Raw genomic sequence first — 127,602 nt, forward strand, 5'->3', positions numbered from 1 at the left:
GTCTACCAGTCCCCTTAGATGAAGATGAAAACTGAACCGTTCAGCCAAACATCTGAAAGTTTCAGAACAGCTAGGTCTTTGATGTTGGGTAGACTAAACAACCAGATGTTTGACTGAAGTTTTCCGTTTTCATCAAAAAGGCTGACATCATGCAACTATAGTCTGAGTGCATTACTGATGTCAGTCACCATAAAGTTCAATGTTGTAAACAAGGCCCCACACAGCACTCCTGGCTTTCCTCATTTGGTACTCACAAATACCATCTTTAGCTTGCTCTTTGCTTTAGGTGTTACATAACTCTTTGATTATTCTTCATTATCTGAAGAATAAATGCTAAACTCCTTAACCCTTCATAATGTGGTTCCAACTGACATCACCAGCCCCATCTCTCATCATTTCCCTCTCTTACAGAGTCTATACTCTCTAGATGCTAGAAACACAGTCCCTGACCCTCAAGATACTCATAGTTGTATTAGTATTATTGTTGTTGTTGTTGGCTAGAGAATATTAGTGTTATCATTCACTGAGTTAGTATGTGCCAGAGTATGAGGGTTTAGTATACACTATTGAATTTAATCTTACTATAACTTTCTGTGGCTTTAGTATTTCCATTTTGCTAATAGAGAAAGAAAAGCTAGAGAGGTTAAGTATCTTACCCAAAGTTATATAACCAGTAAGTTACAGAGCTAAGACTCAGTCTATTGGATTCTGAAGCCTATGCTTTTAATCATAACACCATAGAGACATGTCTACTGATAAATTTACTAAGGTATTATGGTTGCTATGTGGAAGTATGGAAAGAATGAGGACTATAAAATGACAGAAAATAAAGTATAAATATTGGTCCAAGTACATTCTGGGCTCTAACCCACTACTAGGGATACAGAGAAATCAAATATCATTTCTGCACTGAAGGAGAAATCAGTCTGATAAGAGTGTCAGGCACCCAGAATTAGGTGGGAAGCACAGCTGTTCCAGAAATGGAGCCCAAAGGAGCAATGGTGTGATACGTGCCCAGCGCTTGGCTGGGGTACAGGATCTCAGGGTAAAAGCTCCAGTTAACAAGGAGAAAGGGAAGAGAGAGATCCCAGATACTGAGTGACTGAGGAAGAGTGCCCAGGGAGATCTCTGTTTCCCCACAGGAATATTTGCGGGACGGGGAAAGAGGAGAAACTGTTACTCAGCAGATTCAAGAAAGCACTGAAACACATGACAGGCACAACTATTGAAAACAACAATAAAGATTTATTTATTTTACTACTTCCTATTCTGTGCCTCTGTTGGGCACCAGGGATCCAGATAAGAGTCAGACACAGTTCCTCCCTGTAGCAGTCATTGTGCTTGGCTCATTCTTTCCACAAATAAGTGTGGAGAACCTGCTATGTGTGAGGCATTGCTCTAGGCATTGGGGCTACAACAGCAAACAAAACAGACATGCCTTCATGGAACTTTCATTCTATTAGGGGCAGACAGAGAAATGCATATGTAGAATATATAGTATTTTAGATGGTTCTAACAGCCAGGATGAAAAATAAAGCAGGGAAGAGGGACAGGAAGTATCAGTGAAATACAAAGGTCAGGAAGGCCCCTCTAGGAAGGGGATATTTGAGCAAAGACCTTGCATTTTCACAAAAACAGGAGCATTCCAGGTAGACGGAAGAACAAGTGCAAAAGCCCCGAGGCTGGAGTGTGCTTGGTGTGATCCAGGAACAGCACAGAAGCCAGTGTAACTGGCTAGAGCCAGTGTAACTGGTCAATGTAACTGGTAGAGTGAGCATTATAAGAATTTTGACTTTTATTCTAAGAAAGATGGATAGCCATTAGAGGGTTTTGAACCAATTAGTGGTATGATCTACTTTATGAAGTCACATTTTCATTCTGGTAGCTGTATTGATAATAGAGTGAAGGGGAATAAGGGAGGAAGCAAGGAGACCAGTGAGGAGGCTATTGCAATAATCCAAGGGAGAGAATATGATGGCTCAGATCAGGATGATAGAAGTAGAGGTAGTAAGTGGTCTTATTCTGGAAACAAGGTATTTTAAAGGTAGAACTTGGTAAGTTTGCTGATGGATCGAATACGGGTATGAAAGAGTAGAGTCAAGGGTGACACCAAAGTTTTACCTTAAGGAATGGAAGAATGGAATTGTAATTTACTTTGATGAATAAAACTGAGGAAGAAGCAAGTTTTAAAGGAAAGATCTGGAGCTCAGTTTGAATATATTAAGCTTTATACTATGCATATTAAATATTTAGGTAGAGATGATGAATAGGCAATTGGATATATGGGTCTGGAGTTCAGGGAAGAGGTCCACGCTGAAGATAAGTAACTGGGATTCATCAGTATATAGATAATATTTGAAGCCATATGAGGCCACCAAGAAAGTGAGTATATAGAAGAAAAAAATCCAATGACTGAGCTCTGGACACTCCAATATTTGGAGGCCAGGACATGGAAACCAGAAAAGGAGACTGAGGACTTACTAAAATTATTTAAAAAACCAGTAGAGGGTAGAGTCTAGAAATAAAATAAAGAAAATGTTTCTAGGAAAAGGTAGTAACTTGGTCATGTGCTCCTGAGAATTGACTGTCAGACTTAACAATATGGAAATTATTGGTGACCTTGACAAAAGAAATTCTGACAGAATGTTGGGAGCATAGCCAGACTGGAAAAGTTTGAGATTTAGAGGAAAGGAAGTGGACACAGTGAGATAAGACTTTTGAGGACTTTTGTAGTAAAGAGGAATAGGATTGAAGTTGGAAGGGTATGTGGAGTCAGGGGAGGATGATTTTCAAGATGGAAGAAATGCTGGCATTTGTGTGTAGGTGTGTGTATGTGTGTATGTGTGTGTGTGTGTAATAATCTAGTTTAGAGTTTATAGGAATGATCTAGTTTAGAGTTTTTCAACTATTAACATTTTGGGCACAAGAATTTTTTGTTGTGGACGGCTGTCCTTTGCACTGTGCCAGTAAGATGTTTAGAAACACCCCTGGCATTCTGTCCACTAGATGGCAGTAGAATTCCCCCATCCCCCCAGTTGTGCACCGGGTCTAGCACAGAATTTCTAGATGTTGCCAATTGTCCCCTGCCATGTGTGTGGCGGGGCAGGAGTGGGCAAAATCACTACAAGTTGAAAACCACTGATTTAGTAGGAAAATACTATTGGTGAGGCAGGATAAGGAATGGGAGAAGAGCAGGGCAATATCCTTGAGTTGGTAAGAAGGGATGGGATCTAGTGCACAAAAAGAGGGATGGGTCTGCTAGTTTCACAGACTGTGAATCTACATTAACAGAGAAAGCAGAGGGTATGGCACAGATGCAGCTAGATGGCTAGATGTGGTAGGATCCTAAGGAAGATCTCTTCTAGTTGCCTTTGTTTTCTCAGTAAAATAAGCAGCAGAGTAAGCAGCTAAAAGCAAGCACACAAAAGGAGGTGTTGGAGGTTTTAGGAGATTGGAAATCTGATGGGAGGTCCTCTAGGATAACGAAAGACACAATGGAGTGGTGTGTTGTCATTGCTGAACAACTGTACCTTTCAGCAGTAAAGACCCATTAGAGTAGAGTCAAACTCACAGTGGCTGAGGCGGCGGGGTGGAGGTGGGCTCAGCTCAGCAGTTTGAGGAGCTTCCACGCCTTAGAGCCAAGAGGATTCTGAGTTAGCCTTTTGCATTTCCTGTGTGGAGCAGAGTGCTTGCATGGAGTTCACAGGCAAGAAATGCTTACTGACCTAAATGGAGTGGCATTTTGCTGACGCATTTGAATCAGAGACAGGTACTCTTCTGATTGGGTGAGCAGCTGAGGTACAGTGCAGGTCCCTCCTTGTCCATTTTTGGGCACCTTGCGCCCAAAAATGCTTGTGCTCAGATGAACGAGGTGATGGCAGAGTTAGCCAAAGAACACGCCCACGTTTCATCTGTGAAGTTGGAAGCTGAAGCAATACCTGAAATATCTGAAAAACATGGAGTTAGTTCTGTTCTAGTCACTTTTCTGTTTTTCAAGACTTCTCAGAAAATTGACAGATTAGATGGTACATATGCCCCAGAATTGACCAAAACAGTTCAGCAACATGGGTCTGTGGGCTCCTTCCCTCCCAGTGGGAGTGAGCATCCTGAAGGAGACCTCAATGTTCCAGGGAAGAAGTTAACTCATGCTGCCCCCTGCATGCTGTTTGTGAAAGGGACTCGGCAGGAGCCACCTGTGGTTTCAGTAAGCAGGTATTAGGAAATTCTTAACAAACACAACATTCAGCTTAGCAGTTTTGGTATCTTCTCAGATGTGGTTCATCACAACCTTAAAACCTATTGCAATTGGCCCACCTATCCCAGGCTCTATGTTTCTGGAGAGCTCACAGGAGGACTTGATATAATTCAGGAGCTAGAAGCAGCTGAAGAACTGGATACAGTTTGCTCCAGAGCTCCTGAATTAGAGGAAAGGCACAAAGTACTGACAAATAAAGCTTCTGTGATGCTCTCTATGAAAGGAAACAAACGGGACGCTAAATGTGGATTCAGCACACAAATTTTGAAAACACTAAATAATTCTGGTGTTGAGTATGACACATTTGATATTATTGGAGGATGAAGAAATTCAGCAAGAATTAAAAACTTACTCCAATGGCCAACATACGAGTATATCCTCAGCTGTAGGTGAAAGGGGAACTTGTTGGAGGACTGGATATTGTTTAGGAACTGATAGAAAATGGCGAATTGCTGCATATACTGAAAGGAGAAAATTAATAAATGTTAAACTTGGTGCCTAACTATTGTAAGAAATATTCCTTTTTTTTTTGTAAGAAATATTTAATGACAGTGGAGCAGATCATGAGTCAGTTGTCAGAAATGGACTAGGAGAAGAAAAATGCTTCTTCCCCAGTTTTGCTTTGTGTATTCCACAAGGTTGTGCTAAATACTATACGTATTTACGTTTTCCCCCCCACCAAAAATAGAATGCAATAAACATCTTTAAATTCAATTAAAAATAATTGTGTAAAAAAAAAAGAGTAGAGTAAGACTAATTAACATTGTTGTTGTGTTTCTCTCCAGTCACACTCAGGGGTCTTGGTGCATAGGATAACCTGAGAGTTAGATATGAGCAGGTTTGTAGTCTTACTGAAAGAGTATCATGAAATGAAGGGGGCAAGGAAGTTGATAGTATACAAGTGTGTGATTATAATGATTGACCATGAAATTTAAACTGTGTAGGGAGGGAAGTGAGGACACGAAGGGAGTGAGGAACAGTGAAAAGGTGGTAGGATCATCAGTGAAATAGAAGTCCCTGTGGGATTGAAAGATGGAGTGTTACAGAAAGTGAGCTGGAAATATAGGAGGTCAGAAAGTGAGGTGCTTGAAATTGAAATTATGAAGGGGTACATTCATTGGTAAGGATGTGGTGTAGGGTATGACCATGGTAGTGGGTTTCAGGATGAGGTGAGAAATAGAGTCACAAAGGCATATGCACAGCAGACTATCAGAGTCCAGGGGGTGAGGAGTGACAGGAAGACCTTATTGTAGTAACTAACACACACAGTTACAGTTTCCACCCTACCTTGGGTGATTAGCCTGAACTCTTTGTGGTAATATTATTCTCTTTACCGGTGATCAATGTAGGAGTTGCCAGGAAGATGAGGGAAAATCTGCAGGGAGCATCTATCTGGGAAATGTTTCCGTGTTCTAAAAAAGAGAAAATTTCTCTTCTTATTCTGGATTATGTGAGGCTTGAAATAAGTCATCCTATTAACAGCCTGAGGATGAAGTTAACACTGAAGATGGTACAGAGAAGGAAAGAACATGAGTTCTTTTTTAAAATTTTTATTTATTTCATTTTTTTGCTGAAATATTCTTTTTAATTAGTTTCAGGTGTACAAAACAACATAGTGATTAGACATTTGTATACCTCACAAAGTAATAGCCCCAATAAGTCTATTACCCATCTGACACTGTACATAATTGTTAGAATATTATTGATTATATTCCTTATGCTGCACTTTGTGTCCCATGACTATTTTTTTTAAATTTGTTGACATTCGATATTATTCTATATCAGTTTCAACATGCCTATCAATAGACGATTAGATAAAGAAATTGTGGTACATATATACAATGGAATATTACTATGCCACAAAAAGAAAGAAACCTTACCATTTGCAACAACATGAATGGACCTAGATAGAGGGTATAATGCTAAGTGAAATAAGTCAGACTGAGAAAGAGAAATACTGTATGATCTCTCTTATATGTGGAATCTAAAGAACAAAATTAAAAACCAAAGAACATGGGTTTTTGATGACACCATTGAACCACTGATCATCCCAGTCCTGGAGCCGGCCTTACCCATAGCTTTCTTATTTTAAGAAAGAATAAATTCTCTTATTGTTTTAGTCAGTTTGTCTTAGGTTTCTGTTATTCACAGCCAAAAGCTAACACTGTTTTTGAGGAACTCTCTGACTGTGGGAAAGCCAGACATGGAAACAGGCAACTGCATCTCAGTATGTCAAGTGCTGCCCTGGAGGAAAACCAGGGGAACCTTGAGTGCCTTGTGTAGATGCCTAACTACAATGAAAGTCAGGGAAGTCTTCCCAGGGAAGAGTAAAAGGGGGTTCTTGGAGAAAGAGAGCTGAATATGTGATGGAGCAATGGTGAAAGTAGCTCAGAACTGTCAGTAGATTTTGCGACCAGCAGAAATTTTAGCTAGATGACCTCAACAAGAACACCAGTAATAGTTGATATATATTTGCCAGTCAAAAAAGTTATATATGTTAGAGGTTCATTAGTTGCCTACACAGCATTTACCTTCCTTTTTCCCCTTCCTAACCATACTCATATATTCCTCTGGGAGCTAGTCCTCCGTCCCTGTGTATTGACGCCAACCCCAGCTCCAGAGGTAGACTCTGACTGACAGAAGCAAGTAGAGTAATCTTATCCCCCTTGATAACAATGATTTGCTCTGGTAAATGAGATATACATTAGTCATATCTGGCAGTCGTCGGACTACAGAAGACATTTCTGGGGTAGTTTAGTCAAGTTTGGGACTTTCATTCACTGGTTTTGAGAAACAATGTTCTCTTATGGTGCATGTAAACAAGAAAGCATATAATCTTCCTTCTGCTAGCTGCTAATCTCTGTCTACAGGGGAAACCATTTCAAGGATTCAGTGTAGGAATAACATACAGAGGAGGTCAGAGATGAGACAACTGAAGAGCAGTTGAGGAGAAACCCTGACTGAATTGCCCTGAAGTCTGCCCTGTTGCTTGACTTTCAGTTACATTTGCCAATAAATCTTTTCATTAGTTAAGCCAATCTGAATTGAATTTTCTATTAGTTGAAACTGGATTCCAATTTTAAACATATACACACAGGATCAATATATTCATTAATAACCTACATTATATTTTATATATTTTATCTGGCACATGAGTAATTCATACAGAATGTCCAGTTCCACACCAGATATCTGTCAACCCTAATGGCTTGGGATGGGCTACATGGATATGACTGGAGAAGTGGACAGAGGACAGTATTTTATCCTAAAGATAATGGAAAGCCAAAGAAAGGGTTCAGGCAGGTTAAACAAGCAAAAGAATAATTTCCATGGTTTTGAGAATAAGCCTTTTCAAAAGGGAAATTATTTTTCCTTGCCTTTTTCTGTCAGTAAAATTTGTATTGATTTCAAAATTGACTCACTCATTCAGTAGCTATTTATTAAGAATTTACTATGTACAATGGAATACTATTCTGCCATAAGAAAAGATGAAATGGTGCCATTTGTGACAACATGGGTGGATCTTGAGAGTGTTATGCTAAGCAAAATAAGTCAGAAAAAGTTGAGAGCCATATGATTTCACTGATATGTGGGATATAAAACTGAAAGCAACAAAGGAACAAGACAAACAAATAAAGCAACAAAAACTCATAGACACAGACAATAGTTTAGTGGTTACCAGAGGGTAAGCAGGGGGAGGAGGGTGGTAGATGAGGGTAAATAGAATCAACTATATGATGATGGAAGGAGAATTGACTCTGGGTGATGAACACACAATGTGATATATAGATGATATATTACAGAATTGTACAGTTGAAACCTATGTAACTTTACTAACCATTGTCAGCCCAATAAACTTTAATTAAAAAAAAAAAGAATTTACTGTGTGCCAGTCACAGTTGTAGGAGCTTAGGATATAGCAGAGAACAAAAATTCCTGCCATCATGGAAGTTATGTCCTAGTCAGGCCAAATGGTATCCTCTCCAAGATGTCTGCCTGAATTCTCTTGATCATGTTTAATATTTCCCTCTGCTTTTATGGCCTTGCACCACTGTAATTCCACTGATGGTCTGCTTCAAGTTAGAGTTATTGCTTCAGATGTCAAATATCTTCCTTACTAGACCAAAGACTTCTTGGGATCAGTGTCTCCATTATTAATCTGTCTCCCAAGCACAGAGATGGTTCAGAGGAAGTGCCACTGAGTATTTGTGGAATGAGCAAATAACTCTGTCTGCAGTCCTAAAGGGGCGATGACATGGTGGAGCTCTCACTGCAGCCTCTGCTAGGAATTCACTTGGAGCAATTGGGAACCAACTTGTCATGGACTTAGGCCATCTGGAAGTTGTATAGAAATGTCACTCATTAGGAGTATTACTGATAAGTGATAATAATAAAGTTCATTTATATGACTATGGGCATAATAGGAAATAAAAGTCTGGATAATACATATTATTATGAAATTCAAATAGCTGTCCAGTTTAATGAATGTAAATATTTTCATACTACTTGCAGTCACCGTGAAAATGGTTTTCACGGTGACTGCAAGTATGAAAATATTTCTTTGGTTCTAAACTTAAATGACCCAATAACTGGGTCAGATATGCATTTTAATATTTTATAAATCATTATAATTTAGGGGCAAAGACCTCTGGTTTTCCTGAAAACAAAAGACAAAAAAGAATGACTGTAAAGATCCACAGCAATTGTTTCTGCTGGATATAAATAGTTGCTGTTTTAGTGCCACACAGTCAACAGAGGGAGCCCCTGTTACAAAACTTCATAACATAATTTCCTTACAGAATTTTTTTACCTTGGTAGAAAGCCGGTAGAAGATATAGAAAGAAATAGAAGAGTTAAGATATTAGACAAATTTGGTTTTAAACTGTATTGGGAATCTAGAATCCCTCTTATGAAACTGGGCTTAGGGATGATGGTAAGTTAAAGGGATGTTAAGCATATGTGTAGTGGATTTTTTAACAAAGCATTTTACATACTGCCAGAGAGATCCTTTATCTTTAAAGGACACAATTATATTACTGTTGTGCGTAAAACCCCCCAATAGCATTTTCATCACTCTTATGACAGTTGTGAACATTAAAGGAGATAGTAAGTCGCATAGTGCCTGGCACAATAAATTCTCATTATTATTTTTCACTACTGTGTCTTTTACTATAGTGACCTTTCAGACTAGAATGCTTTCTAAAGTGCCCCATTCTTAGTGTGGCTTTCATCTGATTAACTTCCTTCTTGTCCTGTAGGTTTCAGGATCTCAGAAATCTTGCCTCATTCACAGTCTGGGGGCTCTTCTGGTACTTACCACATCATATTGTAATAATCCATTCACAAATATGTGTCTCCCACATGAGGGCAGAACCAGATCTTATAAATTTTTCTGCTTCTAATGCCCAGAAATAGGATGGCCAACTGTCCAGGTTTGCCTGGAACTGTTCTAGTTTTAACACTGAAAGTCCCAGGTCTTTGGAACCCCACAGTTCCAGGCAAACTAGACAATTGATCATCCTGTCACAGGTCCTCATACATCATAATAGTTCAATCAGTAAATTTGTTTATCTAAACAAATTAGCTTTGGTGAGCCTCTTTCTCTTCCTGTGCTTAATTTTTCCCAACTATAACTAAAAAGTTTAAACAAAATAATATCTAAGGCCCCTTTTAACTCTGCCATTTTAGAATTGGAAGTCACATTTATGGCTTGCCTCCATTGATCATTTTACCTATCTATACTAAGGAAATCTTAACTAGGTACCACTCTAATCCTTTTAAAAAGCACTGCTGAAAACACTCATGATAAGTTAGATGAAAAGAATAAGATACAAATCTTGTATATGTGGGATAATTCCAATTTTGTAAAATGTGCATTTTTTATGTTTTCTGGAAGGAAAGGGAATAGAATTATGAATACATTTTATATGAAGGATAAATTTTCCCACTTTTTGAATTTTCAAAAATCTCTACAATGATCCTATGATTTTACAGTCAGCAAATAATACTTACAAAATACCAAAAGTTAGGTAACTGTTTACAAGTTTCCTTTAATACAGTGCTTCTCAAACATTATTGTAGGTCTAGGACGGGCCTGTGATTCTGCCTTTCTAAGAAACTTTCAGATGATGCCAGTGTTCTGGTCCATGGACCATACTTTGAATAGTAGGCATTACTAATCCACATTTGACTATTAATTACAAAGCTTTTAACCATCTTGTGCCTTTGCTAGTGCTTTCCAAAATGACACATTGGCGTAAATGTAGGAGGCTTTTTACAGTTCAACTTTCTGAGACCTGAGCAGATCAATATCTTAGGAAGCTTTGTAAATGCTTTGAGGTATAGTGGTTGGGAATTCCTGCCTTAGAGTTAGTTGTCTTTTGCAAATAAGAACTCAAATGCAACAAAAGGTATCGGACCAACCAAAATACCAGAGCATTGTAGTCGCTACATTACTCAAAATAGACTAACTGCCCCCTCCTCTATACCCCTCACAGAGCTCCTAGAGGAGTTGTGCTCCATAAACATTGTTTGAACGAAGGGATGAGTTTAATTATATAATAATAGTGAACATTTGGATAACTTCTGTAGGCTTAAGGCACTGGTTCTCAAGTTTCAGTGTGTGTGTTACTTATCTGGGGAAGTAGCTGAAATGTAGATCCCTAGACTTTACCTTCTGAAATTCTGATTCTGGACAATGGAGTTCAAGAATCTGTATTTTTACAAGCTAATTGCCGGCTAGTCCAAAAGCATTTATTGCACGGCCACATGGTGCAGAATAATAGTTTAAGCAGCCATGTGACAGGATTTTCATTTTGTAGAATATTTTGAATTGATGGCTTTCCCAGCTCACAGCTACCCATGAACCAAAAGAAAGGCTCTGTACGGAGCAGCTGAGTTTCAAGTGGGCCTTTCTCTTCCATCACACAGGTAGCCTGTGGGCCTGCATCCGTATATTCCCGAACAAACATTTTAAAATCCTCTAACGAAGACAAATTGATTTTCCTCCTTCCACTGTCAGACACTTAAAAGAGATTTTGACAAGGAAAAAAAATACATGTGATCAGGAAACTTCTTAAAATTGACTGTATAGTTATAATGATGGGTAAAATAAAAATAAATATATCTAATCACACACAATAAAAGAATCTGTATTTTTAACAGGCATTCAGATAATTCTAATGTTTCTCTAGACCGTATGTTGAACAACACTGGTTTTAAACACACACACACACACACACACACAAATGCCACAACCTACAGTAAGAAATATATTTTACAGCATGATCCAGTTCACACACATTTATATACACATAGTGTATTAGAACTAGAACTTGCACAAAACAATAGTAATCCTTACTATGTGTCATACAGTCTGATAGTTTCTATTTTATTCATTTCATTACAAAAACATTGCCCACGACTAACCACATTGATTTCACATGATTTATCTCATTTAGTTCTCACATCAATGCTGCAAGGTAACTACTCTTAACTGAATCTTTCTTATTTGGACACTTAACTTTGGGGAGGATTAATGTGCCCAACGATTCATGTCAAGTAAGTGGCAGAGGTGGAATTCAAATTCAGAATGGCCCTGACCTGCCCTCCCCCTGACACAAACATCTGAAAATGCCCAGTAACGTCCAATTCTGGAATACACTCAGACAAACTCTGGTTTCCTTAGTCGAATCCTGTCATCTTTCAACACCAATTTGAAATTTCTAAGAGAAAAATAATTTGACTCAAGTTGGACCAGGTGGAGCACTGATCCATTCTACTATCAGTGCTCTAAAGGATGCTGAGGACAAGTCGCCCAGCACAGTCATGACCATGTAACCCCTACAGCAAGGGCTGAACCTGGGGGTAATTTTAAAGATGGGGCAAAGGGCTCTGCAGTCACATAGAAACACATTTACTATATCTGCATTTCCCCTCATCTGAGAAGAGGAATTTTCTGTCTCCCTCTCCAGCTTAAGTCCTCACTGCAGCATCATACCAGGAGAAACTAGAACAGTATAATCCAAATCTCCTCCATCTCCCAACCTCTTGCCAAACCCCTGTGCTCACCTCCCCAAATACAGACCAGGGATAGTTCGGAAAGTTCTCACTTGAGGTAGAGGAGAATGCCAAAATGAAAAGGGCATCTCCTTCAGTCTTTGTTACTGGGGACAGCGATCACCTTTCTGGGTCAATAAGGATCTTAGGAGATTCAACAGTAGCTCATTTGTCTACGTGTTTGAGGTCATCACTGTTGTCCCCTTCTTCCCTGGGTCACAGCAGGAGTTTTTTGCCTAAGTTTCTGAAAACTTGACATTGTTTATTACATAATTCAAACCTTCCATCCAAGACACCATTTTAACCTTTTGAAAAATGAAAAACTACAAAATTCCTCTCAGAAGTTGTTGAATAAAGAAGAAAAAGCAGTATTAGCCTTCTTAAAAAGTGTTCAAAGTGGAAAATTAATGTGGCAGTTCTTGTTCCTTTCTTCTATTAATGTAGACACACACCTCTTATGAAAACTAGCTATAGAAGTTTCAACTATGCCAAGAAACATAAGACTAAATAATTCAAAGGTTTATAAATGTATATGGAATTTTTAAATGCCTAAATCCTTTTTAGACAAATCAAAGAGTGCTGTCATCTACGTCCTTTGTTTTTTTTCCCCACCCGTGAGGAAGATTGACAGTTTATTTGATTAAAAGAACAGTACAAAGTACTTTTTAAGATCAAAATTTGGGGAGCCCAGAGAAAAGAGCAGTCAGTTCTAACTATGGGTTGGGATGGGGTTGAAGCTTAATAAGAAAGGCATCCTAGAGATGTTTAGAAATTGGCTGTATCTTGAAAGATGAATCAGACTTGGATAGGCAGGCACGTGACAAGATCAGGAGCAGCACACTGGGAACCACGGAAGTGACGCGGGACCAGGAGTCAGAGTCCTCAGTTCTGTCCTTAACTGGCTGTGGAATACTGGGAAAGTTACTGCCCTGCTTTGGGCCTCAGTTTCTCAGAAATTAAAGGGAGGTATTTGACTGGATGTTATCTGATGGTCTTGCTTTTGATGCCAAGCTCCTATAGCCTTGTATTCCCCTATGTTGTTTAATTGATTTAGCAAATATTTGTTGGCAGTGGGGATGCAAGGAGGTACAAAAGATAAATTTTTTTGGTTGTTTGTTCTTAACAGCTAGGGTGAGGGTTATCAAGGTCAAGTACAGGCTACTCTGAACAACAAGGAGACCTGCCTGACTGAGAATGACATATACTCCTTCTGGCATGTGAACTGAGATCTGAAGGATGAGGAGGGTATATCCCATCCCAGGCAGAAGGAATAGCAAGAGAACTGAGGCTCAGCTGAGGGGCTGGAAGGAGCCCAGAGCTCGGCAGTGGAAGTGGGAATGGGGCTGTGATGGGAATGGTAGCAGGGACTAGGTCACCAAGAGCTTTGCAAGTCATAGAAAGGACTTTGATCTCTATTTTAAGAGTAATGGGATGAGTGAACAAGATGTATATTCATTAAATGAAATATTATTCAGTCATAAAAAGGAATAAATTACTGACACACGCTACAGTATGGATGAATCTTGAAACATTATGAACCTTGAAAACAGTATTATAAGTGAAAGACCACAAATTGTATAATTTCATTTACACTAAATGTCCGCATAGGCAAATCCATAGAGACAGAACGTAGATTAATGGTTGTCAGGGAAAGGGAGAGGGAATAATTGGGAGTGGCTGCTAACAGTTGTCAAATAAAATTGGAGCTAGATAGCAGTGAAAGTGGTAAAAACAGATTTTTTTAGGAACTCTAGGAGAAAAGAGACCTCAGTATAGGGATAGGCCCAATTCCAAATATAGCTTACTCGTAAACAAGTACAGATGTAGTCACAGAGGAGTATGGGGGGGTCAGTAGATAGTAAATTACTAAGAGGAAACATCAAGGAGAAGGGGATTCTGGCTAAACTGACCTGACAAGATTCTTGCGGAAGGGCCAGGGTGATCAGATATCACCTGGGGGATAGTGAAGATGAGGAATTTGATCAGATGCCAAGAGTGGTCAGATTATCAAGGGAGGAGTTCTCTCTAAACTGATTGAACAGTATTCTTTCTAAAACTGGTCCCCACAAGGACACAGACACTGCAACCCATGGTTGAAGCCTAGTTGAGAAGAAGGTTTAGAGGACCCTGACTAAAATTTGGTCAAGGGGAGAGTCTTTGTCACAGGTACAAGGTTTCTGTCAGGGGATGAAACCCCTGGAGTTAGATTGTGATGATAGTTGCACAACCTTGTGAATATACTAAAACCCACTAAATTGTACACTTTATAGGGGTTAATTTTATGGTATGTGAATTATCTCAGTCTTTAAAAGGAAGAAAAGATTGTGGTGATGACTGTACCCTCTGTGAATATGCTAAAAACAATTGAATTATACACTTTAAATGGGTGAATTGTGTGATATGTAAATTATATCTCAATAAAGCAGTTTTAAAGTTAGCATCATACAGTTTAGAAATACAGTGGAAATTGAGGGCCAGTTTTTTCCTAATCCTATAAAACTTATATGTAAAGGGCAATCTGGAATTTGATGAAATCCTCTTACATTTGAAGTAGGGTGAAAAACAAGGCCCAAAACAGGAGAAACAAACAAACAAGCAAACAAACTCTAGCCTTTTGCATTGGTGTCAATCAAGGAGAACTGCTTGGCACAGTGTTTGCAGTTAAAGGTCATATAGGGAGGTGTTAATGAGTACTCTTTCACTCTAGGAAGCGTCTGGCTCCCAGCACAATCCAGCCTGAGCCTCAGCCCTCTATGGTGACAGGAGGCTTTTCTTAATAGACTCCTGGATAGTCATATACTACCAAGGACCAACCTTTCAACATCTAAGAAAGAATACAACTTATTTTTAATTCTACTGCAAGTGCCACTATTTGATTCAAATCATATGAAAATTCTTGTTATGTTTCAAAGTCTCCTGTTTGCTTAATTTAGTAAGATAAAATGTTCCTCTCATTTTATTTTTGCTTGTCTAGCTTTTGTAGATAAGCCTGTAAGAATAACACCAGCAAAGAGAGAAGCATGTTGGTAAAATCCTAATAAAGAAAATAGTGCTGCCAAGATAGGAACAAAGACTCTTTTGTGTTTTGAAATAGAAGAGCAAAAAAATAAAAATCTAAAACTTAATAATTATTATCCCTCTGAACTTAGGAACACTGAAAATGAAATATAGTTCTAAAAATTCAGGAGTTACAAAAATAATCAGCCTTAACACTCAAAACACATCTTCAGCAGATTCAAAGAAAGGCATAAAATATTTTAATTTTTGATATACCTATCTGAGGAGACGTAAACTAGCTGGCAAATTTAGATCACCTCAAGAATATTAGTTTCCTGGAATTTACTTTGTAACTTTGTTTTGTTAAAGCACACAATATCATTTACAGCTTAAATAAGCTTACCTTAGGGAAAGTGACAGGGAAATGGCCTTTTACCTTTAAAATTAAAACTGTCTATATCTTGAATTTAAAAAAAAAATAATTTTGACCTTGGGTACAGAAAAAAACATTTCAATACTGTTCTATTATTTTTTTTCCAAAACATCTTTCTCTGTTTAAAAATAGCAGATGGCACCTATTGCCTATAGAATCAAGTCCAACTCTTAGCTTGGTGTTCAATGCCCTCCACAATCCAGCTGCAAACTACTTTTCTAGTCTTGACTCCCATCATTCTGTCCCTTACCAAATTCCTGCCCCTGAGACATAAGACTAAGCCTCAAGCTCGTCTTCCTGGTAATGCTGATCCCTCTGCCTGTGTTGCTCTTATTCTGGTCATAGATCAAGATTCAGTTCAGATTGCTTCTATTATACTATAGCTAGTTTTCATATGATTTTCCTGCAGTTCATCTTTCACATCATTTCTAAGCCAATCTTATTAAAACAATAATTTTATCCTTTTATTGATAAAACTAATGACTGGGGTTTCCAGTTCAAGATGGTAAACTAAACAATTATAGATGTGGGAAACACAGCATTCCTAAATATTTCAACATGAGTCTCTTAAGAATAAAGACAGTCTCTTACATTATCACAATAAAGTTATCACATGTATGAAATTTAGCATTGATGCACAACTATTATCTAATGCAGTATTATTATCTACTGTTCATATTCAAATTGCCGTCATAAGATTCTTTGTTTTATTATTGGGGAAGGGGAACAGGACTTTTATTGGGGAACAGTGTGTACTTCCAGGCCTTTTTTCCAAGTCAAGTTGTTGTCCTTTCAGTCTTAGTTGTGGAGGTGCCGTTCAGCTTCAAGTTCTTGTCCTTTCAGTCTTAGTTGTGGAGGGCGCAGCTCAACTCCAGGTCCAGTTGCCGTTGCTAGTTGCAGGGGGCGCAGCCCACCATCCCTTGCAGGAGTCGAACCAGCAACCTTGTGTTTGAGAGGACGCGTTCCAACCAACTGAGCCATCTGGGAGCTCAGCGGCAGCTCAGCTCAAGGTGCTGTATTCAATCTTAGTTGCAGGGGGTGCTGCCCACCATCCCTTGCGGGAGTCGAGGAATTGAATTGGCAACCTTGTGGTTGAGAGCCCACTGGCCCATGTGGGAATCAAACTGGCAGCCTTCGGAGTTAGGAGCATGGAGCTCTAACCGCCTGAGCCACTGGGCTGGCCCTAATATTCTTTATAGCTGTTCATGTATGTGTGACAGAGAGAATATCCAAGATCTAGTCAAGTAACACATATTTCATTTAGTTGACATGTTCCTTTAATCTTATTTAATAATGAACAATTCCTTAGCCTTTCACAACACTGGCATTTTTTGAGAATCCAGGCCAGCTGTATTGCAGAATATCCCTTAATTTGGATTTATTTGATTGTTTTCTCATTAAACCTGATTAAATTTAGGTTAATTTGGGGGAGTGGCAGGAATACTGCATAGGAGTTGAGTCTTTCTCATTGCACATATCAGGAGGCAAATAATGTCAATTGGTTCCATTTTTGGTGATATAAATTTGTTCACCTGGTTCACTTATATTTTTTTCATTATAAAGTATTTTCTTTACTTTTATACATAATCTGTGGGTGATTCTTTGAGATGGCAAACATCATGTTCTCAGCAATCCTTACACTTAACATTTTAATATACATCCACTTCTTTATAAATCAGTTATTGCTAAGAAAGCTGCAAAATTGTGATTTCCTAATCCCATCATTCTTTCTGCACTTATTAGTCAGCTTTCTATCCTTATTTCCTTTAAATTTTAAAATGAGTTATCCATCAATATGTTATAACCTATTACTAATTTTGATCTCAAGTTTTTCCTAATTTGACCACTAGAAGCCCCTTCAAGCTAGCTCAGGTGTCCTTTTGGCATGGTCCCATTAATTTATGAGCATTTGCGTATTTTAGGCACAAGAAAATATTCTAGGTTCACTTTGTACTTTCTTGCCTCAGTGCTAGAATTAGATATTTCTTCAAGGAATGTTGTTTCCTTTGAGTGGGGAATAGCTTTTAGAAATCGAGATCTGGGCATTAACTGTATGAATAGTATGAATATATCTAATATTATAGGTATCAGCGTAAATAAGTGAATATATACACATACATATATATACTGAGACCTCTAATTCCAACCCAATACCACACGACAGGCTTGTTTTCTTTTTTCCGGGTGTCCTTCTCTGCATGAAGGTCAGCTAAGGCCCCTCTAAGGAAGTGATATTTGGAATGAAATCAGAATAGTATTTAGGAGCCAGCCATGCAAAATTCTAGAAGCAGATCATTACAAGCAGAGGGAACAACAAGTACAAAGGCCTAAGGCAGAGAAGAGCATGGTATGTTTGAGAAACAGAACAGCCAGGGTGGCTGGAATGTATTGAGCTACAGGGAAGTGGTTTGAAATTAAGTCAATCAGACAGGACGGAGTTGCCTCATGTAAAGCTGTAAGGAGTTTGGAATTTATTTTAGCACGGTGGAGGTTTTTGAGAAGGGGATTGTGGCAATCCGACTAATGTTTCAAAATATTTCTCTGGGCGTCATATAGCGAATGAATTGTTCAAGGCAAGAATAAAAAGCAGGGAGAGAGTTATAAGAATTGCAGTAATGTAGGCAAGATACAATGATGACAGCGTAGCAACAAATGCATAGAAGAGAATAAATTTGAGATATATTTTGGGTGTAGAGTTAATTGGACTAATTCTGAATTCTCAAATGGTTATTATGTATCTACCATGTACTATGCATTGTGCTAAATCCTGCAATGGAAACATTAAAGAGACAAGCCCTACTTTTAAGGACTTCATAATCTAGCAAGAGATAGACGTGCAAATAATTTTAATACAGCGTAGTGAACACATAATAATGTAGTTAACAATAACAACAAGTGAATACAGTACTAGGTTAAATGCAGGTACAAAGGAAGAAACTGACAGTGCCTAAATGCTGGGAGAGGTTATAGAAGTCTTCATAAAGAATAGAGAGCTGTCTCCTCCCTCCCCAGTTTAATTGAGATGTAATTGACATACAATATTGTGTAAGTATTGTATTAACATGTTGGTTTGATACACTTATATATTGCAATATAATTCCCACCATAGCATTAGCTAACACCTCCATCACATCATATAGTGGCCATTTCTTTTTCAAGGTGGGAACATTTAAGACCTACGCTTTTAGCAACTTTCAAGTATATAATAAAGCTTTTTGACTATAATCATCGTGCTGTACATTAGATCTCCTGAACTGATTCTTCTTGTAACTGGAAGTTTGTAACCTTTGACTGTAGAGAGCTGTCTTTTAGAGAATAAAGGAGCATAGAATAAAATAGTCATAGGTACATGAAACAGCCTGGTGAATTCCAAGAACGCTTAGGATGACTGGAACCTAGAGTTTAAGAAAGGGTTTAGTGTCAGATGGAAGCAATTTACGGGTTTTAAGTGAAGAATAATAATACTAGATCGACATTTACGAAATATCACTCTGGACGTTATAAGGAAGGAAGATGATAGATTTGAAGAATGCAAAACCAGAGGTGGTAGGAACTTCTACTTCCAGCCATGAGGTACTAACAAAAACTAGATTTACCTTTCCACTTCACTAGAAAATCAGACAAAAAACATGAAACAATGTTTTCAGACATGGGGTAACAGGCAGTACAGGACTGTGAACCCTGAGAAATGGGAAACAAATGAACCAAACCCTTTGATTTCCCCAGCTTACTCCCTGGAAGAGGAGGGAAGGGAAATTCAGAGTCTGGAGATCTTGTTGAGTTGAGGAGACAGATGTTGGAGTTTAGGGAGGTAAAGGCAGCTATGGTTAGTGAAGCCAAGTGCCAGAGAGGAGGGAACTGCACAAAGAAAGAGTTTTGGCAATCTGCAGAGGGTTCCCTGAATGTTTGGCTGAGTACTGATCTGTGCATGTAAATGAGGAAGCTACCTGAGGCTGGGAAAAGAATATTAGACAGCAGGAGGCCAAACAATTCCCATAGCACACCCAGGGCTGGGAATATTTTGTGTGCAAAGCCTGAGTGGGAAGATATCACAACATACAAGGCATCAGATAGAGTTCTCAGAAGAGGAATGCCTTAGTAGTGGAGCAAAATTAGTTCTAGACTAAACGCTGATCTGGACACAACAACTTTTTTTTGAGGCAATATCAGTATTTGTTTATTCTAAGAATTCACGTACAACTTTTTATATTTTTCATTGTATTTATCTGTATTAAAAATTTTTTTTAAAGCAAACTAGGTATTATCCTGAGAGGACACAAGTCTTCTTGCTCTCCAGTTTTTTATTATTATATTTTTTAATATCTGGGTTGTCAGTGAAGATATTGTCATGATCTGCGAGAGCACTTGACAATTTTCTGAAGCCACAGAATTTATTTAAAAAATAAAATTTATTGGGATGACATTGGTTAATAGAATTATATAGGTTTTAAGTGTGCAATTCTATAATACATCATCTATATATTGCACTGTGAGTTCACCAATCAAAGTCACATCTCCTTCTAGCACCATATGCTTGACCTTCTTTATCCTCTTTTACCTTCCTCTCTCCTCCCTTACCATCTGGTAAGCACTAAACTGTTGTCTGTGTCTATGAGTTTTTGTTTTTTTTGTTTGTCTTCTTCGTTTGTTGCTTGCACTTTTATATGAGTGAAATCATGTATGATTTATATGAGTTCACATATGAGTGAAATCATATGGTTCTCAGCTTTTCCTATTTCACATTTCACTTAGCATGGTAATCTCAAGATCCATCCATGTTGTCTCAAATGGCAGTATTTCATCTTTTCTTACATCTGAATAATATTCCATTGTATATATGTACCACATCTTCTTTATCCATTCATCTATTGAAGGGCACTTTGGTTGTTTCCATGTTTAGCCACCAAAAAAAAAAAATGCTGCAATCAGCATAGGAATACATATATCTTTATGAATAAATGTTTTCAATTTTTTTGGGTAGATACCCAGAAGAGGGATTACTGGGTCACATGGTAATTCTATTCTTAATATTTTAAGGAACCTCCATACTGTTTTCCATGGTGGCTGTACCACTTTACATTCCCATCAGCAGTGTATGAGGGTTCCTTTTCTCCAAGCCTGAAGCCATAGAATTTAATGCAACAGCTTTGGGAGAATTTTGTTTTGTTTCTTTCCAGCTTTATTGAGGTATAATTGACAAAACTGTATACAAGGCCTGACAATTAAGTTCACGAACTCATCCTAGCAAAAAGTGCTACATACCTCATTGTTGAATATCACTACGGTCACCTTCAAAGTACTCCCCTTGGGAAGCTATGTACCGATGTCAGCACCTCGTCACCCTTCAAAGCAATTTTGGAATTCTTTTTCTGGAATGGCTATCAGAGCTGTCATTGTATTATCCTTGATGTCCTGAATATCATCGAAACGTTTTCTTTTCAATATTTCCTTTATCTTTGGGTAGAGAAAGAAGTCATTGGAGGCCAGATCAGGTGAGTGGGGAAGGTGTTCCAATACAGTCATTCGTTTACTGGCTAAAAACTCCCTCACAGACAGTGCCATGTGAGCTGGTGCATTGTCATGATGCAAGAGCCATGAATTGTTGGCCAAAAGTTCAGGTCGTTTTCATCTAAGTTTTTTATGCAGTCTTTTCAGCACTTCCAAATAGTAAACTTGGTTCACTGTTTGTCCAGTTGGTACAAATTCATAATGAATAAGCCCTCTGATATCACAAAAGGTTAGCAACATCATTTTGATTTTTGATTTGGACTGACGGAACTTTTTTAGTAGGGAATTGGCTGACTTCCATTGTGCACTTTCACGCTTTGTTTCAAGGTCCTATTGGTAGACCCATGTTTCATCACCAGTGATAACACGGCCCAAAACATCATCTTGCCTCTCCAAAGGGTCTTGGCCAACTTTTACTCCCCTTTGCTTTTGTTCATCGATGAGCTCCTTTGGGACCATTTTTGCACACACCTTTCTCATGCCAAGATTTTCAGTTAAGATTTTCCTGTTTCTCTATCGATGTTGACTTGGTCTGCTATGCTTCTCACAGTCAGCTGATGATTTTGACACATTTTTGCAATGTTTTCATCAGTTCTGTTATTTACTGACTGCCCTGACCTCTCTTCATCAGTTTTCTCCCCTCAGAAAAATGTTTAATCCCTTTGTGCACTGCCGTTTTCTTCATGGAATTATCCCCATAAACTTGGATTAACATGTCCCTGGTTTCACTCCACGATAGCCAAGTTTAACAAGAAATTTAATGTTTGTTCATTGCTCTAATTCAAACTCAGACATTCTCGCGATGGAACACAAAAACAGACAACAATAATAATGAATGCCACTCAGCAAAACACCATCACACGTTGACATGAACACAGCTGTGAGACAATGATACAGCAAGGTTATGAAACCTTACCGAGCTGTTTGTACAGTGCTGCCAATGTATGCACATGGTGGCAAGTTTGTGAACTTAATTGTCAGACATTGTAAGTCACTTAATGTGTGACAGAGCAAGGTCCAACATTGTTTAAATAATTAAAAAAAATACTCTAACAATGCAAAAATCACAATTGTTTATTAACAAATAAGAATTATCAGGCAATCAAAAAACCAGGAAATTGGGACCTATAATCAGTTAAAAAAATTAATAGAAACAGCACAGAAATTATAGAGATGATGGTATTAGAAGAGGATATTAAAACAGCTATTAAAAATACACTTTATATGTTTGAAGAGGTAGAGGAAAACGTGAATATAATGAGGAGACAAATGGAATATCTAAAAAAGACCCAAATAGGACTTTTATTTATTTATGTATATATGTATGTATGTATGTAGGTGTGTATGTATGTAATTCTTTTTTTTAATTTTCATTGGGGAATATTAGGGAGCAGTGTTTCTCCAGGGCCTATCAACTCAAAGTTGTTGTCCTTCAATCTAGTTGTGGAGGGCACAGCTCAGCTCAAAGTCCAGTTGCCATTTTCAGCCTTTAGTTGCAGGGGGCACAGCCCACCATCCCATGCGGTATTTGAACCAGCAACCTTGTTGTTGAGAGCTCGTGCTCTAACCAACTGAGCCATCTGGATGTCCCTCAAATGGAACTTTTAGATATAAACACACAAATAAACACCCTGCAGAATAAAAAGATAAGTGAACTTTAAGAAAGAGCAATAAAAACTATCCAAGAGGAAGTGCACAGAGGAAAAAACTGGGAGGAAAAAAGAAGAGGCCATCAGCAACATGTGGAACAAAATTAAATGGCCTAACATATATTTAATTGGAATCCAAAGAGGGGAAAAGAGCAGAGGGGCAAAAAAAAATTATAGAAATAATAGAAATTATTAGAAATAGAAATTAATAGAAAATTAAAGAAATAATAGTCAAAATATTCTGAATTTGGTGAAAGCTATTTATCCATAGATCCAAGCAGAATAAACCGTAAGAAAACTACTAGAATGAATATCATAAACAAAGTGCTGGAAAGTAGTAAAAGAGAATATTTTAAGAGCTGCAAGAGAACAAAAGACATTACATACAGAGGAACAAGGATAAGAATGAGTCCATACTTCACAGCAGAAACCATGCAATGAAGCAACATCTTTAAGTGCTAATAGGAAAAAACTATCAACCTAAAATTTTCTACCCAGTATCTTTCAAAAGATATTTGAAAATATCATTCAAAATCGAAGGCAAAACTAAAGATTATTTTCAGGCAAGCAAAAGCTGAGAGACTTCATTGCCAGCTGACTTGCACTACACAAAGGAAATTCTTCAAGCAGAAGGAAAACGATACAAGATGGAAATTAGGATCTACATGAATAAGTTTAGTTCACTGAAAATTATAAATATATGGGTGAAAAGACTTTTTCTCACTTTTATTTTCTTTAAAATATAATTTACTATTTAAAGCAAAAATAAATATAATGCATTGTGGCATTAAAAACAAAAGCAAAAGTAGAATGTATGAAAAAAAGTACAAAGAATTGTAGGGGAAAATGATGTAGGAGGAGGTGAAAAATGAAATCTGTTTAAGATTCTTATACTATGTACTATATGCACTATATAGAATGTATACAAATACATTATTACAGCATTTGAAGGTAAAGTATGATAAATTAAAGACATATTAAAATAATAGTGATGGATCATTCAACTCTGTTTCTTAGTTTCTATAGCTGCTGTGAGGCCAGTCAATGTCAGAATAAGAACAGGCATCAAAGACTTCCTCTTTTGCCTGAAATCCAGTCATTAGACAAATTTAGCACTCCTTGCTTGCTAGGATTTAAAAGGGTAAAGTTTTCTGATATTGATTTGAACAATGGTTGTGGGTCCTTTAGAAAATACCAAACGGAAATTCGTAAGAGTTTATGTCTGTGAAATAAAAGAGTCAATTGACTCAGACAAAAAAATATAGAATTGTAATGTTAGTTTCAAGATAGCAGACATCTGACTGTCACTCTCAACAATGTATCTTAGAAATGACTGAAAATTTATTTATTTTTTTAAAAAGTGGAATGTTCCAGTAATGGTACAGTTGTTTATATTGAATGAACTCTACCGCAGATAACAATTATATACTGGAAGGCAGCCAAAAGGCAGTAGAAACTGGAGATTTAGAATTTGAGAGAAGGAAACTACATTAGGTAAGATACATAACTCGTAGGCTTTTCCCCTGAGGGTATTACTATATCTTTGCAGTACCTGGAGACCAGAACTGAAAGTAGAAAGCTATGTCTTACTCACCCGAATAGCCAAAAAAGGAATTTGGGACTACCAGTGGTTGGAAATTGAGGAGGGAAAGAAATTCTATAAAAAAGTGAGCTGTGGAAACCCCGAATCTACATTAAAAAAATGCCTCTTAAATCCATTGCTCACTCTTTTAAAATTTATTTTTATTTATTTAATATTTTTCCAGTTTTATTGAGATGTGTGAAATATAATATTGTATTAGTTTAAGGTGTACAACATAATGATTTGAAGTATGCATTGCAAAATGATTGCCACAATAAGTTTAGTTAATGTCCATCACCTCACAGTTACAATGTTTTTCGTGATGAAAACTTTTAAGATATACTCTTAACAACATTCAAATATACAATAAATACACTATTGTTAACTAAAGTCACCATGCTGTACATTACACCCCCAGAACATCTTATAATTGGAAATTTTTACCTTTGATCACCCTCACCCTCTTCCCTCACCTCCCACCCCTTGCGTCTGGCAACCACCAACCAACCAATCTATTCTGTTTCTGAGTTCTTTTTTTTTTCTTAAAATTCTGCATATAAGTCAGATCATGCAGTATTTGTCTTTCTCTGTCTTATTTCACTTAGTATAACACCTTCAAGTTCCATTCATGTTGTCACAAATGACAAGATTTCCTTCTTTATTAATGGCTGAATAATATTCCATTTATATATGCTACATTGTATTTACCCATTAGTCTGTCAATGAACACTTAGATTGTGTCCATGCATTGGCTATCGTAACTACTGCTACAGTGACAATGGGGGTGCAGATATCTCTTTGAGATAGTGATTTCATTTCCTTCAGATATATACCCAGAATGGAGTTGCTGGGTCATATGGTAAATCTATTTTTACATTTTTGAGGAAATGTCATACTGTTTTCTATAGTGGCTGAGCCAATTTACATTCCCACCAACAGTGCACAACTTGTCAACTTGCATAGATGGTGAAATCTCAGATCCTTCTCAGACCCTGAAAGTAAAATTATTTTAGACTGGTATAATTTTGTATGTACTGGTCATTGGGCTTTTCAAAGAGCACAATGTATACACCTATGATATAGAGTAACATTGTAATAAACAAGTAAATGTATTAAGTTTTGAATAGATTCAATTTATAATATCATTATAGTATAGCAATTACTTAGTATATACTATAACAATTATATAGTATAACATATAGTATAGTATAATTATATAGTATAACAATTATATAGTATAACAATTACTTTATAGGCATAGATGTCTTTATTTCTCATTTGTAATGATAAGAATTTGGTTAGGTTGCTTTGGTTATAGCAATAGAAACAAAACTCCTACTAGTTTATGCAGATAGGAGAATTCATTGTAAAATTACAAGAGTACCTTACCAAAGCCAAGAACAGTTAAAAAGAGGCCTCAGGGATGGTGTGGCCAGTAGTGGAAATCAAATCTTACTATCCTAAGCAAAAAGGAGAGTTTATGATTAGCATTCAAGTGTGTCTTACCAAGCCAAAGGCAGGCTTCATGAAGCGCTTGGAACAAGGGAATAGAGCACTGTTAGAAAGCCAAGAATCACGTTCTCCTGATCTCTCATCTCTGCTTTTCATTTTACAAATGTTTCATTGCTCTCACTGCAGATTTTCTGTTTTTTTCTTCCCAAATCACAGGGTGTACCTGATAGTCCATGACTCCCCAGTTTATGGTTCCTCTATTCCAGCAACTGGTCAGACCACAATTACTCTCATCTCTTAACCCCAAATTCCAAGGGAAATTTTAATATCCTATTAAAATTAGAGATGATTTCATTCAGTGAGATCGGCAGTAAAACAAGTTATAGAACACTAAGAGACAGAGACCAGTTAATTTTTTTTTTTTTTACTGCTCCTTATTTGAGGTGAAATAGCTTTCTTAGATTTAACAGTGGATATAAAGAGATGTCCTCACAACCCATAATCACACTGTGTAGGACTGACCAAGTGCTTCAAGAGAGAGAGATGTTCTAATTCTTGTTAATATTTCTCTTGGGACAGAAATGATAGGCCTGGATAATGCTACTATCTTATTTGAGACAATTTTTTTTATTTATTGTTATAAGTATGATTTAATTCTTGGAAAAACATGCACATGTCTTGTTTTGAGTAATTTAAGCACAGAAGATAATACTATACTTGTTAATAATTGTTTTTCCTAAGAAAGAAAAAAAGGGATTAATTACATGGAGAGTATTTAGGAGAAAGGTGAAAAAAAAGATTAGGTGGTAGGTGTCAGAAATCCCTGAAGAACCATAAGTAGAAATTTGGCCAAGGGTTTCTCAGATTGGAGAGGAACTCTGATTCATCTAGCTTGAGGCAGCTGCCTGTGAATGTAGCTGCTCCCATTTTCATCATAGTGGAGTGAGGTGTGAGGAGCTATTCTGAGAAACAGACACAGGACAGGAGAAAGAATATTATTTTCTGGATTCTTCAGAGTGTTCCAGGCTCCCCTAGAGAAACAAAATTATATCATTTACTAAAATCATGACATAATAAGATTTAAATGGCAGGTGATTTATGTATTTAAAATTCAGAAAAGCTGAGAGAGGTATTCTACCCAGCCCTATCCACATTGAAATAAAACTGAAAATATCAAAAGCATAAGGAAATGCTGTGAATGTTTTATTTAAAAATATATTTGTGCTGAAGATTTCTTAAAGTATTTCTCCTGTATGTTGAAAAACATTTGTGTTATTTATTATGTCCTTTGATGAGATACAAGGAGTTAAGCTTAATTAACATTCATGATATCATTTTAGTTCTTTCTGTAATTTTGTTTCTACAAAAAAGAATGAACAAGGGAAGTAGGACCACTCTATGGTAAAGAACAAAAAAAAGCAATATTAGCATGGACATGTTAAGAAACTCAGAAGCTGATGATTCAGTTTTAACTTTACATGATTTCAGTGTATACAAAGCTTTTTTTGTTTTTTTGTTTTTGCTTGTCTGTTTGTTTGTATATACAAAGTTTTAAAAGAAAAAAGTCATTCCATATCATGTTGAAGGTTTTGTATTTCAACCTCTGTATTTCTTCCTGAAAATATTTCCTTAATGCTATCATCTGTTTGATCATCATTAAGTGTCATATTCAGTACAGTTTCAGTACATTCTTCTAATGGAATGGTTGACAGGTATGAAAATACTTTTTCAATTAGAGGTTCCCTGAGAAAAGGCATTGGAGAGCTCCTTTTCACTAGAGAATCATCAGAAAACCAGCCATCAGCTGCTTCTATACTTTGGCTGTAGCAAGAATCAGATGGTAATGTTGATAAGCTTAAGGTAACACTGCTGGGATTGATTGCTGAGCTAGTTTCTGAAGGGTCACAAATGACCTTTTTTGTTGCAAGGCTGAATTCATCTTTAGAGTGATCTTTAATTGCTGTAAAAGAAAATTAGATTTACTATGAATATTACATATTCACGAGCCAAATCTTAATTATAGGGACAATGTTTCATTTTAAAATTTAGATTCCTTTTTAGGGTTATAGTGCACAGGATGACGATAGAGTGAAAATTCTGAGTTGCTATCATCATCTGTACAATGTTAAATATGTTAAATTAGCAATATTTTCATGATAATCAAGAGTAGAAAAGTCTATTCTAAATAAAATTCTATCATTTTAAAAGCAGAAGAGTCTAAACAGCTAGAAATCTCATCTCCTGAATGTCCTTTCAAATCAGAAAAGGCAGATAGTTTAACTATTTGTAACTAAATATTGCCTTGTTTTAAAAATAAATTTTTAAAAATACGTGCCTCCTTGAGTAGGCAGATTGCAAAATGTTTGGTCCATAGGGGAAAGAGCCTATGGGTTGGCTTTATACAAATAAAAGTATCATCTAACATTCCTATAGTGCCTGAACATTTACAAAGTAGTTTGATAGATTTCAATATCTCATTTATCCTCTCAGTAATTTGTCAAGGTACTTATTTGCACTACTTTACAAAAGACAAGACTGAGAATTAGAGAAATGACTCACCACAGATTAAATACAAAATGGACTTCAATCTAGATTTTTGTTACTCTAAGTCTCATGCTTCTCATTATATTACTTATGCTGACTGTTGACATTAAAAAATGTTAAGTTTTAGAAAACATCACATATACACATATAATATCCTAAAATATATTTTATTTTATTTTACATATTATCTTTCGATATTAAAGTGTAACATTAATTTTTAAAACCATTTTAAATACCTTATTACATTTTATATTCAGTATTTCTAAAATTATGTAGAAGGATAATGTTTTGGATTACTAAGACATATGCACTATCTAAAGGGTTACAAATCACTCGGATTTTTTGACTCTCTGGCATTACTATATGGCATTGACTATGACACCTTTGGATATAAATAAGGGACAAAAATTAAAATTTCGCATTTTAATTTATGATATTGCAAATTTGGTTTTTAAAAAATATATGCCCATTCACATACTAGTAAATTAATGTTTCCCTTGAATTTTCATGGCTTTAAAAATACTTAGATAATATTTAGGAAAACCTCTTGATTTTTTAAGATACAAACTGCTATAAGTTGATTACAATTTCTTCTAATAAGTGGTTGAGAAAAAGTACCTTTTATACATGCTGTTTTCTTTTTTCTCTGCTCCTCCTATATAAAAAGAGTTATTTGTATTTAAAAACTGAATAGTTTTTATATAATTTCTTTAATATGTTTGACATATATTTGTATAAGAATAATACATTTCAACATAATAAATTTTGATGAAATAATGTTTTTTTCCACAATATGAATTTATTTCCTGAAAATATATTGACAAAGGAAAAAAGTGTTGAGACATCATCTGGAAAGAAAGTGGACTGATTCAAGAAGGCAGTCTCCAGGATAGGGAGTGAAAGGGTAAAACAGAGTTCAACAGGATTACTCCTCTCCATCTTCACTTAGAGTCACTTGGTTAGAACAAAGTAAGGTAAAAGCCTTACTCATTTCATTAACCAACAACAACAACAAAATGAACTCTGGCCTAAGTCTTTTATAAAAATATGACTATTCTTTTGAAGCAAACAAAACATTTGCTGAAACAATTCCAGATGTGTTGTGGGAAGTGTGGTGTAGTAGTTTTTAAACTTCAGGGTATCGCAATCACCTGGTGTGCTTGTTTAAATGATGCTTCTTGGGCATAATATAGACCCTACGGAAACATTATCTGGGAGTGGAAAGTATGCATTATAACACACTGCAAGTGGTTCTGCTTCAGGTTTTCCTTTGACCACTACAGAAACACTGAGTCAGTGAACAGAGTGTTTGGGATGGAGCGGGTGAAGATGAGGCTGGAGAGATAGTACCATTTTCTCTTGTGTTCTCTGGGCTGATCTGCATTGTCCTGTTTCCCATAAAAGACTTGCTTAGGGTTGCATATACATAGGATAACACATAAGCACTTTCTTCACAACCAACTTTACTTCGTCACTTTCACCTTTTGTTAATATAAATGCCAGCTATAGGCTGCTTAACTCACCTTACCTGGATTTAGACCCAATTCGATTTGTGACTCCTATATAAATTACATTAGAATATTCTCAGACATCAGTGTGCCTGTGTATTATCTGGGGGAGCTTGTTAAAAATGCATATTCTGATTCATTAGGTCTGGGATGGGGTCTGAGATTCTGCATTTCTATCTTACAGGCTCCCAAGTAATGTCGCTATTGCTAGTCTGGGAACCACAGAGTAAAGCCCTAGACTGATTAAAATTCTACCAAACTAAGAGAATGACAAAATGGGCCTTCTTATATATTGCTACATATAAGTAGGTAGAATTTTTCTGGAGGGCAATTCAACAAATCTACTTCTAGAATTTATTATGCCAAGTAAATAATTTTTGATTTGTGAAAATATTCAGTTAGTAGTATGCTCATCACAACATTGTTTAACATTTTTAAAAGTTGTAAACTTAAAATTCTAAAAGTAAGGAAACAGTTAAATGTATTTTAATACATAGATATTAGTACAATGGCTATTCTTTGAACTATTAAAAATGATATGATAGTATCAGAAGTAAGGACTCCAAAAATATGGGACACATTAAAAAGACAGAGGAAAGGGGAGTGAGAGATGAGGGTAAGGGGGATTAAATATATGGTGATGGAAGGAGAACTGACTCTGGGTGATGAACACACAATGGGATTTATAGATGATGTAATACAGAATTGTACACCTGAAATTATGTAATTTCATTAACAATTGTCACCCCAATTAAAAAAAAAAGACAGAGTAATAATCTTGAAGGGGTGCACCCTGGTTAAATTTGGAGAAATTTAAACATCAAAATAATTACAGTAATGGATTATAATCTGTTGAGTAGAATAGAAATTCATGAGTCTACACTGATAATAAATAAATTTAAAAAGGAAGAAGGGAGAGTGTCTTCTTTACAGTAATAGCCAAATGACAAATGTGGATGGGAGTGGTAGAATTGAAAAAAAAAAAATCACCATTTTTGCTATAGTTTTGTAAAGATTGGCTCAGGCAAGGATAATTTCTATAGTTAGTAAGTAGAGTTTGATGAAAAGAAGGATATTAACATGGTTTGAAAGGTTCACCACAGATTGTTTACTAATTGCTAGAGTGGAAATAGGAATAATACAGTGGGGGAAGAACAGACATCATCTTGTGTGATTAAATAAACTCAGTGGTGAAGAGTAGAGGAAAACTGTATGCCTTTATTTTATTTTATTTTATTCTGTCTATAAGTTTTTAAAATTAAATTTATTGGGCTTACCTTGGGCATTTTTTTAATAAAGTTATGCATATGTCTACCCAAGCCCCACCAATTTCATACTAAGGTATTTTGCCGAGAAAAATAAAAATATATGTTCATTAAGAGTACCTGACTATTTAGAGCAGTCTTATTCATACTAGTCAAAAGTGGAAAACAACTCAAATGTCCATCAACAAGAGAATACATAAACTAAACTAATTGTTGTATATTTATACAATGAAATACTATTTATCGAGAAAGAGGGAGAAAGAATGAGTCCCCAAAACTTGTGTTAAGTGAAAGAAGTGAGTTATAAAAGATATATATTATATGCTTCCATTTGTATAAAATCTAGGAATAGATAAAAACTAAACTTTATTGACGGAAATCAGGAAGTGCTTAACTGGGAAGGGTAGAGGAATTGACTGGAAGGGGACATGAGGGAACTTTTTCAGATGATAAAAATGTTCTGTATCTTGTTTTGGATATTGGTGGAATGTATATACAATTATCAATGTTCATTGGGTGGAACATCTAAGGTCTTTCTAATATGGATAATTATACATCAATAAAATATTTAAAAACACATGTACATTTTACTTCAGCAGTATTAATTCACCAAATCCCAAATCCATAATCCCAATATAATAATGTAAAAAACATCAGGAAACACAAATTGAGGAAAATTTTACAAAATACATGATCAGCACTCCTCAAGACTGTCAAGGTCAGGTAAAACAAAGAAAGATAATCACAGAGCAAAGAAAGTTAAAAAGACAAATGCAATGTGGTATCTTGGATTAGGTCTTCTTCCTAAGATTTTTATTAAAAATATGGCTAACACTAATTAATATATTAGCTTCAAGGGTACACCATAGTTATTCAACATTTATATACCTAAACAAGTGATCACCACAGTAAATGCAGCAACCATCTGACACCATACTATGCTATCACAATGTTATTGACTATATTCCCTATGCTGTATATTATATTCCCATGACTTATTTGTTTTATACCTGGAAATTTGGACTTCTTATTCCCCTTCACCTTTTCCCCCTTTTATAAGTTTTCAATTACATTGACATTCAATATTATTTTGTATTAATTTCAGATGTATAGTGTAGTGGTTAGACATTTATATAATTTATGAAGTAATCCCCTGACTAGTACCCACCTGGCACTACACATACTTATTACCATATTATCGACTATATTCCCTATGCTTTATTTTACATTCCCATGAATATTTTGTAACTATCAATTTGTGCTTGTTAATCCCTTCACCTTTTTCACTGTCCCCCAAACCTCGCCCATCTATCACCCCAACAATTTAGTACCCATCTGATACCGTACGTAGTTATTACAGTACTATTGACTGTTGGATCAGGTCTTGAAGGAGCAAAGTATATTCCTGTAAAAACTGGTGAAATCTGAATAAAGTCTGGAATTTAGTTATTAGTAATGTACCAATGTTGGTTTCTTAGTTTTTGACAAATGTACCATGGTAATTTAAGATTCTAACACTGTGGGAAACTAGGTGTAAGAGAACTCTAGTATCTTTGTAACTTTCCTAAACATCTAGAATTATTCCAAAATAAAAAGTTTACTTAAAAATCATATTTTTTAAGTTTACTTAAAAAATTATAAACATATAAATTTTCCTGTAATAAAAGTTAATATAAGATGTGCAAGGCTTTTTATGAAGGTAATTATAAAGCTTTATTGAAGGGTGTTAAAGATAACATATGTAAACACAGAGAAATATCATGTTCATGGATTAGAAACTTAATATAGTAAAGAATCACTTTTTCCCAAATTGATCTAAAACTGCACTGCTGTTCCCCCTCAAAATCCCAAAAGAATGTTAGGAAATGCTTCTAGACAGTGGTTGCACAAACATATGGAAAAAAGTGAAACTGGATTCTTATTTATACCAAACACAGAAATCAATTCCAGATTGATTAAACACCTATGTAATCAAAACTATAAAACTCTTAGAAAACAGTATAGAAGGGTATCTTTATGACTTTGGAGTAGGGAAGGAAACAAAGAATCATAAAAAAAAGGACTGAGATATTAGGTTCCATTAAAAATAAGAGCATTTTTTTGTTCATCAAAACACCATAAAAATAGTGAAAAGGGAAGCCACAAAATAGATGATGATATCAAAATTAATATAACTCTTATTTAAAGTTTTATAATAAAAAACTAATAGAAAAAGAGGTAATATTTGAAGACACATTTTACGTAAGAGAAAATCATAATGGCCAATAAACTTTAGAAAAGACAGTCACCTCATTTTTTAGCCAAAAGATACAAATTAAAACTATAGTGAGATATCAAGAGAATGAGAAGACTAGTCACAGATTGGATAACAATGTTTGCAAAAGACATATCTGATAAAAGACTTTATTAAAATATGCAAAGAATTCTTAAAACTCAAGAGCAAGAAAATGAACAACCCCAATTGAAAATGAGCCAAAAAAAAAGATTTGAACACCTCACCAAAGAAGATATACAAATGGCAAATAAACATATTAAGAAAAGTCCAACATCATATATCATTAAAGAAAAGCAAATAAAAAAACCAAAATACCACTGTATTATTATAATGGTAAAAATCCAAAACATTGACCTCAAATGCTGGTGAGGAAGTGAAGCTACAGGAACTCTCATTCATTGCTGGTGTGGATGAAAAATGATACAGCCACTTGGCATAGTTTGGAAGTTTCTTACAAAACTAAACACCTCTTATTGTTTGATCCAGAAATTATGATCATTTACCCAAAGGAGTTGAAAACACATGTCCACAGAAACCAGAATTTTATAGCAGCTTTATTCATAATTGCTAAAACTTGAAAGTAACCAAAGTGTCCTTCAGTAAGTGAATGGATAAATAAACTGTTATATCCATACAATGGAATATTATTCAGCGCTAAAAAAAATGTGCTATTGAGTCTTGAAGTCAGGGAGAAACTTAAATGCATAACACTAAGTGAAAGAAGCCAATCTGAAAAGACTACATACTATATGATTCCAACTATATGGTATTCTGAAAAAGGCAAAACTATAGACAGTAAAATTTTCAGTGCTTGCCAGGGGTTACAGGGGAGAGAGGGATGAGCAGGCAGAGAAGAAGATTTTCAAGGTAGAGAAACTATCCTGTATGATACCATAATAGTGGATCTCTCTCTCTCTCTCTCTCTCTCTCTCTCTCTCTCTCTCTCTCTCTCCCCTTCACTCCCCCACCCTTCTGTATCTCCCCTTCACTTCCCCTTCCCCCTCCCCACACCACCCCACCTCACCCTACCCCCTTCTCCCTCCATTCTTCCTCCACCAATTTCTCTCTCTCTCTCTCTCTCTCTCTCTCTCTCTCTCTCTCTCTCTCTCTCTCTCTCTCTCTCTCTCTCCCCCCTCTCTGTCAGTTCTATGGGTTTTGACAAATATATATATTAATATTTTGACTATGTACAGAGGGTGCCAAAAATGTATACAAATTTTAAGAAAGGAAAAAAATCTGTATTAAAATTGTAATAATATATACTGATAACAAAAGACGAATACAAATCACGTTTTACTTCTGTAATTACAAGAAGTGCTCAAAGTAGTTACCATCAGCATAATTTTAATACAGCTTTTTCCTTTCTTAAAATGTGTGTACATTTTTTTTGGCACCCTCTGTATGTGATATATATACATCTCCCCCCCCCAAAACCCTTAGAAAATGTATAACACCAAGAGTGAATCCTAATGTAAACTATGAACTTTGAGTGATAATGATGTATCAATACAGGTTCATCAATTGTAGCAAATGTAGAACTCTGGATGTTGACAGTGGGGGAAGGTGTGGGGGCACGCGTATATGGGAACTCTATACTTTCTGTTTAATTTTGCTGTGAACCTAAAACTATTAAAAGAATAAAATAAAATCTATTCAGAAAAAACTATAGTGAGATACTATTACACATGTATCAGATTGTCAAAAACTTAGAAACCTAAAAATATCAATATTTTTTTGAAGATGTGGAACAATCCTAGCACTTATGTGTGTCTTAGGTAAATGTATGTTGATACAGTCATTTTATAAGACAATTCGAAATTATCTAATAATATTGAACATGCACATACCCCGTAAGTCAGCAATTCCACTGTTAGGTATATTCCCTATAAAAATAACTGAAAACAATCCAAATGTCCATAATATAAAATTTGAAATATTCATACAATGAAATGCCATTTGAATATATGCCAACTTGGATTGAAATGTAATATTCTGATATTACAGTAATAATCTCTGAAATGTAATATTGTAAAAAAGGGAAAAGTATATTAGACATGGAGCCTCAAAACGTATAAAATTTAATAATATATTGTTCAAGGATCTATAACATTTGTGGTAAAATGTAACATTTGTGGTAAAACCATAAAGAAAAACAAGGAAATGGTTAATTGCAATGACAGGATAGTGAGTCCTTCAGTGAAGGGTGAGAGGGTGGGATATAAGAGATGAAGACTCAGGATACCTCAGAGGTACTGGTAATATTCTATTTCTTATTTTGGGGTGGGTATAAAATTTTCATTTATTCTTTAAACTGTGGTGTGTGTGTTCTTTTGTGTATGTATTGTATTTCACAATAAAACTTTTTTAGAAACCAAACTCTAGATCTATATTATATTAAACCATATTTTTGTTATAATTTTCATCCTCCTGTTCTACTTATTTAAAAATCACACTCCTTGACTTTAACTTGTGCTATAAAATGAAAATAATCAAAACAGTATGGTATTGGCAAAAAGACACACAGACCAATGGAATAGAATTGAAAACCCAGAAATAAACCCACATATATATGGACAGATAATTTTTGACAAAGAAGCCAAAAACATACAATGGAGAAAACAAAGGCCTCTTCAGTAAATGTTGGGAAAATTGGAAAGCCATGTGCAAAAGAATGAAACTAGACTGCTATCTATCACCATATTCTGAAATTAACTCAAAATGGATGGAGACCTAAGCATAAGACCTGACACAATAAACTGCATAGAAGAAAACATACGTACTAAACTTATGGACCTTGGGTTCAAAGAGCATTTTATGAATCTGACTGTAAAGGCAAGGGAAATAAAAGCTAAAATAAATGAATGGGACTATATATATTAAACTTAAAAGATTCTGCACAGCAAAGGAAATCATCAACAAAACAAAAAGGCAACCAACCAAATGGGAGAAGATATTTGCAAACAACACCTCCAATAAGGGGCCAATATCCAAAATATATAAAGAACTCATACAACTCAATAGCAAAAAACCAAACTATCCAATTAAAAAATGGATAGAAGACCTGAAGACACTTCTCCCAAAAAGACATACAAATGGCCAACAGCTATATGAAAAAATGCTCAACTTCACTAGCTATTAGGGAAATGCAAATCAAAACCACAATGAGATACCACCTCACACCTGTTACAATGGCTATCATCAAGACAAATAATAAGTGTTGGAGAGATTGTGGAGAAAAAGGAAACCTAATACACTGCTGGTGGGAAAGCAAATTGGTACGGCCACTTTGGAAAACAGTGTGGAGGTTCCTCAAAAAATTAAGAATAAAATTACCATATGACCCAAAAATCCCTCTCCTGGTTATCTACCCAAAAAATCTGAAAACATTTATCTATAAAGATATATGTATCCCAATGTTCATTGCAACATTATTTACGGTGACCATGACCATAAATAAACAACCAACGTGTCTTTTGGTAGATGATTGGATAAAGAAGATGTATATATACACAATAAAATACTACTCGGCTATAAGAAAAGATGAAATACTGCCATTTGTGACAACATGGATGGATCTTGACATTATTATGCTAAGCAAATTAAGTCAGACAGAAAAGGTCAAGAACTATATAATTTCACTGATTTGTGGGATATAAAACTGAAAGTAACAAAGGAACAAGACAAACAAAGAAAAATTCATAGACGCAAACAACAGTTTAGTGGTTACCAGAGGGTAGGGAAGGTGGGGGGTGCTGGAAGAGGAAAAGGGGGATCAAATATATGGTGATGGAAGGAGAACTGACTCTGGGTGGTGAGCACACAATGTGATATGTAGATGATGTAATACAGAATTGTACACTTGAAACCTATATAATTTTATTAACCATTTTCACCTCAATTAATGTAATTTAAAAAAAGAAAAAAAGAAAAATTTTCATCCTCCTGCTTGTCTGTTGGCATAGGAGAGAAAGAGGCCAATATCCAGTCAGAAATTGAGATAAGAAAAAGAGGGACAATGTAAAAGAGTCCTTTATGTACTGAAACTGATTGTGGCTGAGGTCAACACTATCTTATTCTTTTATACTATGTTTTCATACTATGTTTTATACTGTCTTTTCTTCTGAGTTAAGTTCCTTTCACTGACTATCAAGAGTCCTGAATAATGATTTGTGTTTACTTGTACATTATTTCTCTCTCCAACTAGACTATAATTCTTGTGAGCACAGAGGCTCTTGTCTATCTCATTAACGACCACATTTCCAATTGCCTCAAACAGTGCCTGGGACATAAGCACTTATTGCATATTTGTTGAGTGAATAATAAACAACCTAATTAAAATTTAGTACTCCTATATTTGTACTTCTTCCATGATAGCACTCATGACATTTTTGTAATTATCTCTTTGTATGTATTCACCATCAGATATGAAGACACCATTATACTGATAGTACCTAGCAAAAATCCATGTGCTAGGTCCTCAGCAAATTCAATTAATATTAAATGCATACATAGAAACAATTTTTTTCTGCAATGCAACCTCTATTTCTAACTACCCTTCATTTTTGCAAGTCAACTATTAGTAATAATCTTTAGAATTAATTTGATCATTAAAGCTGCCTGCTTAAAACCCTCCAGTAATAACAGTATACTTCTTTGGTGCTCATTATGTGGCTAGGCACTATTCTGAGTGCTTTTTATATATTAATTAATTTAATTCCCATAACAATTCTATGGAGTTGAAATCATCTTCATTTTGCAGATGAGGAAATTGGGACACAGAGAAGTTAAGTAACTTGCCTAAAATTACTCAGTTAATACCATGTTTCCCCAAAAATAAGACCGGGTCTTACATTAATTTTTGCTCCAAAAGACGCATTAGAGCTTATGTTCAGGGGATGTCATCCTGAAAAATCATGCTAGGGCTTATTTTCTGGTTAGGTCTTATTTTCAGGGAAACACGGTAACAGTAGAGCCAGGAGTCTAACCTCTGCATCTTGACCATAATCCCATAATGACGCCAGTGGGTCTGAAGAGCCTATTGAGTAAAATACAAAATCCTTAAACTGCAAATGAGTGTGCTCACAATGTCACCTCCGGGATCTTTTCCCACACCACTCTCTTCTGTAAGCCCTAGGCTCCAAACAGTATAACATTTTTCTGAACACGTTACTTCCCTTCATAGCTGCAAGGCTTTGAACATAGACTGTCTTTTGTTCTCTCTCCTCCTGGCAAACTTCTATTCATTTCTCAAAACCCCGTTAAAAATGTCTTCTCTGCAAAGCCTTTTTAATGTATGCTCCCTTGTCTGCATTTCTTCAGTTTTGTGTATCTTATCATACTATGTTATAATGTTTAGTATTTATGTTTTTCTTCTCTACTAATTTTGGGATCCTATAGTTCCAGACTCATATTTTATTTGTTTATGTAGCCTCAGTGCCAAAACTAGTGCTGCTATACTTATGGCACTCAAAAAATGTGTGTTAAACAGATGAATAAACACGAAGTTTAACATTCAAGATACAAAATGAAACTTTGACATCCTATCACTTTGTCACTATTTATTAATGTTATAAGACCACGAAAGTATTTGTTTTGTTTAGCCATCATAGTTTTAAGTTTTTACTGGTCTCTCCCTTGTTTTGCTTTGTCCATGTAGCACTGCTTTGATACTTACGTAACCAAAAGTTAATTATGTGCTGCCTTGCCCACTTGTACTACAGTTAGCACCTTGAACATAGGGTTCATATCTTACTATTCTCAATGGAGGGGCCCAGAGCTTGGAATATAATAAAGGTTGAATAAACCCTTGTTAAATTGTATTTAATTTCAATTTGTTGGCTTGGTTAGGTTATCTGGTTATCTGAGTATCCTCTTATCTCTAAATCTCTTTCCTCTGATAGGTCTGGCAATTTTACTTTGTTTCTCTTCTGTCTTTCATCTTCGCCCCTGTGACAATCCCAGTATGAGGAATGTAGGTTCTAAGGCTAGAGATACTGCAAAGTAAATGTTGAAGGAGACATTTTCATTTAATTTTTTAGTTTCTTACAGCATAAACTCTAACAAGTTTGGGTAATTTAAATTTAGCTCATGTTGTTGTCCCTCAGATTTAAAAATAACAATGGATACTCTTTCAAATTGAAAGACAACAATGCTAATGATGTGGTGTCATAAGAAATTATTTCAAAAGATTGCTATAAAATATTATACTCTAATACCTGTAATTGGAATCTTCCAGTATGAAAATTTCGAGAAATAAAAACACACTGAGAATGAGATTTAATCTTCTCCTTTGATGGTCTTCGCCTGCATCTCTCATCAGTTGATTTAAATTTGGAATTTTGAAATATTTTGCTGAAAAATATTTTATGAATATTATTAAACATGAATTATATTATAAACAAATACAATTACTTTGTTTCCAATAGTTACACATAAGGGTTTAAAAATCAGAATAAATATATTATGTACTTATTTTTAAAAGCACAAATCAACATATATTACCTTCTCATGTTACTGATTTCATTATACCTATTTTATTCATAGAATGTAAATAAAGCTATTTCTTATGCAAGGTTAATATTTCCAATTTGAAGATTAACCACGAGTTTTTTGATGCCCTTCTTTCTGGTTGTGAGATAATCAACTTTAATGTTAATTAGGTTTTTCATAAATTTGCCTTTAATGGCAAAGGAAATTAAATGAAATGAAACTCAATGGTCATGTTTATGTTTAATAATATCTCTGGCAAAAGTAAATGGAAAGAAACTGAATTGAAACTAATGACTTGTAAAGGAAGAGTACCTGTGATCTTTATCCATGCAACCACAAACAATTTTGAAAGAGAGTTTAAAATAATAGAGTAGCAAGTAAAACCCCAGATGACCAAAGACAGTTAAAGAAAATGTAGTTTCTAGGTCATTCTAAATTTAATGATTTAAATATTAATGCTAATTGCCATTTCTTCTTTCAGAGGTACTAAAAAATTTCCAAATTAACTCAAGAGTCCATGTTATGTTACCTAATGAGGTACTAAAAATTAGGATTCATTTATTCACTAATTTTAATTCACTTAATGAATATTTATTGAGTACATACTATGTGTCAGGCATCGCACTGTATGTGGTGTATATAGTGGCAAAGGAAAAAAAAGCACAGCCACTACCCTCATAAAACTGTCATTGCTCTCATGGAGCTTAAACACTTAGTAAGGTAGACAGTAATAAAATAATCACGAGAAAATGAAAAATTACAAGTGTGGAAAGTGTTATTAAGGAACACTACCTGGTACTATGTGAGTACTATATAGCAAAGGGAATTAATCTGGTTAGAGTAGTCAGGGAAGGCTTTTCTGAGGCAGGGATGATTGAATTGGGTATCTGCAGACACAGTACCATATTTCCCCGAAAATAAGACTGGGTCTTACATTAATTTTTGCTCCAAAAGACACATTAGGGCTTACGTTCAGGTGATCTCATTTTTTTCATGTACAACAATCTACGTTTATTCATGTACAACAATCTACGTTTATTCATGTACAACAATCTACATTTATTCATGTACAAAAATCTACATTTATTCATTTATTCATGTACAAAAATCTACATTTATTCAAATACAGTCATGTCATCATCGTCTGGAACATTGTCCTAACTCTCCAAATGCCGAATTCCGTCTTGAATTTCTTGCGACTCCATTTCCTGCAGAAGCATTGGCCCCAATCTCTCACGTCCAGCAGTAGAGCTCTCCTTCAGTGAGCACGTCTTGTCCATGTAGCCTGCCCATAGTGCATCGGCAACACAGCTGTCAGTGATTTCATCCCATGAATTCTTCACCCAAGTCATGACCTCTTGCAGGCGAGTCTTCACAAAGTTTCCACGCTGAGTTCTCTCCATTCTATTTTCAATGTAGTCATTGATTTCCATGCGCAAATGGTCCTTGAATGGTTTATTGCAATATCAAGAGTCTGGAGATAGTCAGTCATTCCTATCAGAATCATTATTTGATCTGTTCTTCTCTCTGCAAGGAAGTTGCTCATGTCTAGTGCAGTGAGTGCTGGCTGAATCCTAGACTAGCAGACCTCTTTGGCCACCTCGCAAAACAAGTGGCAGCATTAAATTGACCCACTTCCTTATCACTGCTTGTGTGCACCAGACTCTTTTGGTTTCAAGAACATAAATGCCTGAAACACGTTCAACCTTATACTTTCTTGCCCTTACTGATGATTAGAGGTGGGGCTTTCTTTCCATCCAGGTGAATTGCCAAAATACAGGTAACACGTGCACTTTTGTACCCAGTAGAGGGAATGTAGATTGACGAGGCACTCCTCTGATCAATTGTCGTTTGAGATCCTTGGCCCACAAACACTGCAGTTTCATCCATAGCAATCATGTTGGAGAATTGGTATTTAGAAAAGTCGATACCATCAACAAAGGACTTGAATGCAAGTGCATGTTTAATAACTTCAGTATCTTCCAGCTTGAACAGTATTGTCAATCTTAGAGACAGCTCATATCGCTGAAGGAAGCCATCCAGCCAGTGGTGTGATGCTTTGAATTCTTCTGGGGATGTTTCTAACTGTGGTGCCATTGCAAGGGCAAATGCTTGAATATCAACCCTGCACACAACCAAAGCCTTTGTTCTGCTGTCAGCAGTCCATTCACAGATGATGTTTTCCAGCTCAGGAAATAATGGTTGCTGACCTGATCCACACTTGCGCTTCTTAGCAGTCCCTCGTCCACCTGTTGGCTGAAGTTATACTCTGCTCGCCATTTTTGGACCACTCAGAGATCCAACTTCTCTGCAGAAAGCCATAAGATTCTTGGCCTGGGAGTCGGTCACGATTCCTTTCTTGTACTCGACAGAATAGCTCTTTCTTTTTGCACTCATCTTGTCTGGGGGTCAAAATATTATTCCCTTTAAATCTACCATTAAATCAAGTGTTAAGTGAAGACTTATGAGACAGGAGTGGCAACAAAAATGATGACAGTTAAGAATGAAGGTCCACACAAAAGCGACGAAAAATTGCAGCACCAAAATTCAGAAAACGTTTCTTTATTTCACATGAGTGCATTAAGTACGTCTGTTACAACACATAACATATTGAATTATGAAGATTCATATTAGACACAACCATGTCCGTTTGTTATCAAGTGTGCACATTATTTGTGCATTGTGTCTATACTCTGATTGGTCATTTGGCAATGTCTTGAGTTCATCTGTTTACATAGGCGTCCAAAGGTGCCCACTTGGGTATTCATAAAAGCTTAATTATAATTTATATTATCATTTATTTTAAGTATTAATGTCAATATTATTTATTTATATTTAATTATATATTAATATTATTACTTTATAATTCAATACATCCGTCATGTGTTGCAATGGACATACGTAATGTGTCCATCTGGCTGCCAGTCTTAACTGGGGCTTATTTTTGGGGTAGGACTTATATTACAAGCATCCTGAAAAATCATGCGAGGGCCTATTTTCCGGTTAGGTCTTATTTTCAGGGAAATCCGGTAGTAGTTTTAGGTAGAGTGTGGTGGAGGAGGAGAGATGTGGGTGTAAGAATATTCTAGTCAGAAAGAATATCAAGTCCAAAGACCTAGTGGCCAGATTAGAACAATGCAGCAGAAGTACAGAAAGCAAGAGGGAAAGTGGGAGATGAAATTGGGGAGTATGCATGGTCAGACCATGTGGGGACTTAAAAGTCATGTCGTTTTGTCTTTATTCTAAAGCAATGGGGAGTCCTTTATAATACACTGGGGATGGGGTGCAAGGGTGGGTGACTTAATTAGATTTGCATTTGGAAAATGTCTGGCTGAAGTGTGAAGACGAGATTAAGGAGGGCAATAGTGAAGGTGGGGCGTCAGTTATAACTCCTGCTGCAGCAGTCTGTGTGGGATAATGATAACTTAGATAAGGTCTTGGCAGTGGTGATGGAGAGAAATGAATAGAGTTGAGCAATTTATGAGATAAAATAAATAAAACTTGATGATGTTTCAAAATTAGTGGGGATGGGAAAGAGAAAAGGAGGTATCAAGTATGTCTTCCATCTTTAGATGAAAAAAAAAAAATCCTTCCTTGACCCCACATTCTCCTCTGGCTACTGCCCCATTTATCAGCTCCCTTTCACACACACACAAACAGCTTCTTGAAAGAGATGTCTATACTTGTCTCAATTTTCTCCCGTCTTGTGTTTCATTCAAAGGTAACCTATCCCTCCACTAAAACTCTTTAAGGCCATCAATAACTTCCATATTGCCAAATCCAAAAATGATTTCTCTATCTTCACCTTTCTCAACTTCTTAAGCACCTTCAACATAACTGGTCATTGCCTCCTTCTTGAAACATTTTCATAATGTCGTAATTTTGACTTCTTTGACACATTTCCCAGATGTTGTTGATTCTTCCTACTCTTTCACTAGATTTTTAAATGTTGGTCGGCTGAAAGGCACAGTCCTCGGTTCTCCTCTTTCAATCTTACGTCTCATCCAGTTCTGTGACTTTACGTAACCTAAATCGTCAGCCCTGACTTCTCTCCTGAAGTTCATACATGTATATCCAACTGCATATTTGAAATTTCCTTTTGTATATCTGTCTAACAGGCTTTCAAAATTACATCCATAATACAGCTTCTAGTTTATCACCATTCCTTCAGTTTGTTCCCTCCTCTAATCATCTCATCTCAGTAAACAGCATGATTAACTACTTCATTGCTCATGGTTAAAATGGAGGTGTTAGCATTAATTCTGTCATTTCGCTTATCTTTTCTTACCTCATCCAATTCATCAAGAAGCCCTGATAACTTTACTTACTAAGCGTATCCCCAATCCAATCCCTTCTTTTCATCCCTTCTACTTCCATAGAAGTCCAAGACACTATCACCTCTCACCGGGATTATGCAAAACCTCGTAACTTGTCTCTGCTTTCACCCTGGCTCCATTAAAATTCAGGCTTCACAGAGAAGAAAATCTTTTAAAAATATATAAATCAAAACTCTCATACATTGCTGGTTAGGGGGGAGTACACCCACTTTGGAAAACTGGCAGTTTCAGTTTTTCATTCTGGAATATAAAGTTCTTTTTAATTAAAGTAAAACTAACATGCAATATTACATTAGTTTCAGCTGTACAACATAGAGATTTGACATTCATAAACCTTACGAAGTGATCACCACAGAAATCTAGAAACCACCTGTCACCACACGAAGTTATTGTGATGTTGACTATATCCCCTGTGCTGTACATTGTGTCCCCGTTGACTTAATTTATAACTATAACTTTACGTCTCTTAACCCCCTTCACCTTTTTTGCCCAATCCTCTGGCAGCTATCAGTTTGTTCTCTGTATCTATGAGCCTGTTTGTTTTGTTTTGTTTGTTTGTTTGTTTAGTTTTTTAGATTCCACATATAAGTGAAATGATACAGTATTTGTCTCTCTCTGACTTATTTCGCTTAGCATAATACTCTCTAGGTCCATCCATGTTGTCGCAAATGACAAGGTTTCATTCTTTCTTGGCTGAGTAATATTCGTGTGTGTGTGTGTGTGTGTGTGTGTGTGTGTGATCTTCTTTATCCAAAGTTAATCATATGTTCCAGCAATTTCACTTTTAGGTATTTACCCAAGAGAAGTGAAAGCATAGATACAAAAATATTTATACAAGAATGTTCACAGCAGCTTTATTCCTAATAGTTAAAAACTGGAAATGACCCAAATGTCCATTAACAGAAGAATAAACAACAAACAAATTCGGATATATTCATACAATGGAATATTACTCATCAATAAAAAGAATGAACTACAGATAAATGCAACAACATAAATAAACCTCAAAAATACTATGGGGAAAAACCAGACATAAAGTCCATATAGTTACATTTATATGAAGTTCAAGAATAGGAAATTAATCTATGATGATAAAAATCAGAATAATTGCCTCTGGGTGGGAGGTGGGGAGTAATGCCTGGAAAGGAGCATGAGGGAACTTTACATGAGCATGAGGGAAATTTCTGTATCTTGACTGAGATTGTGGTTACATGGGCACGTATTTGTTGAAATTCATCATCATACATTTAAAATCTACACATTTTTTTGTATGGAAATTATACCTCAAATTTTAAGAAGTGTTATAAAAATGTAATTTATCTATAGGTGACATTATTGAGTTTTTAAAATGGGGATAATATTACTGCTACCTTATGGGGCTATTATGAAGTCGAGATAATATATAAAGCACTTAGAATAGTGCCTAGTATGTAGTAAGCACTCAATGTTAGCTAGTATGATGATGATAGTGTGTCATTCCTCTGCTTACATTCTTCTAATAGCACAAATAATAAAATCCAAACTCCATATTCTAGCCTTCAAACTCCTATGTGATCTGGCCTGTACTTACCTCTTCAATCTCATCATTATTTTCCTCTCAGTACAGTCTATTCACACTGGCCTTTCTATTTACTGAACAATACTAACATCATTTCCACTTGGGGTCTTTGAACTTACTATCTCTTTGAAAGCTCTTCCACAAGGTCTTCACATATCTGTCTCCTCCTTTTCACTCAGGTGTCAGAATAAATACTGCCCACTTGAAGAGGCATTCCCTGACCACTTTATCTATTTGTTCATTATCTGTCTCCTCCCAGTGTCACTGCAAGTGAATGAGACAGAAACCTTGTCTGACTCGTTCACAGAACAATGGCAGGTACCCAACAAATATTTGCTGAAAAAATGAACAGGTGAATAATTTCTAGTTTCTGACGTGTGCAAGTGGATAGAGTATGTATTCATTTGCTGAGAAAGGGATTACTGGAAGAGTGTGTGGGAAGATCATGTTACAATTTATATATTTTTAACACCAAATAAAGCAAATGATTAAATAATTAAAAACACCAAATTTTAGGATTGAAAGGAACTGAAATGCCAAGTATCTTTTCTTCTGTGTCTGGCAAAAGGCTACATTTGCATCATACCAAAACATTCTGTCAGCTCTTTCCTTAAGCATCTTCTCAAGAAAGGGAATCTTCCTGTCAGTAATGTTTTTAACCTCTAAATGAGTTTTAAATTTCTAGCTTTATGTTGTCATTCAAACGTATGTCTTCTAGAGAACACAACAGATCTCATTATTTCTTAAAATACATGAAGATTGCTACTATACTACTTGGACAATTATACTACCAGGACTTCTATTTTCAGGCTATTTTAATCATGTAAAGCTTTCCCTCCCCAATCAAAGGGTCTATAACCACATCTCAAATTACAGAATCAATACTATTTTAGTTATTTAAGTTTAGTATCATTTGAAAAGGTCTTTCATTGGATTTTTAGAAGAAAAAAAGTAAAATATTCTAATATACCTTACCTTCGTTTGCAAATCAGGAACCACAAAGCTGATGCCAAAGCAAAGAAGCCAATTCCCAAAGTAACAGCACCAGCAGCCAGAAAATAAGTTAAGTGATTAAAAAAACCTATACAAATAAATTAAACAAGAATATTTCATGCATGTATCTTAATTCTCTAGGTAAAATTAAATCATATAATATTTCAAATGACACTACATAGAGTAGTATTAAAACATTAAGTAGGAAGTTGGGAGACCTGAATTCTGCACCTGTGCATTTCTAATAAAGTTCATGATCCTGAGTTTGAGAATTACACAGGGTCTCATGCTGATTGGGGCCCAGGGTACATTTCTCTGACCCTACCAGGATTTGAGACCTAGATTTTGTTTGTTTTTATACAGCTGTCAACTCCTTTTTCTTATCTGGTTTTCTCCTTTCCCAGTCTAGCTGTGATTTTTTTTTTTACTTTTCCAGTATCATTCCAGTATCATTTTTTGCAGTCCTCCAACATAAGACACTGTCCATTTTAAGGTTTTGATTATCAGTCACTACAAGGAGGTAGATGAGGGCAATAAAGAATAAGTATGAGGAATTAAAAAAAAATCTTAGGAATCTTGAAATGTTTTATCTATACTCAAGAACAGTGAAAGATCATAGCCAAAGCTAAATAAAAGCAATATCAAATAATAGCATATCACAGCTTTATAATTGGAAAAGCCTACAGGAATTATATGGTATAACTCCTTCATTTTACAGATGTTAAAATTGAGATCCAGGTAAGAGAATAACTGAACTAAGTAAGGGTAGCTAACAAATTAAGGCCAGTCTCCTGTTTTTTTTCTATTATCTTAATACCAATAATTTCTTTTTTTTAGTTTCAGGTATACAAAGCAATGTAATAGACATTTACACCCCTCACAAAGTGATAACACCTCCAATTTACTACCCCTCTGACATCGTATATAGCTGTCAATATACTATTGACTATATTCCCTATGCTGTACTCCACATCCCGTGAACATTATCTATCTATCTATCTATCTATCTATCTATCTATCTATCTATAGTGCCAAAAAATGTATACAATGGACACTTCGGTCAACGTTGCTCAAGCACTAGTTTGCTATATTCAGAAGTGTCTGGACGCTGATGGTAACCACTTTGACCACCTCTTGTAACTGCAGAAGTCAAACATGACTTGTATTCATCTTTTGTTATCAATATATATTGAGAATTACAATTTTAATACAGTTTTCCTTTCTTAAAATGTGTATACATTTTTTGGCATCATATATATATATATGTGTATATATATATATATATATATATATATATATATATATATATAATTTTAAAATTATAGTTGACATTCAGTATGTTCAACTTTAGCTTCCAGAACATAGTCAGTGGTCAGGCATCTACTCAGTACATGAAGTGATCTCCCATGTGCCCATGTGGCACCCCACATAATCTTTACAACATCACTGATTATATTCCCCATACTGTTAAATACCAATAATCTTAATATAGGTATATATTTTAAAAAATTAGGAATAAAGAAAAGAAATTACAATCAGATTGGTCAAGTACTCATTAAGATTCTGAAATCTGCTACTTATGCATAAAGCGAGCTGTAGAAAGCCTTTGCAGAAGGGTATACAGAAATGGAAGGGCATTAAGAAAACTTTGGAGTATATTATTTGGGAAAAAAGCGTTTAAAAGTATAAAACTAATAGAAGGTCTTTATGTGTAAATATATCATAAGTTCCACTAAGGATATGACATGATAAAGAGTTCTCACACTTTTGTTGTTTCCTAAGTAATTTTCAGCTTCCAAGACAGTGCTTCTCAAATCTTTGTTTTCTTTGGGTTCAGAAATGTTTACATTTGGGAATTAATTAATGGTACCAGTTATATAAGGCTATTTATCAAAGTGATACTCATAATACAAAAAAAACCCACAACAAACAAAAAAACCCCACAAAACCTCTAAATGCCCCACATTAGGAAGTCAATTAAATAGGCTATGGGGATATTATAATTGAAAAATATAGTATTCTTTAACTATTTAGTGCAGGGTTTCTTAACATCAATACTATTGATCTTTAGAACCAGGTAATTTGTTGCTGGGATGCTCCTGTGCATTGTACTAAAGATGTCTCCAGGTATTAAGAAATGTATTCTGGGAGCTGGGTAAAATTGCCCCCAGTTGACAATCACTGGCATAGTGGTATAAGGAAATGTCAGATAGTATCAAAATGATAAAAGCAAGACAGATAAAACCTATATTTCAAAAAATGTAAAAGACATAGTTGTACTCAAATGTAAGGATTTCTATAGATAGACAAAAGAAGAAAAGCAACACAGAGAAGCAAGTAGGGGCTACTAAGATCTGGAAGCAGGAATTATTAATAACTAGAAGAAGCAGAGAAAATCCTTGAGACAAGGCCTCAATCCATCCTCTGGCGCAGTGAATGACTCTGCGTTACCAAAATCTCTGAGACAAAAAACTACTGAGTCACCAATAAAAGACCAATTCAAATGGACTGAGGAGGAATCTTGGAACTAAAAAATAAAAAAAAATTTAAGATGGAGTAAACTCTTTCTTGAACATAATTAATGAAATGAAAGATAATACTGAGAAATTCACCCAATTACATAAGGAAATAAATTTATGATAAATAGTAATACTTGAAAAAGATTAAGAGTATATAACATAAAACTAATAGAGGTTCCAAAAGTAAGGATAGAGAGATAACAAAGAAACAATAGTCAGAGATGCAACCTAAGATTTTTACTTTAAAACAATTTTAAATTTATACATAGTAAAATTTATTTTGTGCACGTGTTTGCAGGGCTATCAGTTTGACAAATACAGAGTTCTTAATCACCACCACAATCAACTTACAGAACACTTCCCTCCCCACCAAAAAATTTCCTTGCCCTGCCTTTAGGAGGCCAAGTACCAACTGCGGGTAACCACTGATTATTATTATTATTATTATTATTATTATTTTTTTTTTTTTTACAAATTGTGATTTATTTATGGATGACATTTTTTCCACTATAATCTTATTTTAGTTTTTTGTTGTTGTTGTTGTGGTTGAGAGCCCACTGGCCCATGTGGGAATCGAACCGGCAGCCTTCGGAGTTAGGAGCACGGAGCTCTAACCGCCTGCGCCACCGGGCCGGCCCACCACTGATTATTTTTGATCCTTCTTCTTCAACCTTATACTTTAGTCTTTCTAGAATTTCATATAAGTGGTATCATATAATATGTGGCCTTCTGAGTTCGGCTTTTTTCACTTAGCATGATGCAGTTGAGATTCATCATGTAGTTTTTATCTTTTTGTTGTTGAGTAACAGTCCATTTTATAAATGTACCAGTTTGTTTATTCCCCAGCTGAGAGACATTTGGGGTTATTAGGAATAAAGCTACTATACACTTGCATACAGGTATTTGTTTGCACATAAGTTCTATTCAGTAGAGTCAGGTAGCAAGTGTATATTTAAATTGGTAAGAAACTGCCAAACTGCTTTCCACAGTTGCTGTGTGTCTTACTCTCCCACCAGCAGTGTATGATCTCTCCAGCTGCTTGGTGTCATCACCACCACTTGGTATTGTCAGTTTTATTTCAGCCATCCTAACAGACGTGCAGCGGTATTTCATTGTGGTTTAAATTTTCATTCCCTTAATAATGATGTTGAGCATCTTGGCATGTGCTTATTTGGCATCTGTATACCTTCTTTAGTGAAGTATTTGTCTAAATCTTTGCTAATTTTTTAGGATTCTTTATATATTCTGGATACAAGACATTGGTCGGATATGCGATTTGGAAATATTTTCTCCCAGTCCATGCCTTGTCTTTTCAATTCTCTTAATAGTGTTTTTCACAGGGTAAAACTTTTTAATTTCAGTGAGGTCCAATTTATCAATTTTTTCTTTTATGGATTGTGCTGTGGCTCCTATGTGAGAACTCCTGGCCTAGCCCAGGTACAAAGATTTTCTCCTATAAAAAATTTATAGTTTAACACACAATGTGATATATATAGATGATGTATTACATAATTGTACATAATTGTATGTGCAATGGTTCCAACACCATCTGTTGGAAAGACTATCCTTTCTTAATTGAGTTGCCTTACCATCTGCAGTGGTATGGATAGACCTAGAGGGTATTGTGCTGAGTGGAGTATGTTAGACAGAGAAAGACAGATGCAATGTGATTTCACTTATATGTGGAATCTAAAGTATAAAATAAACAAAACAGGAATAAACTCATAGATACAGAAAACATTTTGATGATTGCCAGATGGGAGGGAGGTTAAAGGGTAGGTGAAAAAGGGGAAGGAATTAAAAAGTACAAATTGGTTGTTATAAAGTCGTCATGGGATTGTAGGGTATAGCATAAGGAATACAGTCAGAATATTGTAATAACTATGTAAGGTGTCAGATGGATACTACACTAATCAGGGGGATCACTTCTTAAAGTATGTACCTGCCCTACCACTATGCTGTATTCCTGAAATTAATATAAAACAATATTGAATATCAACTGTAATTGAAAAATTCTAAAAGGGGTTAAAAGCTGAAGGGGAATAAAAAGTCCAAATTTCCAGGTATAAAACAAATAAGTCATGGGGGTGGAATGTGCAACATAAGGAATATAGTCAGTAATATTGTGATAGCATGGTAGTGTCAGATGGTTACTGGACTTATCATGGTGATCACTTTTTTAGGTATATAAATGTTGAATAACTATGGTCTACATCTGAAACTCAGATAATATTGTATGTTAGCTATATTCCAATAAAAATCTTTAAAAAAATAAAATTTAAAAAATCAGTTAACTATATTTGTGTCAGTATATTTCTGAACATTTCTATTTACAGATGAGGAAACAGATGAGGCAAAATGAGGTTAAGTAACCTGCTTAAAGGCACACAACTGTTAAGTGACAGGACAGTAGTAATTTTAAAGTTGCTAAGGTTCTTCCTTATCTGTATTGGGTGAAGAATAGAGACACTGAATATCTTTAGATTTGTTAGAAAAAAACTGTTAAGTATGAATGCTAAATATGTAAGGGTATCATAAAAGAAAATATCTAAGTGGCCAATAAACAAAAAAAAAACTTCACTGATAATCAGGAAAGTGCAAATTAAACCACAATGAAATAATATGACAACTCTATATGATGCCTAAAATGAAAAAGAAAATATCAAGTGTTGCCAAGGAGGCAGAGTAACCTGAATTCTCATTCACTGGTGTGAAGGTAATTTTGTACAGTGCTTTGGAAAACTGTTTGGCACTATTAATAAAGCTGAACATATGTATGTCCTATGACCCAGCAATTCTTAGACATATACATAACTGAAGTGCATCCATACAAGTATGTTCACAAAAATATGTACTAGAATGTTTATGCATCACTATTTGAGAGAGCCACATATTAGAAACTGACCAGTTGCCCATCAATAGTTGAATGGATAAATTAAAAAAGTTAAATTTCTGAAAACAAAATATTCTATAACAATGGGGAAGAATAACTACAACTATGCACAACAATAAGGAAAAATTTCCTAAATGGTGTTCTGCAAAAGAAGGCAGACATAAAGTTCAAACACAGACATCAAGGGGAGTTCAAAGAAGCTGATAATGTTCTGTTTCTTAAACTGGGTGCTGGTTACACAGGTGTGTTCTGTGCAAATTCATCAAGCTTAGCACTTAGGACTTATGAATAAACTAGATCTACATGTCCCAGCATGAATAGAACTGCAAAAACAATTTTCAGTGAAAAGCAATTTCCATAAATTTACATTCAATTATTCCAATTACGTACTGATTCTATTTATGCACATTAAAAGAAAACACAAAATAATATCCTTTAAAAAACATTAATGTAACAGAAGTATTAAAATACACCAAATACATATTAGTTGTATCTGGGGAGGAAATGAGGGGTGTGGGATTATGGATAAAACACAACCTTAGACTTTATCTGTAATGTTTTATTGCTTTAAGAAATTAAAGATCTGAAATTTATATGACCAAAAAATATTTATTTAGTAGGTGATACGTTGGGTTTTTTTATTCTTTGTCCTTTTTTATTTTCATTTTTCTGATTTTCTTAAATATTTAAAAAATATAAAAACAATATGATCTCAATTTTATAAAAAGAGAAAAAGGGACACAACATATTTGTATAAGGAAAATAATCAATATTAGTTATACCTGGGGTAAGGGTTTAGAGTTATAATTTTCTACTGCAGAGTTTTCTGTATGTCCTAATTTTCTACCATGAGAATCATAGAAAAATTAGAAAGAAAATTTTGAAGCTTCATATGCAATTTTTGACTCCTTACTTAGATGCTACAGATCTCCTTGCAGCACCTTCTTTGTTGTTATCACTGTGTTTACAGCCCATTTAGTTTTCTCCTCCTGAAGTTCTCTGTCTCTGTCCGCCTCTTTATCCTTTTTTTTTTAAAATTCTCCATTAGAGAAGAAAATAGGTGTGATTAGAAAATCATTTCAGTCCCTGGTTTAAATGGGTCATTTACATCTCAGAGGAATTTCAGTGAGGTATAAAGAATCTGAAAGTTTCCAAAGCACTTTACCAAGAGAAAGACAAATTACATATTTGCTAAATACCTTCAACAAGTTGCACTTTCTCTCTAAATCAAAATGAAAAGGCTTACCTCTGAGATCATTAAGAGCTCTCATTTTGATGTTTTAGTCAATATATATTATAAAGAAACACTATATACAAACGGTAGCATTTTTACTTCCTTGACTATGCCCTTAAGTATCCTATCCAAAGTAATGATTACTCTTCACTTTCAAAAGGCTCTATCATATCCCCCTGTTTCTTTGTTTTTAATTACTATCATAAAAAATCTTTACTTATTGGTTTATTGTATATTATCTCTTCCCTTTACTAGAAGATAAGTCATTTTCACCATGGTATTCTCAGAGTTTAGAATAATGACTGGTTACTCAAGAAATGATTGAATAATCAATGAATGAATGATAGGCAGTGTGCTAGATGCTAGCATCACAAAAATGAATAATGTAAGTAGTTTGTTTAGTAGGAAGGTCATAAACGTGAAAAAGAATAAATGCAATTAAAAAGTGTTATAGGTGTTATAAGGGAAGAAATAAGTACAAAATGCAGACATGGGAAGATCTATAAAAAGACAGAGAAAAGTTAAAAAAAAAAAAGGCTTCATAGTTTAGTTGAACATTGTTTGAGAACTTTGTATTGCCAAACCCCTGCCAAGAATTAGTGATTCAAAGATAAGTAACACATGATCATAGAGTTTACATTCTGGAGGGGATAAGACATTTAAATGGATATATTCATTAAAATATTCTAAGTTCTATGATAATGACCTGTTGACAATGCTAAGACAACAGAGGCAGTTTGACCAAGTGCAGGAAGTTTCCTTAAGATAACACCTAAGCTGAATCTTACAGAATGAGTAGGAGATAGCTAGCCAAAGACATTACGTCTTAAACCAGGTTATGACTCTTCCATCTTAAAATAAACAAAATTCTCTTTTACTCACAACACTCTCCAACTTACAATTGATCCTTTTCTTACCATTTGCAGCCAAACTCTTAAAATGAGAGTTTCTACTTCTTCACAACTTCTATTTCCAAGGTCATTAATAACTTAATTAACACAAAATCAAATGGTCACTATTGATCACTCTCCCACCTTGTCAGTAACCTAAATTCACCTGGTTTTCTTCCTTTTTCTCTAGCTATATCTTTATTTCCTTTGTAGGTCCCTTTTCCTTTGCCCCTCTATCCTTTAACATCTAGATTAGATACAGATATATCCTTTAATCTAGATCTAGGTAGGTGTGTTAAAGAATATATGGATAGATATATAGATACACAAAGAATATAAATAGACATATACATATAAATAGAGATGATTATATATAACTTTAACCAGAATTACTAAGTATTTGTACCAGCAATGTTTTCACGCTATTTTTTGCAATTATCACAGAACTACAAGTCCTGTTTTTTTGTTTGTTTTTTGAGTATTCACAAATTACCTGTTTATTATACTTTTAGGGTTTTGTCAGATTTCAGTCTCAGGTTTACTCCAATTCAATAAACATCTATCGAACACCAAATATGTGTGAGATACTGTTTTAGGCACCAGGGGAGGAATTAAAAATCTATTTAAATAAGAATGAATCCTTGCCCTGGAGGTGTAAATATTTATAATGAAATGTAAGCAGGGCTCATATGTAACCAGTATAAAAAGTTGACCATACTGATTTTTTTAGTTTGTGTCTGAGCTGATTGGATATAAGACTAAATCTGTAAACTTGAAATAGTTACTTATTATGTTGATTGGATTTTAATGTTCTTATTTGAAAAACAGGAGTCATATTATCTATCTTGTAGAATTAGAATAAGAAATAAATAAGATAATGTTGAAGGGAATTAATAACATAAATAGGAAGACACCTCAAACTTATGAGGTTATAGTGCAAGATTCAACAGCTTTATAGAAGCATTATTAAACATACCACATTCTCTGACAATAATGCAATTAATTTTGGAATTAATAATCTAATACATACTCTAAAGCTCCCATACTTGTGGAAATTGAAAATCACACTATAAATAACTCATGCATTAAAGAGGAAATCAATGGAAATTTAAAAATACACAGAAGTAACCAGTAATGAGAGCATTCTGTATAAATACTTGCAGCAACAAAGGTGGAGCCAAATGCAAGGGAAAGATATGGTCCTAAATACAGATATTAGAAAAGAAATCTGAAAAATAATGAATGTGGCATTCAAATTACAAATTGAAAAGGATGAGCAAAATAAGCCCAAATAATCTTGAGGAAAGAAAGAAGTAAGGAAATTAATAGAATAAAAATTAAGATTTTTGGTATTGACTAATAAGATTGGCTAGTAAGATTAGCCAAATAAAAAAAAGAAGGTACAAGTAAACAATATTAAAATGAAGAATGAACATAATTACAGTTATAGCAGAGATTAAAATAAAACTTTCAACAACTTCATGCCACTGTTTTAAAACTTATACTAAATTATATACACCTAAAAAATGACTTACAAAAAGTGACTCAAGAAGTAATAGAAAACCTAAATGAATATGTATTCATTAAATTTAATCTGCAGTTACAAAATTTCCACAAAAGAAAACAGCAGGCCCCCATAACTTTACAATTTCTACTATATACCCATGATTCAAGTATTTCTTATCTTATACAAGCTCTTGCTGTTTGTTCAAATACATTTTCCTCTTCTTCCCAGGCAAAAAGCTATAGTACATGTCCGAGCTTCCCATACCATTAGGTGAAGCCATATGACTGAGTTCTAACCAGTGGAATTTGAGTGGAAATGATGTCACAAAAAAAGCTTCCAAGCACCTTTCTCCATGTTCTTTCTCCCTTTAGGCTTGACTGGGATGGAGATGATCCCTAGAGAACTTTGGAAACCATGTATCATCATAAATATAATTGACATTTATAGAAAACTCAACCCAAATAAAATGAAAACACAACACATAAGGATTTGTGGGTTGCCACTGAAGCAGGGGGAAAAATCTATACCAAAAAAACTGCCACATTAGAAAAAAAATATGTGAATGATCATAAAAACTAGAATAAATAGAACAAATTAAGCCCAAAGTAAATAAAAGAAAAAAGTATTAAAAACCAAAGTTAAAACCAGTGAAATAGAAAAAAGAAAAACAATAGACAATTATCAATAAAAGCAAAAGCTGGTTCTTTGAGATTTATAAAATTGATAATCTTCTGGCTCAATTGATCAATAAAAAGAAAAAAGGCACAAATTACCAAAATCAGAAGTTATAGAGGTGACATTACTACAGATTCTACAGATATTAAAATAATAGTAAGGCAATATTATGAACAATTTTATGCTAGTAAATTTAACAATTTACATGAAATGGAAAAATTCCTTAAAAGACATAAATTTCCAAAGCTTATTCAAGAAGAGGGTAACATAGACACATATCTACTAAAGAAATTGAAATTGTAGTTAAAATTCTTCCTACAATGAAAATTCCACGTCCAGGTGGCTTCACTGGTAAATTCTACCAAATATTTAAGGAGAAAAATAATATTAATTCTTCATAAATGCTTCCAAAAATCTGAAGAAAAATACTTTTCAATTCATCCTTTGAAGTCAGCATTACCCTGATACCAAAACCAAACAAGAGTAAGAGTGAGAGGAGAGAAAAAATTATAAATTAAATCATGAACATAGATGCAAAAATTTTAAACAATATTTTAGCAAATTGAATACATTATATTAAAAGGATAATATTTCATGACCAACTAGGGTTTGTCCCAAGAATACAGGGTTGGTTTACCATTTTAAAATCAATCAATGCAATTCACCATATTAACAAGTTTGAAATGAAAACCCACACGATTGATATGGATCTATACCAGTAGACATGAAAAAATTTGATAAAATCCAACATCCATTCCTGATTTAAAAAACAAAAACAAAAAACTGTCAGCAAACTAGGGTTGAAGGGAACTCTATCCTACTTATCAGGTTCTTCAACCTGATATGGGCCATTTACAAAAAAAAAAAAATCAGACTTAATGGTGAAAAACCGAATGCTTTCCTCCTACAATCAGGAACAATACAGGGACGTGCACTCTCATAACTTCTATTCAATTCAACACTGCACTAAAGTTCTAGCCAGTGCAACCAGCCATGGGAAAAAAAAAACACATAGAAAATGGCATCTAGATTAAAAAAGAATAAATGTTTGTATTCTAAGCATTACTGTCTGAATGCTTTTGTGCCTCTCCAATTTATGTGTTGAAATCCTAATGTCCAATGCAGTATTCGTGTCCAATGAGTTTTAGAAGGCGAGGCCTTCGAGAGGTGTTTAAGGTCATGAGAGAGGAGCCCTCATAAATGGTATTAGTGTTCTCATGAAAAAGACCCAGCAGAGCTCCCAAGCCCCTTCCACCATCTGAGGACACAGCAAGAAACAAGAAGCGATCTCTTCTGACATAACATTTGACCATGATGGCACCCTGATCTCAGACTTCCAGCCACCAGAACTGTGAGAAATACATTTCTGTTGTTTATAAGCCACCAAGTTGGTGGTATTTGATTATAGCAGCTTGAATGTACAAAGCCCACAGAGTACAGGATCATCTATGTAGAAAAACCTGTGAAACTTTAAATAAATTAGTAGAACAATTGAGTTTAACAAGATTGCAGGATACAAGATCAATGTACAAAAAGACAATTTTCTTCTGAAACTATGAAACTCCTAAAAGAAAACAGCTTTATGATATTAGTCTTGGATATTATTTCATGAATGTGACACTGAAAGCAAAAATATCTAACTAAAAAGCTTCTGTACAGCAAAACAAACAAACAAACAAAAAACATCAACAGAGTAAAAAAGAAACATACAAAATGGAAAAAACATATGCAAACCATAAAAGGTTAATTTCCAAAATATAAACGCTAAACCCAATAGTAAAAAAACTAATAACCCAATTTAAAAATTGGTTAAAGATGTGAATAGACATTTTTCCAAAGAAGCCATTACATACAAATGGCCAATAGGCATATGAAATAATGTTCAACATCACTATCCATTAGGGAAATGTAAATGAAAACCACAACTCAGACCTGTTAGGATGGCCACTAAAAAAAAGACTACAAGTATTGGTGAGAATGTGGAGAAACTGGAATTCTTGTACACTGTAGGTGGGAATGCAAAATGGTGCAGCTACTATGGAAAACAATACGGAGATCCTCAAAAAATAAAAATTAGAACTACCCTATGATCCACCAATCCCACTACATCTACCTCTTGGGGGTTTGGAATGATTAAACTAATTAATGAATGAAAACATATTAAAAGCTGGAAAAAGTTATCAAATATGTTATTAATCTTGTGAGAGTAAAAGTCAACCTTCTTAATTTTCAAAACAGATTCTATACTTTATTATTTGTATACCGATCATCTGAATTATACTGTTTTTCCTTTAATAAATAATAAATGACTTTGTATCCTTGTCAGATAGTTATCTTGAACTGATTGCTATCAGGCTCTTCACAAAGTCAGTGCAAACAAATGGCACTTGTAAGAAAAACTTGGAATAATAAGACTATATAATCAAATATCACTTGTAATAAGTGATTCTATTAAAAAATATATCTAAGCTACAATAGATTAGTATTTCTACAAAAAATGCTTTTAATTTAATGTTATATTTTAATATTATGTCTTTATCTTTTAGCAAGAATATATAAAGAAATGATTATATAGGGAAATAATCACATAAACATTAACTATATTATCCATCATATAATTTAGTGTCCTTTATATAAGAATTCTGTGATGAGTTCTTTTAGAATTCAATATCAAGAAACATTCTTTTTATACCAACTGACAATGTGTTCATTTGTCAGTTAAGAATTATATATCCAGTGTTTCTTTGCCTTAAATATTAGAAAGTTCAAACTAAAGTTCATGCTTGATTATGGGAATTATGTTAACTCCAATTTTAAATTTATGACGTTTCCATTTTTCCTTCTAGTTTTTAGCTTTTACATTTTTATCAGTTTTATTATATGTGACTTTTACTGAAAGCTATTGTAAATCCTTTCTGAAAGTAAAAGGTATACATTTTAAAAATTAGCTGGAACTTTGTTAGTACTTCAAAGAAAAGGGCCACATATTATTCACTCTTGTGTCCCTTGACACTTTTAGATTTATCCTTAAATTTTGCTTGTAGCATAGTACACAATAGGGATTTAACTATAAATGGCTCATACTACCATCTGAAGAACTGCTATTCAATGAGAGTCAGATTAATTAATTCCAGGGTTATTTACTGAGCACTTATCATGTGCTAGACACTGTTCTGAAGCCAGTGATACTTCCTCTCTTAAGAAGAGAGTCCTGGGACTCATATTTTAGTGGGAGGGGACAAATAATAAACACATAAGCAAATAAGATACACATAAGCAAATAATAATAAGACAAGCAAATAAGATAGGGTGATAAAGGTCTTGAAGAAATCACCTAATAACCAGGTGGAAGCTGAAAAGGATACCTCAAGATAATGTGTATTTTCATACTATCAACCATAAAAAGATCTGAATTGTCCATTTGAAAGGGATACTGCTTATATTTGTCACCAATTCAATCACTGGGAGCATTTTTTTTTTTTTTACAGTGCAAGGAGGTCTTGTTTAAGAATGTAGAAGCACCGCCATACTGTGGCATATAAAACTGAAAGCAACAAACAAACAAGACAAACAAAAAATCATGGACACAGACAACCGTTTAATGGTTACCAGAGGGTTTGAGGGGAAGTGGGTGGTAGAAGAGGGAAAAGGGGTGGTGTATGGTGATGGAAGGAGAGCTGACTCTGGGTCGTGAACACACAATACAATATATAGATGATGTATTATAGCAATGTACACTTGAGACCTATATCATTTTGCTAGTCTATGTCACCCCAATAAATTTAATAAAAATTAAAAAAGGTAGAATCAGATGATGTTGAATATTATACTAGTAGAGCATAATAACAAAAAATTATGTTATTAAACTCATTGTATCAACAACAAAATAGTCTTTTGACTTTCACTAAAGTAGTCTTCTAGTTTAATCCCTCAAATTTCCTCTGCATTTTCCTAGATTCTCTTCATTGTAACCTTCCTTCCAAAAGGTAAGAGGGTTGTAGGCAAAAAGATAAACGTGCATCACCAGCTAGAATAAGTACTTAAGTATTAGTTTCCCTGGCTAGAATGTTTATCTTCAGATTGAAACAAACGTGAAAGATATGCAATTACAAAAATACAAATAATACTGACTCTACTACTAATAGATGGTAATACATTATTCTGGAAAGTCTTCAATTTGAATTTTAAGAGGAAAACAGAAATTTCTCATGCAACTTAAATTCTCTAATTATGCCTATCCTTTTGTATGTTTTGACTTCCATGTACATTTATTATCCATTCAAAAAAATTAAAAAGCCAACTGGAAAGAGTAAAATGAGTTATTTAAATATTTTTTATCCAAAGGGACAAAAAACTCATTTTTCTAATGAGTGATATAAAATTGATGAAATACTGTAATTTGTGAAACAAATAGCAAAGATCCTTAGTTTTTATAGGATGCTTTACAACCCAATCACATAAGTAGATATCGATAATGTATAGAACATATAAGAAAAAGCTGGAGATGAGTGTTATTTCTGAAATCTATTCCCTTCTAATTATACATGTTGCTGCTTCCCAAGGAGACCTGTAATGAGTGAAAGGGTCTCAAGAGAACAAAGACAAAGTCACGATAATGGGATTAAGTGGAAACCCCAAAGCCCTGAGATTCCAAATCAAATAGGGAATGTTTGTCAGGGAGTAAATTATACATGGCTATCACATCAAGAATGCTTATTATACCAAAGAACTGAAGAGGGGGTGGGACTTAAGTCAGAACTTAATGGATTCATAAGCTAAGGGTAAATATAAAGGAGGGAATCAAATGCTTATGAACCAAGAAGGGGACTCTAGTTACTAAGTTCCTACCAGAGAAGTAATTACAGTTGCTGTCAAGCATAAGGTAAATGCTTAGCCAGCCAAGGAGAGAGTCAGTCACCAAAGCATTTTTACACTACTTTTAAGATCTCTTGAATGGCTGCTACTGTTTGGCAGTTCCAAGTTTGTAAATCTCTTCTATCCTAATCTAACATTTTATCTAAGACTGGTGCTCCGATTACCATCCAAAATGTGTACTTTCCTGAAGTTTCCATGGTAAACTGTTTACTGAGTTGACCGAACTCCACTTTACATCACCATGAAATATCATCACTGTAAGTACTGCTACTTTTGTATTCCATTCCTTTCTAATCCTGATAAGAAACTCTAAAATGGAATATGTAATTATGTTATTTAAGCTCATTATACATTCTGAAATGATCAAATGTGACAATAAATTAATTTAACCTCTTAAAAACGGGCAGAAGAACAAAAGGAAAAAATAGACTAATCTGTTCAACAACAATTTGAAACTTCAAGCCTTAGAGAATCATATCAATACAATTAGCACAGCTTATTATAAGCAACCTTATAGGTATGTCTGTATACATGAAATATGTTTTATATAATTCCATTCACAAAACTACATATGTGAAAGATTTTCTTATATTCAGTGTTGTGATACAGTTTTTATAAATGCTGTCTGATCCAGTGTTGAGGCGCTGGCTAGAGCCTGATCAGTTCCCTTTCTTGAGCAGCCAATTAAATCCATATTTCCGGCCACTTCCTTTATAGGGCTCTTATACTGCAGGCCACTCTGCACTCACCCTAATAGCCCAGGGTCAGGTATGAGACAAACATGAACAATCTCTACATTCCACACCCTGCTGAAATTATTCCAACTAGCCAATCTTAAACCTGCTTACCATGCCCCACCCCCATTCCTTTCCAAAGAAACCAAAATAGAGGCCCACGATTCCCCTCTCTCCCTCTGCCTCTTGACCAAACCTGGTGCTTGCTCTGAGTGGGTCTGTGTGGCATGCTGTTTCTCTCCAAGGAACTCTAAATATAACAAACCGTAAAACTCTTTCTGGTTTCTCTCTTTTGATCTGCATCTGGCCTCACCATATTTTGTTCAAAGTAATATGGTTAAAACAAGCATCAATAATAGTTGTCAATGGGCTCTATATTGTATCATAGACAACTATTTTCTTTTGTTTAATTAAAGTTTATTGAGGTGACAATTGTTAGTAAAGTTACTTAAGTTTCAGGTGTACAATTCTGTAATGCATCATCTATATATCACATTGTGTGTTCACCACTCAGAGTCAGTTCTCCTTCCATCATCATATATTTGATCCCTTTTATCTCCATCAACCACCCGCCGCAACCCTCTGGTAACCACTAAACTAAATTGTCTGTGTCTATGAGTTTTTGTTTCTTCATTTGTTTGGATAGACAACTATTTTCTGTTACTTTGGAGCTGCCACAGTCAGCAAAAGCTATGGGTATGTAACCCCAACTACAGTTTTATTACAGCACAGTTCCAATGAGGCATTTATTCAGCCAATATGTGGAATATGTGGACCGGAAAGTTACCATCTGATATTTTATTATCAACAAAATTCTATTCTTAAGGTTGATTTTTTAAAATGAAACTATTAATAAAGAAAAACCTTTCAAATAATTTAAACTACCTTTTGAAGAGATTATTTCAAAGGAGTAACCATGCTGGATAAGCAAGGCAATAAGGTAGAAGTACTAACTGAAATATAACATAAAAGTATATACACAAATGAAGAAAAACACTTTCCTCGCTTGCTACCATCTCTTGCACTCTGCTAAAAACTTTTGGCATTAAGAGATGACTATATGGAGATTACACAAAAATTGACCTATATGCAAGAAAACTTGACACATTGCGTATGTCAAGCCAGGAAATGTTAAATTAAACAATTTAATAAATGAAACTGCCAGCATAGTTATAATACTTGATTTTTATTTTTTTGGTTATACTGTGATCCCCATCAGGAAGTATAATAGTTTATTAGCTGAGATAGTGTTGGGGTTACTTTTTAAATATGCTATTTTCACAAGCATCCTATTATTTGTACTAGAAGTAAATCTAGGGGTAGCATAGCAAAAGCAGTCTAAGAAACACTAAATAGGGTTGATGACATACTCATTTAATGGATTCCACTTTGCCTTTGTTGATGTTTCCTATCTTACCCCCAAGGAAGAGCTCCAAAATCATTACCACTTGAAAGGGGAGAGGTTTTACCCATTATCTTTTTAACGTTAATATTCCAATGACATCACACCTTATCTTAGATGTAAAATAAATCCAAGATTGATAGTAAATTAGGGTGTACTTCTTACTAAGAGCATTAAGTATCTATAACTAGACTAAGTTTTCATCATAAAATATGATGAGTGTAAGGAATCAGGCTAGGAATTTCTTCTAGGTAATGGGACAGTTGACAGGTAGGCATCCAATTAAGCATGAATAGAAGTAGAATAGAGGAAACAGGCGTGTGTTCCACAGTTAGAGTGGCACCACAATCAAATATTAATGCACGCTAAAAAATGTAAAAAGGGGTGTCTAATTATTATTGCACATTATCACATTAACATATTAAAATAATATTTTTTATTGGGTTAGGACTTAACATCACTCTAGCTATAATCTCTAATTATTATTTCTAGTTTACAAAGAAACTAAGACGTAATGAATGTGTTAGACATCATCAGTGCCTTGCCCATATCCCCCTGACCCACCAGGCTACCTGCAGCTTCAATGGCAATTCCCATTAATGCAAAGCCAATGGGTTCCTATTTCAACCATTTGTCTTTCTGCCTGAGGGTTTTCTCTTGCAGCAGGAACATACTACTCTAGGGAAGGCCTGTCAAGGGAAGTAGCAGAGAGTTAACACTCCCGAGTATCCCTCAACCACCGACGGAAGGGAATTAGTAGATAAATATCCCAGTTTTTAAATAACTCACTGGAATAAGTCTGAGTCCCAGTCTATGTAGTCTCTCCAAGGTTTACCAGTAGAATTGAGTTCCCATGGCCCTCAGTGGTAACCTGCTCAACTAACACACTTTTTATTGGCTTTCTTCCCTTCCTTGTCTCACTTCATCACCATGCTTCACAGAGAATCTCACAAAGAACGAAATAAAGTTCTTTCTAACCCAATCTTTGTCTCCAAGTCTTAGTTGTGGGGGAACCCAGTTTAAGATAAAGAAGTTGCTTTAAGTCATATATAGCTAATAAATAGTGAGCTTAGGTCCATTTGACTATACATAACTCACATTCTATTACGAGTGTATTTACAAGTATACCACATCCTCACTTGTTTTGAACTTTCTTTTTCTTATTCCTTAGGCACATTAGATCATTAGATAGACTCACAATAAAATTTATGGGCTGCATAAACTCAGAGAAGAGTGGGGATATAGAGGTTCAAGAGTAGAATATTAATTTTGAATACACATTCTTGACAGTGAAAAAAATGAATTGCATTTGGAAAAACATTTGATTGTAATATGTAGAATTGGTTGCTCTTGTACATGGTCTATGCTTTATTCTTTTGTAGGGTTCAAGAATAGATATTACTTTGTATCCTGAAAGTGTTTACAGTCATTACCATTATAGCTCCTGCAAAGGTAAGGTCCTACAGGAAGGAGAGGCTCTTGACCTTTACCTTAATTAGCACGTGGTAGGAAATTTTCTTTCCAGAAACTGTTCAGATATAAGGAAGGGGGGAAAGGATTGCCTCTTTTTTCAAAAGGCCATTTTGGAAGGCCCAGAATAGAGCAACTTTTTCAATTTAGAGTCACCACTTTCTTCATCCTTTTAAGAAAATTCAGGCCCTTTCTTACAAATAGGGCGAGGGGCTCCTCACTGCAAGCCAGAGGAGTCAACTAAAGCACAGGCTCTTCCAGGAATTCTAGGTCAGAGAGGAAAGTCATTGATTCGCAATCTCCAAAGCCCAGCGAGTGCCAAAGAAGCGAGAGAAAATGGGTGACACGTCGATAACTCAGACCTCTAGCAGGAGACTACCAAAGCCGCCAATCTCCATAGAAGCGAGAGAAGCAGGACATTTTTTCCCAGAGGATTAGAAGCTTGCTGGAGCTGCAGGAAGGATGGAAGACAGACAATCTGGCAAAGGCAAGTGAGGAGTAGGAGACCAACAAGGCCACCTGCCACAGAGGTGCCGCTCTTTGGACAGCCTGGTGGTCAGGCACGCGCTCAGTGCTTCTGCGACTGGAAACGAGCCAGGCAGCTGGAAAGGGGAGACTCGCAGGCGGAAGTTGGGCCTAGCAGGCAGGTGGAAGCCAGCGCCTGGGCGGTAAGCATTGCAAGATGCATCCTCATTCGGAATGGTGGCTCAAGTTGGCCCCAGCCCCGAGCTGATGTAATCTGAGGCAAGGGGACCAAGCTTTCTGCTGTGCTTCCGGCGGGCCCCTTCAAGTCAATTGCTGCAGTTCTGCAGTTCCTGTTCTGGCTTCTTTCTTTTCAGGTAACCCTCTTCCATAGCACACCACACCCCACGGTGTGTCAACCTCTTCCAAGTCCCTGTTTTGGGGAGCTTGGCCTTTGTCCTCCACTCCGACCTACCACCACCACCACCACCACCACCCTGGTGAGAATGAATAGCCCTAACCTGGATTTCCCCAGGGCACACAGTATATTTTAGTCACTTACTATTAGCGTTTAATTCAGCAATGTGTAGTAGGTTTATTTGTGCATCCAAGCCCGGAAAGAAATTAAAGATCAAAAGTTTGATTTGGGTTTTTGCCAACTTTGGCATATTAATTTTAAGTAATTTTTTTCAAGCAACACGTAGCAATGAGCAGCTGTATGTCAAATCCTGAGGAAATGAAATACATTTTTTGCTCTCAAGGAGCTCCCAAGATACGGAAAAATACTCGATTCAAGTATTTCAATACTTCATATATATTAAATTCAATGAGTACTTATTAAACATCTATTATGTATTAAGCGCTGTTCTAGGTTTTGGTCATAGGAAGTTGAATCAATCTTCCTCCTAGAGATTTGAGCTCACAGTCTTGGTGGGGGATAGGGACAGAGCACAAAACATCTTTAAAGGTATCAGATAAAACACTGGTAAATAAATGCTACTACACAGATTCAGAACAAGTGGGAGTATAGGAAACAATTTTATGTATGGAGGGAATTGGAAAGGCTTTGTAGAAGAGGCAATATGTGAAGTACACCCTGAAAGAGGAGGGGTTATGTTTATAGGTGGAGTTCTGGCTTAAGGTTTGTACATTCCAACAGATCTCACTTGAGGACTTTGCCCCATTTTTCTCTTACTTTCTCTTGCTTTCCAATCCACTTTGCCTTCGACCCACCTAGTCCTTGTTCTGTTTTCTTGGAAATAGCCTCGGTCAGGGTTCTATCACTTGCAAATGATAATTACCTCTTACTAAACAACTTATTTCAAGACAATACTTGTAAAGAAAGAATTTTCATTTTTTAAGAATTTGTTTTAGTCAAGTCAACAAAGCACGGTCCCTGTGGCCCATCTGCTAGAACACAAAAATAGCCTCACTATGTAGAAACAGATGTTTAAAATTGTATTCATTAAAAAGAAGATTCCACCTGTAATAGAAAACAGAAAGTGGATGCAAAAGGAATGTTGTAAGCTGATGGTACTTGCTGTTGCTTTCCATTCCCTTGGGAATGTATATTTGTGGGTAAATTCTCTCTAATGGGAATATGCTTCTGGTTTTAGTCTCTACTGATATGGGTTACTAGTTATATTGAAACACAATCACTCTAGCTTCAGTAGGAGGGTAGCAGCCATGAAAAAAAAAAAAAGAAAACCTCTAGGATGAGTACCTTCTTACGAGTATCAATAAACAAAGTTATCTTGGGCAGAAAATTAATGACTATCCTATATTAGTAACAGAAATGAACATTTACTGGTTACCTTCTATGTCAGGTGCTTTACTGTGCATCATTATAAGAACCCTATGAAGAAGATATTGTCCTCATTTTATAGATGAGGAAATTGAGACTGAATGATATATTAAATAACATGCCCAAAGTCACAACTACATTGAAACCCAAGACTCTTAGGTTCCTAAGCCAGCATACATTTTTCACGACTGTCTTTAGAACAACGGAGGCACATAGAGGTTAAAAATCCTGCTATCAAGTAGAATATCTGGGATGTAAATCCAGTTTTGTCTGATTTCAGAGTCTATGCATGTCTATATACTTTGGGCCTTTGCTTCCAACTTCATTTAGCCCCATTTATGGCATGGAGGAAAAGAAGAGAACATCTAGTGAAATATGCAGAGTTCTAAGTTATAATTAGCAATCCCAGGCTAGCATTTAGTAACTATAAACAGTTCAGAAAAATATTATACAGACTGGCTAAAATAGATGAATCAGTTTAGCATATATGTGAAATGTAGATTAACTTCTTTATCACTTCTTAAACCATATTTTCGTTAATCCAATAAGTATTTGACCACTTTGTGTGAGACATAGGCTCAATCAGAAAAATGTTCCTGTCTTCATGGCGTTTACATAGTGGTTGGAGGTAGAGGCAATAGACAAGATAAATATAAATCAAAATACGTTGCACATTAGGTTATAAGTGTTAAATAAAAAAGTAAAATAGAGAATGAGGATAAGAAGTGTGTGGTAGGAATTGTTGCAATTTTAGGTAGGGTGGCCAATGAGGACCTTACCTGAAGGTAGATAAAAGATAGGAGGCAACCCAATATCTGTGAGGAGTGCATTCCAATAGATGGAATATCAAGTACAGAGGCCCTGAAGCCAGCGAGGCAAGAACAGAAAATGGGAGAGGTAGATAGCATTGAGGTTGGAATGATAAAGAGAGGGGGTTCGAATAATGAAGGGCCTTGTTGATGTAAGAAACATCCAAACCTGTAAAGAATTTTTATGAGAGTTTATTTGAGCCCAAACTGACAATTGCTGGAAAGCAAGATCTAAAATACTCCAGAGAATAATAGATTTTGTTTCTTTTATGTATTTGAAATTAAGGAAGATTACATGAAGGTGGGAGAAAGCAAGGCTGAGATTGGATTACAAGATTATGTGCTTTTTTAAGGGTGGTTACCTCTTCAAGGAATATTAGTTTTGGCATTTCAAAGGTGTGTTAATATAGATGCACAAGAACAAGGCCAGGACTTGCTAAAACCTTTCACTAAACAAGTTATAGGCCTGGGATGTGACTACCCACCTTGATCCGCCCAGTTAGGAATTTATAATTTATTACAACACCCCTTTTTCATCCATAGCCTTATGGGTCACAATAAGGACTTTGACTTTTCTGAATAAGATGGGAATTGTTGAAGGATATTGAACTGATGATGAGTAATTGATTACCTTTTTGTGTGTGTGTGTGTGGTAAAATACACATAACATAAAATTTACCATCTTTACTATTTTTAAGTGCACAGTTCAGTAATATTAAATAAATTCACATTGTGCAGCTATTGCCACCATCATTCCCATAACTCTTTTGATCTTGTAAAACTGAAACTCTATACCTATTATACAATAACTACCCATTTTCTCCACCCCCTAACTCCTGGCAATCACCATTATACTTTCCCTTTTTATGATTTTGACTAAGTATCTCACATAAGTGGAAACATATAGTATTTCTTTTTTGTGACTGGCTTATTTCACTTAGCATAATATCTCCAAGGTTCATCCATGTTGCAATATATTGCAAAATTTTCTTCGTTCTTAAGGCTGAATAATATTCCATTATGTGCATATACCACAGTATCTTTACTCATTCATCTATTGATAGAAACTTAGGTTGTTTCTGTATCTTGGCTATTGTCAACAATGCTGCCATAACAATGGGTTTACAGACATCTCTTTGAGATCCCACTGTCAAATCTTTGGGATATATACCCAGAAGTGGAATTGCTGACTCATGTGATAATTCTATTTTTAATTTTTTGAGGAAATTTCATACTGTTTTTCACAACGTCCTACCAACAGTGCTCAAGGGTTCCAGTTTTTCTACATCCTTGTAAACACATGTTGTTTTCTGTATTTTTTATATTATCCATCACTGGGTGTAAGGTAGTATCTCATTGTACCATGATTTGCATTTCCCTAATGGTCAGTGATGTTGAGTTCTTTGCATGTGTTTATTGGCCATTTGTATATCTTCTTTGGAGAAATGTCTGTTCAACTGCTTTGGTCATTTTTGTACTGAGTTGTTTGTTTTTTGTTGTGGTTGAGTTTTAGGAATTCTCTATGTATCCTGGATATTAATCCTTTATTAGATATATTATTTGTAAATATTTACTCCTATTCTGTGGGTTGCTCTTTTACTCTGTGAATATTATCTTTTGATGTACAAAAGGATTGGTTTTAATTCTTCCTTAAATGTTTGGTAGAATTTATCAGTGAAGCCATAAGTTTCAGGGCTTTTCTATATTGGGAGATTTTGATTACAAATTCAATCTCCTTACTATTTATAGGTCTGTTCAAATTATCTGTTTCTTCATGATTTAATCTGGGTAGGTTGTGCGTTTTTAGGAATTGTCCATTTCATCTAGGTTACCCAAAATTTTTAGGTACAATTGTTCATAGTACTACCTTACAATCCTTTTTATTTCTGTAGAATCAGTAATAATATTCCCACTTTCATTTTTTTATTTTAGTAATTTGAATCTTCTTTATTTTTTCTTAGTACATCCACCAAAAACTTTGTCAATTTTATTGATGCTTTTCAAAGAACCAACTTTTGGCTTCGTTGATTTTTTTAAAAATTAAATTTATTGGGTGACAATGGTTAGTTAAATTACATAGGTTTCAAGTATACAATTCTATAATATATCATCTATATATCACATTGTGCATTCACCACCCAGAGTCAGTTCTCCTTCCTTCACCACATATTTGACCGCTCTTACCCTCTTTACTATCCTCCCTCCCCCCTTACCCTCTGGTAACCACTGAAGTATTGTCTGTGTCTGAGTTTTTGTTCCTTTGTTTGTCTTGTTCCTTTGTTGCTTTCAGTTTTATATCCCACATATCAGTGAAGTCATATGATTCTCAACTTTTTCTGTCTTATTTCACTTAGCATAATAATATCAAGATCTATTCATGTGTTGCAAATGGCACTATTTAATCGTTTATTTTGGCAGAGTAGAGAAGTTACCACGGATGACACAGAAACACAAAGGATCATCCAAGAATACTATGAGGACTATATGCCACCAAATTCAATAACCTAGAAGAAATGAAGTTCTTAGAAACATATAGTCTTCCTAAACAGAATCATGAAGAACTAGAAAAATCTAAACAGACCAGTCAACAGTAACGAAATTGAATCAGTTACCAAAACCTTCCCAAAAGCAAAAGTCCAGGACCAGATGGCTTCTCTAGTGAATTCTACCAAACATCAAAGAGGATTTAACACCTGTCCTCCTTAAACTCTTTCAAAAAATTGAAGAAGAGACAGTACTCTCTAACTCATTTTATGAGGCCAACATTACCCTGATACCAAAACCTGGTAAGGATAACATGAAAAAAGAAAATTATAGACCAATATCTCTGATGAATACAGATGCGAAAATCCTAAACAAAATTTTAGCAAATAGAATACAACAATGCATTACAAAGATTATACATCATGATCAAGTGTGGCACATCCCAGGGGCACAAGGATGGTTCAATATATACAAATTGATCAATGTGATACACCTCATAAACAAAAGACAAAAACCACATGATTATATCAATAGATGTAGAAAAAGCATTTGACAAGATGTGACATTCATTTATGATTAAAGCACTTAATGAACAGGGTATAGAAGGAAAATGCCTTAACATAATAAAGGCCATATATGACAAATCTTAAGCTAATATCATAACTAACGGTGAAAAACTGAAGCCCTTTGCTCTAGGTTCAGGAACACGACAGGGCTGTCCCCTGTCACCACTGCTATTCAACATAGTATTGGAAGTCCTAGCCAGAGCAATCAGACAAGAGAAAGAAATAAAAGGCATCTGAATTTGGAATGAAGAAGTTCAATTGTCACGTTTTGCAGATGACATGGTGCTTTATATACTTTTTGATTTGATATTGTCAGAGCTTGATGTGTTTTAGTATGTCTCCTCTAATATTTGAAAATTACCTTTATGTTTCATTCTACCTCAGAAAAATTAGATTCAAAATAAGTGGTTCATAATCATTGAGTGATTAAACTTAAATTTATCAAACATTTTTGCTTTTAAAAAAATCTACTCTGTATCAATCCCCATCTTTTAACAGATCTTGACATTAAATCAGTTTAAAATTACAGTAGCATACACACACATTTATATATATGTAAGTATACATATACATACACTATAAATAATAAAACACATCAGACTAAAATATTTGGTGTATTCACAATCTCCTGGTCAGTTTAAACTTTTACGTAAACAGTTAATGCAGAAATATTTTAAAAGAAAAAATAATCATGCTGGAGCTGGTTCAAGACTTTACTTATATAGTTGAAGCCTTTTGAAGAAGAATGAGGAAGATTACTTGCCAACATTTTATTTTATTTACTTAAACTTCATGTTAAAACTTTCACTTGCTTTTTGTTTTCCCACAAATACATTCACTTTCCCCATTTCCATATAAATGTTTGCACAGATCAGCTATTTGCTGAAATATCCACAAGATGGTGCCATGGTTAACATGTTAAGATGGAAATTTGAGAATTAGAAGGGGAAGTTTTTGACACACCATTATATATGAGAAAATTACCATCAAATTTTCATTTATTTGCTATAATAACTCATTTATGCATTTCAGATGTTCAAATTATTACATTTTAATATCAAAATGTCTTATTCTTTGTAAACATATTTTTTCAAAGGGAATATTAAATGAAATGATATTCAAAGTTGCAAATAAGGACATTACAAATTAATGGATATGTTTTTAATGATCTCTTGCTCACTCTTTACTGCCAAGATGAAGGATATCCAAATGGCATCCCATTAACGAGCATAAGTTAAATTTATATGCAGGTCAGGTCTTTGCTATGGACTGAATTGTGTCATCCCCTCTCCAAATTCATATATTGATGACTTAACCTTCAATGTGTTGGTATTTAGAGATGGGACTATGGGGTGTAATTAGGTTTAGATGAGATTATGAGGGTGGGGCCCTCATGATGGGATTAATACCCTCATGGGAGAGACACCAGAGATCTCTCCCTCCCTCACTCCCCCACCCTTCTCTCTTCACCATGTGAGGACACAGCCAGAAGGTGGCTGTCTGCAAGTCAGTAAGAGTTCTCACCAGAAACTGTACTAACATCCTGATTTTGGACTTCCAGCCTCTCGAACTGTGAGAAAATAAATGTCTGTTGTTTAAGCCACCAGTCTATGGTACTTTGTTATGGTAGGCTGAGCAGATTAAAATAGTCCTTAACAAAGATAATTACCAAAATTACAGAAAACAATTATTAAAAAATAAAACCTATGTACACAGTAGATGGAAATTGATATTGCTAGTAATAGTTAACTATTGTTTATAGTTAACTATATGTAATTGTTAATATTTAAGGCAATTGCAACTTACCATAGCTGTAGTAATAATGGTTATGTTGATGAAATATCTAATATAATCAGTTTAAGGGAGTGGTCTGAAGGAAGAATTTAGAGGAAAGCTTGATGAATGGTGGAGAGGATTTCCAAAATAGCCACAGGTTTACAGCAAGAATACATTGAAATTTAAGAAAGCAGATAAAGAGGGAAGCTAGGAAATGGATAAAAATGAAGTGAAAAACCTGACTGTGGAAAGAGGTAGCGTGAAAATGTCTCTAATTGGCTTCCCTACAAACATCTAAAAGTTATTATTTTAAAAAAATTTTCACTAATCTCATCTCTTTGCATTTTTGTATTATGGTGTGCAATTATTATTAATTAGCTCTGCTTGAAACCTGAAGTCTTCTTTGATCCCTAGTTTTATATTTGACATGACTTATCCATCACAAGATTTTGCCAGCTTTTCCTCTATGTAATAGATCTAATATGTTTTCTACCTCATTTCTGAATTACTTAAAAAAAAAAAAACTCACAAAAACCCTGAATTACTTGTTTAAAAACTTATATACTCTCCCAGATTTTAACCAAGTAGCTTATTTCCAACATACTCTATTGCTTAAGAATTACCTTCCATAAATTCTCTTTTGGTGACCTAACTATTTGTAAATCTTGTTTCCTTTTGGACTTATTCTGAACTTTTCAGCACTTCAGTTACTGCTTCATTTCTTTCTATAGTCATTTCTCTTTACTCATCATCAAATTTTATGTTCATTTAATGCAGAAACACTGGTAAAAAAAAAAAACCCTGTGATGACTATGGGTAATTGATATCTTTTTAAAAAACTTGTTTTGAAATAATTTAAAACTTAAAAAAGAGTAGCAATTCTATAATAATACATCTATATATTTTAAATTTATTGGGGTGACATTGGTTAGTAAAATTATGTTTCACACTTGAACCTATAATTTTACTAACCAATGTCACCCCAATAAATTTAATAAAAAATTTAAAAAAGAGTAGCAATTAGTTCTAAGTTTTGTATACCCTTCATTCAAATACACTATTTTTTAATGTTTTGCTATCCTTTCATTATTATTTTGTTTCTTTTGTTGTCTACACACATACATATATGCATTTTTTTCAATTTTTTTATTGTGGTAAAATACACTTGAAATAAAATTTACCCATATTAACCATTTTTAAGTGTATAGTTCAGTAGTATTATAAGTACATTTATAATGTTGTACAACATTCTATAGAAAGCTATCCATCTTCATAGCTCCTTTTATATTGTAAGACTGAAACTTTTCATCGTTAAATGTGTTAAATGTGTTAAACAATGACTCCACATTTCCTCTCCTCCCAGCACCTAGAAACCACCATTCTACTTTCTGTCTCTATAATTTTGAGTACTCTAAGTATCTCATATAAGTATAATTGTACAGTATTTATTTTTTGTGACTGACTTATTTCAATGAGCATCATGTCTTCAAGCTTCATTCATGTAGCATATTTCAAAATTTCTTTCCTAGTAAGGCTGAACAATATTCCATTGTATGTAAGTATCACATTTTGTTTACCCATTTATCTTTTGATGGACACTTGGGTTGCTTTCACATTTTAGCTGTTGTGAATAATACTGCTATTAACATTGGTTTACAAATATCTCTTCAAGACCCTGTTTTCAATTCTTTTGATTATATACCCAAAGTGGAATTGTTAGATCATATATACATATATAAGATATATATCATATGTATAATTATACATGATATATATGATAGATATATATAATTTTCTGAGTCGTTTGAGAGTGAGAGTTGTAGACATAATGCCTCTAAAGACTTCTGTGTGTATTTCTTAAGAATAAGAAAACATCTGCTTAAATACCCACAATACAATTACCAGATTTAGGAAATTCTACATTGATGCATTTGTATTATTTAATGTACAGTCCATATTCAAATTTTGGTGGTTGTCTCAGTAATGTCCTTATGGCATTTTTTCCTTCATCCAGGATCCAATCTAGGGGTACACATTGCATTTGTTGCCTTGTGTCCTAAGTTGTCTTTAATTCAGAATGGTTTTTCAGATTTTCTTTGACTTTCATGATATTGATATTTTTGAAGAGTATAGACCACTGGTTTTACATAATATCCTTTGATTTGTGTTTGTTGTTTCCTCATAATTAAGGTTATAATTTTGGCCAAATACTACATAATGATGATGTCAGTTTGTCCCATTACATTTGTTATATTGTCAATTACATTGTTGGTTTATTTTTTCTTTAATACTTTTTAAAAAAATCAGTAGATGTATGTGTAGTCTCTTATTTCCTCTTATTTCTTGAATAAATGGTAGCATATTATATTTTCTCTTATTACAGTTTGCTTTTTCATTTTACAGTATGCCCAGGAAATCTCTCCATTTCAGCTCATACAGATCTTCCTCATTCTCTTTTACAGATGCATACGCTTTCATGTGGATGCATTATAATTTATTCAACCAATCTCCCATGTGTGAGTGTTTAGGTTTTTCTCACTATTCTGTAATTACACATAATGGTACAGTAAATAAACTTGTACATATGTATTTTCATATTGTTAGAGATGTATTTTTGAGGGTACATTCTTAAATATGGGACTGCTGGTCAAGGAATAAATACCGGGGTGCCAAAAAACTGTATACACATTTTAAGAGATGCTATCTATGTATTACTTTTCAAAGTTGAATTGAATTACAGTAGCAATGTGTAGTATGACGTTCACTCAAAATATGGCATTAATCAAATGAATGCTAGCGTCACCATGAGACTGGCAAGACAGTCAAAGAAAATGGCAGAAGCACAGTTGTTTGAGGAGCACAAGATCACTTTGAAGTGGTATTTTAATTCGAGAACATTGTGGAAGTACAACAACAATGGAGGCATGAGTATGCAACAGAACCTCCAACATGCCTAAATATTGCATGCATTTGTGATAAGTTTGAGATGCATGGTGCTGTGTAAAGAAATTGAAATGGCATGCACAGTGATACAAGTGAACACTTTGGTCAATGTTACTCAAGCAGTGGTTCGCCATAATCATAAGTGTCTGGACACTGATGGCCGCTACTTGGAGCACATCTTAGAATTGCAGACTTGTATTCATCTTTTGTTATCAGTATATATTGAGTATTACAATTTTAATACAGTTTTTTTCCTTTCTTAAAATGTGTATACATTTTTGGCACCCTCTGTATATACGTAACTTGTTAGGTATTGCTATATTCACCTCTATAGGGGATGTGTGTTTTTTTTTAATTCCCATCAGCAATATATGTGAGCACTTGTTTCCGGAAAGCCTCACCAACACAATGTGTTGAAAAGCTTGTGAAGTTTGGCCAATCTGACCAGTGAGAAATGGTACCACTGTGTAGTTTTCAGCTTGAAGGACTTCCTTTAGTATTTCTTGTATTGCGGGTCTACTAGTGATGAGGTCTGTCAGTTTTTGTTTATCTGGGAATGTCATGTTCTTCAATTTTGAAGGACAGTTTTGCTTGATGTAGAATTCTTGTTTGACAGTCTTTGTTTTTTCAGCACCTTAAATATGTCACCCTCATGACTTCTGGCCTCCATGATTCTCATTAGAAATGAGCTCTTAATCTTATTTAGGATGTGTTTAACCTGATGAGTTACATCTCACTTACTGTTTTCAAGATTCTCTCTTTGTCTTTCAATAGTTTGATTATGAAGTGTCTAGGTATGGAATTCTTTGAGTTTATTCTACTTGGAATCCATTCTGCTACTTGGATAGGTAGGTTAACGTTTTTAATCAAATTTACGAAGATTTTGGCCATTATGTCTTCAAATATTCCTTCTGCCTTTTTTCTCCTTTTCTTCTGCCCCACTTTATGCATATGTTCTCTGAGACTCTTCATTTTGTTAATTCTTCTTTCTTTCTGTTCCTCAGACTGGATAATGTCAATTATGCAGTCGCATATGCATAATGGTATATGTGTATAATGCGTAATGGTAGTCCCAGGAGAAAAGGAGAAAGAGAAAGGAGCAGAAAAAGTAATTGAAAAAATTATGGCCAAAGACTTCCTAAATTTGATGAAAATATTAATCTATGTATGCATCAAAAAGCTGAATAGACTCCAAACACAGGCTTTGACAAGCCAGGCTATGGTTTCTTTGGCAACACAATTTCCTAAAATAGGTTTCTGATTTACTTCCAGACAGTTCTATCTGCTAATAATCCCGTGTTTCCCCGAAAATAAGACCTAGCCAGACAATCAGCTCTAATGCGTCTTTTGGAGCAAAAATTAATATAAGCCCCGGTCTTATTTTACTCTAATATAAGACCGGGTAATATAATATAATATAATATAATATAATATAATATAATATAATATAATATAATATAATATAATATAATATACCAGGTCTTATATTAATTTTTGCTCTCAAAGACGCTTCAAAGCTGATTGTCTGGCTAGGTCTTATTTTCCGGGAAACACGGTCTCAGTCCAAGTTGTTTTCTCCAGAATAATTTACTTATATTCCTTTGCCTGTACAAGACCCATCCCTTTCTCATTTAATGTCAACTATCTTAAGTCCATTTACATTAATAACAGGCTTGGGTGAGAGGACATCACCCTTAATGTAGTCTTTGAAGCTGGTCTAGATGTCATTTTCAGGAAGAGATGTGTTTTAATTAATTATTTTTGTGTGGGGTCTTTTGGTTTCTACTGGATTCAGAAAGAGCTGTAAGCACTTATTAATTTATTTTTTTATTAAGGCAACATTGATTTATAACATTATGTAAGTTTCAGGTATACAATTTTATAAATCGACATCTGTATGTAGCACATCTTGCTCACCACTGAAAGTCTAGTATCCATCACCATACAGTCGAAGAAGCCCTTTACTTGTTTTGCCCTCCCTCTACCCCACTTTCCCTCTGCTAGTGAACAATATGCTTGCTTCTATAAGTTTGTTTTTGTTTTGTTTTGTTTGTTCATTTATTTTGCTTTTATATTCCACATGAGTGAACTCATATTGTATTCTGTCTTTTTCCATCTGACTTATTTCACTTAGCATAATACCCTCAAGGTCATCTATGTGGTCACAAATGGAAGGATTTCACCTTTTAGTATGGCTGAGTAGTATTCCATTTTGTATGTATAACACATCTTTATCCATTCATCTATTGATAGGTATTTTGTTTGCTTTTCTTAGCTATTGTAAATAATGCTGCAATGAACATAGGGGTGCATATATATTTTTGAATTAGTGTTTTCATATTCTTCAGATAAATACCCAGAAGTGGAATTGTTGGTTCATATGGTAGTTCTACTCTTAATTTTTTGAGGAATTTCCATACTATTTTTCATAATGGCTATTTACTAATTTAAATTCCCACCAGTGTACAAGGGTTCCCTTTTCTCCACCTCCTCTCTGACACTTGTTGTTTCTTTTCTTTTTGATGATAGCCATTCTAACAGATGTGAGGAGATATCTTATGGTTTTGATTTCCATTCTCTAATAATTAGTGATGTTGAACCATCTTTTAATATGCTTATTGGCCATCTGTGTATCTTCTTTGAAAAAATGTCTATTTAGATTCTCTGCTTAATATTTAACCAGGTTGTTTGGTTTTTGTTATTGAGACGAATGAATTCTTTATATATTTTGGATATTATCACGTTATTGGATGTATGATTTGCAAATATCTTTTCCCATTTGGTATGTTGTCTTTTAGTTTTTATTGACAGTTTCCTTTTCTGTGCAGAAGCTTTTTAGTTTGATATAGCCCCATTTATTTCTTTTTGCTTTTGTTTCTTTTGCCCTTGGAGTCAACTCCACAAAAACATCGCTATGATCGATGTCAAGAAGCTTATCAACTACGTTTTTTTTTCTATGTATTTTGTGGTTTCAGGCCTTACATTAAAGTATTTAATCCATTTTGAATTATTTTTTTTGTGTATGGTGTGAGATAGTGGTCTAGTTTTCTTCCTTTGCACGTGGCTGTCCAGTTTTCCCGACACTATCTATTGAAGAGACTTTCCTTTTTCCATTGTATGTTCTTGGCTCTTTTGTCATAAATTAGTTCTCCATTCATGTGTGGGTTTATTTCGGGGCTCTCAATTGTATTTCATTGATCTGTCTGCTTGTTTTTCTCCCAGCACAGTAGTGTTTTGGTTACTATAGCTTTGTAGTATAGTTTGAAGTCAGGGAGTGTGATCCCTCTGGCTTTGTTCTTTTTTCTAAGGATTGCTTTGGCTATTTGGGCCTTTTGTGCTTCCATACAAATTAGGGATTGTTTTGCTCCACTTCTGTGAAAATGTTGTTGGGATTTTTTAAATTAAAATTTACTGGGGTGACAATGGGATTTTGTTTGATAAGGATTGCATTGAATCTATACATTGTTTTACATAATATGAACATTTTAACAATGTTAATTCTTCCAGTTCATGAGCATGGAATATCTTTGCATTACTTTGTGTTTTCTTCAATTTCTTTCAATAGTGTTTTATAGTTTTCAGTGTACAGGTCTTTCATTTCCTTGGTTAAATTTATTCCTATGTATTTTGTTGTTGCAATTGTAAATGGGTTTGTTTTCCTAATTTCTCTTTTGGATTTTTTTGTTATTAGTATATAGAAACATAACAGATTTTTGTGCATTGATTTTTTTTACCCTGCAATTTTACTGTTTTATTTGTTTGTTTGTTTATTTATTTATTTAAGTATTAGTTTCAGGTGTACAAAGCAACATAATAGTTAGATATTTAAACCCCTCATAAAGTGATAATCCACCCCCCTAAGCTACTACGCCTCTGACATCTTATATAGCAACTATCTTCCCTATGTTGTACGACATATCCAGTGACTATATATACCTATATATTTAGTTACAGTTGGCATTCAGTACTATTCTACTTCAGCTCTTTATTTATTTATTTTTTTAAAGATTTTATTGGGGAAGGGGAACAGGACTTTATTGGGGAACAGTGTGTACTTCCATGACTTTTTTCCAAGTCAAGTTGTTGTCCTTTCTATCTTAGTTGTGGAGGGTGCTGTTCAGCTTCAAGTTGTCCTTTCAGTCTTAGTTGTGGAGCGTGAAGCTCAGCTCCAGGTCCAGTTGCTGTTGCGGGGGGCGCTGCCCATCATCCCTTGTGGGACTCGAGAAATTGAACTGGCAACCTTGTGGTTGAGAGCCCACTGGCCCATGTGGGAATCGAACCGGCAGCCTTTGGAGTTAGGAGCACGGAGCTCTAACCACCTGAGCCACCGGGCCAGCCGTACTTCAGCTCTTTAGATGTGCAGTGCATTGGTCAGGCATCTACACAGTCTATGACATGATCCCTCTGATAAGTTCAGTGCCCATCTGGCACCTTACATGATCTTTACAACATTGTTGCTTATATTCCCCATACTGTATTAATGATCAATTTATGTTTCTTAATGCCTTCACCTTTTCCACCTTGACCCCAACCCCATTCCCATCTATCATCCTGATTAATCTAGTACTTATCTGTCACCATACCTAGTTATTACAACATTGTTGACTATATTCCTTATGCTATAACCTACATCCCCATGACTACTGTATAATGCCCAATTTGTTCTTTATCCCTTCCCCTTTTACCCGTCCTTAACCCCCCTCCCATCTTAAAGAAGTCCCTCTAAGATTCCTTGTAATACTGGTTTGGTGGTGATGAACTCCTTCAGCTTTTTCTTGTCTGGGAAGCTTCTTATCTGTCCTTCAACTTTGAATGACAGCCTTTCTGGGTAGAGCAATCTTGGTTGTATGTCATTGCTTTTCATCACTTGGAATATTTTCTGCCACTCCCTTCTTGCCTGCAAAGTTTCTGTTGAGAAATCAGCTGACAGTCTTATGGGGGCTCCCTTAGATAACTAACTGCTTTTTTTCTTGCTGCTTTTAATATTCTCTCTTTGTATTTAACCTTTGGTGTTTTAATTATGATGTGTCTTGGTGTCGTCATCTTTGTGTTTATCTTGTTTGGGACTCTGTGCTTTCTGGGCTTGTATGTCTATTTCCTTCACCAGATTAGGGAAGTTTTATGTCATTATTTCTTCAAATAAGTTTTCAATTACTTGCTCTCTCTCTTCTCTGTCTGTTACACCTATAATGAAAATGTTGGTATGTTTGATATTGTCCTGAAGGTCCCTTAAACTCTCCTCAGTTTTTTGGATTCTTTTTTCTTTTTGCTGTTCTGGTTGGGTATTTTCTGTTACCTTTGTCTTTTACATCGCTGTTTGGATCTTCTGCTTCATCTAATCTACTGTTGATTCCCTGTAATATATTCTTTGTTTTCTTTATTGTATCCTTCATTTCTGAATGGTTCGTGTTTTTTGTTTGTTTGTTTCCATCTCCATTTTGATGAGATAATTGAGCATTCTTATAACCGGTTTTTGGAACTCTGTGTCTGATAGATTGCTTATCTCTGTTTCACTTAGTTCTTTTTCTGGAGCTTTGTTCTGTTCTTTCATTTGGGACATGTTTCTTTGTCTCCTCATTTTGGCTGCCTCCCTGTGTTTGTTTCTATGTATTAGGTAGGGCTGCTATGTCTTCCTGTCTTATTAGAGTGGCCTTATGTAGTAGTTGTGCTGTGGATTTCAGTGGCTCAGTCTTTTTGGTCATCTGAGCCATGCACTCTAGGTGTGTCCCTTGTGTGGGTTGTGTGTGCCCTCCTCTTATAGTTGAGCCATGGTTGATAATTGCATGTCAGTGTGAGGGACTGACCCTTGGGCTCTCTGGTTGTGAGGACTGGCCTTGACTACAGTGCAAAAGTTGTTGTGCAGATCCTACAGAGCAGGATTTGTCTCAGCAGGACTCTGGTGCTTGCCCAATCTGCCCCCTGGGTGTATCATACTTGGAGACAGCTAGGTGATTCTCCAGCTTGTTTTGAAACTGGCTACTGGGGGCACCAGCCCCAGGACCACCTTGGAAGGGATCAGCTGTAGGTCTAGCTCAGCCACAGCTGATTCTCCAGCCGGGGACACCTCGCGGAAGCCAAAAAGAAATCTGTAGAAGTCTGCCTCCCATGCTGTGCTTGGAAGCACCTTGAGAGGTCAAGTCATGAACCAAGGCTGGCTGCTGCTAGTGCCAGCTTAGTGCTGCTCAGCCAGAGGTACAGGACATGCTCAAGCCAGATGCTGCTTGTCTGGGTCTGTGACCCTTTGAGAAACCCTAGGAAAATGCAGTTTAAGCCAAGGCAAGCAGTTTGCATGAAAAAACCACTGAAAGCAACCTGGGTGTGCCTGAAAGTTGGGCTGGGCCAGGTCTCAAATCACCAGGGTGGGGCGAACAAACTGCAGAGATTCAGAAATGGTGGCTGCCTATGTTCGCTTGCCAGGAAGGGGGAGGGCTCAACAAAGAAACAGTGGCCTTCACCAGCTGCCCCGTCCGGGAGAAAGCTGCCTCTCCAGCGCTGTCCCGAGCCAGACAACTCATTTCCCACCACTCCCCACCCTGCACCCCGTATGTTCCTCCGCCTTTCCAGCTGCTGCCCCAGTGCTGGTGCTCAGAGCGAGTGATTCCACTGGTGGGTAAGTCCACAAACAGTCCCTTTTAGAGGAGCACCTGTGAGTGCAGCCGCACTGTCTCACTCAGTCATAACCTCCGCTGTTTTTCATAACCAGAAATTATGGGGACTTCTTTCCCTAGCACTGGAATCCTGGGCTAGGGTGGGACTGATATCTCTAACTCCTTTAGGGGGTGGAGGGTCTCCCACAGCTGAAATAGCCCTCCTGATCTTTAATGTCACACACGGGTGTGGGACCCGCCTGTGTTACATCCCTGACCTTCCTACCAGTCTGGCGGTGGCTTCTTCTGCAAGTCTGTAGTTGAAAGGCTTCAGTTCAGCTTGATTTTAGGCAATTGTCAATAACGCTTGTTTTGTAGATTAGTCATAATTTTTATGTGGTTGTGAGAGAATGTAAATACAGCATTTACCTACTCCGCCATCTTGGTTGTCCTCAGGATATTTCATTTTTAATGTCATAAAGAGCATTCAGAAAAACCTCTTTGTACAAGTATCTTAGCATAATTGACCTATTTTCATTTTAAATATTTGCTCGAAGTAAACTATACATGCAGCAAAGTGCTCAGATCCTTGAGAACACAGGCTGACAAACCTTCACAAATCTGTTTTGTTGATTATTTCTAATACTTTTTGGTGGAATCTTCAGGGTTTTCTATATATAAAATCATGTCATCCACAAATAGTGACACCTTTACTTCTGGAAGAGAAGTCTTAATTGAAGAAGGTTGAGAAAAATCTGGAGCAATATACTCTTTTGTTTGGAGGAATATAAGCAGTTGGAGTTTTCCAACACAGCTGGGTATGAGTCCACTTAGATTGTTGTCCCCTGGCAGAGAGAATCTCTCTTAACAGAACTGAATTCTCTTTCATCTCTGCTTGAAAATTGGCCAATACTTGACTGAACAGATTTCATTCTTGTCATATCTTGCTGCAAGCAGCAAGGAACAGCCAATGCACACTACATCTTGGTATTTTCTAACAGCTTCATCTAGAGCTCCAGGTTCTGTCAGTACATAATTTTACTTTCAAGGTGTCAAGAGATAACATTTTTACTGAGTGTTTCACCACAGCATATGAAGATAATTAACTTTCCAGCATGCAATTGTTTCCTTTTTATCTACTGCCAGACTACTAAGCAAATACACATATTTAAGCCATTTTGTTATAGTAGTGTCACCCATTTCTGATGTTAAATACTCCATCAGTCAGAGTTTGGACCAGATAACAGAAACAACAGTAGATATTTTAAGCAGTAAGGAATTTAATACAGGGAATTAGGTCCTCACAAAATTTGGGAGGTCCTGAAGGAGCAGCTTCTTGAATGATCATCCTGAAATTACTATCAGAATAAGTCTGAAATGATACACTTGGGGACAATTACTGAGGCCAGTGCATCTGTGCTTTAAGAAGCTGTTGCCAATAAAGAAGCTGTTGCCAACATCTCTTATACCCATGAAGGCAAAGAATGATTGTCTAACACAGCAAACTAGAGATTACAAACTAGAGATTCAGATAGAGAAACATTGTCATTTCTTCATTACTCACAGGGTAATAGACACTGCAATGTTTTTTCAGAAAGCTGAAGATTTACAGAACTTGCTTTCAGCCACACAACTAATTGATGTCTATCTTACTTTCGCCTTTCAAATCTCACTTGGGGATATCCTATTTGTAGGAATCTGATTTATATTCAGAACCCTAACTGCAAAGGAGTCTAGGTGATTTTTTTAAAGCTTTCCAACCTCCCCAAATATATGAAGAGAAAAATGGAGGTTGAGAAAATTATCCAAAATATCTACCATAGTCCATTAACATGGCTAATTTCAATAATGTTTCTTTACGCTACTAAACTAACTTCCATTTGATCATGTTGCATTTTTAATACACTGTAGGATTCAGTTAGCTAATATTTTGGATTTTTACACGTATTTTCATAAACAAAATTGTCTGGTAAATTTCTTGTGCTATCCTTATTTGGATACTCTGTCAAGGTTATTCTTGCCTCAAAAAGTATTAGTGCTCCCTGTTTTCTATTTTCTTTCTTTTTTTTTTTAACCTGGTATTAAATAGCACTGAATTAACAAGAAAGCTCTTCTTTCTTCAATTTCTATTTTTAACTCTTCTCATTGTATCTAGATTGAAGTCGCTACTTGATTCTACTTTGTCTTTAAACCTTCCTAATCCAGTCTCCTTTTTAAAAAATTTTATTAAATTTATTGGGGTGAAGTTGGTTGGTAAAATTATATAGGTTTCAAGTGTACAATTCTATAATACATCACCTATATATTGCATTGTGTGTTCACCATTCAAAGTCAAGTTTCCTTCCACTACCATATATTTGACCCCTTTTACCATCTTCTGTTACCCCCCCCTTACCCTTTCCCTCTGGTAACCACTAAACTGTTGTCTGTGCTATAACGTTTAGTTTGTTTGTTGCTTTCAGTTTTACATCCCACATATGAGTGAAATCATGAGACTCTGGAATTTTTCTGTTTGACTTATGTCGCTTAGCATGGTACTCTCAAAATCCATCCGTGTTGTCACAAATGGCACTATTTCATCTTTTCTTTTCTCTTCTTTTTTAATTTATTGGGGTGACAACTGTTAGTAAACTATTTCATCTTTTCTTATGACCAAGTAATAGTCCATTGTATATACGAGGTATGATCAAACAATACAGTGACTATTTAAATAAAACAAGATTTATTACAGTAAAAGATACATTGCCATTAATTCCCCTCAAAATACTTCCACTCATTGACACACTTATCCCATCATTCTTGCCACTCCCTGAAGCAGTTCTGGAAGTCCTCTTCGTTGAGTGTTTTTAGTTGCACTGTTATGGCTGCTTCGATGTGCTGAATCATTTTGACTTTGGGCAACAGCCAGAAGTCACATGGTGCCAGATCCAGTGAATAAGGTGGATGAGGACACACCATAATGTTTTATTTGACAGAAATTGCTGAACCAGAAGTGATATGTGACATGGAGCATTGTCATGATAGAGGATGATGTATGGCACACTTTAAAACATACTTTCTCTCAACTGTAGCTCACACCCCACTGACTGCACTGAACAAGTTGAAACTTGTCACACACTGTTACTAAGGTTCAATGCACTGCTTCCCATATTGAAGTTTCCTGCCTTTCCATTGGGTGGCACTCAGTAGTAGCATTCACCATATTTTGTGATTACAACGGAAAAGCTCCATGTCACACATCATTTCTGGTCAAATAAAAATATTATGGTGTATCCTCATCCACCTTATTTACTTGGTCTGGTACCATGAGACTTCTGGCTCTTCCCCAGTGTTAAAATGACCATGAATCAATTCAGGACATCGAGGCAGCCAAGACAGCACAACGAAAGAGGACTTCCAGAACTGCTTCAGAAACTGGCAAGAACGATGGGATAAATGTGTCGAAAGCAAGAGGGAGTATTTTGAGGGGGATTAATGGTAATATGTCTTTTACTGTAATAATTTTTTTAATTTAAACATTCACTATATTGCTTGATCATACCTCGTACTTACAAAGTACACCACGATAAGTCTGGTAAACATTTGTCACCATACATATTTATTGTGATATTACTGACTATATTCTCTATGTTATACATTACATTCCCATGACTAATTTTATAACTGGCAACTTGTTCTTCTTAATGCCCTTCAGTTTTTATACCTATCTCCCTCACCTTCCTCCCATCTAGCAACCATCAGTTTGTTCTTTGTATGTATGAGTTTGTTTCTGTTTTATTTTGTTTGTTTGGTTTTTAGATTCCACATATAAATGGACTGAATTTTTATTATTTGGTGACAATTTTTCCTTGCAGTACTTTGAATGTGTCATTCCATTGCCTATTGTCCTCTGTCATTGCAGATGTGAAATCAGCTGTTAGTCACATTGTTGTTTCCTTATACTTGATAAATCTCTTTTTCTCTTGCTACTTTCAAGATTTTCTCTTAGTACCTGTGGTTTTTCTGAGTTTCTTATAAGCTCAAAGTTAATGTTTTTTTCTTTTAATCAAATTTGGGAAGGTTTCAGCTATTATTCTTTGAATAATTTTTCTGTGCCTTTCTTCCTCTCTCTTCTACAACTTCCTCTACATGCTGGTACACTTGCTGTTCCACAGGTCTCTGAGGCCCTGTTAACCTTTATTCAATAATTTTGCTCTGTGTTTTTAAGTTTGGATTATTTCTATTGATCTAGCTTCAGGTTCACGGATTCTTTTTTGGCATTTAAATATGCAGTTGAGCCCATCTAATAAATTTTTCATTTTGATTATTTACTTTTCAACTCTAAGATTATCATTTGCTTCTTTTTAATAATTTCTATTTATATTGATATTTCCTATTTAATCATTCATTGTCATCACATTTTTCTTTAATCTTTAAACATGGTCCCTTTAATTTTTTAAACTTATTTATGATATCTGCTTTGAAGTCATTTTATGCTAAATCCAATATTATGATCACTTAGATTCAGTTTCCGTTGACTACATCTTTCCAGAGTATGTGTCCTACTTTTCTGTTTGTGTGTGGATGTAAGCAGCCTAGGCTAGAACTCCACATAGTCTTACTATTCAGCAGTTTTTCAAGAACACTTCTCAATTTGTTATTTCCCTTTCGTCTGTTTCCAGAGCTGTGAAATTGCTTTTAACAATTTTGTCCAGTTTTATAGTTGTTTTGTGATGAAATGAAGTATCAAAATTTTCATTCTGCCACATCTAGAAGTCCTTCCCTCTTACTTCTGTATTTTTAAAAATTTAAAAAATAAATAAATAAAATTTAAAAAAAAATTTTTATTGGGGAACAGTGTGTTCTTCCAGGACCCATCAGCTCTAAGTCAAGTTGTTGTTTTCAATCAAGTTGTGGAGGATGCAGCTCACTGGATCATGTGGGAATCAAACCGGCGACATTGGTGTTATGAGCACTGCGCTCTAACCAACTGAGCCAATCAGCCACCCACAAATTCTGTATTTTTAAATATTAAATATCAAAGTAAATATTATTGTTGTTGCTATTGTAGCTAACAGGTGATTTTTGTTTAGATTTATTTCTGTCTGTTTATATATATTCATTTCTTATGTGTTGTAGACTACCCTGCTGAGATCATTCTTCCTATTCCTAAAATTAATTCTTTAGGAGATTTTTAGTTTAGGTTTCTGGTAGTAAATCTCATAAATTTTGTTCATCTGAAAGTATATTTTTTAAAATACCATTTTTTTTTGAAATACAATTTTGCTATACAACTTTAGGTGGTTATTTTTTCTGAGCACTTCTAAAATATTATGTCATTTCTCCTGCTTCCATGATTGCTTTTGAGAGGTCTTCTCTCTGGCCCTACATATTATTCTTTTATAAGTGACCTGTCCTTTTTTGGCTACTTTAAAAATGTATCGTTTGGCCCCATGATGGAGCTGGAGGCTAGGGGCATGGGCAACTTTCCCACTCAAATTCCGACATGATGGTGGCACCTAATGACAGGCCACTGCAGGTGCTAAAAGCACTAGGGGGACAGTGCAGTGAGGCCCTTCCAGGATGCTATAGCAGCGTGTTCACCAGTATCACATTATCATAGAGTTGAAAGCGTGGATTCAAGTGAAGAGAGTTTCTCTGATTTAGATGGTGATAGCTCTCGATGGAAACATGAGTGACAGAAATGTTTTAACTACTCTCCTCCCCCAAACCAGAGCCTTGCAGTTTGACCAGAATAGCCAGAAATCACCCTTTGCTGGAGGGAAGAAGGTTAACAACATTTGAGGTGCTGTGCTGCAGGAGTAGAACCAAGATGCAGTGGCCTCTGAACTTGGTATCTTGGAAATGAAAAGCACTATTGACAAAAGCAGACAATTTGAGACTTACAATTATTTGCTCGCTAAGAATCTTAAGAGGAAATCTCAAGAACATACAAAAGAATTAGACAAAGAGCTACATGAATATATGCTTGGTGGCAAGAAAACCAGCTCAAAGGAAGAGGAAAATGGGCAAGGTCGTCTCAAGTGGAAACAATCTGTCAAAGAGACTAGGGGACAGACTAGAAATGAACTATAAAGCCAATATGAGATCACAGAGGATGATTCTCAGGAGAAAGTGGCTGATGAAATTTCTTTCAGGTTTCAGGAACCAAAGAAAGATCTGATAGCCTGAGTAGTGAGTATAATTGGAAACAAAAGGCAATTGAACTTGATGGAAACTGCAGAAATTGAACAAAATGGTTGCCTTTTTATAAAGAATGGTGGTGGAAGAAGAACACCAAATGGAGATTTCCTGACTCTCCTGGAAAACACTCCTAGTATCAGTGAGGAGCAAATTAAAGACATTTTCTACATTGAAAATCAAAAGGAATATGAAAGTAAAACATAGCTGCTAGGAAGAGAACACAAGTATTAGGAAAAAAAGATGAAACAAGCTATTAAAAGTCAAAATTTTCAAGATGATGACACATCAAGAGAAAGTTTTTCAAGTGACAGAAATGAGGCCCTGACCTCTCTTGAATGACGAGAAGGACATGGAGAAACAAAGTTGGTAGCAGAGAAAGCCATTGAGGTTGATCATTCTCATAATTTGGACATTTTTTAGTACATTTTAGTACATTTTTTAGTACATTTTTGAGGAATAAACCTTTCTAAAATAACATTGTAATAAACCATTTCTATGGAGATTGCTTCATTTTACTGTGCACTGATAAACATGAAAATCTGGAGAGAGAACTATTTTCTTGTTTTAAATAAAACTTGAGTATGTGGGGAAATGAATTCGATTGATATAAATATTTAAAAATGTCTCATGCCTGACAGAATACATAAAAAGTATGTAGCAGAGGATTTAATTTCTCAATCTGTTGCATGTGCTAATGATTACTAGGTGATAATCAGTTTTGTCCAGGTCAGTATAACATGTCATTCAAAAGTTTGTTTTCTTTTTCATTTTTTTTTTAAAGATTTTATTGGGGAAGGGGAACAGGACTTTATTGGGGAACAGTGTGTACTTGGATTTTTTTCCAAGTCAAGTTGTTATTCTTTCAATCTTAGTTGTGGAGGGTGCAGCTCAGCTCCAGGTCCAGTTACCGTTGCTAGTTGCGGGAGGTGCAGCCCACCATCCCTTGTGGGAGTCCAACTGGCAACCTTGTGGTTGAGAGGACACTCTCCAACCAACTGAGCCATCTGGGAGCTCAGCAGCAGCTCAGCTCAAGGTGCCATTTTCAATCTTAGTTGCAGGGGTCACTGCTCACCATCCCTTGTGGGACTCGAGGAATCAAACTGGCAACCTTGTGGTTGAGAGCCTGCGCTCCAACCAACTGAGCCATCTGGGAGGCAGTTCAGGTCAAGGAACCGTGTTCAATCTTAGTTGCAGGGGGCAGAGCCCACCATCCTGTGCGGGACTCGAGGAGTTGAACCGGCAACCTTGTGGTTGAGAGCCCACTGGCCCATGTGGGAATCGAACCGGCAGCCTTCAGAGTTAGGAGTACGGAGCTCCAACCACCTGAGCCACCTGGCCTGCCCTGTTTTCTTTTTCTGATTTATCTTTGCAGTGAATTATGACTGGTTTCAAAACATTCCATTAAAATATCCTAATAAGACACGTAAATTGTTAAGCTTTTACAAATACATTCAAATTTAGTTTGTCTGCATTCTAAGAACTCTTAGCAATTTTACGGATAGTGATTAAAATTCAAACAGGTTTGTACTGATGGCTCTTTTCACTTCTTTGCTAGTCTAGAAGTAAATAAAAAAGATAAATAAAAAGATAGATAAAATAAAAAAGCTTTTCAAAGAGGTATTCATTTGTAACTTTAACTGTTTATGACTTTTTATTAATTTTTGAATTTTTTATTAATATTTGAAGACTCAAAGAAATGGAAAGACAGTCCGTGTTCATGGATTGGAAGAATCAACATAGTTAAATCAACATAGTTAAAATGGCCATATTACACAAAGCAATATACAGATTTAATGCAATTCCCATCAAAATCCCAATAGCATTTTTTAAAGAAATAGAACCCCAAATCATCAGATTTGTTTGGAACCACAAAAGACTCCAAATAGCCAAAGCAATCTCAAGAAAAAAGAACAATACTGGAGGTATCACACTCCCTGACTTTAGCTTGTACTACAGGGCTACAATAATCAAAACAACATGGTATTGGCAAAAAAACAGACACATAGACCAATGGAATAGAATTGAGAACCCAGAAATAAAACCAAATAAATATGGACAGATAATTTTTGACAAAGAAGCTGAAAACATACAATGGAGGAAAGACAGCCTCTTCAATAAATGGTGCTGGGAGAATTGGATACCACGTGCAAAAGAATGAAACTGGACTGCTATCTGTCACCATGTACCAAAATTAATTCAAAATGGATCAAAGACTTAAGCATAAGATCAGACCAATAAACTGCAGAGAAGAATACATAGGTACTAAACTTATGGACCTTGGGTTCAAAGAGCATTTTATGAATTTGACTCCAAAGGCAATGGAAGTAAAAGCTAAAATAAACAAGTGGGACTACATGAAACTTTAAAGTTTCTGCACAGCAAAAGAAACCATCGACAAAATAAAGAGACAACCAACTGAAAGGGAGAAGATTTTTGCAAACACTTCCTCCGATAAGGGTCTAATATCCAAAATATACAAGGAACTCATGAAACTCAACAACAAAAAAACAAACAACCCAATTGAAAAATGGGCAGAGGACCTGAAGAGACATTTCTCCAAAGAGGACTTACAAATGGCAAATAGACATGGAAAAATGCTCAACATCACTAATCATCAGAGAAATGCAAATAAAAACCACAATGAGATATCACCTCACCCCAGTCAGAATGACTATCATCAACAAGACAAATAGCAAGAAGTGTTGGAGAGGCTGTGAAGAAAAAGGAACCCTGATACACTGTTGGTGGGAATGCAGATTGGTGCAGCCGCTATGGAAGGCAGTGTGGAGGTTCCTCAAAAAATTACAAATAGAATTACCATATGACACAGCAATCCCTCTCCTGGGTATCTACCCAAAGAATTTGAAATCATTTATCCATAAAGACACGTGTACTCCAATGTTCATTGCAGCTCTGTTTACGGTCGCCAAGACATGGAAACAACCAAAATGTCCTTCGATAGATGAATGGATAAAGAAGTTGTGGTATATATACACAATGGAATACTATTCGGCGTTAAGGAAAGACGATATAGGAACATTTGTGACAACATGGATGGATCTTGAGAGTATAATGCTAAGCGAAATAAGTCAGACAGAAAAAGCAGAGAACCCTATGATTTCACTGATATGTGGTATATAAACCAAAAACAATAAAAGAACAAGACAAACAAATGAGAAACAAAAACTCATAGACACAGAGAATAGTTTAGTGGTTACCAGAGGGTAAAGGGGTTGGGGGGAGGGAGATGAGGGTAAGGGGGATCATATATATGGTGATGGAAGAACTGACTCTGGGTGTTGAACACACAATGGGATTTATAGATGATGTAATACAGAATTGTACATCTGAAATTATGTAATTTCATTAACAATTGTCACCCCAATAAATTAAAAAAAAATAAAGAAAAAAATAAGGTCATATCTGCAGGAATTTTCAAGTTATTCATTTTTATTGAAGGAATAAGATTTTCTAAAAGTAGGTTACTTAAGATGTTCCAAGAGTTGACTATAGTTTACAAAATAGATTAAGAAAAATATGTAGGAAGCAATTACAAACTATTCACAGACAGTGTACTTGAACTTTTTCAGTAGTTCCTGAAATGCATGGTTATTGAAGTTGGATGTAAGGATCTAAGTGAGAAAAGAAGAGGAAAGAGGTTTTGGTTACTATTTATTCATAAAGAATGCAAAAATAAAATTAGAGATTTGGCAGTCTTTAAAAAAATGTACCTTTTCCCACCTGTGTTGTTTTTCAAGTTTCTCAGCAATATACATTAGAGTGGATTTTTTTTGTTTTTGTTTTGTTTTGTTTTTGCTTGTCCTGTGCGGTCCATTTTATGGTTCTTATATCTGTATATTCATGTCTTTTATCAATTCTGTAAAATTCCAAGCTGTAATCTCTTTGAATATTATATATCCTGCATTCTTTCTTGGAATCTTCTTAGACATATTAGGTCTTAAATTCTTTTTCCTACTTTCTTACTCTCTTTGTACCTCATTCTTGGAAATTGCCTTATATCCATCTTCCTTTTTATTTCAGGTCTATTCTCACTTTTCTGTATCTAATCTGTTGTTCAACTCATCAACTGATATTTTAAAATTTATTTTATTTTTTCATTTCTAAAAGTTTAATTTTAAATTTGCACAATCATTTGTATTGTATCTTGTTTATTGATAATTTTTTAACATTATCAATAATTTACTTATTTTGTATTTTTTATCTGATCTTCTAAAGTATGAAGTTTCTGGAGGTCCAAGTTTATTGCTGTTTTGCTGTTACTCCTTGTGATTTGTTTCCTTGTGTGTTTGGTATAGTGAGTTCATATAATTCATTCAATTCATTATATAGAATCATGAGATTCTAAATTGGGATTGTTTTCCTCCAAAGAGGATCTATACTTGCTTCTTATAATAACCAGGGGTGCTATAAATGTGGGGCTGCTTCAGTCCCATTCATAAACTCAAGTTAATTATTGGTGTCTCAAATTTAGCTCTTTCACTGTGGCACAGGATCCACATTCTGACTCCTGGCATCAGTGTTAGTACTGGCATTTAACTCTAACAGAAACTCCACTTCAGAATTACTAACCCCTCACAATTCAGATTTCATATCGCTGTATCTATTTTGGCTCTTAGAAATTTCTTTCACTTTGTTGAATGTCCCACAAAACTTTAAAAAAAACATGCTTGTTGTATTTTATCTGGGATATCATTATAATGTAGAGGAAAGCCCTTTAAGTAGAGTGCAGAGTCCAACTTTTTGTTGGAAGTAGATCTTTCATGTATTAATTTTTTCATAATAATTTTTGAATGATGTATTTATTACATTCCAAAAATAAATTTATTTTGATTGTGAATGTATTAAATTTGTGAATTAATAAAGGGAGAAATTGCATTTTTCTATGCTTATATAAGATACTTTTTCTATTTAATTGGTTTGCTTTATGTCCACCAGGTTTATGCTTTTCAATATAAGTCTCACATATTTCTTATCAAATTCATAACTAGACATTGTTTGGATTGGTTTTTTGGTGGTGGTTATCATCATAATGGTTTCATTATGATGGATAGTAAAACCTCATTTTTGCATATTTATTTTCTAACCAACTACCTTAGTAAAGTTTCTCATGTTTCTTCCTTTCTAAATTAGTGCCTTTTATTTTGTATTTTTATCTCTATGCATTGGTTATGCCTATTACAAACCTACATGTTTTTATACCAAAACCTTCCAAGACATAGGATATGTATATCTATCTACCATGTTTCCCCGAATACTACATTATATTACATTACATTTCATTACATTATATTATATTATATTATATTATAAACCCAGTTTTACATTATAGTAAAATAAGACCGGGTCTTATATTAGTTTTTGCTCCAAAAGACTCATTAGAGCTGATTGTCCAGCTAGATCTTATTTTCGGAGATACGCGGTATATAGCACATACTGAAACTGGAAAGAAAACAATTGACTAAAATTATCTATGAGCAGATGTTTTAGTTCTTTAGAAACTATTGGAAGGGCATGGTATGCCAACAATAAGTTGGTTTAAGATTTGTTTTATTTTTGGACCCAGATTCCAAATGATTAAATTAGTTGCATCTTGAATTTGATCTCTAGAGAGACTCATGGGTTGGAATCTCAAAAAGGTGTGCTTAACCCTCCTTAAAAATGTACCATATCAAATGATTTTAATGTTTTCACTAAATGTCTATATTTCAGATACAGAAAGAGATGTTTTAGTCTTCAAGAGCATTATTAAATAACCTTGTGTATTTCTTTTCTCCAGAGTAACATAGTGTTCCTTAACCTTTACTTTTAATTCCTATTTCCCAACCCCTTTATCATTTTTATTATTATCCTGTAAGCTTTCTCTAAAAGCCCTGTTTTTCTGAGGTTATAATACTTATTGTTGGTTCACAATCAGTGCAATAAGTATCTACCCAGTATAAAGAGGAATAATTAACAAATTTTGCCATTTGTTGTCGTCCATTTCTGGATGCTAAGATTTTATTTGCATTTTTAACAGTTTTATTTAGACTTATTTTCTGGTTGTGATACTTTGTTATTTAAATCTTTTCTAGTCATACTTGCACATAGCCTGCTTTTTGTAAGGCATTTTATTTTTATTTCTTTATTTTTTAGAACTCAGATTCTTTTTTTTAAGTGCTATTTTTTTATTTTTTTAATATTAGTTTCAGGTTCACAAAACAACATAATGATTAGGCATTTATACCCGTCACAGAATGATAATGCCCCTTCCAGTCTACTATGCCTCTGACATCGTATATAGCTGTCATAATACCATTGACTATATTCTTTATGCTGTACTTTACATCCTATGACTATATATATTTAATTATAGTTGACATTCAATATTATTCTACATCACCTTCAGGTGTACAGCACAGTGGTCAGGCATCTACACAATCTATGAAGTGATCTCCCTGATAAGTCCAGTACCCATCTGGCACCCTACATAATCTATATAACATTATTGATTATGTTCCCCATACTGTATTTCACATCCCCATGACTATTTTGTTCCTACCAATTTGTACTTTTTAATCCCTTCACCTTCTCCCTCATCCCCTAATTCCCCTCCCATCTAGCAACCATCAGTTTTTTCTCTGAATCTCTGTGTCTGTTTGTTTTGTTTTATTGTTTATTCTGATCTTCAGATTCCACTTATAAGTGAGATCATATAGTATTTGTCTTTCTTAGTCTGACTTATTTCAGTTAGTATAATATTCTCTAGGTCCATCAGTGTTGTTGCAAATGGTAAGATTTCATTATTTTTTATGGCACAGTAATACACCATTGTATAAATGTACCACAATTTATTTCTCCATTCGTCTATTAATGGGCATTTCGGTTGTTTCCATATCTTGGCTATTGTGAATAGCACTGAAATAAACGTAGGGGTGCACATGTCTTTTCAAATTAGTGTTTTGGATTTCTTTGGATAAATACCCACGAGTGGAATTATTGGGTCATAAGGTCTATTTTTAATTTTTTGAAGAGTCTCCATACTATTTTCCATAGTGCAAATTGATTGCACCAATTTACAGTCCCACCAACAGTACACAAGAGTTCCTTTTTTTCCATATCCTCACCAATGCTTGTTGTTTGTTGATTTATTGATGATAGCCATTCTAACAAGAGTGAGATATTACCTTGTGGTTTTTATTTGCATTCCTCTGATGATCAGTGCTATTGAGCATCTTATCATATATCTATTGGCCATCTGTATATCCTCTTTAGAGAAATGTCTCTTCATATCCTCTGCCCATTTTTAATTGGATTGTTTGTTTTTTTGGTGTTGAGTTGTATGAGTTTCTTTTATAAATTTTGAATATTAACCCTTTATCAGATGTATCATTGGTAAATATCTTCCTTCTTTCAGTAGGATGTAATTTAGTTTTGTTGATGTTTCCTTTGCTGTGAAAAAACTTTTTACTTTGATGTAGTCCTATTTATTTATTTTTTATTTTGCATCCCTTACCCAAGGGGATATATCAGTAAAACTATTACTAAGCCTAATATCTGTGAGCTTACATGCTATATTTTCTTCTAGGAGTTTTATAGTTTCGGGTCTTACATTTAAGTCTTCAATCCATTTTGACTTTATTCTTGTATATGGTGTAAGAAGGTCGTCCAGTTTCATTTTTTGCATGTATCTGTCCAGTTTTCCCAGCACCACTTATTAAATAGATTGTCTTTACCCCAATGGTAATTTTTGCTTCCTTTATCATAGGTTAAATGACCATATAGGTGTGGGTTTATTTCTGTGCTTTCTGTTCTGTTCCATTGATCGATGTGTCTGTTTTTATGCCAATACCATGCTGTTTTGATTACTATAGCCTTGTAGTATAAGTTGATATCAGGTAGCATGATACCTCCCAGTTTGTTCTTATTTCTCAGGATTGCTGTGGCTATTTGGGATTTTTTATGGTTTCATATAAATTTTTAGGATTATTTGTTCTAGTTCTGTGAAAAATGTCATTGGTATTTTGATAGGGATTGTATTGAATCTACATATTGTTTTGGATAGTATAGACATTTTAACTATATTCTTCCTACCCATAAGCATGGCATATGTTTCCATTTATTTGTATCTAATTTCACTCTTCAGTGTCTTATAATTTTCTGAGTACAGGTCTTTTACTTCCTTGGTTAAATTTATTCCTAAGTATTTTTTTTCCATGCAATTGTAAATGAGATTGGTTTCATAATTTCTCTTTCTGGTACTTTGTTGTTGGTGTATAAAAATGCAACCAATTTCTGAATATTAATTTTGTATCCTGCTTCTTTACTAAATTAATTTGTCAGTTCTAATAGTTTTTTTGTGGAATCTTTGTGTTCTCTATGTATACTACTATCACATCATCAGCAAATAATGACAATTTTACTTCCTCCTTTCTAATTTGGATGCCTTTTATTTCTTTTTCTGGTCGGATTGCTGTGGCTAGAACTTCCAGTACTATGTTGCATGAAAGTGGTGAAAGTGGGCATCTTTATCCTTATCTTGTTCCTGATCTTTTTTTTTTGTTCCTGATCTTAAGGGGAATGCTTTCAGCTTTTCCCCATTGAGTATAATGTTAGCTATGGGTTTGTCATAGGGCTTTTTATTATGTTGAGATATGTTTCCTCTATTCTCACTTTGCTGAGTTTTTATCATAAATGGATGCTGCATTTTGTCAAATGCTTTTTCTGGGTCTATTGATATGACCGTGTGATTTTTATTTTTCATTTTGTTTATGTGATGTGTGTTCCATGTGCACATGAAAATAATGTGCCATATAATGCGCTCCTGTGTATAATGCACACCCATGTTTTTGTCCCAAACTTTAAAGGAAAGAAAATCTTTAATGTTAACTTTTTTAATTCAATTTTTTTGGTTTACATTTAGGTACTTGTTTTTTGTATTATAAAGGAATTTTAGCATTTATCTTTTTAAATATGTTATGATAGAAGAAATTTTATGTAAAAATAATTACAAAACACAAGAACAGATACAAGGTACAGGACATTTTATGTACTGGTAGCAAATTTAAGATATTTACACATCACAGAAGGCCAAGAACTCTTCGTCTTTGCAAGTTTGTCGTAAGTTCAGCAAAACCGATTATTGTATTTCAGGGTATTATTTTGCATATGGATATCATTATTGATTTCTGGAGTTACACATTTAACTCATAAGCATAAGTAAAAGAATTAAAAACATTTATATAGATATGGAATTAGTATTATCCATACATAATGTGCATCCTTATTTTTCCCTCACAAATTTGGGCAAAAAAGTGCACATTATACACGGCAAAATACAGTATATTCTGCTGCTTTGGGGTGAAATGCTCTAAAAATACCAATTAAATCCATCTTGTCTAATGTGTCATTTAAGGCCGTTGTTTCCGTGTTGATTTTCTGTCTGAAGGATCTGTCCATTTGTGTCAGTGGGGTGTTAAAGTCCCCTACTATGATTGTGTTACTGTTGATCTCTGCCTTTATGTCTGTCAATATTTGTTTTATATATTTAGGTGCTCCTATATTCGGTACATAGATGTTTACTAGAGTTATGTCCTCTTGTTGGATTGATCCCTTTATCATTATGTAGCGTCCTTTTTTGTCTTTTATTATAGTCTTCATTTTAGAGTCTGTTTTGTTCAGTATAAGTATTGCTACACCAGCTTTTTTCTCATTTCTATTTGCATGAAATATATTTTTCCATCCCTTTACTTTCAGTCTGTGTGTGTCTTTCGATCTGAGGAAGGTCTTTTGTAGAAAGCATATGTTTGGGTCTTGTTTTCTTATCCACTTAGCTGCCCTATTTTTTTGATTGAGGTATTTAGTCCATTTATATTTAAAATGATTATTGACAGGTATGTAGTTATTGCCATTTTATTATTTGTATTTTGGGTCTTCATTACTTTGTTTGTTTTCTTCTCTCTTTTGCTTGAAGAAGTCCTTTTAACGTTTCCTGTAATACTGGCTTTGTGGTAATGAATTCCTTTAGTTTTTTTCTTATCTAAGGAAACTCTTTATCTCTCCTTCAATTTTAAATGATAGCCTTTCTGAGTAGAGCAGTCTTGGTTGTAGGCCCTTCTTTTTCATCATTTTGAATATTTCCTGGCACTCCCCTCTGGCCTGAGAAGTTTCTGTAGAAAATTCAGGTGATAGTCTTATGGGAGCTCCCTGTGAGTAACTAGTTGTCTTTCTCTTGTTTTAGGATTCTCTCATTGTCTTTAACTTTTGCCATTTTAACTATGACGTGTCTTGGTGTGGGCCTGTTTGGGTTTATCTTGTTTGGAACTCTATGCACTTCCTAGGCTTGTATGTTAATTTCGTTCACCAGGTTCAGGTTAGGGAAATTTTTGGTCATTATTTCCTCAAATAGGTTCTCGATCCCTTGCTCCCCATTTTCTCCTGGTATTCCTATGAAGTGAATATTATTGTGCTTCACATTGTCCTACAGGTCCCTTAAACTATATTGATTTTTTGTTCTTTTTTCTTTTTTCTTTCTATTTCCATTTTCTTTTTTTTCCCTTTTGTTGTTCCATTTGTGTGTTTTCTGCTACCTTGTCTTCTAAATTGCTGATTTGATGCTCTGCTTCATCTAATCTGCTAGTGATTCCTTCTGGTGTATTCTTCATTTCAGTTATTGTATTCTTTATTTCTGACTGGTCTTTTTCATGGTTTCTATGTCCCTTTTTATGCTTGCTATTTCTTGATTGAAATTCTCACTAAGTTCCTTAAGCATTCTTATAATCAGTGTTTTAAATTCTGTTTTTGCATTAATGAATGCCAACTATAATTTTATATATATAATGTGATGGTTCAGTGTGAGGTCGGAGGGATAGTGGATGGGGGGAGGGGGGTTCACAGTATGAGGGATATAAATGATGAACGTCTAAGTATTACCTTGTTTTGTACACCTGAAATTAACAAATAAATAAATTAATTAAAAAAAATAAATTCTGTTTTTGGTAGGTTGGTTGCCTCCATTTCATTTAGTTCCATTTCTGGAGGTTTCTCCTGTTCTTTTATTTGGGACATGTTTTTTTGTTTGTTTGTTTCCTTATTCTGGCTGCTGCTCTGTGTTTGTCTATATATTTGGTAGATCTTCTGTGTTTCTAAGTCTTTGCTGTGTGGCCTTATGTAGTATGTATCCTGGGTAGTTGAATTGTGAAGTCTCTCTAATCTGTGCACATGTTCCAGTAGTGCCCTTTGTGTCTTGTGTGTGTTCCCCTGTTGTAGTTGAGCCATGATTGCTTTTGGTGCATTAGTAAGTGGGATTGACTCCCAGGCTGACTGACTGTGAGGACTGTCTGTGCCCACAGTGTATGAGCTGCTGTGTGTGGGCTGACCGCTAAAGCAGGTTTTGCATCTGTGGGCATTTGTGCCTATTGAGAACCCCCTTTGGGTATGCTTATTGTGGGGCTAACCAGGTAGTGCTATGGTGTGGTTTGAAGCTGGCCTCTGGGTGTGTTGTTTCTAGTGTCTCTTGGGCAGGGTTCCTGTGCAGGGCAATTTCAGCCTTGCCTGTTGCCAGCCTGGGGCTACCTAGTAAGAGCCTTATTGCTATATATGGTTGACTGCTGCCTGTGCTGGACCTGGAGGCATGTGCAGGTGGCCTAGCTATGAACTAAGGCTGGTTGCCATCAATAGTGGACTTGAGGTAGCTTAGCAAAAGGCCTAGGGCCCCCTAGGCCTATTGCTACCCACCAGCTGCCCGTAAGGCCCAGTCATTGAAAGAGACTGCTTAGGTGCTCATGCTGGGCTGGCTGACCCAGTGTTGAGAGTGCCCTTGGCAATGCAACATTAGCTGGATGGGGTAGTGTTCAAGGGAGTCACCAGACATGACCAGTGGTTTTTATAATGTTAATGCAGATTAAGTTCTTATGCCAGTGCCCAATCTGTGACTGCCTTACCCAGCGCCCTGAGAATACTGCAGCCCACCACTACCTCAGGCTCACAGATTTCCAAGAGCTGCCCCCAAGTGGCTGTGGTGCAGTTTTGGGGTCACTATCTACCACCAGAATCTCCCTGGGCTATTGATGATTGTCTGCTCCTGTCAAAAACCCTTCTCCCCACCTTGTAGGGGTGCGGCCAGCCACCCAGGTGCCCAGAATGCCCCTGGCAATGCAGCTCTAGGTGGGTGGGGCAGGGTTCCAGGGAGCTAAGGGGTGTGGTTGGTGGTTTCTATAAATTCAGTGCAGTTTGGGCTTCTGCACTGGTGGTAGACTCAAGACCACCCCACAAAAATGCCTGAGAACACTACAGCCAGCCACCACCTGTGTCAGGCCTGCCAAACCACTGCCTATCTACACTGAGGCATAGATCTTGGCTTAACACCCTCCAGCAAATGTTTTCCTCCACCTGGTTTAATCCTCAGCCTGTGGGGTGGGCCCAGCAGCCTTGCAGTCAAGAGTTTCCTGGGCAATGTAGCACCAACTGTTTGGAGGGCAGGGACCCAGGGCGTTACCAAGGCAGTGGGCACGAGTGGATTCCACCAGACCAAATTGGTCCCAGACTTGGCCCTTTGGGGGGGCCTTAACCCTGAAAAGATGGTGCCTCCCTGTAAGCCACACATATGCATGCCCCATACAGTGTCAAAAATGGCTTCTGTCCCTCCAGTTCCCATTCCAAAGGCACTCAGTTCAGTCCTTCCCTGCACATACCTGGGCCTCCCTAGCTGCCACCCTTTCCACCAGAGACCTGCTGAGTGCCCTTCAGCGAGTCTGTGTGTCATCTCTCCTAGAGGGCTTCTGGGTTTCCAGCTGCCTTCCTCCCCATTGGGAATGGCAGACAGAGTCCTTACTGATTTTCACTGTCAGATGCCATGGGAATTTCTCTTTCTGGCACATGACTCTTGGGCTGGGGAGCTTGGCATGGAGCTGGGGGGTCCCTCCCTCTTCAGGGACTACCCCTACCACTGAGGTGACCCTCCCAGTGTTCAACCTCTCTCTGTGGGTTTGGGGTCAGCCCATTTTGCGTCTCCGCCCCTCCTACCAGTCTTGATGTGTCCTCTTCTTTATATCCTTAGTTATAGTTGTTCTGTTCAACTAGTGTTCAGGTGATTCTTGAGGTTGATTGTTCTATAATTTATTTGCAATTTTAGTGTGATCCTGGGATGCAGCAGGCACAGCATTTACCTAATCTACCATCTTGAATCCCTCCTCAATTTTCTCATTGTGGTTTTAATTTTCATTTCTCTGATGATTAGTGACATTGAGCATGCAAAATTATTTGTTCTCGTTCTGTGAAAAATATTTTTGGTATTTCAATAAGGATTGCACTGAATCTGTAGATTGCTTTGGGTATTATGGACTTTTTAATGATGTTAATTTTTTCTATCCATGAACACAGTGTTTGTATCTTCTTTAATCTTTCTTCAGTGTTTTATAGTTTTCCAAGTACAAGTCTTTTGCCTTTTTGGTTAAACTTATTCCTAGGAATTTTATTTATTTTTTTGACACAATTGTAAATGGGGTTGTTTTCTTAATTGGAAGGATATTTTTTTAAAAAAAGAGAGCATGTGATTTTACACTGGAGAGTCTTGACAAACACTTTCTCAAGCCAGGTTACCCAGGCTAACATCAACAGTGATAAGTCATATTGATAGTAGTTATACTGATATCATTTGATGAGAATGGCATTTTACCTCTATAGGCTTTCTCCCCAAAACCCATAACCCAATCTATTCATGAGGAGGACATTAGGCACATTCCACAAAATACCTATCCAATGCTCTTCAAAACTGTCAAGGTCATAAAAAACAAACAAAGTCTGAGAAACTGTCACAACCAAGAGGAGCTTAAGGAGACATGACTACTAAATATAATATGGTATCCTGGATGAGATCCAGGAACCCAAAGGGAACATTACAGAAAAATGGAGGAAATCTGTGTAAACTGTGGACTCTACTTAATAATAATTTATTAATATTGACTTATTATTGTGACAAATGTATCATACTAACAGTGTAAGATGTTAACAATAGGGAAACTGGGTGTGGGATCTATCTCTCTGTATCATCTTTGTAATAGTTCTGTACATCTAAAACTGTTACAAAATAAAAAGTTTATTTAATAAATAAAAGTTTTAAAGCTGGTAGTAGAGGTTTTTTTCATGTTTGATATTTAAATCACTGTCTTTAGGTAAACACTGATAGTTTCCCAATCATGTCTGAGAAAAATAAGAAGTGATGGCTAAGTAAAATAATCAGGATTTTAAAAGATCTCCACAGACTGGAATGATAGACTGATCTCCAATAAGATATAGTTTTATCAGATTACATTATTTGTGAATCTATGTCCAAAAAATCAATTGTATGAGCAAAGTATGTTTGTTAGCTGCAGCGTATGTGAAAAAAAAAACCTTAGAGATCTCATTTTATGATAAACTTGATGTGAGTCTGTAAGTTTTTGCTGTCTAAAAAAGTCAGTATTCATCTAAAGTCAATATTAACAGTATTTAGAATGAAATAATGTTGCTACTTAGTTGTGGTTAAAATATAGAGTTTGGTTTCAGAATGGTGCACTTTGAAAGATACAAGACAGTTTGGAACATGTCCAGAAAAGAAAAAGTAGAAATGTGAAAAAACTCCACTGTGTACATGAAGAAATTTTGAAGGAAATGGAATGTTTAGCCTGCATGAGGGGAAATTAGAACATAATCGATTTCTTCATATATTTGAAGAGCAGCAGTATAAAAGAAAAACGATTATTTATGTGACTTTAGAAGATAGGATAGGAGTAGGATAAAAGCTTGAGAGAGGTAGGTAGATTTCAGAAAAATACTTCATTTCTGATAATAAAATTGTCCACCTCAGTATGAGTTCCCTGTCACTAGAGGTGTTCAAGTAAAATCTCTATGATCATTTGTTGAAGATCTTCATGAGGAATTCAAGTGTTTATGGGGAGTTTTAGTAGAATACAGTTATTGCCTTTAGCCTTTATAGTCTTTAACGTTTCATTCAATTAAAAAATTTCAAAACACATTATTATTTCCCATGTCAAAAACCAAACTCTATACACTAAATACAGCAAAACAGAAAGATTAGATTATTGCACAGTTTTTGACCTGCTAGCTGGGAAACTAATTGTTATGGGAGTAATGAGTTTCAAGTTGCTGATGGACTAATGGATTTGTACAGCATAAATCCAGAAGTTATTTGGCTTTTTCAGCTGATTGGTTACCTAGTAGTCTTTCTTATTTGAATCAGGGTAGCTATATCAGGGGAACAAGGATGTCCAGAGATTAACAGACTTTGCATTTGGTGATTGACAGGTGTCCTCTGCTGATTTCTAGGAAGAGCTGTAAATTCTTTTAAGGTTAGGTTAAGTTTCCTTTATGTGCCTGCATTGACCATCTCCATTTTGTTCTTGATATAGTGACTCCATTTTAGCTTGGTTCTACACATGGTATGAGTTAAAATTCTGAAGACTTAACATTAGGCATTGGGGAAGTAGCATAGCATACAGTAAATACGTATGATCGTAGTCTTTGGAGTGGTGGTTTGGGTTCAGGTCTGGTTTGGCCACTTACTAGTTTTGTGACCTTCGGCAAGTTACTTAACTTCAATATGTCAGAGGTTTTACCTAGCCAAAAGCAATGTGTTTTCTCACTTGTAAAATGAAGACTAATAATGTCTATTTTATGAAATTATCATAAGGATTTAATGACTTTATATTTGTAAAGTCATTTGATAATATATGTGTTGTTGAAAATATTGAGAATTTTTAGTAAAAGTTTTAAGAAACTTAAGTGTTAAGACTAAACTCTGTATTTTATATGGTGCATCTAAATGTTACAATACATAGTTTTTCTTCTAATTTTAGCTTTTTGGTGCTGTTTTGTTATATTTTTAAATGAGAGAATTTTTTCATGCCACAACTTAAAAATAGTAGATCTCATAAGATCAGTAAATTAACGATCCTCTGCTATGTAGAGGCTTATACATTAAAATTTTAATTACTTTATGTTGTTTTTCCCCCACATTTACTCTACATCAAGTTTAAATTCCAAAGTGTTTCTCTCCTAGCTTATTTTAAGGCCTGTCTTTCATCACTTTCTTTTTGCTCACCCCAAATGCAACAACACCCTTGCTTAACCAACTTAACTTATGCATCTGGAATTGCAACATAAAGGTCCCAAAACAGCACTTGAGAAACTATGATTTATACTTAATGTGTTACAGGTGGCTTCTTAGGAGAAATGCTTATTTCTTGTGTCATTAAAATGATAAATTTCTAAATCCTCAAATTGCATTTCTGTTAAAAGTTTACTGTAGTTCATTTTCTTCCGAATTTGGTTTTGCATACACATTCCCAAATAATACTTTTGACCTTATGTTTACAAGAGCAAAATTACCATTAAAGTCCTAGAAGTAAATGAATATTAACAAATTCTCTGCTATTAAAACATCATAAGTTATTTAGACTAAACTGTGCCAGATTTTATAATATGTTCTAGAGATTGTGTGGTCAAAAAAATTACATCAGATCACTATTAAAACCAATGGCAAAGTAATGGATGAGGCAATCTCGAATATAAACTACACCAAAATAAGCCACTACTATAGATTTTAATATGTGATCTGTTACATTGATTTTTGAGAGATTGACTAGCAGCCAATTTATATCTTTTGAGAATTTAATCTTCAATTTCTAATCTTAAAAAAAGGTTACAATGAAATAAATGCAATAATCATGTCTTGAAAACACATTTGATTATACCTTTGCTAAATTAATGTGATACCATTTAAAAGTTAATTAAAAAATGAATTTAGGGACCAAACACATGGTTTACAATAAGCTTTTATATGATACTAAAAACATCTTTTGTTGATTTAAAGATAAAGAGTGTATTGTACTGCAATAATACAGCTAGGCTGTATATTAGGTATACCTGCCCAGATTGTCAATGAAACTCCCATTATTTTGGTACAAGGTAATTAATCCTGTATAACTGTGTGTGTGATATTTTAGGAAAATACTGGTTTGTTCATTATTAAATGAAGACGGTTGTTTTTAAATTTTTAAATATGATAAATTAATTTTAAAACTGCTATGAATACAGTCATTTCTATATTTTCTAATGTTTAATGCCATTGTATTTCTGATGAATGATTATATAAACAAGCTATGCTAGCCTGATTTTCCCATCTTCATTTCTCTCATGGTTACTCTTAAGGAAAGATTGTAGGTCTACTGAGGGTTGGGCTTGCCTTGGGCAAAATCATCTATCCCAGTCATTTGGCTGCTAAAAGTGTTTCTGGGAATATGAACAACTTTCTATATTTGAATGTTTCCCTGACTGAAGTATATTTAGTGCCATCTTTGTAGTATTCTAATCAGGAATTATGGAGTTGTATCTTTTGAGCCTTTGGACCATAGAAGACCTCCAGATCCTACTATGAAACATGTAGAAGAAACTCAATACAGTAACCTACAAGCGTTTTCCCTAATTGTTCTCTTGTTCAGTCACTTGTAAAAACTTCTATTGTACTTAATTTGTCAGACTCTATGCTATGCATTCATAATACTAAAACAAGAAAACAAGAATGGTTGTTCTCAAGACTTTACAATTTAGTGAGAGAGACAAGTAACAAAAACTTATAATACAGTTTCAAGATGCTATGATAAGGTGATAAAAGAACATAGCAAAGAGATTCTTAATTGTGCCTGAGATTGCTTGGATGAGAAACTGATAAAACTGAAAGCAACAAACGAACAAGACAAACAAACAAACAAGAAATCATAGACACAGACAACAATTTAGTGGTTACCAAAAGGGTAAGGGAGTGAGGGGCAGTGGGTGGTAGAAGAGGGTAAAGGGGGTCAAATATATGGTGATGGAAGGGGAACTGACTCTGAGTGCAATATATAGATGATGTATTATAGAATTGTACACTTGAAACCTATATAATTTTTCTAACCAATGTCACCCCAATAAATGTAATACAAAATTTTAAAAAGTTACTAGAACATTAAAAAAATACTTAAAATGTTCTGTAAATTACTAGGGAAAGTTTGGGGTAGGATAAGAGGATGAAAACGATATTCCAGTCAGGGAACAGTATTTGCAAAAGCAAAAAGTTTCAAGAGTGCATTGTATATTATTAAAAAACACTAAATATTTAGGTATAACAAATAAACAGGAGCCTGTTCATAGAATGAAGAAATATTTCTAGAAAGACAAGGTCTAGGTCAAAAAGTGTCTTCGATGAAATCTTATAATTTAAAATTTTGTTTTGAATATGACACATTTTCATACAGTTTAGTGGTATCCATACAACCATTTTTCATTGAGCTATAACATACATAGAACAAATGCATTGTGTACAACTCTATGAATTTTTAATATATAAACACCTTTTAAACTATTACCCAGATTAAGGTATAGAACATTTCCAACACTTCAGGATCTCTCATGCCCCTTCCTTCTCTATAAGCACCCTTCACCCAGGAAACCACTATTCTAATGTATATTACCATGGATTTGTTTTGCCTGTTTTATTTTTAGACTCTTATTCACTCACTATAGTAGTTATGAGATTCATCTATGTTGATCCATAGAGTACTAGTTTTTTTTTTCTTATTTTTTTTAAAGATTTTATTGGGGATGGGGAACAGAACTTTATTGGGGAACAGTGTGTACTTCCAGGACTTTTTTTTCCAAGTCAAGTTGTTGTCCTGTCAGTCTTAGTTGTGGAGGGCGCAGCTCAGCTGTAGGTCCACTTGCCGTTGTTAGTTGCAGGGGGCGCAGCCCACCATCCCTTGTGGGACTCGAGGAGTTGAACCGGCAGCCTTGTGGTTGAGAGCCCACTGGCCCATGTGGGAATCGAACTGGCAGCCTTCGGAGTTAGGAGCACGGAGCTCCAACCATCTGAGACACCGGGCCGGCCATTTTTTTTTTTTTTTTTTATTGCTGTGTAGTCTTTCCTATGATTTTATTACAGTTGTTTATCCATCCTACTGGTCCCTAACGTTTGTATTGTTTCCATTTTTTGTTACAATAAAACAAAAGTACTATAAACATTATATATGTTGATATGTTGTTTGCATTCTTTGATAGATATATACATTGAATTCTGTTGGATGGATTCTCTTGGACTGAAAATAAATGGATGTTTAGGTTTAAGTAGATACTGCTAAAAAGTTTTCTGAAGTGATTACACCAATTTACATGCTCATCAGCAATGTATAAGTGTTCCAGTTGATCCACATCTTCATCAATACCTTAATTCTTAGTCTTTTTCATTGCTAGTTATTTTGGTGGAGGCAAAGTGGTATTTCATTGTAGCTTTAAATTGCATTTCCCTGATGATAATGATGTTGATCCTTATTGGCCACTTGGATATCTTAGAAGTACTTGTTCAATTCTTTTGTCAATTTTTCAATTAAAATTGTTCTTTTTCTTTTGTCCTATTTGTAGGAGTTCTTTGTAAACTCAGGATACCGGTCCTTTGTAAGATATGTCCTGTGAATATCTTCTCTGGACTGTAGCCTTCCTTTTTACTCTCTTACTGGTGTTTTTGATAAACTGAAGTTCTTAATGAGGTTCCATTTATTTATTTTTATTTTTGGGTTAGTGTTTCTTTGTGTCTTATTTAAATCTTTGCCTATAACAAGGTCATAAAGGTATTCTATGTTTTCCTCAATAAACTTATTTGTTTTAGTCTTCACATTTAGATTTACGTTTCGTCTCAACTAATTCTGATGAATGGTATGAATTAGGGGTTGAGTTTCATTGTTTCTCAAACAAATAACCACTTTATCTGGCACCATTGTTTAAAAAAATATCCTTCTTCCATTTAATGGCAATTACAACTTCATTGTAAATCAAATGATGGTGTATGCATGAATCTATTTTTGAATTCTCTGTTCTGTACCAATATTGGCCAATATGTCTATTGTCTTAATTCATTCTGCTATGACAAATTACCATAGACTGGATGGCTTAAACAACAAATATTTGTTTCTCACAGCTCTGGAAGCTGAGAAGTCCAAGATCAAGATGCCTGCAGATCCAGTGTCTGGTGAGAGCATGCTTCCTTGTTTGCAGATGGTGGAAAGCAGAGAGAGGGAACAAGGTCTCCTATCTCTTCTTATAAGGGCACTAATTCCACTCATGAGGGCTCCATGCTCAAAACATAATTATCTCCTAGAGACTCCACCTCCTAATACTATCACATTGGCCATTAGGATTTCAACATATGACCTTGGGGGGGGGGGACAAATACCTATTTTTTGCTAACACCACAATATATTAATTACTGTACCTAAATAGTAAGTCTTCAAATCTTGTACTTACTCAGAATTATCTTGGCCATCCTGAGTTCTTTACATTTTCATGTAAATTTTAGAACCAGTTTGTCAATTACCACAAAACTCAAGCATGGGATTTTTATTGGACCGCATTTAATATATTGATAAAATTGTGGGGAATTGGCATGTTAATAATATTGTTTTTTTCCTCCACAAACATGGATTCTTTCTCTTTTTTTTTTAAAGTATATTGGGGTGACAATGGTTAGTAAAGTTACATAGGTTTCAGGTGTACAATTCTGTTATACATCATCTATATCTCACATTGTGTGTTCCTCACCCAGTGTCAGTTCTTCCATCACCATATATTTGATCCTGTTTACTTTCATTACCATCCTCCTTCCCCCTTACCCTTAGGTAACCACTAAACTATTGTCTATGTCTATGAGTTTTTGTTTCTGTTTGTTTGTCTTGTTCTTTTGTTGCTTTCAGTTTTACATCCCACATATCAGTGAAATCATATGGTTCTCAACTTTTTCTGTCTGACTTATTTCGCTTAGCATAATAATGTCAAGATCAATCCATGTTGGCACAAATGGCACTGTTTCATCTTTTCTTATGGTAGAGTAATATTCCATTGTGTATATTTACCACATCTTCTTTATCCAATCATCTATCAAAGAATACTGGTTGTTTCCATGTCTTGGCCACCGTAAATAAAACTGCAGTGACATCAGTTTTTTAAAAAAGAAGATATATGTGCAATATATCTTCTTTTTTAAAAAATTCGTTTCAGGTGTACAAAACAATGTAATAGTTAAACATTTATCATTTATATCCCTCACACAGTGATAACCCCCTGCCCCCCATCTACTACCCCTCTGACATCGCACACAGTCATTACATTTCCACTGCCTCTATTCCTAATGCTGTACTCCACTTCTTGTAACTATGTGTGTATATATATATATATATATATATATATATATGTATATATATATGTATATGTATATATATACATATACATATATATATAATTGTAGTTGACATTCATTATTATGTATTGACATTCATTCAATGTATTGACATTCATTCAGCTTCAGCTTCAGGTGTACACTGCAGTGATCAGGCATTTACATCATCCCTGAGGTAGTCATCCCTAATGAGACAAGTTTCCATCGGATACCCTATAAAATCTTTACATTATTGATTACATTCCCCAAATTGACTTTCGAATCCTTGTGGCAATCTTGTGGTTACCAACTGTGCTTTCTAATCTCCTCCCTTCCCCCTTATCCCCACTTCCCCATCCCACCTAGCAACCCTCAGTTTTTCCTCTATGTCTCTGAGACTGTTTCTGATTAGTTCATTCATTTATATTTTTCTTTAGATTCCACATATAAATGAGATCATATGGTATTTGTCTTTCTCCGTCTGGCTTATTTCACTTAACATAATGTTCTCTAGGTCTATCCATATTGTTGCAAATGGTAAGATTTCATTCTTCTTTATGGCTGCATAATACTCCATTGTATAAATGTACTACAGTTTCTTAATTCAGTCGTCTATTGATGGGCATGTTGGTTGTTTCCATGTCTTGGCTATTGTGTGCAGTGCTGCAATAAACATGGGGGTGCATAAATTTTTTCGAATTAGAGTTTTGGATTTCTCTGGATAGATACCTAGGAGTGGAATGCTGGGTCATAAGGTAGTTCCATTTTCAGATTTTTGAGATACCTCCATACTGTTTTCCACAGTGGCTGTACCAATCTGCAATCCCACCAACAGTGCACAAGGGTTCCCTTTTCTCCACATCCTTGCTAGCACTTGTTGTTTGTTGATTTGTTGATGATAGCCATTTTGACTGGGGTGAGGTGGTGTCTCATTGTGGTTTTTATTTGCATTTCTCTAATGATTAGTGAGGTTGAGCATTTTTTCATATGTCTGTTTGCCATCTTTATGTCCTCTTTAGAAAAATGTCTCTTCGTGTCCTCTGCCCATTTTTTTAATTGGGTTGTTTGTTTTTTGGTGTTGAGTGAGTTTTTTCAGTAGATTTGGGATATTAACCCCTCGTTGGATATATCATTAGCAAATATCTTCTCCCATTCAGTAGGATCCCTTTTTGTTTTATTGATGGTTTCCTTTGCTGTGAAAAAACTTTTTAGTTTGATGTAATCCCACATGTTTATTTTTTCTCTTACTTCCCTTGCCCACGGGGATATATCAGTAAAAATCTTACTCTGGGAAATGTCTGTAAAGTTTCTTCCTATATTTTCTTCTAGGAGTTTTATGGTTTCAGATCTTTCATGTTAAGTCTTTAATCCATTTTGAATTTATTCTTGTATATGGTGTAAGGAGGTAGTCCAGCTTCATTTTTTTGCATGTGTCTGTCCAGATTTCCCAGCACCATTTACTGAATAGACTGTCTTTACCCCACCGTAAATTCTTGCTTCCATTGTGGTAGATTAAATGACTATACAGATATGGATTTATTTCTGGGCTCTCTATTCTGTTCCATTGATTTATGTGTGTTTTTATGTTTTTATTACTGCACCCTGTAATATAATTTAATGTTAGGTATCGTTATACCTCCCACTTTGTTCTTATTTCTCAAGATAGAGCACATATATCTTTACGGATAAGTGTTTTCAGATTTTTTAGATAGATACCCAGGGGAGGGATTGCTCGGTCATATGGTAATTCTATTCTTGATTTTTTTGAGGAACCTCCACACTGCCTTCCATAATGGCTGCACCAGTCTGCATTCCCACCAACAGTGTATGAGGGTTCCTTTTTCTTCACAGCCTCTCCAACACTTGTTACTATTTGTCTTGTTGATGATAGCCATTCTAACTTGGGTGAGGTGATATCTCATTGTGGTTTTTATTTGAATTTCTCTGATGATTAGTGATGTTGAGCATCTTTTCATATGTCTATTGGCCATCTGTATGTCTGTATATTTCTCTTTGGAGAAATATTTCTTTTTATGAAGTTGTTCTTTAATTTCTCTAAGCAGTATTTAATGTCTTTTAAATCATTTATTAGATTTTCTTTTAGACTTGACGAATTTTTCATGTTATTGTCAGTGGTATAGCTTTATAAATTTACTTTCTATTATTAGTAGGTAGCATATAAAAATACAATTAATTTTTATATATTAATCTTGTATCTAGCTGCCTTACTAAATTCAGTTATTTTTGTAGATTTTTTTTCTTGGATTTTCTATATACATAATTATATTATCTGCAAATTATGCAACTTTTATGTCCTTTCTAATCTTCATACATTAAAGTGTCTTTTTCTTATTGCACTGGCTAGGACCTTTAATAGAATACTGAATAGATGGTAGGGAATGTTGATGTCATCTTCCCAAATTCAGAGGAAATTTAACCAAGTGTAGGTTTTGTGTACTTAACTTTTACAAGATTTTACATTTGCATTTTTAATTCATTTTTAGAAAGTTTTTATAATGAATACATGAACTTTATCAAGTGTTTTTGCTGCAGCTATTGAGATGATCGTTTTGCTTATCTGTTAATGCAGTAAATTAAATTAATTGACTTTTCAAATATTAAACCATGCTTGTTTCCTGGAATAAATCTACCTTCGTCATGATGTGTTATCCTTTTATATATGAAAGGGTTTGATTTGTTAATACTTCATGTAGAATTTTAGCATCTAGTTTCATGGGAAATACTGGCCTATAATTTTTTTTTCTTACAATATCTGTGGCAGGTTTTGTATTTAGGGTTATGCTGGCCATATGAAAACAAGTTGGGAAGTGTTTACTTTTTCACTATAGTCTGAAAGAAATTGTTAATATTGGTATATTTCTTTCCTTCAATGTTAGGAATAATTTACCAGTAAAGCCAGATGTACCTAGAGTTTTCTTTATGGAAAGGGTTTTAATTTTGAATACAATTTACTTAACTGATATAACACTATTCAGACTTTTTCTTTTCTTTTCTTTATATATTTTGAAGCTATGTTAATAGGTGCATACAAATTTAGGATTGTTGTGTGTTCCTTTTGAATTCATACTTAAATCATTATCACGTTTCCCTTTATATCTAGCAATACGTCTTGCCTTAAAGTTTACTTTTTCCCAAATTAGCCAAGATAATTTTCTTTGGATTAGGGTTTATTTTAAACCTTTATCTGCTCTTATGTTTACAGCATGTGTCCTTTGAACAGTATATAATTGGATCTTGTTTTTAAGTCATTCTGACAATATTTATCTTTTAATCAGAATGTCAATATACATGTAAGTGCTAATATATTTAGATTTAAATCTGTCATCTTGTTATTTGTTTCCTGTTTGTCTCAACTAGTCTTTATTTCCTTATTTCTCCTTTCCTGTAATTAACATCATCTTATTATTTTGGAATAGTGAATTTTTAGTTACACATTTTTTGGTATTATACTAAAGGTCACTTTAGAGCAGTGTTTCCTCAACCTCAGCATTATTGACATTTTGGAGCAGATAATTCTTTGTTGTTGAGGTTGTCCTGTGCATTATAGGATGTTTTAGCAGCACCCCTGACCTGTATCCAGTAGCAGTACCCTTCCTTTCCAAGGTTGTGAAATCCAAAAATTTTCAAGACGTTGCCAAATGTTTGCTGGGTTGGCCAAATCAACCCTGGTTGAGAACCACTGTTCTAGGTTAGTTTTGTCCAATAGAAATATAATAAGCCATATATGTATTTTAAAATTTTCTAGTAGTCACATTAACAAAACAAAAAGAGAGAGGTGAAATTATTTTAAATAAAGTTTTATTTGATCAACTGTAACTAAGATATTAGCATTTCAACATTTAATCAATGTAAAAAATGGCTAATGAGATATTTCACTTTTTTTTCATATTGTGTCTTCCAAATCAGGTATGTTTTACTCTTACCGTGCATTTCAATTTGAACTGGCCACATTAAGTACTTAATAGCATGTATAGCTAGCAGCTTCCAAATTGGACAATGCTCTGGAGACCTCACTATTTATCCTTAACTTATTGTAATGATTAATAAATAAGTCGGTAAATAGAATAAAAGCAAATCAGTACTTCTACCACAATAGAAGAATCTTACAATAGTTTAATCCATTTATCCCCTATTCTCCCTTTGTGCATTGTTGTCATGTATTTTACTTCTACTTATGTAATCAACTTCACATGACAGTGTTATTGTTATTGTTGCTTTTTAAGAAATCTATATTCTTTTGTACTAACCCAGATATTTACCTTTTTGGCTTTCTTCATTCCTCTCTACGGTTGTGTTCTTCTGGGGTCATTTTCCTTCAGCCCGAAAATCTTTTAGATTGTCTTTAGGCAACAAATTCATTTAGCTTGCTTTCTGTCTTTATTTTACTTCATTTTGAAAAATGTTTTTTGCTGCGTACAGAATTACAGGTTGAGAGTTGTTATTATTGTTTTAGCAATTTAATGATGTCATTCCATGATGTTTTTGGCTTCTGCTGAAAGTCAATTGGAAATCTTATTGTTGTTCTTTTAAAGGACATGCTTACTTTTTGTCTGGATGCTTTTAAGATTTTATTGTGTTTTGTTTGTTTTTTTCAGCAATTTTACTAAATTGCATCTGGGCATGGTTATTTTGCCATTTATCCTGAACCTCTTGAGTCTGTGTATTGCTATCTTTTATCAATTATTTGTTTAAACTCTTTGGTCATTATCTCTTCAATATTCCTTCAGCCCCATTCTCTTTCTCTTCTCCATTCATGACTCCAGTTGTATGTATGTTAGACTACTTGACTGAGTATACATGTCTTTTATTAGTGTTCTGTTTTTCTCACTCTGTTTTCTTTCTATGCTTCTATTTGGATATTTTCATTGGACTTGTCTTTGAGTTCAGTAATCTTTCTAGACTACTTTTAAACTCATTTAATTATTTCATTATTTCAGTTACTATATTTTTCATTTCTGGATTGTCCATTTGATTCTTTTTTACAAACTTTAACTCACTGTGGAAGTTCTCCATCTTTTCACTCACTTTTAAAAAATCTCTTCCTTGATTTTAAAAAACATATTTGTAATAATGATCTTAAAATCCTTGTCTGCTAATTCCAACAGAGGGATCATCTGTGGCTCTGTTTGTTTTTTATCTTGATTATTGGTGTCATTTTATTTTCTTTACATATGCGTTGTAACTTTTAATTATATGTAGACATTGTATAAAGTAAAACCATAGAGAATACTGGACTGTTTAAGTAAATGGAGTAAGGTGAAGATGACATTAGTACAATCTGGAATTGAGCTATGTTGGAGCTGAGTTGCAATTTTAGTAAAACTTCGTCCACCTCTGACTTGTCCCTGTTCCTTAGAGGTGGCTCTTCCAAGCTTTCAATTGAAAGCTTGGTAGGTCTGCAGTACTGATCTATTGTGGGAGAAGTCTAAACACCATTGGAGATTCATTCAAAGGTTTGAACACCATGAAACCACAAGATATTTCAATCTATCTTTCCAGCCGAGATCCATTCTCAAGTGTGACCATCCCAAACTTTTGATTGAATGTCTAGTGAGTCTCTGTATCCTCAGCTCTGAAATTTCTCTGGAAACTTTTTTGGAGACTTTGAAGTTTTGAACTTAATTCTGTTGCTTCTCTCATCATGTAGGTTTAAAATCTGGCGAATTTCTTTTTTTTTTTTTTAAGATTCCATTGGGAAAGGGGAACAGGACTTCACTGGGGAACAGTGTGCACTTCCAGGACCTCCCCCCAAGTCCAGTTGCTGTCCTTTCAGTCCCAGCCGTGGAGGGTGCCGTTCAGCTTCAAGTTGTCCTTTCAGTGTCAGCTGCGGAGGGCGCAGCTCAGCTCCAGGTCCAGTCGCCCCCGCCAGTTGCAGGGAGCGCAGTCCACCATCCCCCGCCGGGACTCTAACCGGCAACCCTGTGGCCGAGAGCCCACTGGCCCACGTGGGAATCGAACCGGCAGCCCCCGGAGCTAGGAGCACGGAGCTCCAACCGCCCGAGCCACCGGGCCAGCCCCTGGTGAATTTCTTTTGAGGGAGACCTGTTATGTGTTTGTTGCAGGCCCATTCACTTTAGCAAGACTCTTTGTCTCCTAAGCACCATTAAATTTCACTCTGCCTCCCTTGCCCACACCCACCAGCTTCCTGCTCCACTGTCAGAAAATATCCATGAGATAAACTGGCTGCACATTTGGGGTGTTTCTAAATTCCAATCCATATGCCAGCCAGTGTGACTGTCAAATGGTTTTCTGTTTCTTTGTCTCCTGAGGGAGTCCCTCTGACTAGGCTGAGCCCAATTCCTCTATCTTGTGCCTAGAATCAGCAAGTATAATGAGGAAAGAAAACAGTTGGCTATTGTCAGCCTACCTGGAGAGGGCTCTTCCCTCTGAAATTTTAATTCATCTAAATGAACATTGACATATTTAAAAATATGATTTTTATAATTTATCAATTTTTTATAGTTGTTGGAGCAGAACATTGGTCTATCCTTTCTACTATATCCTATCCACAAGTAGAATTATCATTACAATTTAAAGTGAATTTTCTTGATTATTAATTAAGTTGAGCAGTTTTCACTTATGGGCATTGGATTTCCCTTTTTCTAAAATATGTATTAAGTCTTTTGCCTCTTTTTTCAATTGGGTTATCTACTTTTTAATGATTTGAAGGAACTTTTTATATGAAGTCTGACAATTAAGTTTGCGAACTTGTTGCAGCGATGTTTCTAACCTTTTTTGATATCAGAGGGATTATTCATTATGAATTTGTACCAAGTGGACAAACAGTTAACGAAGTTTACTGTTTGGAAGTGCTGAAAAGGCTTTGTGAAAAAGTTAGACGCCCTGAACTTTTCACCAACAATTCATGGCTCTTGCATCATGACAATGCACCAACTCACAGGGCACTGTCTGTGAGGGAGGTTTTAGCCAGTAAACAAATAACAGTATTGGAACACCCTCCCTACTCACCTGATCTGGCCCCCAATGACTTCTTTCTTTACCCGAAGATAAAGGAAATATTGAAAGGAAGACATTTTGATGACATTCAGGACATCAAGGGTAATATGACAACAGCTCTGATGGCCATTCCAGAAAGAGTTCCATAATTGCTTTGAAGGATGGACTAGGCACTGGCTCGGAGTATAGCTTACCAAGGGGAGTACTTCGAAAGTGATCTTAGTGATATTCAGCAGTGAGGTATATAGCACTTTTTCTAGGATGAGTTCATGAACTTCATTGTCAGACCTCGTAGGTTTCAAGCTTTAGCTTAAACTATATCTCTATGTCCGGGATTTAGACTTAAAAGACCAAACTGGGAATTTGTATGAATTGATTTGCATTTGGTTTGGGGAGCAGAAAGAAGTCATAAAAGCAGTACGGTGTAAAGAAAAATTGGGAATGCAACATGAAGTCTCTCCTAGGAAATGGATCCAGTTAATGGACTTAAGTTTGAGAACTTAGGTACTGTAACCAGAAACAAAATGTGCTATTTTCAGAAATTACTCTGGGAGACCTTTGGTCACAATTAGCATTGCTTGGTTCTCAGATATATAAAGTGAGGAGGAGGGGCATTCTCTTCTCTTCTACTCTAAATATTGCCCATTAAAGACTCTAGAAATCCACCACTATTTTGGCGTCTAAAGGACTTCAGCATATTGGCACTAGCAGCTTTGGGCGCATCAGGAAACAGAGCCTTTGGAATGGAAATCGAATATACAAGATGAGCCTCAGGACTAGCGTCAATGCAGAGGCATCACTAAATAACTTAATGGGCAGTGGGAGGTCAGAAGATTTTACTAAAGGGAGCCTGGCCAGAGAGTATGAAATGACAGATGATAGCAGAAGGACTAGTGATGGTTTCACATGAGATACTCTCAGACTTCCAAACATAACTGGGTGAGATTTTAGAGGTGGGAGAGTGGAGAGCCTAAAATAACAACAACAAAAAACATTTTGAGTACCTAGGTACGTGCAATTCTTTTCTTCCTATAGGATCATTCCAATCCTACAAACCTGCTCTAGTGTGCCATCTTTAAAACTCTCCGTTGACACTAAACTCACCTTCAGTCACAACCTCATCTCAGCTTCTCTTCACATCAGCATTCTCAAACTTGTCCCACCTACTTCTTGTCCCACTTTCTTCCTCATCTCCCATTTACTCTTCATTCCCCTTCATTCTAGCTTCTGCCCTTGTCACTTCACAGAAACTACTCTTGTCAGTGTCATCAGCCACCTTAGTATTACCAAGTACAATGATAAGTCCTCTTTCCTCTTTTCGCTTAACCTCTTTGAAACATTCAGCACTTTTCTTCTGTGTTTTGTATTTGTGACATCATACCTCTCTGGTTCCTTTTTCTCAGGTTTTTTTGCTGCTGCTTCTTGAGCTTGAGTACTAAGTGTTAGAGTATCCCCCAAGACAGTTTATTCAATCTCAAAACTGTAAGGCTAGGAGTGGCCAGTTAACTAGGGTCCTGGTTAGAGTGCAGTGCTCTTAACAAGGTTGCCGGTTCAATCCCCACATGGGCCACTGTGAGCTGCGCCCTCCACAACTAGATTGAAACAACTACTTGACTTGGAGCTGATGGGTCCTGGAAAAACACACTTAAAAAATAAATAAAAGTTAAAAGGCACACACAAAAAAATTGTAAGGCTAAACTTTATCTGCAGCCATGATCTCTTCCCTGTGCTCAAGACATATATAACCATTTATTTGACTTTTCCACATGGATAGCTAATAAGCATCTCAAATTTAACAAATAGCTAATAAGCATCTTAAATTTAACAGGTCAAAAACTGAACTCCTATTTTTACCCCATCTTGAAAATAAGGAAATTAGAGAAGTAAAATAAATAACTTGTCAAAGTTCACAGAGCTTATAGTTCCAGAGCAAGGCTTTCAATTTTAGTCTGCTGTTCTCTAAAGCTCAACTGCGTCCCCTTTATTCTATAAGTGGTTTCCATTGAAACAAGGATGATTATTGTAAATAAGATTATATTTGTGACCATAAACTGGTGCAAACTGGAAAAATATGTTACATTATTAATGATAGTGTTGAAAACAGTTATACATACTGTATTAAACACATTTTATATATTTCAGACATTATGAGAGGCATTTTCTTTTTTGTTAGTAGACTTTGTCATTTATTTATTTATTTATTTAAAAAAAATTTTAAGTTGAGAAATATTGGGGAACAGTGTGTTTCTCCAGGGCCCATCAGCTCCAAGTCATTGTCCTTCAATCTAGTTGTGGAGGGCACAGCTTAGCTCCAAGTCCAGTCACCGTTTTCAATCTTAGTTGCAAGGGGCACAGCCCACCATCCCATGCGGGAATTGAACCGGCAACCTTATTGTTAAGAGCCCACGCTCTAACTTACTAAGTCATCTAGCCACCCATCCAGCAGCTCAGCCGCAGCTCATTGTCTTCAATCTAGTTGTGGAGAGCGCAGCTCACTGGCCCACGAGGGAACAGAACCAGCAACAGCCATCACCCCAGGACTGTTTTAGAGATACAGAAAAATTGAACAGATAGTAAAGAGAGTTCTCATATGCCCCCTCATCCACACAGTTTCCCTATTATTAATACCTTATGGTATTATTATGGTACATTTTTATAGTTAATGAATTAACAGATATAATATTATTAATGAAAGTCCATAGTTTATTCACATTTTTACCTAATGTCTTTACCTAATATAAAGACATTTTTAATTTTTACCTGATATCTTTATGCTGTTCCAGAATCCTACGTATGTTATTTGTCTTGTCTCCTTAGGTTCCTATTGGCTATGGCATTTTCTCACTTAAATTGTTTTTGAAAGCCTTGATAGTTTTAAGGAGTACCTGTCAGGTATATTGAGGATGCCTCTTTACTGGAATTTATCTAATGTTTTTCTCATGATTAGACTGGAGTTATGGTTTATTTTGTTAATTTTTAAAAAGAACTTTTTTCTTTAGAGAAGTTTTAGGTTCACAGCAAAACTGACAGAAAGGTATAGAGATTTTCCATATACCCGCTTGCTGGACACATGCAGTCTCCCCCATATCACCATCCTTCACTGGAGGGGTACCTTTGTTACAACTGATGAACTATCATTGACACATCATAATCACTCTAAATCCATAGTTTTCCTTAGGGCTTACTCTTGGTGTTGTGCATTCTATGGCTTTGGACAAATATATAATTATATGTATCCATCATTGTAGTGTCATAAAGAGTGTTTTCATTGCCTAAAAATCATCTGTGCTCTGCCTATTCATCCTTCCAAATGCCCAACCCCTGGCAACCACGGTTTTAGTTTCCACAGTTTTGCCTTTTCCAGAATGTTATATAGTGGAAGTCCAGGCAATATGTAGCCTTTCAGATGGACTTCTTTCACTTAGTAATATGCATTTAAGTTTCCTCCATGCTTTTTTCATGGTTCGATAGCACATTTCTTTGTTGGCTGAATCATATTCTTTTGTCTGGATGTACCACAGCTTATTTACCCATTCACCTATTGAAGGATATCTTGGTTGCTTCCAAGTTTCACCAATTATGAATAAAAGTGCTATAAACGTCCATGTGCAGGTTTTTGAGTGAACATGTTTCCAACTCCTTTGGATAAATACCAAGGAATATCATTGCTGGATCAAATGGTAAGAGTATGTTTAGTTTTGTAAGGAATTGCAAAACTTCTAAGGTGGCTGTACTATTTTGCATTTCCACTAGCAACGAATAAGACTCCCTGTTGATCTACATCCTTGCCCAAATTTGGTGTTGTCAGTATTCTGTATTTTGGCTGTTCTAATAAGTGTATAATTGTATGAGTTATGGGTTTTTTTTGAGAAGGATTACAAATGTAAACTACCATTTTCATGATATTATATCAAGGTTACATACCACCAACATGACTTACAACCTTGATCACCTGACTAAAGTAGTGTTTGTCAGGCATCTCCACTGTAAAGCTTTTCTTTTTTTCCCTTTTCCATATTGTACTCTGGAAGAAAGTCACTATATGTAGCACACACTTAAGGAATGGGAACTTATGCTACTCTTGCTTTAGGTTTGAGGAGCTACATAATTTATTTGGAATTCTTCTGTGTGGGAGATTTGTCTGGTTCCCTCCATTTATTAATTTATTCAGTCATTTATATCAGTATGGACTCTTTTTCTTAATTCTCATTGTTTTAAAGACCATTTTAGTTTTTAAAGATTTTTTTTTTATTGGGGAAGGGGAACAGGATTTTATTGGGGAACAGTGTTCTCCAGGACTGTTTTTTCCAAGTCAAGTTGTTGTCCTGTCAGTCTTAGTTGTGGAGGGTGCAGCTCAGCTCCAGGTCCAGTTGCCATTGATAGTTGCAGGGGGCGCAGCCCACCATCCCTTGGAGGGAGTCCAACCTGCAACCTTGTGGTTGAGAGGACGCGCTCCAACCAACTGAGGCATCTGGGAGGCATCTCAGCTCAAGGTGCCGTGTTCAGTCTTAGTTGCAGGGGGCAGAGCCCAACATCCTTTGAGTCAAGGAGTTGAACCAGCAACCTTGTGGTTGAGAGCCCACTGGCCCATGTGAGAATTGAACCGGTAGCCTTCAGAGTTAGGAGCACGGAACTCCAACCGCCTGAGCCACCAGGCTGACCCCAGTATGGACTCTTGGATTTTGTTTTTTTTAACTTTGGGTTATAATCTGGTGGTACTTTTATTTTGTTGCTCACATTGTACCAGCTTTGACCATTGAGAGTTCTTTCAGTTGGCTCCTTTGCCCTTCTTACATATCCCACCACTGTGTGTTGTTATGAGTGTGTGTGTGTGTGTGTGTGTGTGTGTGTGTGTGTAAAACAATTCCTTATTTTCTGCCACCAAAGAGGATCCAGGCTCATTTTTTGCCTCAGTCTTAGAATCAACCCATTTCTCCAAGGAGCTCTGGTTCCTTTTCATGGAAAATGGTATTAGATGCAAAAGTTCAAGGTACAAAGTGTGCTCATTATGTTTGGGGTGTCATTTCTTCTAAGCCCTCTCAGCTAACAGAACAAAGAAGTATGTGTGCATCTACCCAACCCATGTATATACACATCTGTATACATATTTCTATATTTAACCATCTGTATCTATATTAATTAAACATGCATTCTTATTGATGTCTCCAACTCTAATCCATTACCACACCGATCATTCTAGTCTGTTCTCCTGGCTTGTGTGTAACCTCCCACTCATGAGAGGATTTATATATATGATCTTCTTCAGTTCTGTGAAATAGCAGTTATTATTTTATTTCATAGTTTTAAAAACTGAGGCTAAGAAATGATACGTTTTTTCAAAGACACAGGGATTAAGAGGTGGAGCTAGAACTTTTGGGAGAAAAAGAACATTCAAGGCATTGAAATGATAAGGTATATGATGCGTGCAGAAGGCTGTCCTGGTGAATTGGTAAAATGGATTAAAGCTAGCTATGTTGGTATAGCCCTGAATTAAACATGGATTGATTTGAAATTATGCCAGTTGTTCAATGTCATGTGCACCCTCTGTGGAGCAAACTATTATATTGAAGATCTGTTATTAATTGTACGTCACCCCATGAATCAATTGCAAAACTTGAAATTGGTTATATCTTCTAAAAGAAGTATAACCTGCTTTTAAGTCATAACAATCACTTTATGTTGTATATTTAAATCAATTGTATATTAAATCAATTGATTAAAGGATGATAAATAGGAGGGGATTAGGTAAGGAAATTGCACCTCTAGTCAAATTTTTCCTGACTCACTTAAAACATCCAAAGCAACAATCATGGCTGCTCCAAATTACAGGTATTTTTAAATATCTTTGCTCATTGAAAAGGGGGCTCTGTGATAAAAGAGCTTAGGAAACACTACATATGCATCAATCCTCTCTTGCAAATTCATATTTGTTTATTAAAGTAACTGATAAAACCTACAAGAAAAAACTCAATTCAACTTTTTTGTAACTGTTTCCCAAATTTATTTATTTATGGAACGCTTTTTTTCATGTAGGGGCTGTTAATATCCCACAGATCTATATTTGGGCCATAATTATTTATTTCATAAGAGAATATACGTGGTTTATTCTTTTCTGTTTTCAGAATCTTAAACAGGGCCTGGAGCAGAGTAGGTACTCAATATTTGTTAAATAAGTGTATGCGCAAATATTTATTAAGCATCGATCACATGCTAGTCACAAAAAATATAATGGTGAAAAAAATTAATATGACCCCTCCCCTATTTAACTGCCCTATGTAACTTATAGCCTAATGGAGAAGATTGTAAATAAGCATGTAAAAAAATTAAATTTTAGATAAAAGTTATTAGGGAAATGAACACAATGTTGAGATAGAGAATAAAGGAGGTTATGAGAATGGTACTTTAGAAGATAAGCCACTAGCCCTTTAAAGCATTTACCAAAACAAGTCAATAGTTAACCAAGATCTGAATATTTGTAACATTAACCTTCATTCAAAATCTATGGCATGCTCAAAAGGCCCTAAATTAAGAAAGATTTATAAAGGGACTATTTATAGTGATATGGATATGTTTAAGGGAAGAAGAGGATCTCAAGAATCAAAGACAGACAGAAGCACCCTTAGACCTGAAAGACAAGAGAGTTAGTGGGAGTGAAGTATTGGAAGTTGGCTGGGAAACAAACTATATAAATATATGCATATACATACACACACATATATTCATATATATGTATATATATATTTATGTATATATGTATATATTTAAGTATCTAGGTCATATGCAGGCAGTACAAACAATGTCTATATAAATAGGCCAAAACTGCAATTCCAAGTAGGCAAAAACCAAGTTTGTCTTCTTGAACATCTCAGTACTGACCACAGTCCTCCTGTGTAGTAGCACTAAGATGTGTATTGAATATATAAATTGCATCTAACAAACCTAACTTCCAGGACAGCAATAATCTTATGTATTTAAATGGAGAGAACTTATCTCTTTTAAAGAGTTACGACTCTTCTAAAATTTTGCATATAAAGTAGTTACTGCAGTTAAAAAGTCAGGGTAACTTTTCTATGACTCTGAATGTTTCAAGTTTAGAACTGTGTCCTATTTGGCAGTTATATATTTCAAATGAAGAAAACTATTCTCTCTTGGGTCTAGTGAAGAAACCAGAGAAATCAACAATAAACTGAACAGAGGTTTAAAAGGATACTGGCACAAAGGTGTAAAACAGGTCTTCTTTTATGTTCACTTTTAAGTGTGTGAGCAGTGAACTAAAGAGACTTTGAAAAAAAAGTATTTTTGTCCCATAGAAGAATTTACCATGAATTTGTATATATCAGTGTATATCAGTTCCATTCTATGTGAAAAAAGATAGATTAAGCATTAATAATGAATTGGCTCTAGATAATTAAAAATATTTGTTTTAAAAGCAGATTTGTTTAGGTCACATATTAATTCGCATTTGAAAACATGCTACACATGATAATATTTTATAGAACATTATAAGCACTAAATACTAGGTTTATTTTTCTTCCCTTTTTCCCTACTTAGTCTACTATAAATGTATAGAACTATTTAATGTTTATAACATAAGCAATTAAATGATCATGCTGCAACATTATAGCCAAAATTGTCATTTTGCCAGAATTGATTGATTCATCCAGGTACTTTGGGTGGAATTGACTCAGTGCCCTCAGAGAGGGCTGTAACTCAGTCTTGGCCAGACAATGTGGGTAATCACTTGATAGATTGGTATACCAGCTAATTAGAACTAGTGAGGCTCAATTTAGAAGGTAAGAAGTCATCAGATTCATAGTATATTTTGGTCAATAGCATGTAGTCAATAGGATTTGTTAATCGTTTAGATAGTGTAAGAGGAAGAGAATGGTCAAGGCTGATTAACTTGAGCATTTTGGTGATGGTGGGCCATTCACTGAAATAGGAAACACAGAAGAGGAAACAGGTTTTATAGAATAAAAGTTAAGGGTATAGTTTTGAACATAATAAATTTGAGATGCCTATTAGACACATAATAAGAGATGTCAAGTAAACAGTTGTACAGATGAATTTAAGAGAAATGTAGAATTCCCTAGGGTAGATTCCTAGTAGTAGAGTTGCTGGATCAAAGGTCATTGCATTTTTACAGAGTTGTGCTGGAGCCAGCTCTGCTGGCTCATGAGAGCTGATTGTTAAATTTTCAAGAATTTTTTTGAAAAGAATTTTATGAGCCAGTTGTTAGAAATACCCATTTAAAAAATTAAATTATGAGGCCAACATTACCCTATAGCCAAACCTAGTAAGGATAACACAAAAAAAGAAAATTATAGATCAATATCTCTGATGAACAGAGGTGCAAATAAAATACTAGCAAATTAAATACAACAATACATTTTAAAAATTACACATCATGATCAAGTGGAGTTCATTCCAGGGGCACAAGGATGGTTCAACATAGACACATCAATCAATGTGATACACCATGTAAACAAAAGATAAAAATTATATGATCGTATCAATAGATGCAGAAAAAGCTTTGGACAAGATACAACATCCATTTATGATTAAAACACTTACTAAAACGGGTGTAGAAGGAAAGTATCTCAACATAATAAAGGCCATATATGACAAACCCTCAGCTAATATAATACTTAACGGTGAAAATCTGAAAGCTTTTCCTCTAAGATCAGGAACAAGACATGGATGCCCCCTTTCATGTTTTTCAAAATAGTACTTATTAGAAGTCCTAGCCAGAGCAATCAGGCAAGAAAAAGAAATAAAAAGCATCCAAATTGGGAATGAAGAAGTCAAATTGTCACTTTTTGCAGATGACATGATTCTTTGTATAGAAAATCCTAAACACTCCAGCTAAAAACTATTAGAAACATTGAACAAATACAGTAAAGATGCAGGATACAAAATCAATGTACAAAAACCCATTGCTTTCCTAGATACTAACAATGAAATTTCAGAAAAAGAAATGGGGAAAAAATTACTTTTACATTGGCAAAAAAAAATAAATACCTGGGAATAATCTTAACAAAGTATACGAAGGACCTATACACTGAAAACTACAATTATTAAAAGAAATTGAAGAAGACAGAGAAGTGAAAAGATATTCTATGTTCATAGAAGAATCAACATAGTTAAAATGGCCATATTACCCAAAGCAATCTACAAATTAATGCAATCCCTATCAAAATCCCAATGGCATTTTAAAAAAAAAGAAATAGAACAAAAAAATCATCAGATTTGTATGTAATCACCAAAGACTCTGAATACCCAAAGAAAATCTGAGAAAAAAGAAGGCTGGAGGTATCAACACTCCCTGACTTCAATTTATACTACAAAGCAACAATAATCAAAACAACCTGGTATTGGCAGAAAAACACACACAAACCAATGGAACAGAATTGAGAACCAGAAATAAACCCACATATATACGGGCAGATAATTTTTGACAAAGGAGCCAATAACATGCAATGGAAAAAAGAAAGCCTCTTCAATAAATGATGCTGAGAAAATTGGAAAGCCATGTGCAAAAGAATGAAACTAGATTGCTATCTGTCACCATATATCAAAATTAACTCAAAATGGACCAAAGGCCTAAACATAAGACCTGAAACAATAAATTGCATAGAAGAAAGTACAGGTACTAAACTTAGGGACCTTGGATTTAGAGAGGATTTTATGAATTTGAGGTCAAAGGCAAGGGGAAGCAAAAGTCAAAGTAAACAAATGTGACTATATCAAACTAAATAGCTTCTGCACAGCTAAAGGAACCATCAACAAAACAATGAAGAAACCAACTGAATGGGAGAAGATATTCACAAACAACATCTCTGATAAGGGGCTAATATCCAAAATATATAAAGAACTCATACAAATCACCAAAAACTCCAAACAATCCAATTTAAAAATGGGCAGAGGATCTGAACAGACACTTCTCCCAAGAAAACATACAAACAGCCAACAGATATATGAAAAAATGCTCAACGTCACTACTGTGTTTCCCCAAAAATAAGACCTAGCCGGACAATCAGCTCTAATGTGTCTTTTGGAACAAAAATTAATATAAGACCCGGTCTTATTTTACTATAAGACCGGGTCTTATAATGGTCTTATAATATGATATGATATATTAATATAATATAAATAATATAATACCGGGTCTTTTATTAATTTTTGCTCCAAAAGACGCATTAGAGCTGATTGTCCAGCTAGGTCTTATTTTTGGGTAAATGAGGTACCTATTAGGGAATGCAAATCAAACCCACAATGAGTTACCACCTCACATCTGTTAGAATGGCTGTTATCAATAAGACAAGTAATAACATGTTGGAGAGGCTGTGGAAAGAAAGGAACCCTCATTCACTGTTGGTGGGAATGTAAATTGGTACAGCCATTATGGAAAACTGTATGGAGGTTCCTCAAAAAATTAAGAATAGAATTAACATATGACCCATCCATCCCTCTTCTGGGTATCTACCTCAAAAAAAAAATGTTTTCTATCTGAAAACATTTATCTGTAAGATATATGTACACAGATGTTCACTGCAGCATTATTAACGATGGCCAAGACATGGAAATAACCAAAGTGTCTTTTGATAGATGATTAGATAAAGAAGATGTGGTACATATACACAATGGAATACTACTTGGCCATAAGAAAAGAT

At 35.2% G+C, this 127,602-nt stretch overlaps 1 protein-coding gene and 2 pseudogenes across 3 annotated transcripts; 2 read left to right on the top strand and 1 right to left on the bottom strand.

Annotated features, from left to right (window-relative positions):
• The first annotated feature begins 4,159 nt into the window (after positions 1-4,159).
• Positions 4,160-4,734, top strand: LOC308501065 (glutaredoxin-3-like; annotated as a pseudogene). The gene has a single exon. The product of its transcript is annotated as a glutaredoxin-3-like (transcript).
• A 22,765-nt stretch (positions 4,735-27,499) lies between these two features.
• Positions 27,500-56,213, bottom strand: LOC308500894 (uncharacterized protein C1orf185; the record flags this gene model as incomplete). The annotated part of the gene is made up of 5 exons (XM_081056415.1): positions 27,500-27,894; positions 29,097-29,133; positions 39,742-39,877; positions 46,886-46,991; positions 56,156-56,213. 5 exons carry the CDS (start codon positions 56,211-56,213, stop codon positions 27,500-27,502), a joined length of 732 nt encoding a protein of 243 aa, XP_080912541.1.
• A 6,933-nt stretch (positions 56,214-63,146) lies between these two features.
• LOC308501515 (phosphorylated adapter RNA export protein-like) lies at positions 63,147-89,136 on the top strand (annotated as a pseudogene). The gene is made up of 4 exons: positions 63,147-63,170; positions 65,651-65,770; positions 65,942-66,064; positions 87,986-89,136. The product of its transcript is annotated as a phosphorylated adapter RNA export protein-like (transcript).
• Positions 89,137-127,602: the final 38,466 nt, after the last annotated feature.

The sequence above is a fragment of the Rhinolophus hipposideros genome (genome assembly GCF_964194185.1).
Source record: "Rhinolophus hipposideros genome assembly, chromosome: 8".
Classification (NCBI taxonomy): Eukaryota; Metazoa; Chordata; class Mammalia; order Chiroptera; family Rhinolophidae; genus Rhinolophus; species Rhinolophus hipposideros.